At 35.0% G+C, this 144179-nt stretch overlaps 2 pseudogenes; one reads left to right on the top strand and one right to left on the bottom strand.

Annotated features, from left to right (window-relative positions):
* Positions 1 to 11284: 11284 nt before the first annotated feature.
* Positions 11285 to 11447, top strand: LOC131828246 (U2 spliceosomal RNA; annotated as a pseudogene).
* A 29423-nt stretch (positions 11448 to 40870) lies between these two features.
* Positions 40871 to 108538, bottom strand: LOC131827832 (actin-related protein 2/3 complex subunit 3-like; annotated as a pseudogene).
* Between the last annotated feature and the right edge of the window lie 35641 nt (positions 108539 to 144179).

The raw sequence follows: 144179 nt of genomic DNA, 5'->3' as shown, positions 1-144179 counted from the left end.
CATTTGCATATCAGTGATATTTCTCTCTTCTGTATCTATCCTGTGCAGAATTCTTATGAAGTTATACAATACTGCATTCCCTAACAATATTTTGTTATGATCCCAGATATTATTTTTGTATATATGTTAAGAATCCATTGGCCTTAGATGCCATATAGGCACTTTCTTCATTGAGTGTTTCTGTTTTGGTTTCTGCCTCTTATCCTGATTTTATTGTGTTTCTGAATATCAGAATTCTTAAAATTACTGAAAAAATTGGTGCAAGAAAATTCACATATGTAGGAAATTCCATCTGTAAATCTTAGGGGAATAGAAAAGATTTCTCCAAAACATATCTTTCTTAGCACAATTTCTTAGCTGTTTAAAAGACAGTATAGTTGTTTAGCATCTAGTAATTTTGAAACACTGGGTATTTTTTCCTTAACATTTATGCATATTAAAACATCTTGACTCATTGAATGTTTTGTGGTTATTCTCTCTCATGTCTCATTGTTCAGCAGCAGCAAATTTTGCTCCCAAAACAGCTTTGAATAACTATCAAGAATTTTCTATCTAGGGGTGCCTGGGTGGCTCAGTGGGTTAAGCCTCTGCCTTCCGCTCAGGTCATGATCTCAGGGTCCTGGGATCGAGCCCCGCATGGGGCTCTCTGCTCAGTGGGGAGCCTGCTTCTCCCTCTCTCTCTGCATGCATCTCTGCCTACTTGTGATCTCTGTCAAATAAATAAATAAAAATCTAAAAAAAAATTTTCTATCTAGAATGTTCATTTATTCAAAAGCAGTGATTGAGTTTTTCCTGTGATGAAGCTCTATACCTTATCTACAGATACAAAGGTGATTAAAAAAAATGCAGACCTTGCACTTGTGGAACTGGTTGATTAATGTGGAAGCCAGTGCTATTGAGCCAGAAGCCAGATGTGGGACTCAATCCTAGGACCTTGGAATCAGGACCTGAGCCCAAGGTAGACTCTTAGCCATTTGAGCCACCCAGGCGCCTTAGTGGAAGCGAATTATCAATCAGTTCACAAAATACAATTTTTTAAAAAAAGATTTTATTTATTTATTTGACACACAGATAGATCGAGAGCGAACATAGACAGAGGGAATGGCGGGCAGAGGGAAAGAGAGAAGCAGGCTCCCCACCGGGCAGAGAACCTTACATGGGGCTAATCCCAGGACTCTGGGATTATGACCTGAGCCAAAGGTAGATGTTTAACTGACTGAGCCATCCAGGTACCCCTTTTCAAAATAAAATTTTTTAATCATAAATATTGATAGGTAATATGAAGGAAACTCTTATTGTACTATGTGAATATGAAATGGAGAGAGGTATTCATTCATCTTTATAATTAGTGTATAAAAAATTAACATGTATAGTATTTGAGAATCTAATTTCAATGTTTTTTGAATTAATATAAGCAGTATCACACTAAGAATCAAACTAAATACTGATCCAGATCAGTGAAGTTTGTGATTAAATCTTGTTCTAATATAATTTACTGAAATCTGAATATATGGGTCATAATTTTCCTGGTCTTTAATTCATTTAGATTTTCATTTATTCATTTGAATTTTTATGTGAAGTGAAAAATCTTAGCCAATTTAATTAATTCTAAATGATACTTGAAAAATACTATTTTCTAAACTTTACTGGAATCATCTGGTCTATGTAATTGCTACTTTATTTTTGTAGAATTTTATTATTGTAGAAATTATTCCTCTTAGTCTAACGGGGAATTTTAAAAAAACATATAATTTCTCCTAACCTTGAAACAAAATATTTTGTATTATATGCAAGATACTTGGATCCTTGGAAGATGCATGTCTTGGTCTCCTCTTACATTTGGGTTGACAGATCTCCTTTGCTGGCTTCTTTTTCTGGAACTGCTACCTAAATCTGTTGTTTTCCAGGTCTTGACCTCAGCTCCTTCTCATGCAAATGTCTCATTCATTCCTGCTGGGTAATTATCACTAGTAATACAACTCAGTGTCCTTATCTTCTGAACATGGTGATTTGGTGATTAGACATCTCTAGCTGATTTCCTCCCAGACATATCATGATGAAGAATTTGGTTCTAAAGTTAGATAATCTAGGTTTGAATCCTTTCTTCACAACTTACCAATTGTGCATCATTTGAAGATATTACTTAAAATTAACTTGTTTTTTTGTTTCCTTATCTCTAAAATGATACAGTAATGACATAATCATCATAGAGGTTGTTTTGAGGTTTGAATACAGTACTATATTAAAATGCCTGAGAAGAAATGAACAGACAGTTCTCCAAAGAAGACATAAAGATGGCCAACAGGGGCGCTTGGGTGGCTCAGTTGGTTAAGCCTCTGCCTTCAGCTCAGGTCATGATCCTGGGTTCCTGGAATCAAGCCCCACATCGGGCTGTCTGCTCAGCAAGGAGCCTGCTTTCCTTCCTCTCTCTCTGCCTGCCTCTCTGCCTACTTGTGATCTCTCTCTGTCAAATAAATAAAAATCTTAAAAAAAAAAAAAAAAGATGGCCATCAGACATGTGAAAAGATGCACAACATCACTCATCATCAGGGAAGTGCAAATCAAAACTACATTGCAATATCATCTCCTCCCTGTCAGAGTAACTACAATTAAAAAGAAAAGAAACAAGTGTTGGCTAGCATGTGGAGAGAAACGATCCCTCTTGCATTGTTGGTCGGAGTGCAGCCACTGTGGAAAACACTTGGAGGTTCCTCAAAACGTTAAAAATAGAACTACCTTATAATTCGGTAATCCCACTACTAGCTATTCACCCCCAAAATACAAAACCACTATTTCAAAGGGATATATGAATTCTTTATAGTAGCCAAGTTATGGAAGCAGCCCAAGTGTCTATCAATAAATGAACGAATAAAAAGATGTAATATATATGTAGAAGGAAATATTCAGCCATGAAAAGAATGAAATCATACCATTTACAATGACATTGACAGAGCTAGAGAGTATTATGCTAAGTGATATAAGTTAGAGAAGGACAAATACTGTATGATTTCACTCATATGTAGCATTTAAGAAACAAAACAAATTGCCAAAGGGAAAAAAAAAGACTGACAAACCAAGAAACAGACTCTAGCTATAGAGAACAAACTGATGGTTACCAAAGGGGAGGTGGGTGGGGGGATGGGTGAAAGAGGTGATGGGAATTAAGGAGTGCACTTGTCATTATTAATACTGAGTGATGTATGGGATTGTTGAATCACTGTATTATATTCCTTAATCTAGTATAATACTAAATATTGATTATACTGGAATTAAAATAAAATGTAAAAAAAATGCACCTTTTCAAAAGAAAAGTGCCAGACACTAATGTAAATGTTCTATATATTATGAAAGGAGTTGTTTTTCCAAACTACAGAGATAATGAATTAATTATTACATAACCTTTTTATTTGATTTATTAGATTCCTATATGTTCTTCCTTTCTCTGTATAAATAACTTTATATCTGGTTATGGATGCTATTAATTGTTCCACTGAAGGTCAAGGCAATACTACATTATTTAAAATTTAATGCGCTTCTCAGATGTTTTAAGATAAGATGGTAAATTTAGTACTTAAATTTAAATCTATATGCTAATATTGGATAGCATTAAAAAATACCAAAACAGAGATATATATAGCTAGCCTCAAATATGAGGCAGATCTCCACAGAGCAGAATGTGAATAGTTGTGAGCAGAGCTGATTTTGTGGGCCTGCTGGCCTCTGGGTTAATAAATGAGAGGTGGAAGCCAGAAATTACCTCCAATTAGTAAAAGAGCATTAGAAATTATTTTCAAATGGTGTATTTAATTGTTTGAAAACAGAGATTAAGGTCTGGTATCCTATTCATAAGATATGGCTGAAAAAAAACTCTCTAAGTTCGTCATGGGTTTTGCTGATCTCCAAGAGCCCAAAGTAACTTACACACAGGAGTAAACCCATATTCTTTTTTTAAATTGAAGTATAATTAACACACAGTATTATATTAGTTGGAAGTGTACAATACATTGATGTAACAATTATTTACTTAGTGCTCACCAGGATAAGTGTAGTCACCATCTGATAGGGTCAGCTACAGGCATGATTAAAGAGCTAGACAAAGGAAGTTCACACACAGAGAGAAAGTGAGGAAGAGAGAGGAAAAGCACATGCAATGTTAATAACAACATATGCATATTAATGATGATAAATCTTCCATCTAATGTGAGCCTAGAATAAAATTTTAAACCACATTTAATACCTTGGTAAAGAAGACAAAATAATTTATCCTGAATGAAAACAATTTTCTACAATATTCTGATAAACATTTGAAATAAGTGTGTTGTGGATGTTCAACAAGTGAAATTAATACTTCTTTGGAAACGAAATAAGAATTATATTCTTGAAAAGTATATCCTAAACACCTCCAATAGTAAGCACTCAGTAAATATTTCATGAGTAAATGAATAAAAATATGGAACGTTGTCAGTTATGAAGACAAGTTTAAAGAGTGGAAAGAAAATATTAGCAAGTAAAACAGCAGTGTTTATAAAGTAGTATAAAGTATTAGCAAACTGAATTTATATATATATACATATATATATATAATGTTTTAATCAAATATAGTTTATTCTGATAGTTAGGTTGAACACCCCAAAATTTATTATTGCAGTGTATATTTAGTTGACAACATTTTAGTTGACATTGCTCTAATTTTTGTCTCTTAAGAATTGTTGATTCTGGAAATTTCATATAAATGGAATTTTAAAATTCTGATCTTTTCTGTTTGGGTCTTTTTCACTTATTGTAATGTTTTTGAGGTTCATCAACACTGTAGTGTATGTATATATATCATCACTTCATTCCCTTTTGGTACAAGATAGTATTCCATTCAATGAATATGTTTTAGTTATCCATTTATAAGTTCATAGACATTTCTGTTGTTTTCACTTGTTTTTGTTGCTATTTTGAAGGCTGAATAGAATGTTCATGTACAAGTTTTTGTAGGTTGTGTGTTTTCATTTCTTTTGGTTGTACATTTAGGCCTGGAATCCCTGGGTCATATGTTAACAATTTGTTAAACATTTTGAGCAACTTCCAAACTGTTTTACAAAGCAGCTGTACCAGTTTATATTCCCATCAGCAACATATCAGAATTACTGTTTCTCGACATTTTTGTTAATATTTGCCACCTGTCTTTTTATTTATAGGCATTAAGTGACTGTGAAGAAGTATTTCATTTGGGTTAGATTTGCCTTTTCTAAGTGATTAATCATGTTAAACATCTTTTCATGTGGTTAGTGATCACTTGTGTCCCTTCTTTGAAGAAATTGTTTATTCAGATCATCTGTCCCATTTTTAAATTGGATTTTTTTTTATTGTTGAGTCATAGGAGTTCTTTATATATTCTGGATACAGGTTCCTTATCATATACATGATTTTTAAATATTTGATCTCATTCTTTTTTTTTCTTTTTATATAAATTTTTAAAAATTTATTTATTTTCAGCATAACAGTATCATTTTTTCACCACACCCAGTGTTCCATACAGTCCGTGCCCTCTATAATACCCACCACCCGGTACCCCGACCTCCCACCCCCCGCCACTTCAAACCCCTCAGATTGTTTTTCAGAGTCCACAGTCTCTCATGATTCACCTCCCCTTCCATGCTTTTTGTTATGCTCCACAAATAAGTGAAACCATATGATAATTGACTCTCTCTGCTTGACTTATATCACTCAGCATAATCTCCTCCAGTCCCGTCCATGTTGCTGCAAAAGTTGGGTATTCATCCTTTCACATATACTCCTTAGTGTATATGGACCACATCTTCCTTATCCATTCATCCGTTGAAGGGCATCTTGGTTCTTTCCATAGTTTGGCGACCGTGGCCATTGCTGCTATAAACATTGGAGTACAGATGGCCCTTCTTTTCACGACATCTGTATCTTTGGGGTAAATACCCAGGGGTGCAATGGCAGGGTCATAGGGAAGTTCTATTTTTAATTTCTTGAGGAATCTCCACACTGTTCTCCAAAGAGGCTGCACCAACTTGCATTCCCACCAACAGTGTAAGAGGGTTCCCCTTTCCATAGTTTGGCAACCGTGGCCATTGCTGCTATAAACATTGGAGTACAGATGGCCCTTTTCACGACATCTGTATCTTTGGGGTAAATACCCAGGGGTGCAATGGCAGGGTCATAGGGAAGTTCTATTTTTAATTTCTTGAGGAATCTCCACACTGTTCTCCAAAGAGGCTGCACCAACTTGCATTCCCACCAACAGTGTAAGAGGGTTCCCCTTTCCATAGTTTGGCAACCGTGGCCATTGCTGCTATAAACATTGGAGTACAGATGGCCCTTTTCACGACATCTGTATCTTTGGGGTAAATACCCAGGGGTGCAATGGCAGGGTCATAGGGAAGTTCTATTTTTAATTTCTTGAGGAATCTCCACACTGTTCTCCAAAGAGGCTGCACCAACTTGCATTCCCACCAACAGTGTAAGAGGGTTCCCCTTTCTTCACAACCTCTCCAACACATGTTGTTTCCTGTCTTGCTAATTTTGGCCATTCTAACTGGTGTAAGGTGATATCTCAATGTAGTTTTAATTTGAATCTCCCTGATGGCTAGTGATGATGAACATTTTTTCATGTGTCTGATAGCCATTTGTATGTCTTGATTGGAGAAGTGTCTGTCCATATCTTCTGCCCATTTTTTGATATAATTGTTTGTTTTGTGTGTGTTGAGTTTGAGGAGTTCTTTATAGATCTTGGATATCAGCCCTTTGTCTATACTGTCATTTATGAATATCTTCTCCCATTCCGTGGGCAAGTTGCCTCTTGGTTTTCTTGACTGTTTTCTTTGCTGTGCAGAAGCTTTTGATCTTGATGAAGTCCCAAAAGTTCATTTTCACTTTTGTTTCCTTTGCCTTTGGAGACATATCTTGAAAGAAGTTGCTGTGGCTGATATCGAAGTGATTACTGCCTATGTTCTCCTCTAGGATTCTGATGGATTCCTGTCTCACATTGAGGTCTTTTATCCATTTTGAGATTATCTTTGTGTACGGTGTAAGAGAATGGTCGAGTTTCATTCTTCTACATATAGCTGTCCAGTTTTCCCAGCACCATTTATTGAAGAGACTGTCTTTTTTCCACTGTATATTTTTTCCTGTTTTGTCGAAGATTATTTGACCATAGAGTTGAGGGTTCATGTTCTTAGTGTTTTTATTTTTAATTTTTTTAATTTTTTAATTTTTTAATTTTTTTTTAAAGATTTTTTCTTTATTTATCTGACAGAGATCACAAGTAGGCAGAAAGGCAGGCAGAGAGAGAGGAAGAAGCAGGCTCTCTGCAGAGCAAAGAGCCCGATGTGGGGCTCAATCCCAGGACCCTGGGATCATGACCTGAGCCGAAGGCAGAGGCTTAACCCACTGAGCCACCCAGGTGCCCCTCTTAGTGTTTTTAAAGCAAAAAAGTTTTTATTTTGATGAGGCCTAGTTTATCCTTTTTTTTTTTTTTTCCTCTTATAACCTGAGCTTTTAGTGTCAACTGTAAGAATGCTTTACCTATGGACACCTATGTCAGTTAAGCATCTACCTTTGGCTCAGGTCATGATCCTAGGATCTAGGTTCTTGGGATTGAGTCCTGCATCATGTTGCCTGCTCAGCAGGGAGTCTGCTTCTCCTTCTGCCTGCTGATCCTCGTGCTTGTGTTCTCTCTTGCGTTCTTTCTGGCAAATAAAATAAGTAAAATCATTTTCTTTTTTTTAAAAAGAATGCTTTGCCTAATCCAAGATCACAAGGATTTAAACCTGCATTTTCTCCTAAGAATATTCTAATTTTGGTTTTTATATTTATGTCTATGATCCATTTTAGACCATATATATATACATATATATATATATTTAGACCATATATTTTATTTATTTATATTTTATATTTTATTTATTATTTATATTTATATTTTATTTATATATTTTAGACCATATATATATACATATATATGTGTGTATATATATATATATATATATAACTGTATAGATAGAACTGAGGTTTTAAGTGAAAAAATGACTCACAATGAATTGTTTTGGCATCCTTGTTGAAAATCAGCATACAAATTTATTTCTGGGCTCTTATGTCTCTTTCAGTATTCTAAAATGTACAACACTGTCTTGATTACTGGAGCTTTGTAGTAAGCTTTGAAATTGGGAGTAATGAGTCCTGCATATTATAGTGTATTTCACACTATATAATACATATTCTCATTACCATCATTCATTTTCTCTGTTTGTTTTTTCATTTTAAGCATTCTTTTACTTTCTCCTATATCATCTATTTACAGTTGTTATTGCTGTTATTGTATATAGATGTGTTTTGTTTTATTAATCTTTAATCAGTGAAAAAATTCTATTATTTTTGAATTAAATTAATAGGCTTGAAATATATATATATATATATATATATATATTTAAAGATATTATTTATTTATTTGACAGAGAGAGATCACAAGTAGGCAGAGAGGCAGGCAGTGAGAGAGAGGAGGAAGCAGGCTCCCCACTAAGCAGAGTCCGATGTGGGGCTCAATCCCAGGACCCTGGGATCATGACCTGAGCTGAAGGCAGAGGCTTAACCTACTCAGCCACCCAGGTGCCCCGCTTGAAATAATATTTTTAAGTCAAGGTGTCATTACCATACAATGTTAAGTTTCAGATGTACAGTACACTGATTGGACAATTATATACATTGCTTGGTACTCTCCACAGTAAGGGTAGTTGCCATCTATCACCATACAATCTTATTACAATCCTATTGACTATATTCTCTATGCTATACTTTGTATCTTTGTGAATTACTTACTTTATAACTGAAAGTTTATACCTTATTCCTTTATTTATTTCAACTATCCCTCCAGCCACCTTTCTTCTGGAAACCACCAGTTTGTTCTGTGTATTTAAGAGTTTCTTTGTTTGTTTGTTCATTTGTTTTGTTTTAGATTCCACATACAAGCCTATGGAATTTGTCTTTCTGTGTCTGACTTATTTCACTTACTATGATATCGTCTATCTAAGTCCATCCATGTTGTTGCAAATAATAAGTTTTCATTCTTTTTTAATGCTTATATCTACCATATATTTTTCACCCATTTATCTATCAGTGGACACTTAGTTTGCTTTCATATCTTGGCTATTGTAAATAAGACTGCGATAAACTTGGGTGCATCTTTTTGAATTGGTGTTTTCATTATCTTTAGGTAAATAACCAGTGGTGGAATTACTTGATCTTGTGGGATTTCTATTTTTAATTGTTTGAGGAACCTCCATATTGTTTTCTATAGTGACTGCACTGATTCACATTACAATAAGCAGTGCATGAGCATTCCTTTTTCTCCATGTTCTTGCCAATACCCGTTATTTCTTGTCTTTTTGATACTTGCTATTCTGACTGGTGTGAGATGCTGTATCATTTTTTTGATTTGCATTTCCCTAATGAGTGATTTAAGCATCTTTTTTATGCATCTGTTGGCTGTCTTGATGTCTTTGGAAAAATGTCTGTTCAGGTCCTCTTCCCCTTTTTAAATTGGATAGTTTATTTGGGGTTGAGTTGTATAAGTTCTTTATATTTTAGATATTATGTACTTAATATATACTTAATGAATATATCATTTATGAATGTCATCTCCCATTGATTAGGCTGCCTTTTTGTTTTGTTTTGTTTTGTTTTAAAGATTTTACTTATTTTTTCAACAGAGTTCACAAGTAGGCAGAGAGGCAGGCAGAGAGAGAGAGGAGGAAGCAGGCTCCCCGCCAACGAGAGAGCCCCATGTGGGGCTCGATCCCAGGACCCTGGGATCATGACCTGAGCCGAAGGCAGAGGCTTTAACCCTTGGAGCCACCCGGGGGCCCCTGCCTTTTTGTTTTGTTGATGGTTTTCTTTTCTGTACATATTTAAAACTTAGAAATATTTAAAGTTTGAGTTTTCTATAACAGTCAAGCAATATAGAGTATTACAAATACTTATGTTACTACCATTCAGAATAGACATGTTATTATTTTGTTATTTTTAGCCTCAAACTTTTGATAAAAGAAATAAAAATTTGTCTCAAGGTTATAGTCCTCTTTGGATCTTTCCCATAAGAAATAAAGAGGCAAACCATAACCTGTGTATTTGCTTTCTCTTTCTGTCTTACTCTTTCTATCTCCATGTCTTTCCCTCCCTTCTCTCTCTCTCTCCCCCCCATAATTATCTGTCTACCTATGTACTTATCTCTGATCTTTCTACAGAACTGCTGTTAAGCTGTTAATGAATTTGAAGTTTCTTTTTCAAGTACCCATTTAAAAATATTTTAATATTTATCACCTATTCATTAACTCATTAAATACACATTTACTCATTAAATATATATTGAATACCCAACATACACCAGGCATTATTGTAACTGCCAGGGAAAATAGTAAAAAATATAGGAGAAATTCCTTCTTCTTTGTTAGTAAGAAAGGTGGTAAACATGATTTTAGGAATAACTAATAGTATGTGAAGTAAAGCAATTAAGGGAATAAAAAGTGATGAGATGTGTGTTTGTGAGAGGTATTATTTTGATAAGTTGGTCAGGGAAGGTAGCTATGAGCAGGTCATGTATGAGCAAATATTTGAATAGCATGAGTAATGAGAAAAATCAAGAAAATTTAGAGGAAGAGCATCTTAAGCTGACATTTCTCTTGACTTTATAGGATAGCCACCAGTATTTTGAACTATTGATTTTATGCTTATTTCTGCTGAACTGACTTTAGTTAATAGACATGGTGATGGTGGCTTCTCCTCTTTCACTCTTCAAGTTCTTGCCACTACCCTTCGTTGTGGGGAGAGTTACAGAAAATTGAAAAGGACAGCATGTTTGAGTTTTATCACCTTTGCTCCACTTTCTCTGAGGATGAATACCAGGGAATCTTTCCTGATTTTGCCATTGACCTATGACGCTTGCACGTGCTTCAAGAAAGGAGATATTGTTGGAGTTTTTAAGGATTATGTAAATTATTTTTAGGTCATAATGCTTAAGAATAGTGTATCTTGTCTGACATTTTGGCTGGTATATGTAGTAATTGGTATTTTTCTTGATTTGGGCTGTATTCCTTCCATTTGTAGATATTCATGCTGTTTTAATTGCAGATATTAAATTATATAATTAAAGATCAAGTTTTTTAAATTTATTTTTTAATTTTATTGATTTTTTTTGAGGATGCTAAAAAAGAAATGGGTAAATATTTAAAAAAAATTTTTGTTTGACTTCCCTTTATTATAATTTTCCAATATAATCGCTTCTTGGCCTTTTGGCTAAGATCAAGTGTAATTTTCCAATATAGTTAACATACAATGTTACATTAGTTTCAGGTATACAGTATCATGATTTGGCACTTCCATACATTATCCAGTGTTTATCACAGCAAGTGCCCTCCTTAATCTTGAGACATCACCTATTTCATCCATCCCCCCCATTCCATTCCCCTCTGGTAACCATCAGTTTGTTCTCTATAGCTAAGTGTCTCTTTCTTGGTTTGTCTCTCTCTTTTTTCTTTCCTTGGGTTTTTTTTTTCCCTTAATTTACACATATGAATGAAATCATATGGTATTTGTCTTTTTCTGACTGACTTATTCAATTTAGAATTACATTCTCTAGTTCTATCCATGTCATTGCAGGGTGGAAAAGATTTTGACAGCTTTTATAGAAAGTCAAAATACAGTTTTTAGATTTTCTTACATATAAATTTTACCTCAGCACTAATTTATCTTAGCATGATCTATTAAATATAACTGACACTTTCAAATAATTTAAAAAATTAAAGTGGTGGAACTATTTTTACTTTTCATTTTTTAATCCACAGTATTTATCTTACAGATTAAAAGGTAGATGGTTTATTTAGATTTACCTATGTAGATTAATATCTTTGATACCTTTCATATAAGGCTATTACCATTTATATATGTATGTATATCATTGTATGTTGAAATTTTACACATAATTAAAATTGCTATTAGTAGCTTTTTTCCTTCGTTTGGGTTTTATTTTTAAACTAAACTTGTTATTCTTTAAAACTAATATAAATATAGAGGTTTTTAAATCACTTATTCTTTAACTACTAAGATTTTAATAATGTTTGTGGTCATCAGAATTTTAAACTGGCTCCCATGACTTTCACCTTTTGGTGTTACTTTATGATTATGTTACCATCCTATATGGCAAAAGGGAAATGTACTCTCTAAAAGCTGAGAGCCACTCCTAGTTGACAGCCACCAAGGAAACAGGTACTCCAGTCCTACAACCACGTATAACAGCATTCTGCCGACAACCTGAATGAGCCTGGAAGTGGATTTTTCCCCAGAGTTTCTAGATAAGATCTAGCCAGCTGACACTTTGATTTTGGCCTCTCATACCCTGAGGTCAAACTTCTGACCTTTACAACAGTGAAATAATAAATGGTTTTTAAAGTGCCATGTTTGTTATGTAACAATAGAAAATGAATATATTTAAACATTAATAATTATAAAAATATTGTTTTTTTAACTAATGAAAATGCTCTAAATGATTTAGTATCCTTTTAAATACCTATTTTGGTTTTACATCATAGGGAGTGAAAGTACTTTTTTTTTTTTTTTAAGAGCCTCTGTAAAGGGCCTTGGATATACAAGGAGACATGTGAGGCAGTTTCTGTAAACTTAAGTTCTTAAACCATATTTCTAGGCTTAGGTCCAATACAAATGTATCTGATACTATAGTGAGCCTTGACAAGTAAGTCACTCTCATGTAAGAAATAAATTTTTCCCACTGTGAAAAATTAAATCTTGTAGAGCAACATGAACTGTTTAGTACCATTTCCTCTCCTTTAATACAGTATTAATGTTTTGAAAGACTTTGACTCATTTTACATGTGGGATCAGTTTACCACTGGCTTAATATAAATCAGAGTTGTAAATAACTTGCAGTGTTATACCTAAAGAGTTCTGAAATTCTTTACACTTTTCAACTTTCAACTTTATTTTAAAAAAGTCTGAAAGTGCTATGCCAATAAAATTTATTTACTTAGATGATATCAAAGGAGATGTCTTTTCTTCATGTTAAATATGTATGTGCATATATTATATGTGTATATAATCTCTCTATATATCATATATATGTGTATATAATCTATTGTAGATGTCAAAGTACAGTTGATCCTTGAACAACATGGGGGCTAGGGGCACTGATGTCCCCACATAGTCAAAATCTGCATATAACTTTTGACTCTCCCTAAACTTAACTACTAATAGCCTGCTGTTGACTGGAAGCCTTATTGATAACATCAACATGCTATATGTATGCTATATGTATTATATACTGTATTCTTACAATAAAGTGAGCTAGAGAAAATAAAATATTGAGAGAATATAAGGGAAATACATTAATAGTACTGTACTGTAAAAAATCCTCATATAAGTGGACTCACACGGTTCAAACCCATGTTGTTCAAGGGTCAACTGTAATCTTAATTTCATAGACATCTTTGGCTATGGGTAACACTTATGTTAATAAGTTATATTATTCATAACTTTTTTCACTGAATGTCAAGTAAGTGCCACGACCTGTGCTGTGATTTTATGTATATACTGAATAATTATGGTCTATACCTGTCAGGAGTTACTTAGAAACAAATGAAAACCATATATGTGATAAATTTTATAAAAAATATGGCAGAGTAATAAAGAATTTTGATTTGCTGCATAAGGGAATAAATATTCATAGAGGGGATACTAAAAGGATTTTATTTTTGCTGTATTTGTTAAATGCTTCAGGCAGTGCTTTTCTGAATTCTATCTTCATTATAAACAGCTATTTAATTTTTAATACTGTCCAGTAAAAACTGAAACAAGTATATTACTCATTTATTTTTCTGCACTTTGTAATTTTTAAAATAGTGAAAATAAAAGCACTTGATTTATAGTATTGTAGAAATATTGGGTGCCTGGGTGGCTCATTCAGTTAAGCATCTGCCTTTGGGTGCCTGGGTGGCTCATTCGGTTAAGCATCTGCCTTTGGTTCAGGTCATGTTCCCAGGGTCTTGGGATCCAGTCCCGTGTGAGGCTCCTTGCTCAGTGGGAGTCTGTTTCTCCCTCTACCCTTACCCCTTGCTTGTGCTTTCTCTCTTTCTCACACTCTCAAATAAATAACTAAAATCTTAAAAAATTAAGGAATTAATTTTTCCAATATGTCAATTATACTTTTATTATCATGAGCCAGAAAGTTTCAAAGATTTTTAATACATATAATTTATCTCAGTAGGGGATTTTTAACAACAAAAGGAGAGCTATTCAAGATTTGTTAGTGTGATCTTTTAACCTTTGATATTTGATTACATAGCTTATGCCATAATAAAAAATTTTATAATCACTATAGGTTACATAAGAAGAAAAAATTGTGACATATGATGAAAGTTAAATGTACAGAGAAACTTTGATTTTTTCAGTAAATATGGTTAGTTAGAAAAGTTAGTTTGTCTTAAGATATTACCTGGGAATTAAATAATTGTGGATAAAGAGTGAAGGGTGGGGTTACAGTCAAAAGATCAAAGTGGGGGTTGCCTGGGTGACTCAGTGGGTTAAGCCACTGCCTTCGGCGCAGGTCGCGATCTCAGGGTCCTGGGATCGAGTCCCACATCGGGCTCTCTGCAGAGCAGAGAGCCTGCTTCCTCCTTTCTCTCTCTCTCTCTCTCTCTGCCTGCCTCTCTGCCTCCTTGTGATCTTTCTTTGTCAGATAAATAAATTCTTAAAAAAAAAAAAGATCAAAGTGAATCCTAAGCCAGACATAAACTAACTTTATCTTTTTTTGTTTATTTATATACTTTTACCTTGGATAAGATATTTGAGTTCCCTTGGAACTTTCTTGAACTCTCACTGTTTAAGCAGCAATGAAGACGTTTTTCTGTCATCCTGTTGGGAGATTCAATATGAGTAATACATGTGAGATTTCATTTTATGCTGTAAGGTACACCAGAGTAGCAGATGTAATACTATGGTTATTTGTAATAATGCAATCAAATAAAAATAGGTAATTGTTCTGGGATTGGGAGGGAGACAAACCACAAGTGACTCTTAATCTCACAAAACAAACTGAGGGTTTCTGGGGGGGGAGGGGGTTTGGGAGAAGGGGGTGGGATTATGGACATTGGGGAGGGTATGTGCTTTGGTGAGTGCTGTGAAGTGTGTAAACCTGGTGATTCACAGACCTGTACCCCTGGGGATAAAAATATATGTTTATAAAAAATAAAAAAAAATAGGTAATTGTCACTGCTTAAGAGCAAAGACTCATGATGTATCTCAACTCTCCAAGGATTATCAATCGTCATTCTTCACACATTTACGTGGAGGCTGAGGATGATGTGAAGTCAGTATTATAAAGGACATATGCATGGCAGAGCTTGCAGGATTGAAGATGCACAGAGCAATAAAGTGTGGGATAAAATAAGTGGAGAACAATATGGGCAGATGGCACATAATCAAGAGTCTTATTGATGCTGCATCTCTTTCTCCAATAAAAGATTCCGTAGAAAGGATTTTGTTATACTTTTGTGTTAGACATGTTTTAAGCCTTTTTATACAATAATGTAGCAAGAACTTTTTAATATACATTCTTGGTTGAATGATAATACATTCTTAGACAAAGTAATCAGATTACATTGTTAGCAGTTTTCAAGACAGGGAGGCAGGGTTGAATTCGCAAGGGCTAGCTCTGTGTAAATGGTCAATCTGTTTCCATGGTTACCAGGCTGGCTGAGTAAACTGTAAATTTGTAGGTGTTGGTTTGTGCCCTCTTATCTTAAAGAATCTGAAGAAGATTGTTTCTATAAATATGGTTTCCATCTCTGGCTAAATATGGGTCTGAGGATAAAATTAGGAAGGAGACAGCTTTTAAACTGTATAAATAGCAATTCATAAAGATATATTCCTTGCATCTTCTACCATGTTTTTAGTATTAAACATGATGATATTTGTGGTTTCTACTATTCTAATTATAAGGAAATACACTTTATCACACCTTTTCTGAAGGCATCCATTTTTATGATTTTCTTGGCCACAGGTGCTGATGTAGTTCTCAGTAATGCAGAAGGCTGTCTTTTTAAATATAATTTATCACCTTCTTTTCAGGACTATTACAGCAGCCGATTTTAGCAGACACAAAGAAGATTTTAAAATATGATACAGAAGAGATATTTTCAAATTTAAAATAAGGTTTAGGAACTTATAAGAAACATAAATGAACATATTTGGGTCTTATTTAAAAGAATGAAGTGTTTTCATTTCTTACACAATAAATTGCATCGCTGTTTTTTAAAATTTTAATTTTATTGTATTTATACTTTTTCCTATAAAATAATATTTGTAATTTTATTTCTTTTAATTAAAATAACAACCTTGTCTTATTTTTTCTTAATTATGAAATCATTGAACTGTGTTTTTTCTTTCCATTTGCTTTGATTCTATTCAGTATTACACTGCAATTTTTCTTTCTTCTCTCCCTCCCCCACTCCCCTGCAGAGTTGAGTTGATTGCAGAGCTCCTGTTGATTTCAAAGGGAATTCCATACCCCCCAAAACCTCTCTGGCTGTATGTATGTGCACATAGTCAAGTGATAAAGTGCCTGAGAATTACTTACAGCATGTGCAAGATGAAGATTAGAATAATAATTTCATCATTATCATGATTATTGCTATTTAATATTTATATAGCACCTTTCTCTGAGAAGCTCAGGAAACTTTATGAATTTTAAATAATCCAATGAGCTCTAATCTTAACTACACCCCTATGTGCTGGGTAAGGCACAAAATTAATAATGGATTTGAGTGACATATATTGCTAGGGAAATCTATTTCTACTGCTCTTTAGGCTTCTTCTGTTATTGGAAAATGGCATTATATATTTGCCTGGAAATTTGGATTGCTATCTCATTATTTTAATGCTGGGGGTCTATTTGCTATTTATTTTGGAATAACTCCAAGTGACAGCTTATTCAAAAGTAAAGAAATACACTGATACGTAAGTTCAAAGACAATTTTAATTTATACTTAGCATTAATCATAAACACAACTTAATCTTTGCTGAAAAAAATAAGATTTACTGCTTTTTACCTTGTACAGATAATGCCAGTTTAACACTCAGTGCCTCGACTTACATATATCTGATAAATTTTCCTGCTCCTTTAAGGTTAATAAAACTGGGTTCAGTATTCTGTCTTTGGGTCAGTTTTACATATGAGAGTGAATTTTAAATAATTACAATGAGTTATTTCACACTATTCTAAAATTATAACAAAATGCAAACATCCTAAATTTCATGAATCTAATGGAGTCATTAAAAAGATTAATTTTATCAGTAATACTTTACCAAAAGCTTTCATTTCTTAGGTTTTTGAAGTATAATTTTAGCTCTCCTGGATTTAGATGCGTATTGTAGATATTTTTTTCTTATATAATATACTACTGATTTTTGCTAAGACTCTTATCTTTGTATACCTCTTTTTCCATTAAGTGGTAATAATCTGAGACCTTGAAAAAATTTGTCCAGAATAGGCTAAATTATATCTTGGAATATTGAAGTAATACATATAATTAAATAAATAGTAATAATAGAGTTGTAATATGATCAAGAGTACAGTTTTGCAAGTGATTCAGGAATATATGGAGAAACATTACTGGTTACTTAATTTAATAATCATAAAACTCTAAATGTATGCTACTTAACTGTTTCACATATAAGGGAGTTGAAATTGAAGAAAGGTAAGTAATTTGAGCAAGCTCATACAGCTGGTATGTGGTTGAAGAAATCTCTTCTCAAACCCTGTGCCTTAAAGCCTAAGGCCTTCCTTGTCAAGTAGGCCAATAATGAGATAGATTTTGACACACAGGAACATATCTTGAAGGTTCCTCAGTAACCCCAGCATGTGAACACTAAGACAATGTGTTCATAGGAACTACTATTTTATGGCTTACAGTCATTGCTCTCTTTGGCCTTATTAAATATTTTCCTCCTGTATCCACTCTCACAGTGGGGTTTATTTCTAAACCATTTTACATTTTATATAAATAAATTAGGTATGCAGGGATTTCCAATATGAATAAATAAATACAATTCCAGATACTCTGACTACTACTACAGCCTCATCGTGTGGTGGTTTTGGCTTATCTTACTTTCCTATCTGCCATGCATATTTTTTCAAATCATATGCACAGCAAAACTGCAGATAACTGCATGACATAGACATTCAGAACCACTATAAGGTACAAACAGTAAGTCCACTGTTGCTAAGTGGTTCCTGGAGTTATCTGTTTATTATGTTTTTAGGCCTTGCTCTTTGCTTAATTCTTAGAGGAAACACCCTATAGTAAATATGGCTGCCACATTAATTTTGTATCACTGGGGAGCCTAGATAGCCATGGGGGGAAATTCTGGAGAAGTCATTTGGATATTGTATATTAGTAGTTCTAACATGAATTTTATTTACAGAAGTGAAATACATATATTAGAACATATATTTAATTTAATAATATTTTATTCATAATTGTTGTTTTTACATTCTTTAGTAAAATTGGTTTGTACTTTCCTTTTCCATATCTTTCTTAACTATGGTAATTTAATACTGAGAGTATAAAGAATAAGGATCAAATTAGAATTGCTAAGGGACTATAGGTCTGTCTGAATACTGTTCTTTACTCATCATCCTTACTGGTCTTTCTCAGAAGCACAGCACTGCCTCAACAAGTTCATGCCATTTCCAGAGAAATTCCCAACTGGTTACTAGTGAGTCGGGTAGGTAAATACCTGACCATTTCATCTTGATGCAGACTTGCTCCCAGACTGACTACTCATCAGGTTAAAAATGTGCTAGGCCTGCATCATATTTTGACTTCTCCTCCTGTTTATGCCTGCTTTATCCTCCTCCTTTTCAGATATTGGTCTCTAATAAATGCACTGTAGTTCAAACTCTGTCTCAGCATCTGCCTCAGAAAAACCCCTCCTATGAATGCTATCCTTGCATTACCTATCCTATTTACTTGTTCATGGCTCACAGTGTTAGTGTATTGAGCAATGTGGAGGAGAAAAGAACATATTTAGAAATTTTCTTTTGGTCTTTCTCTCCACTCTGGGCTGCCATTTCCCAGCAAAGGGACATTAAAAAAATTTAATAAATAAAAATTTTTTAAAAAGTTGACTATCAGTTTCTTAGATCCAACAGTTTCCTTGATTCTGTCACTTCACTAGGATTGGGTTTAGGAGAGAGCCAGTGATCGGCATTACTTCCCATCTTACAGATGGGAAACTCTCTGAGATATTAAAAAACTGATTAAGTGCTGCATATCTTTCAGCAGTTATTAGATGCCAGTAGGCTTCATATATTTTGCACTTAAATCATAAATATAGTAAGGGCTTTTCAGATCATGCTGTTGAGATAAATTAAAAAAAGACCTTTTTTAGATCATAAGATTTGAATTGAATGAAATTTCTACAATATTTGTCCCCACCAAAAAAGTAGCCTTAATACTTATTTCTCTAAAGAAGAAGGTTTAGTAGAGAATCTGTTTTGAAGCAGTTAAAATTTAATTGGATAATTTGAACTAAACTCATTTGAGGTTGACATTTTATGTTTCCTTGTCATTCTTATCAGTGCAATTTTACTGTAATAGCTGACTGTGACATCAAATATATAATTATAAGACTGCCAAATAAATACTTCATAATATTGAAGGTACTCTGTTTAAGAATATACTTTTTAGGGGCGCCTGGGTGGCTCAGTGGGTTAAGCCGCTGCCTTCAGCTCAGGTCATGATCTCAGGGTGCTGGGATCGAGTCCCGCATCGGGCTCTCTGCTCAGCGGGGTGCCTGCTTCCCTCTGTCTCTCTCTGCCTGCCTCTCCATCTACTTGTGATTTCTCTCTGTCAAATAAATAAAATCTAAAAAAAAAAAAAGAATATACTTTTTAGTAAAACTCTAAGTGTGTCATTAACCTCAGTCTACCACTCTGGATTTTCAGTGTCAAATATGCAATTACTTGATAAAGGTCTATGAGGAAACTAAACTTGGATAAAACTTTGTTAGCAATCCCTAAGGTGTAGCAGTAAGGAAACAATAAAAACTTTGCCCTGTAAACATTTATGTGAGTAAATATTATAGAGCCAGCTCCTGGGAGCAGGGCTGAGTGATAACACCAGGTGTTCCATTTAAATGAGATGGGCATGCCAGTTAACTATTATTAGGAGTCATTCAAATGCACTGAACTAAGTCTCCGTCTTGCTGATTATTCCAATTAAGCAGGCATGCCATTTAGTAGGGTAATGAATAAGTGGAACTCTCTTAATTGGGACACTCAATTTCTTGGTCCATTCCGCTCAGCAAATTGTAGGGTAGGAGTTTATTTTTTTCTTTCCTCACTATACCAGTTTTCCCAGTATGGATTCTTGGACCTTAATAATTAATTGTTTGAAAGTGATTTCTTTATTCACGTGGTGCCAGTTTCAGCTTGACCACTGAGAATATATATTTGAACAGTTCTAAACAGGGACCCATTCTTAAAGTTCCTCAGTACCGGGTGGTAAGCCAATATCTGAGAACTTATTTCACACATACATTCTTGTATAGAAATTGTTAGTTATGGTTTTGTCTAGGTGATAAGATTATAGATCATTTTTATTTTCCTTTTGTGAATTTTTATATTTAAAACAATGAACATTTACCAATTTCTAATAAGGAAAAAGTAAATGTGATTTTTAAAAAATGGATCTTTTTTATTTGGCACATTTAAGTAACAACAATAACAATGAGTGTTTAAGAATCAAGAACTGATAGTATAATTACTTAAAAGAAACAGCACAGAATCAGAAGCAGAAGAACTAGATTTCCTTCTTCCATATATGTTTAGCTATCATTAGTACGGACTTTTTTTCTTTCACATTTCCTTCAGCAGAAGTGCCTGTTACCCATCTGTTTCTCTTACAATAAACGTAGATAATAGACACAGAATATCTTACAGTTAAAAGCAACCTTAAATTCCAGCAATCTCACAGCTTTATTTTACAGATGACAGTATTTGAGTTCCAAGAGTTTGTGTTGTAGTGGCAGGGTTATCTCCTGATTTGTAGTCAGGTTCACTTGACTGTAGTCCATTTTATTGCTTAATTTAGGGAATCAGGAACTCTGAACACAGCAGTACTATTTTTGTAATACGACATTACTGCTTTGACAGTGTTAATGTGACCTCTCAATTCATTTCTTGGTTATGAAACCTTAGGTGTGTTATTATCTCCCAGAGGTCACATGCTGACCCAGGTAAAACACTTGAAAATACTTCTTTAACCAAGGCTTAAAATCAGATGACTTTTTTTCTCTCATTCTTACCTATGATAAAGAGTCTGTCCCCTTTATTTTGTCCTCTTTAGTGAAATTATCTTTTTTCCCCCTGGCAGCTCAATAAGAAAAATAATATGACATTGAAGTATGAAATATGAGTCTGAGGATTTAGAAGTAATAGAGGAACGAGTGAGAAGAATTGCTTGTCATTTATCCTGGGTTCTGTGCAGCTGCAAAGACCCAGTCCAACAGATGCAGCTGTTTAGGCCTGCTTTGCTTTGTAATTTTTCCAGCAGCATTTCCTTTAAAAAGTGTCATCGACTAATATGATCATCTATCTTATGTAAAAACAGAGTGCTGTTTAATTTGAACAAAGTTACTCTTCATAACTGTCTTTTTACAATAGTAAAATGAAGTAGAGGGAAGTTTTGTGTTCTTATAACTATAGTCTTGGCTGCAGTTTTACTGGGTGCAGTGTTCTCATTGTAGTTTGGTGGTCCCAGCCATTGTAGACAGATTTTACCAGTCTTCATTTGTATTAATCCATTAGAATTCACCTGGTGTTGAAAGACAGGATAGCTCAATGGATTTTTTTTGTTTTAGCTTGTTTGCTTGCTTGTTTGCCAGAAGTGAAATCCTCCTTTTATCTCTTAGGAAGGAGAAAAGGAAGCAAGTCACTAACATCTCTAAGCCATTGGTTCCCTCATTTTCTTTTTTCCCAGGCTCACTGGGCTGCGGTGTAGGGTGATGGCCAGGAACTTCTTTAATTCCAAGCCTGTAGAGATTCAAGAGATAGTGGTGCTCAAAAATTGACTTCAAATGTTTGTTTATTATTGGTGAAGTTAGTATGTACTTGAAATGTTTGTTTATTATTGGTGAAGTTAGTATGTACTTGTCCTTAATATTTTTCTTCTCAACTGAGATCTTGAGCCACTTGAGAAACAATGTGAAAAGTTTAATGCATAGAAGCCAGAAAATTCACCTTTATTTTTATGAAAGTTATGTACTTATGGGCAATTATGAGCCCAAGAAGTAGCAACTTAGCTATATAACAGGGCTGAACCAGAGCAGGCCTCTCTCCAGCCAATCTGGGAGGAGTCTTCTCTAAAATTGGCATGGAGAAGCAGATTGAGATATGTGTTTACTAAAATCCCCTCACCTTGAAGACCAGAAGCAAGCTCTGTTCTAACGTGCGGTTCTCCTTTCAAACTCATAATTAGGTGAAAAATGAGAGAGGGAGTAGAAATAGGCCAGGGTTATTAGAGCTAGTGAAGTTTTTCCCCATGGAGCGAAATATTAAGAATAGGGCATTTCCCGCATCCCAATGCATGTTGAAATGATCTCCGTTAGGATATCCCATCTTAAAAGCAGCACTTCATTATTTTATCTTTATTTATTTTTCAGGGCATTTATATCATGCCCTGTAATAAGCAGATAATACTTATATTCCCTTATTTGTTTTATTTTCTAAAATGAAAGCATAATTGAAGACTTGTTGTGGGGGTGGGGGGAACCTCTTCTTTCCTTTGACTGACTGCCAAGTAGATCAGTTTGCGCCAGTTGGCAACAGTATCTTATATGCCATTGTTCCATGCTATAAAGTATGAAGGGACATTCTGATCATGTCCGGAGTTGCAGCAGACATCTGAATCTGATTTATTTATCTTCTTGGGAACTGCAGATGGTCAAGTCTCCCTTTCATTGCCTTTGGGATCAATCCATTTCTTGAGCTGTTGGAACTACTAGCCTGCTCTTCTTGGTACACCTGTCCCTATTGGCTGAAGAGACTGCTGATTTTCCATCAACATTTGCTTTAAGGTCTTATGGCAGATGTTTGATTGAACTACCTGTCCAAGGTTAAATTCTTGGAGAAAGAAAGACCTGGATAGTAGGTTTGATTATAATGGATGTGCTCATTTATATGACAAGGTAAACTTTTCCTATAGCTTTCCCATACACTTTTTTCTTATTCTTGAATCATAATAAATAGCCATTTTTTGTAGGTCAAACATAGTCCAGTATTGGCAACTTCATTGTGGTTCAACCTACTATTATCTGAAATCATTCAAACCTCTTAAAATGCTATCACATGCTCTAGAGAATCTTAAGTATTTGTGTGTATATACACAAATATACATGTTCATGTAGTTACATATATATATGTATAACATTTAAGGTATACATTATTACGTGTGTATATGTAACAGTTAAAGTTTTTTAATGTACGTTGGTTCTCAGGATTTTTTTTTAAATTTTTTAATTATTATTATTTTTTTATTTGACAGACGGAGATCACAAGCAGACAGAGAGGCAGGCAGAGAGAGAGAGGGAAGCAGGCTCCCGGCTGAGCAGAGAGCCCGATGTGGGGCTCAATCCCAGGACCCTGGGATCATGACCTGAGCCGAAGGCAGAGGCTTTAACCCACTGAGCCACCCAGGTGCCCTGTAACAGTTAAAGTTTTTAAGAGCAAGTAGATTAGCTTATCCTGAATATATAAAGCAAGTGTGACTTATAAAAAGAAGCTTATAAATTAAATGTTAGTTGTACTGTGGAATCTGAAAGCAAAGCAATGAACTTTCCTACTTTATCTAGATGTGATGGAATGAGAGTTTAAAAGGCAAAATAATATCTTAATATTGTTATGAAAGTGGACCTGAATATGTAGTCCTCTTGAAAAAATCTGGTGGTTCCTAAATAATCCTTCCACTATACTTTGAGAACCTTGACTTAATAAAATATACTAATAGAGTAGAGCATAATAGGTGTGTGTGTGTGTGTGTGTGTGTGTGATGGTATCATATTCTGTATAGATTGGTACTTCTCTGAAGAAGTAAACTTTGAACCAAAAGATAATGGATAAAGAGGAGCCAGCTACGTGGCCACCTTGGCTATCGTTTATAGAACGATACCTTTACCAATTTCAGTCACTTGAAATGACTTCAGTTTTTATTTCATTAAGTGTTTGACAGAACAAGGATTTTATCACATTGCTAGTTTACTATTGTTATTCTGTTCCTGCCTTTGGAGTCTAGGGATGGGAATACTCCCTGCTTCTTTTTCTGCTAACTTTGAGGATTTAAATTGCAAGGTATATTCATAACCATTTTTAACTCAATAAAATGTAATAGTTATTTATATATATGTATAATTAAGCAACTAAAATATTTGCTATCTTTTACTTGTGAATATGGGAAAGGTATAATTTTTTTAGAATTAGCTATTTATGTTTATGTCAAATAAGTTGCTGGTAGAATCATGGATAGTTATTTCTCTTTAAGAAATTCTCAGGTAGGGGCACCTGGGTGGCTCAGTGGGTTAAAGCCTCTGCCTTTGGCTTGGGTCATGATCCCAGGGTTGTGGGATCGGGCCCCGCATCGGGCTCCCTGCTCAAGCGGGGAGCCTGCTTCCCCCTCTCTCTCTGCTTGCCTCTCTGCCTACTTGTGATCTCTGTCAGATGAATAAAATAAAATCTTAAAAAAAATTCTCAGGTAGAACTTGAATTTATCATTCACATAAGTAGCACACTTTGCAAGTATGTTTTATTCCAGAATATGCCTGAGAAAATATTCCTGGGAACATAATTTTTTTAAATTTTTAATTTAAAAATATTAAAATATTAAAACATTAAAAATATTAATATAATATTATATAATATACAATATTAATATAAAATAAAAAATATTAATATCAAATACTAATATTAAATATTAATATTAAAATTTAAATATTTAATATTTTTATCCCCAGGGGTACAGGTCTGTGAATCGCCAGGTTTACACACTTCACAACACTCACCATAGAACATACCCTCCCCAATGTCCATAACCCCACCCCCCTTCTTCCAACCCCCCTCCCCTCAGCAACCCTCAGTTTGTTTTGTGAGATTAAGAGTCACTTATGGTTTGTCTCCCTCCCAATCCCATCTTGTTTTATTATTCTTCTCCTACCCCCTTAACCCCCCATGTTGCATCTCCACTTCCTCATATCAGGGAGATCATATGATAGTTGTCTTTCTCTGATTGACTTATTTTGCTAAGCATGATAACGCTCTAGTTCCATCCACGTTGTAGCAAATGGCAAGATTTCATTTCTTTTGATGGCTGCATAGTATTCCATTGTGTATATATACCACATCGTCTTTATCCATTCATCTGTTGATGGACATTTAGGTTCTTTCCATAGTTTGGCTATTATAGACATTGCTCCTATAAACATTTGGGTGCACGTGCCCCTTCGGATCACTACGTTTGTATCTTTAGGGTAAATACCCAGTAGTGCAATTGGTGGGTCATAGGGTAGTTCTATTTTCAACATTGTGAGGAACCTCCATGCTGTTTTCCAGAGTGGTTGCACCAGCTTGCATTCCCACCAACAGTGTAGGAGGGTTTTCCTTTCCCTGGGAGCATAATTTATCTTAAATTCATGATCTACTTAAATTACTTTTGTTTGGTATCTAGACTCTTTTTATAAGAATTTTTATTGGTGATCTCATTTTTAAAAGTCTATAAAAAACGTATTTAGATGTACTCTTAGTATCAGAATTTGTAAAATTTTAATTCAAAATAACAGAGATATTCCTCAACCTCTCTTTTCCATCTACCTCAATATGTGGCAACCTGTCCTATTAGGGAAGGGTCCTTAGTATTCATATACCTTAATATTGTCATTCATTGAAGCCATCTTATTTAAGTGAGATTTTCTGTCCTCACTAGATATAAAATACAGATAGTCTATACTGCATCTCCCCATGGGGACTTCTCAGGGAATTATTAGATCTCAGGCTGTAAGAATTTGATTAACTGCTTTCCCTGAAAAGTCACCAGAGTTACCTTCTCTGCCAAACCATCTGTAAAAATTGGGAATGTTGTATGGAAGGACTGGGCAGGATGTGTGAAACCTATAAAAGTGTTAAAATGGTACCTTCTGTGGCCTTTTATTTCTAATATGATCCTTTCTGGTTTTGCTACTTATTTCTTTTTTTATTTTTCTTTTCTTCTCTTTTTTTAAAAAAGATTTTATTTATTAGAAAGAGAGAGAGAATGAGCAGGGGGAGGGGCAGAGGGAGAGGAAGAAGCAGACTTCCTGCCGAGCAGGGGGACAGCCACTGTTGCGGCTGGATCCTAGGACTCTGGGATCCTGACCTGAGCCAAAGGCAGACATGCCCAACTTAAGGCCCACTCAGGAGCCCCACTTATGATTCATTTCTTAGTGTTTTCTGAATCATTTCAAAATCTTGGTATATGAGGTGTGACCCAAATACACCTCCTTTAGGAAGGCTTCTTGAATCCTCTTTTTTGCTTCTCTAATACTGCTTTTTAACAACCAGTTAAAGTTCTCCTGAAGATGCATCTTTCAGACACTACCTTATTACCTTTTATTTTCATGCCCTGCTCTAACATATCGTGCTTGTGTTAGAGTTATTTGTTGTTCTCTAAGGTGCTGGGAATAATGGAAAAAGTACATGTCTTGGATTTAGACATTGCTGGATTCAGATCCATTTTGATGTTAGGAATCTTTTGTAATCTCTTTGATCTTTAGTTTCCTTATTTGTAAAATAGAGTAAGTGTATATTTTGTTTGGTACTTACATGAGATTTGTCTATAAAGTATATAAAACATATTGAATGTTCTGTAAATGTTTCATCTGCTTATTTTCCCTCCTTGCCTGGAGGTTGAGATTATTATTCATCATTAATCTCACAGAGTTCCATACCTAATCTATTATTTTGGGTTTCTAGAAAAAAATAATTGAAATTATGCTGCCTCTTTTTAAGGATTGGAAGCATTATTTCCATTTTTATCAGTGGCTTAATCTAGGAACCATTTGGCTCAAAATATTACAGAATTGAAGAATGAGTGTTATCTAGGGAAAGGAAAGGAGGGGGTGGGTAAAGTCTTGGAGGATAATTCTCCAGTCCTGAAAGGGAAAAAAAATTACACCATGTCTGAGAGAGTTAACCAAGTAGAGTAAGTATGGCTGTAGTTAGAGAAAAAGGAAGTAGGAAAAGAGGCATAACTTGAGCATAGATGGTCTTCGTAGACATAATAAGGATGTAAGACTTGATCCTCAGAGATATGAGAAGACACTGAAGTATTTTAAATATTGGGTAATATACTCAGATTTATATATTTTAATAATCTGTTAGTAATAGAGTGGAGAAAAGATGTTTGTAAGAGTGACAATAGAGATGTCAAATGAGGATGCCATGATACTAGTGCAAGAGATATTTTACGTGTGTGTGTGTGTATATGCATATATATATGTGTGTATATATATATATATATGCATATATATATACACACACACATAAATACATATATAGATGTATAAGAATACAACAATAAAGTATCTTAACTTTAATATCAGCTTCTTCTGAGTGGTGTTATGATAAGAGGTTATTTACTTTGACTTAATTTTATATTCTGGTTTTCCTATAATAGTTATTATATGTATAAAAATGAAGTATTATAACTTGATATAACAGATTATACTAGCTTCCATTTATGGAATGAATTTCATGGGGATGAAGGATATGGGCCTAGAGAATATAGTCAATGGTACTGTAATAGTGTGTGGTGACAGATGGTAGCTATACTTGTGGTGAGCATTGTATAATGTACAGAATTGTTGAATGAATGAAAGATTCTTTTGTACAATTTTATTTTATATTTTCATTAATACATACACTAAGGGATGTTGATTTTGATAATTACATAGAATCTTCTTAAGTAGTTGTACAATACTTTAACTATTTCCATGTGCCTTTTTGAGAATTTCTGCCCATTTCAACAATTTCCTGTTTAGTAGTTTGAGAGTTCTTTATCCCCTCTTGTTTTCCATGTTGTTTCTCAAGTAACATTTATTTTTCCTGGATAAATTTGAATAAAGCTGCATTTGTTTGTATTGTGAACTTTTATTTTGGTTTGATTTGTGTGTGTGTGTGTGTGTGATGGATTCTGCTTTCTGTCCAATGATACAGTAGTCGAATACTCTTCTCCCATGCACTTTACTACAGTTGAATGTCTGTATACTCTATCCAATTTTAAGGAGTAAATAAAAATCTGGAAGTGCAGCAAACACTACTATAAGTGTTATCTGTTTCACTAAGCACCTGAGTAAGCTTCTTGTTTGGAAAATACACAGACAGTTCCAAACAGGACTAGCCACCTGCACATTGGTTTTACTAATGTATATTCCTAGACCCTACCTAGGTGTTTTTAATTTAGTATCTCTGTATAGGACCTAGACATAGGTATTATTCACAGCCTTTGCAGGTGATACCTATATGAACCAGCAGATTTATTTACCACGTATGGGCATTGCCCTAGGCCCTTTAGATACTTTAATTCACTTAATTCTCACAATCCTACAAGTACTGCTATTACCACAGTTACTTCCTACTTTACATGAGGGCAAACTGAGATACTAATTTTCACACAGCCATAAGTGGTGGAGCTTGGCTCTGCACCTAGGCAGGTTGATTCTGGAATATAGTCTTTTAACCACTGTGATCTCTGCCTCCTAGAATGTGCCTGTCAATATGTATTAGGCCACTGAGAGTTGTATTCTAAGATCTGGAAAGATTTGATGATTTTTGTGGAAAACATTGATGATGAAAATTATTAGTGAGAGCAGAAGTATAGATTGACTTGGTAGAATAAAGCTCAGAGAAGTAGTATTCTGTCATAACCACAAACAGCTTTTCAGGGATTTAGAAGGTGAGCTTCCCTGTTTTCTTGTATGTACATACATCTGACTTAAGGACTATATGGTGAAGGATGTGGACAGCACCTTCCTATCATTTTTTAAAGCAGTTTCTGTTTCACAGTGTAAAGTCCAGTGCTGTGGACTGAACTGTGTTCCTTCAGAACTTACATGTTGAAGTCCTAAAACCAGTGTGATATGATTGTATATGGAAGTGGGGGGACTTTGGGAAATGATTAGGTTTAAATGAGATCATAGGATTAGTGCTCTTTTTTTTTTTTTTAAAGATTTTTATTTATTTATTTGACAGAGATCACAATTAGAGAAGCAGGCAGAGAGAGAGGAGGAAGCAGGCTCCCCACTGAGCAGAGTCTGATGCAGGGCTAGATCCTAGGACCCTGAGTTCATGACCTGAGCCGAAGGCAGAGGCTTTAACCCACTGAGCCACCCAGGCGCCCCAGATTAGTGCTCTTTTAAGAAGACATTCCAGAAAACTTACTCTGTTTCCACCATGTGGGGAAACAGTGGTCATTGATAGAAGTTATTTATAGTGACCAGGAAGACAGCCCTCATCAGATGCCACACCTTGATCTCAATACTTTCCAGCTTCCAAAACTGAAAATAAAAATTTCTGTTAAGCTACTTAATCCTGCTTAAAACTAACTGCTAATATTACTGCCATTTTCTTGTATCAGTCTTTATGGTTATTTTTCATAATAGATAAATCTGAACCTCCACTAGTATACACTCTTCACATCATATTATTTCTTTTTTGGAAAAAAAAAAAGAGTACTTTGAAATTACTGTTATTTTCCAAATTTGACTTTTTCATTTTAGGCAGTTTAGGTTATTCATATGATGACAGTCTACTTAACCAAATTGTAGTATGGACTTGAGATCATTTATTTTTGACTCTGGAGAGGAAATGGAAGGAACTGTATGTATCATGTTTGAATTACTTGTGTAATATCCCTAGAAATTAAGGTAATATAATATTTTTAGAAATATTTTTAGAAAAATATATAGGAAAACATTTTCATTGATAAATTCAGATTATTTTGTGGTATTTGCCTGAATACTTAGAATAATTTCAGCATTTATATGCTTCATTTTACTTTTGTAGGTCTAGATTGAAAGATAGGAAAGCTGTTGTTTCTGTTGGGTCTGTTATCAAAGGAACGAGACTGAGACAAAGTGAAAGTTATGCAAAGCCTTATTCTATGCCAAGCATTGGAAGTTAGACTGATTGGCCAGGGGAACGAGGGTAAGACAAGGTGAAAGTTATGTAAAGTTTTATTCTATGCCAAGCATTAGAAGTTAGACTGACCGGCCAGGGCCATCTCCGAAGAGAGTGACCCCCCCTTGGTCTTACAGGTTAGTTTTATAGGGCACAACCGCAGACATCTACATATTTGGCTTTGGCTGATTGGATGTCTCCTACCTGTGTGTTTTAGTAACGGTTATCTGGAACCAATACTAGTAACTGCTGAGGCATTTATTAAACAACAAAATGTCCTTGTTTTAGCAATGGTTACCTGGAACCGGTATCAGTTGCTGCTGAGGCATTTATTAACAAAATGTCTACCTAGGCAACATGGAGTCCCTATGGCTAAGTAGGCCCAGGCAGGTCCTAGGGGTTTGACAGGTTTTTTTTCTTTTCTTTTCAGCGTAGCAGTATTCATTGTTTTTGCACCACACCCAGTGCTCCATGCAATCTGTGCCCTCTCTAATACCCACCACCTGTTTCCCCCAACCTCCCACCCCCCCTGCCCCTTCAGAACTCTCAGATTGTTTTTCAGAGTCCATAGTCTCTAATGGTTCACGTCCCCTTCCAATTTCCCTCAACTCCCTTCTCTTCTCCATCTCCCTTTGTCCTCCATGCTATTTGTTATGCTCCAAAAATAAGTCAAATAATCTTCGACAAAACAGGAAAAAATATACAGTGGAAAAAAGACAGTCTCTTCAATAAATGGTGCTGGGAAAACTGGACAGCTATATGTAGAAGAATGAAACTCGACCATTCTCTTACACCTTACACAAAGATAAACTCAAAATGGATAAAAGACCTCAATGTGAGACAGGAATCCATCAGAATCCTAGAAGAGAGCATAGGCAGTAACCTCTTCGATATCAGCCACATCCACTTCTTTCAAGATATGTCTCTAAAGGCAAAGGAAACAAAAGCGAAGATGAACTTTTGGGACTTCATCAAGATCAAAAGCTTCTGCGTAGCAAAGGAAAGAGTCAACAAAACAAAGAGGCAACCCACAGAATGGGAGAAGATATTCGCAAATGACAGTACAGACAAAAGGTTGATATCCGGGATCTATAAAGAACTCCTCAAACTCAACACACACAAAACAGATAATCATATCAAAAAATGGGCAGAAGATATGAACAGACACTTCTCCAATGAAGACATACAAATAGCTATCAGACACATGAAAAAATGTTCATCATCACTAGCTGTCAGGGTTTAACAGGTTTTTAACGTGGAATCGGCCCTAACAGTTTTATCTTGGCTGTCTTCACGAGGTTTTGTGGAATCAGAGCTGTCCGCAATCATATGAAGCCAAAATTTGGAGCCTTGATCTCGTTACTTTCTTGATATACCAGTGTTCTATAGCTTGGAGATTTGCTACTATATTTTAGATTTTTTAAAAAATAAGAGCATATGACTTCCCTTATTTAATGGAGTAATTGAGAAAAACAGTAAACATATACCTCGCTCGTGGAGAAAAGCAAGATGGCTCGTTAGAAGATAGAATCAGGAGGAGGTATTCTAGTACCTGAGAGATTCCATCTATGGTAGGAGAGAAGGCACTTCAGTCTGCAGCAGAGGCTAAGAGCTTATGTCTAATTCTTGTGCTTGAAACATGGGGAGATAGTAGCCTGACCACTGCTGTACCCTAGAGACAAATAATATAATAATATACCCTCTATTTTTAGAGGGTATATATGCTACTTTATATTTTATTTGAATATTGTATGGGGCATAATGAATAGGTATGTATTTTCAAGGAAATGAGTTAGTATGATTTTATCCCTTTTTTATATATCTCTGTATATTCACACAATTTTTCATTTTCATCTGCTTTTTCTTTCCTTAGAAATCTGGAGAAATACTCCAGAATTTTGCTGACATTGTTGGTTAAATATAATGCAATATCACTTTTTTATTGCTTCTGATGCATGTTAGTGTTTCCAAAATATTACATGGTATGTATTTATTAAAAATTATTTACTGTTTATCAGAAATTCACATATAACTGAGTATCCTGTATTTCGATTTGTTAAATCTGGCAACCCAGAGCAATTAGTTAAATCTTACAAAATATTATAGAATAAAAATGTTTATAATTTTGAGTCAATATATACATAAGAAAAAATACAGCTGAGAAAATGGAACCGGTAAAAAGAAAAAAAATGAGTGATTACATATCATTGTAAGTCCATTTATTTTCATATCACACTGATCTATTTTAAGATGTAACATGGAGAAAGCTCTATAACTAAGTGGTTGAGTTTAGTCTCTGTGATTGGCACCACTGGTTATATAATTTGCAGGGCCTGCTAAGTGAAAATGCTAGGCTCTTTGTTCAAAAATGGTTAGGATTTTAAAGCCAGAGACAATAGAACTCTCACTCAAGCATTAACCCTTCTGAGTGGGGTCCCCTCTGCACAGGTTTCATGCCTGTGAAGCTGGCTCTGATGGTTAGATCTGGTATATAGGAGGTCGATATTACTGCAGATAATACGATTGCCATTTCACATATGAGGTTAAGTAATTAGCCAAACAGAAGTTGACTCAGATTTGAATCTAAGTTATCTGCGACCAGAGTGCTCCTAACAATGAACAGTACTAAATTCTGCAGTATTGAATCCTGGAAAATACAAAACCAAAGGAGAAAGTGGACCCTAACTTTGGGAGATAAATATTTGGATGGGATTTAAATGCCTGTGAGAATTAAACAGATCAAATAAATGAATAAAACAGATTAGGTATCATTCCAGCAGGATTGGTGGAAATTGTGGCAAACTGGGGCTCATGTACAATGTGCAAATCCATTTAAACCCAAAGTGATAAAGCAAGACCATAGAATGGTCTTGGCCATAGAATGGAGGGAGGCGGTTTGTGATCCTGAGACCTTGGTTAAGATACTGTGAATAATCATATTCATCATCTTTTCTTTATTCTTTCTTTCTTTCTTTCTTTCTTTCTTTCTTTCTTTCTTTCTTTCTTTCTTTCTTTCTTTATTTCTAACTCTACTTTTCCTAAATAACAGTTTTTGAAATGAATGTAATTGGGCGGGTGGGCGGGGGGGGCAGTTAGGGAGCCTTCTGAAGTGTGGCAATAGCAGTTACATTTTGAAAAAAAAAATGCTTTCCTTCTATTTGAGGAAAAGAAATTTATAGCATCTGCTCCAATGACAGAGTAAAAAGCGTCCTGGTTTGGTGTATTCCAATTGTACAAAGAGCCTTTCTACTTTGATGCTTTTGGCTTTTATCAATTGATTTTCATAAGGGTTAACCAACTAGGTGCTCAAAATTGCCACATACTTTCCTCGTACTTCAAACATAAAATCTTTCTGGCACCCAGAGCTAGGATCTGAAAATGCTAAGCATTAAGCAAAATGGATTAGTCTTCAGAAGGGGAGCTTCAGAGTGTTAGTGCCAGAGGGGTTAATGGAAAACAGTGTGTCATATTTGCCATTTCCCCTATATTATCTTGCCGAGAACACCTGCTTAATGAACTAGACATAAATTATCATAGTATAAGCACATTCTTTAATAAAAGACTGGTGGAAGCATTCCTTCTTGTTGAAATAATAAACTCAGAAAAATGATTTTGATGAAGTTTTCTCAAATGCTACATGCAAAAAATGTAAAAAAAAATTGATTGATGACTCCACTAGATTTTTCTATTTCCTGGGAGTAGTAAAAATCATTTTATAATTTTAAGTGGATTATTTCAACTGGAATTTGAGATTTGGTTTATCAGGGTTGTAGGTGCTTTTGATTTATTAAATTCTTAAGCCTGTAAATGATCCTTTTATGATTTTTCCCCCTCATGTTTTTTTCACTTGTAGTAGTAATTCCTTAGTTTTCCTTTTTCAGTTTTCCCCTTTGAGATACAAATATATATCAAGATAAGGTACATATTGGGTAATTATTACTTTAGTTATTTATATCCAAAGATAAGAATTCTTTAAATATTCAATATATTTAACTTAATGATGCTTGTCATTAAATACAAGTTTTGCTAATTAGGAATATATAGATAAATATTGGTATTAAGTCCACATGTCATGCTGATGCATGATGCTTTTTTATTTTTTTTTAAAAAAGATTTTATTTATTTATTAGACACAGAGAGAGAGATCACAAGTAGACAGAGAGGGGGAAGTAGGCCCCATGCTGAGCAGAGAGCCCGACGCGGGACCTGATCCCAGGACCTGATCCCAGGACCTGAGATCATGACCCAAGCCGAAGGCAGAGGTTTAACCCACTGAGCCACCCAGGCGCCCCGATGCTTTTTTCTTTTATGTTTTAATATTCTATTAGAATTCTGGAAGATTAGCTAGATGGAATCACTAAACCAAATGGTATCTCTTTTTAAAAATGTTTTGTATTATGATAATGAAATGAAGTCTGCTCTGAAATAAATATTTCCCTTCTTCAAATCCAAAATATTTCTTCAGAGCATTGTTTATTTTTATTCCATTCATAATTCTGTAGTCCCTCCTAGTTCTTACTGCTTCTTATTCCCCCCTCCATCTTTGGCTAAAAAAATCTTCCATGATGCACACTGGATCATAAGTGGCATTAAAATCATAGGGGAAGACATTCCCAAACACTTTAGCCAAATATTTTCTTTCACTGAGAATTTGCAACTAATAATCTTCACATGAAACATCAAAAATTTATCTAAAATACTTTCTAAAAAACTGCAAAGCGGGGCTCCTAGGTGGCTCAGTCAGTTAAGTGTCAATACTCTTGATTTTGGCTCAGGTCATGATCCCAGGGTCCTGAGATTGAGCCCCATGTCAGGCTGCATGCTCAGCAGGGAGTCTGCCTGAGATTCTCTCTCTTTCTCTCTCTCTCTCTCCCTCTGCCCCTCCCCCCACACTCTCTGTATCTCTCTCTCTCAAATAAATAATAAATCTTAAAAAAAGAAATCACAAAGCAATGAAAGGTGATAACAGTTCTTCCCTTTGTTTTGTATTGTGTTGTTTCCAGCAATTTCCCTGTGTTAGAATATTTGATCTTAAGAGCTTTAGTGGCAATGGTACCCTGATTCCAAAGGCTGGCATCAAAATATAGGATACTTCTACATTGACAATTTATCATATAATCACCTAATTTACATTTTTAAATAGCTGGAATTATAATTACAATGAATTAGCAACAATTTTTACTTAGAAAAACTCATTTTTTTGTTGCCCTCTAAAATTGAAGTTTATTGGCAGAAGAGATGTTACTAGGTATTTTTAGATTCAGGATGTAGAGGTTCAAGGGAAACTATATCAGAAAACTGGGTATTATTGTTCTCAGAGGCAAAGGGGTTGAGATTATATTATGTCATCAATGTTATAGAGCCAAACACTTGTGGAGCTACTCTTCAGTGGCTTCAAAATGTCTACAAGAGGTTTAGGGTCCAGATTGGAGCCACTTCTTGGAACTCACTGGGAATAGAAAATATTCTTTGAATTTGATTGAATAACTATATTTTTTGTGATATAAAGGTGTTTTGTATATAAATTTGTTTATTTTGGTAAATAAATCATAAGCTTACTGTGGATTGTTAAGAAATAATAGAGACTTGTTAATAGGTTAAAAATCTTTCCCAATAGCTACCTATTTTGTTACTATTGATAATCATAGAATTGTGTTTCTGAGTCACATCCCTCAAGCCAGGTGATCTCCTTTGTATCAGTGCAAACTATATTTTGTACCCAAATGTTAAAGCAAAATTGTGTCTATACCTTGGTTTTGCTTGCACTTGAAAAAATATTTCATGTAACACATATACAGTCCAATTTTGATAAAATGGATTAGCACATATACAATCCAATTTTAATAATAGTAGATTCTAGATAACTTAAGATGTCTATAAAGTAACATCTTAAAGCACAGTTTGTTTGTCTTGGGGATATAAGCTAGAAGTTACATAGTTTTATTATCTGTTGGTTTGAAAAGCTATAGTCATACAAAGGATATGGATGGGAGGAAGCATATGTCAAGGGAACTCTCAGTTAAACAATTCATTAAATGGGCTTTATATTTAGTACATTGGGTTATGGTGAATGATATTTTGAGAAAATATTTCAAAAAGATATTCTGTGGGGGCTAAAGAAAAAAAATTTAATAAAAAACTTGAAGTATAAATGACTAGTAATTAGTGAATGCTAATATAATCCAATAAGACTTCAGGGGCTAAAAAGTTTTGGCGGTTTAAAAGACAGGCTTCTGGGCGCCTGGGTGGCTCAGTGGGTTAAGCCACTGCCTTCGGCTCAGGTCATGATCTCAAGATCCTGGGATGGAGTCCCACATTGGGCTCTCTGCTCGGCAGGGGGCCTGCTTCCCTTCCTCTCTCTCTGCCTGCCTCTCTGCCTACTTATAATCTCTGTCAAATAAATAAATAAAATCTTTAAAAATAAATAAATAAATAAAAGACAGGCTTCTGTTTTTTAGTTTGATGGATCTGCTTATCTTTATAAATACCTCCTATTTTTCACGGCTTTTCTATCCTTCTAACCTATGTACAGAGATTTTTGGAGACCTTCCCATTATGGAACATATTGTCATATTTTTAATTAGAAGTTCCAGCTTACAGATTTGAAAAGATTTTACATTTTTTATATTTTTCTTGGGAATTAGTATATGTGTCAAGAAATGCATCCCACAGTGAGAATTATGATTTATTAATTAACACTGGTTATGATACTAGCACTTGCCAAAATACCACAGTAGGAGAGAATATATATGAGAAACATAATTCAAACCCTGTCATTTTATGAATGGAGGGGCTTATATCATGCCATGCATTATAAAATCTAATAAAAATGAAGATTATTATGACCGTAATGATTCTTTTTTCTCAATGTATTTTTTTGTTATTTTCAATTACATCTGTTTTAGTTTTTATTTTTTTAATTATGTACTAGACACTAAATTTTTAAGTTATAAATTTAATTTTGTTAATTTAAGATTACTAAAATTAATTCTTCAAGGCCCTTTAACTATGCACAAACTTTCTGTGGGAAGTTGAATTTTGATGTTAGAATTTACTCATTAGTAAATTTAAATGTCTTTAAGTAGCTGATGAAATATGATACATAATCTATTTGATTATGTATCATATTCACTATTTGATTTGTTTTACTTAAAAATCCTCCAGAGTTCTTGAAACACTGTATACACTGGAGAGAATGCAAAGGATTCTATTGTCAAGTCAAATATACACACAAAAAAGATCTTATTCAGGGTATACCTCATTATTAACTATTCATTAGTCAAGGGGAACAGGTGAAGCAAGATGATGTTAAGCTCCCCCAATATGATTCCTTAGCCCTTTGCTCTCACTGGAAGAAATGCTGACTCAGGTTAACAGATGAAGTATATATTGGTATTTCACTTAGGAAGAGCTTTTTAAGTCAGGAAAGATCTTAATTTTATGATCTGTCATAGCCTGAATGCCTTTTCCAAGTTCTTATGTTGAAGCTAGCCCTCAGTATAGCTATATTTGGAGACGGGACCTCATAAGGAAGTAAGTAAGTTTGAATGAGGTCAAAATGGTGGGGTCCTAATTCATTTGGTTTAGTGTCTTTACAAGAAGACACACCAGAGTCTGTTTTCCACTGGATATTTTTTCCTGATTTGTCAGAGTTTATTTGACCCTAGAGTTGAGAGTCCATATCTGGACTCTCTACTCTGTTCCATTGGTCTATGTGTCTGTTTTTGTGCCAGTACCATGCTGTCTTGGTGATCACAGCATTGTAGTTAAGTTTGAAATCAGGTAATGTGATGCCCCAGCTTTGTTTTTCTTTTTAACATTTCCTTAGTCATTTGGAGTCTTCTGTTTCCATACAAATATTGATTGTTTGTTCCAGCATTTTGAAAAATGCTGGTGGAATTTTGATCAAGGTGGCATTGAAAGTATAGATTGCTCTGGCATACAGACATTTTAACAATGTTTATTCTTCCAATCCGTGAGCATGGAATGCTTTTCCATCTTTTTGTGTCTTCTTCAGTTTCTTTCAGGAGTGTTCTGTAGTTCCTCAAGTACAGATCCTTTACCTCTTTGGTTAGGTTTATTCCAAGGTATCTTATGGTATAGAAGAGTGAAACTCAAGCACTCTTACATCATACACAAAGATAAACTCGAAATGGATGAAAGATCTCAATGTGAGGCAGGAATCTTATCAAAATCCTAGAGGAGACCATAGGCAGTAACTTCTTCAACATTGGCCACAACAACTTCTTTCAAGACGTGTCTCCACAGGCAAAGGAAAAAAAAAAAAAGCAAAAATGAACTTGTGGGACTTCATCAAGATAAAAAGTTCTGCACAACAAAGGAAACAGTCAACAAGACAGAGCAGCAACACATGGAATGGGAGAAGATATTCATAAATGACATTACAGAAAAAGGGCTGATATCCAAGATCTATAAAGAACTCCTCAAACTCAACACCCAAAAAGCAGATAGTCATGTCCAAAAATGGGCAGAATGTATGAACAGACACTTCTCCAAAGAAGACTTAGAAATGGCTAACAGACACATGAAAACATATTCATCATCATTAGCCATCAGGGAAATTCAAATCCAAATCACATTGAGTTACTGGCTTACACCAATTAGAATGGCAAAGATTAACAAGACAGTTAACAAGTGTTGGAGAGGATGTGGAGAAAGGGGAACCCTCTTACACTGTTGGTGGGAATACAAGCTGGTGCAGCCACTTTGGAAAACAGTGTGGAAATTCCTTAAGAAATTAAAAATAGAGCTACCCTCTGACCCTGCAATTGCACTACTGGGTATTTACCCCAACGCTACAGATGTAGTGAAATGAAGGGCCATCTGCACCCCAATGTTCATAGAAGCAATATCCACAATTGCAAAACTATGGAAAGAACCAAGATGCCCTTCAACAGACAAATGGATAAAGAAGATGTCATATATACAATGGAATATTATGCAGCCATCAGAAAGGATGAATACCCAACTTTTGTATCTACATGGATGGGACCAGAGGAGATTATGCTGAGTGAAATTGGTTAAACAGAGAAAGTCAATTATATGGTTTCACTTACTTGTGGAGCATAAGAAATAACATGGAGGACATTAAGAGAAGGAAAGAAAAAGTGAATTGGAGTAAATCGGAGGGGGAGATGAAGCATGAGAGACTGTGGACTCTGAGAAACAAGCTAAGGGTTTTGGAGGGAGGGGAGTGGGGGTATGGTTGAGCCTGGTTGTGGGTATTAAGGAGGGTACATATTGCATGGAGCACTGGGTGTGGTGCATAAACAATGAATCTTAGAACACTGAAAAAAAGAAAAGGAAAAAAAAAAAAGACACCAGAGAACTCTCACTGCATATACACACTGAGGAAAGATATTGTGAGAATCCAGCAAGAAAGAAGCCAACTACACCTTAGGAAGAGACCTCTTAGCAGGGGCTGAATTTGCTGGTACCAATGATCATGGACTTCTGGCCTCCAGATCTGTGAGAAAATAAATTAATATTATTTTAAGCAACTCAGCCTATAGTTTGTTATAGCAGTCCTAGAAGGCTAACACATGCTCATATAGTTATACTGCTTTTGGGACACTTCCTAGGAAGTCATGGCTAATAAATTTATGGATTGCAGTTTTTTACCATACCTGTCTTTGAAAACCAGGTATATTCTGATAAAAGGAAGGAAAGGAGTCTGCTGCCAGCAAAAATACTTTGAGTATATTTACAGGGAGATTGTGAGAAGGAACACATGCTTGCTTTCTTTTCTAGGAGTGTCCCCCACTAAAATCTCTTCCCAGATACAGGATAGAATGGATTGAAAATCTTTTGCTTATAATTCTTATTTCACTGTTTACACATTTCTTTTATTCTGTTTAAGATATGTTATGTGTTTGTTATCAGAACCTATAAAATAATACTTTTAAAAATAGTTGTATAGTTGGCTTATTATATGAAAACATTTAATTTTATAGAATTTTTAACATTGATAGACATCTCAAGTATTTGTTAACAAACTGCAACATGTTTTATATTTAACTATATTTGACAGTTAATTGTTTAAACATATTTATGCTCTTTCTCTCATCTTCATGGCCCTCTTTGATTTTGGGTTCAGCCATATGACTTGCTTTAGTCAATAGAATAGTCAGAAGTAGCTGTTTGCCAATTCCCAGCCCAGGCCCTGGGAAATCCTGCATGTTTTTGCTTGCTTTCTGGAGCTTCTGTTATCAGCCTGGAAGGAATATGGCCAGACTAACACTCTGGATTCAGGGAAAGAGGATGAGATAATGTGAAGCAAAGCCAGAGTTCTGTTGCTGGATCTAGGCTACATCAGACAAAGACCCTCAGATGTATGAGTAAGCCTCGTCTTAATCAGTAGAGCTGCTCAGATGAATTCAGTCTAGGCCAGTTAACAAATGGATGAGAGTAAATTATTCTTGTTTCATTAGAAATTTCTTTATTCTTACTTATTTTTATTAAGCACCAGCTTAATAATACATAAAATTCAAATCATCCTTCAATAACCCATTCTTCTCTCCCCCATACAAATTCTTAATAAAGAGCTCTTCAAGTGAAGACATGCTCTCTTCTCTCTTCTGTATAAAACTTTATCAAATAAGGGCAAAGAACTGTGTATATCTTGCTGTAAAATGCTGCCCACACCTGTGGAAAGTATCTGCCCAGGCTCTTTTCACTGTCCAGGTCCTGAAAGTCTCTTTTTCATGAGCTGTCTCTTTATAAAATAAGTCCACCACTTGCTATGTTTATCATTCTGAGGGTCAAAAACGTTGTCACAAATCTCTGTCCAGTTTCTTGTCTCAACTGCTGTAAGTAGGCCCTTATCACCTTACCTTCCTGTTTGTTTGCTGGGGTGGGATAGATTGCCTGAAGTTTAAAACCAGGCTCTCCAGGAATGGGAAAATTACTGATTCCTAGTGCATACATTTCTTTTTCACCTTGGTTTTTGGAATTGCACTTTTGGAGATTCTTTAGACACTCAACAAAAGTGTAGAGAATTATATATATCAAGGTTCTATTAGCTTCATTCTTAATCTTATAGTTTTTTAATAAGACATTGGCCTTGAAGTAATAGATGGCTTCATCCACAATGCCTATATCTTTTGTCTCTCTAGGGATGGGTCCTTTGAACTGACTTCTGATAGGCAACAGTGCCATGTTTCTAATGATTTTGGTGTCAAGGTCCATGAGAGAAGAGTGGTAAGCTGGGATCTTGGTGGTGCCCGGGTTTCAAGCAAGACAAGGAAATTAGGGTTCGAGCCTGGCGCTTCCAGTCTGGTGGCTGGGGCTAAATTTTTCATGTTTTAAGTGACTGAATTTTAGAATAGTTTGTTATAGAGTATTTTGTGGTAGTGGCTACAAAATGTATGCCTAGATGAGGGATATATTTTTAGAACTAAAAATGTTGGGACAATGAATATTTCCTTCATTCAGTACATTATAGATTTCATTCTTTATTGATATTCTTAATATATGTTTCATGATAAAACTAAGTCAGTATGTGTCTCCATTTATAGTTCCCACATTTGGAAATTTATCCAAACATGATACAATCCTGAAAACATTAATCTTACTAGTCTTTTCTTATTTTATTTGTTAATTGCATCTTTCTATATATATTATAGACATGGATATCTTATTTTTACAGAAGCATGGAAGTTCAAGATTATATAGTCTACTGTGTAGAATACTGAAGTCAAATATATGAGCTCTGTCTCTACTGAACACTCTTCTTTATAGAAAAGTTCTAGGTGTGTATACCTTCCTGAAAAGAATTTGGTACATTCTGTGTGCCCCCTTAATTGCTATATGGAGCTTTAGGATTCTTTACAGTAGAACACAAAATTTAAATTCTACAAATAGTTAAATTATTAATGATGGTTTTTGGTCAGTGTTAAGTACTCCAGAAGTGAACTACATTTGCTAAACTTCTTACTTTACCCAAGAAAATATCTGTCTTCTCAGATTATTGATGCACATGGCAGTGTACATAATCAGAAATATAGTTGTGTTTTTGATACTTGCCAGAGAGTAAACTGTGGACCTGAGAGCTGCTCAATAGCTATAACCACATTGAAAAGAACTTTATTTGCTTAAGCATAGCTGATCCACCTATATCTCTAGACATTGTAAATACCTGTCAAGAGTTTCAGAGAATTGTGTTTATGTGGATCACACTGGTTTCCTACCTAGTTCCTTGTTACTGAATTGTTTGGTGAGTTGTCATCATCCTATTCTAAGAGATATTAGAAGAAACTTCTCTGTGAAGGTCACCGTACTTATTTTGAGTTGTTGATATTGTTTAGTATATAATAGGGCCCTCTCTTTGAAATCTCATAGTAAATATTTTTTTTCATTCCTACTTGTGCAACCATATTTTTCTGTCTCAAATTTTCACATTTTAAATTCTTTGGGATTGTATGCTAACTGTATTTTTGAAAGCTACTCTGAGACTTATAATTACATAGCAAAGTATAAAATGTGGATGTAAGTAAAAACCTGGTTGAAGTGTGATTAAAGTGAGACAAACATCAGGATGTCCTTTCTATGTGACATTAAATTATGAGACAGAGATGGATTCTTCCACACACTTCATTCCTCTGCATAGCTATTAATTTAACTGCCTATTCTTTTTTGCACTAGGTTAATAAAAACAAATGTGTAGAACTGCTACCTGATTCTCTTTTCCTCTTTGGAATATAAAGGAGAAACTATGGTCCAGAGAACAGTTGTAGTAAATCTAAGTGAACTTAAATCTTTTAAAAGCAAATAATATTGTTTTGTGAGGTTTAAAGGCACAAGATAGAATTAAAGCAAAAAACAATAATGTATAAATGAGGAAGAATAGTAATTGGTGTTCTCATAGGATCAAAGAAGAGAATAAATATACTGGTTAATTTTCAACGTTGATCCGTTATATATGTGTGTTGTAATTTCTAGACTAATCTTAAGAGAATAGAATAGGGAGCATACAGTCCAATGTAGTAAAGGGAAAAAAAAATAGATTTTGAGAAAAAATACCTACTCAACCAATGACCAAAAGGCAATAATGGAGAGAAGGAAAAGCAAAGAAGAAATATAATTGAAGTGAGAAATTAGATGGCAGATAGAGACCCAAATATATCTGTAATTAAATTAAATGTGAATGGAATAAATGTTCCATGTGAAAGCTTAAAAAAAATCTGGCTTCATAAAATATGAATTTTAATTAAATGCTATTTAAAAGATCATATCTAAAGTATCAGAAATGAGAAAATTGAAAGTAAAAAGGTGAAAAATAGGGGCATCTGGGTGGCTCAGTTGGATAAGCATCTGCCTTTGGCTCAGGTCATGATCCGGGGGTCCTGGGATTGAGCCCCACATGGGGTTCCTGCTCAGCAGGGATTCTACTCCCAACCCTTCTGTCCCCTCCCCCATGCTTGCTCTCTCTCTCTCTCTCTCAAGAAAATAAATAAAATCTTAAAGAAAAAAGGTGAAAATAATACAGTGCTATTTGGTGTGACTATATTAATATGACCCAAAATAAATTTAAAGTAAAAATCATTACTAGACATAAAGAAGGTCATGTTATAAGGAGAAAAAAATAATCAAGAATGTATAAAAAATTTTGACTTATGGATCTTACAACAGCCTCAACAATTTTGATTGACAGAACCAACAATACCTTGTAAAATGTTTTGGAGTCATGGCATCTAAATGAAAATCCATTTTTTATTTATAATATTACATATTGAAACTTCCAGATATTTTCAGAAGTTTATGATAAACATCATTTATCTTATAGTTAGAAAATATGTTGAAAATGGCTATTTAATTTTCAAATGTCTATTATTTATAGATGTCAACCACAAAATTATCTGATAAAGTTTGATTAAAATTATAACCATATTTGTCACAGAGATTTAGTTTGTAGTTTTTCTTTGCTATTGCTGAAATGATTGATCATGTCTTGCTCTGGTGCTCTTAGTCTGAACTAATTCTTTTTATACTGTATTCCTTTTCAGTTTGGTATAAATATTTGTTTTTTCTTATTGTGTTGCATAGAGAAGCATTTGTTTAATAATTAGAGTCTGTGGATTAAGTATTGTGATAATAGATTGAAATTTAGATTTGGCTTTTTATTTTTAAAGCACTTTAGTTTTGGCAGTCTTTGTGATTTGAGGTGAGACCTCCCAGGACTTTGGCAACTGGATTTAGAAAAGGAAGGGACTAGAAGAAAAGATTGGGGGGCGCCTGGGTGGCTCAGTGGTTTGGGCTGCTGCCTTCGGCTCGGGTCATGATCTCAGGGTCCTGGGATCGAGCCCCGCATCGGGCTCCCTGCTCCGCAGGAAGCCTGCTTCCCTCTCTCTCTCTCTCTCTCTCTGCCTGCCTCTCTGCCTACTTGTGATCTCTGTCTGTCAAATAAATAAATAAAATCTTAAAAAAAAAAAAAAGAAAAGATTGGTTAAGTCCTTGTTAAGTAACAATAGTAATAATAATGTTAATGCTAACAATAATCATTATAACTTCTGCTACTCTAACTTCTATGGCTCCTCTTAATGCTACTGTATATTGTATTCATTCATGTTTTAAAGATTATTGGTGGGGCACCTGGGTGGCTCAGTGGGTTAAATAAAGCCTCTGCCTTCAGCTCAGGTCATGATCTCAGGGTCCTGAGATTGAGCCCCACATCAGGCTCTCTGCTAAGCAGGGAGCCTGCTTCCTCCTCTCTCACTGCCTGCCTCTGCATAATTGTGATCTCTGTCTGTCAAATAAATAAATAAAATATTTAAAAAAAAAAGTTAAGATTATTGGTTTGCAAACATTTTGAGCATATTCTAGATACTGTGTCCTTACTAGTTATATACATTGAAAATACAAAATTCCTTTGGGTAGACTGTCTCTTGTGGGGCAATTTGTTAAAGGAAACATTGATTTTAATATAATAAGTTTTGTTATTATTTTCTTTTAATTATTTAAAAAAGATTTATTTATTTATTTGTTAGAGGGAGTGTGTATATGAGAGTGGAGAGGGGTAAGGGAAAAAATATTCAAGCACTCTCCACACTGAGCATGAAGCCTGAAGAAGATGGAGCTCAGTCTCAGGACCCATGAGATCATGACCTAAGCTGAAACCAAGAGTAGGCCACTTAACCAACTGAGCCACCAAGGTCACCTATTTTGTTTTAGAATTTGTGTTTTTGTGCCTTCTTAAAAGAAACTATGTGAGGGGGAGGAGTCAAGATGGCGGAGAAGTAGCAAGCTGAGACTGCTTCAGCTAGCCGGAGATCAGCTAGATAGCTTATCTAAAGATTGCAAACACCTGAAAATCCATCGGCAGATCGAAGAGAAGAAGAACAGCAATTCTGTAAACAGAAAAACAACCACTTTCGTAAAGGTAGGACCGGCGGAGAAGTGAATCCAAAGCGACGGGAAGATAGACCCCGGGGGGAGGGGCCGGCTCCCGGCAAGCAGCGGAGCAACCGGGCACAAAATCAGGACTTTTAAAAGTCTGTTCCGCTGAGGGACATCGCTCCAGAGGCTAAACCGGGGCGAAGCCCACGCGGGGTCAGCGTGGCCTCAGGTCCCGCAGGGTCACAGAAGGATCGGGGGTGTCTGAGTGTCCCAGAGCTTGCGGGTATTGGAATGGGAAAGCCGGCTACAGAGACAGAGCTGACCGTAAGCTCGCAGGTCCGTGTTACCTTGAACCGGTTGCAGGCTCGGTGAGCTCGAAGCGCGGCCGGAGGTCAGGCAGACGGGAGTAACTGGGCGCTGTTCTCTGAGGGCGCACTGAGGAGTGGGGTCCTGGGCTCTCAGCTCCTCCGGGCCGGAGACCAGGAGGCCGCCATTTGTATTCCCGTCCTCCGGAACTCTACGGAAAGCGCTCAGGTAACAAAAGCTCCTGAAAGCAAACCCGAGCGGATTACTCACCCTGGCCCTGGGTAAGGGCGGTGTAATTCCGCCTGGGGCAAAGACACTTGAGAATCACTACACCAGGCCCCTCCCCCAGAATATCAACAAGAAATCCAGCCGAGACCAAGTTCACCTACCAAGGAGTGCGGTTTCAATACCAAGGAGAGCAGCAGAATTCCAGAGGAGGAGAAAGCCAAACACGGAACTCATGGTTTTTTTCCTGTGATTTTTTTTAGTCTTGCAGTTAATTTAATTTTTTCTTTTTCATTTTTTTTTTTTCTCGCCTTCGGGTAAAATTTTTTTTTAACTGTTACCTTTTACGATTTTTTACTAGTTTATCTAATATATATATTTTTTCTTTTTTACATTTTTCTTAGGTGTTTTCTTTTTTTAAAAATTCTTTTCTTTTCTTTTCTTTTTCTTTTTTTTCTTTTCTTTTTGTTTTTTTTTTTTCTTTCTTCCTTTTTGAACCTCTTTTTATCCCCTTTCTCCCCACTCACGATTTTGGATCTCTTCTAATTTGGTTAAAGCATATTTTCCTGGGGTTGTTGCCACCCTTTTAGTATTTTACTTGCCCCTTCATTTACTCTTATCTGGACAAAATGACAAGACATAAAAATTCAACACAAAAAAAAGAACAAGAGGCAGTACCGAAGGCTAGGGACCTAATCAATACAGACATCGGTAATATGTCAGATCTAGAGTTCAGAATGACAATTCTCAAGGTTCTAGCCGGGCTCGAAAAAGGCATGGAAGATATTAGAGAAACCCTCTCGAGAGATATAAAAGCCCTTTCTGGAGAAATAAAAGAACTAAAATCTAACCAAGGTGAAATCAAAAAAGCTATTAATGAGGTGCAATAAAAAATGGAGGCTCTAACTGCTAGGATAAATGAGGCAGAAGAAAGAATTAGTGATATAGAAGACCAAATGACAGAGAATAAAGAAGCTGAGCAAAAGAGGGACAAACAGCTACTGGACCACGAGGGGAGAATTCGAGAGATAAGTGACACCATAAGACGAAACAACATTAGAATAATTGGGATTCCAGAAGAAGAAGAAAGAGAGAGGGGAGCAGAAGGTATACTGGAGAGAATTATTGGGGAGAATTTCCCCAATATGGCAAAGGGAACGAGCATCAAAATTCAGGAGATTCAGAGAACACCCCTCAAAATCAATAAGAATAGGCCCACACCCCGTCACCTAATAGTAAAATTTACAAGTCTCAATGACAAAGAGAAAATCCTGAAAGCAGCCCCGGAAAAGAAGTCTGTAACATACAATGGTAAAAATATTAGATTGGCAGCTGACTTATCCACAGAGACCTGGCAGGCCAGAAAGAGCTGGCATGATATTTTCAGAGCACTAAACGAGAAAAACATGCAGCCAAGAATACTATATCCAGCTAGGCTATCATTGAAAATAGAAGGAGAGATTAAAAGCTTCCAGGACAAACAACAACTGAAAGAATTTGCAAATACCAAACCAGCTCTACAGGAAATATTGAAAGGGGTCCTCTAAGCAAAGAGAGAGCCTACAAGTGGTAGATCAGAAAGGAACAGAGAGAATATACAGTAACAGTCACCTTACAGGCAATACAATGGCACTAAATTCATATCTCTCAATAGTTACCCTGAATGTGAATGGGCTAAATGCCCCTGTCAAAAGACACAGGGTATCAGAATGGATAAAAAAACAAAACCCATCTATATGTTGCCTCCAAGAAACACATTTTAAGCCCGAAGACACCTCCAGATTTAAAGTGAGGGGGTGGAAAAGAATTTACCATGCTAATGGACATCAGAAGAAAGCAGGAGTGGCAATCCTTATATCAGATCAATTAGATTTTAAGCCAAAGACTATAATAAGAGATGAGGAAGGACACTATATCATACTCAAAGGGTCTGTCCAACAAGAAGATTTAACAATTTTAAATATCTATGCCCCCAATGTGGGAGCAGCCAACTATATCAACCAATTAATAACAAAATCAAAGAAACACATCAACAATAATACAATAATAGTAGGGGACTTTAACACTCCCCTCACTGAAATGGAGAGGTCATCCAAGCAAAAGATCAGCAAGGAAATAAAGGCCTTAAACGACACACTGGACCAGATGGACATCACAGATATATTCAGAACATTTCATCCCAAAGCAACAGAATGCACATTCTTCTCTAGTGCACATGGAACATTCTCCAGAATAGATCACATCCTCGGTCCTAAATCAGGACTCAACCGGTATCAAAAGATTGGGATCATTCCCTGCATATTTTCAGACCACAATGCTCTAAAGCTAGAACTCAACCACAAAAGGAAGTTTGGAAAGAACCCAAATACATGGAGACTAAACAGTATCCTTCTAAAGAATGAATGGGTCAACCGGGAAATTAAAGAAGAATTGAAAAAAATCATGGAAACAAATGATAATGAAAATACAACGGTTCAAAATCTGTGGGACATAACAAAGGCAGTCCTGAGAGGAAAATATATAGCGGTACAAGCCTTTCTCAAGAAACAAGAAAGGTCTCAGGTACACAACCTAACCCTACACCTAAAGGAGCTGGAGAAAGAACAAGAAAGAAACCCTAAGCCCAGCAGGAGAAGAGAAATCATAAAGATCAGAGCAGAAATCAATGAAATAGAAACCAAAAAAACAATAGAACAAATCAACGAAACTAGGAGCTGGTTCTTTGAAAGAATTAATAAAATTGATAAACCCCTGGCCCGACTTATCAAAAAGAAAAGAGAAAGGACCCAAATAAATAAAATCATGAATGAAAGAGGAGAGATCACAACTAACACCAAAGAAATACAAACAATTATAAGAACATACTATGAGCAACTCTACGGCAATAAATTTGACAATCTGGAAGAAATGGATGCATTCCTAGAAACATATAAACTACCACAACTGAACCAGGAAGAAATAGAAAGCCTGAACAGACCCATAACCAGTAAGGAGATTGAAACAGTCATTAAAAATCTCCAAACAAACAAAAGCCCAGGGCCAGACGGCTTCCCGGGGGAATTCTACCAAACATTTAAAGAAGAACTAATTCCTATTCTCCTGAAACTGTTCCAAAAAATAAAAATGGAAGGAAAACTTCCAAACTCATTTTATGAGGCCAGCATCACCTTGATCCCAAAACCAGACAAGGATCCCACCAAAAAAGAGAGCTATAGACCGATATCCTTGATGAACACAGATGCGAAAATACTCACCAAAATACTAGCCAATAGGATTCAACAGTACATTAAAAAGATTATTCACCACGACCAAGTGGGATTTATTCCAGGGCTGCAAGGTTGGTTCAACATCCGCAAATCAGTCAATGTGATACAACACATCAATAAAAGAAAGAACAAGAACCATATGATTCTCTCAATAGATGCTGAAAAAGCATTTGACAAAGTACAACATCCCTTCCTGATCAAAACTCTTCAAAGTGTAGGGATAGAGGGCACATACCTCAATATCATCAAAGCCATCTATGAAAAACCCACCGCAAATATCATTCTCAATGGAGAAAAACTGAAAGCTTTTCCGCTAAGGTCAGGAACACGGCAGGGATGTCCATTATCACCACTGCTATTCAACATCGTACTAGAGGTCCTAGCCTCAGCAATCAGACAACAAAAGGAAATTAAAGGCATCCAAATTGGCAAAGAAGAAGTCAAATTATCACTCTTCGCAGATGATATGATACTATATGTGGAAAACCCAAAAGACTCCACTCCAAAACTGCTAGAACTTATACAGGAATTCAGTAAAGTGTCAGGATATAAAATCAATGCACAGAAATCAGTTGCATTTCTCTACACCAACAGCAAGACAGAAGAAAGAGATATTAAGGAGTCAATCCCATTTACAATTGCATCCAAAACCATAAGATACCTAGGAATAAACCTAACCAAAGAGACACAGAATCTATACTCAGAAAACTATAAAGTACTCATGAAAGAAATTGAGGAAGACACAAAGAAATGGAAAAATGTTCCATGCTCCTGGATTGGAAGAATAAATATTGTGAAAATGTCTATGCTACCTAAAGCAATCTACACATTTAATGCAATTCCTATCAAAGTACCATCCATCTTTTTCAAAGAAATGGAACAAATAATGCTAAAATTTATATGGAACCAGAAAAGACCTCGAATAGCCAAAGGGATATTGAAAAAGAAAGCCAACGTTGGTGGCATCACAATTCCGGACTTCAAGCTCTATTACAAAGCTGTCATCATCAAGACAGCATGGTACTGGCACAAAAACAGACACATAGATCAATGGAACAGAATAGAGAGCCCAGAAATAGACCCTCAAATCTATGGTCAACTAATCTTCGACAAAGCAGGAAAGAATGTCCAATGGAAAAAAGACAGCCTTTTCAATAAATGGTGCTGGGAAAATTGGACAGCCACATGCAGAAAAATGAAATTGGATCATTTCCTTACACCACACACAAAAATAGACTCAAAATGGATGAAGGACCTCAATGTACGAAAGGAATCCATCAAAATCCTTGAGGAGAACACGGGCAGCAACCTCTTCGACCTCTGCCGCAGCAACATCTTCCTAGGAACAACGCAAAAGGCAAGGGAAGCAAGGGAAAAAATGAACTACTGGGATTTCATCAAGATCAAAAGCTTTTGCACAGCAAAGGAAACAGTTAACAAAATCAAAAGACAACTGACAGAATGGGAGAAGATATTTGCAAACGACATATCAGATAAAGGACTAGTGTCCAGAATCTATAAAGAACTTAGCAAACTCAACACCCAAAGAACAAATAATCCAATCAAGAAATGGGCAGAGGACATGAACAGACATTTCTGCAAAGAAGACATCCAGATGGCCAACAGACACATGAAAAAGTGCTCCATATCACTCGGCATCAGGGAAATACAAATCAAAACCACAATGAGATATCACCTCACACCAGTCAGAATGGCTAAAATCAACAAGTCAGGAAATGACAGATGCTGGCGAGGATGCGGAGAAAGGGGAACCCTCCTACACTGTTGGTGGGAATGCAAGCTGGTGCAGCCACTCTGGAAAACAGCATGGAGGTTCCTCAAAATGTTGAAAATAGAACTGCCCTATGACCCAGCAATTGCACTATTGGGTATTTACCCTAAAGATACAAATGTAGTGATCCAAAGGGGCACGTGCACCCGAATGTTTATAGCAGCAATGTCCACAATAGCCAAACTATGGAAAGAACCTAGATGTCCATCAACAGATGAATGGATCAAGAAGATGTGGTATATATACACAATGGAATACTATGCAGCCATCAAAAGAAATGAAATCTTGCCATTTGCAACAACATGGATGGAACTAGAGCGTATCATGCTTAACGAAATAAGTCAAGCAGAGAAAGACAACTATCATATGATCTCCCTGATATGAGGAAGTGGTGATGCAACATGGAGGCTTAAGTGGGTAGAAGAAGAATAAATGAAACAAGATGGGATTGGGAGGGAGACAAACCATAAGTGACTCTTAATCTCACAAAACAAACTGAGGGTTGCCGGGGGGAGGGGGTTTGGGAGAAGGGGTTGGGATTATGGACATTGGGGAGGGTATGTGATTTGGTGAGTGCTGTGAAGTGTGTAAACCTGGTGAATCACAGACCTGTACCCCTTGGGATAAAAATATATGTTTATAAAAAATAAAAAAATTATTAAAAAAAAAAAAAGAAACTATGTGAGATTTCTTTCTATTTACTTAATTCTTATTTTATAAAATTTCTATTTAGTATTTATGTTCTTTAATATAGTCTTGCACTTTTCTATGGGATGTAAATATATAGTCCAGAGTTCTTGTAATTTAAGCTTCTTAGTTTATAAATCTTTTAAATTATGTATTTTTTCCTTCCCCCCCTCTAATTTATTGGAACTCCCATTGTTTTAAAATATTGATCCTTGTTATCTGGCAGTCTTGTTGAAGTCTTATATTAATTCTAATTCTTGTCTATATATTATCTTGTGTTTATTATATAGATGATATCATCTATACATAATAGCACTCTTTACAATTTTTTTCAACTTTACATCTCTTATTGCTTTTTAAATTTTCTTTTTTTTTTTAATTTGGATAAGACCTCATTATATAATGTGTTAAAACAATGGCCCTAAGTAATATCTTTGTCTTTTTTAATGGAAATGTTTCTAACAAATCACTGTGAAGGATGAGGTTTTCTGAGGGTTTTGTAAGTCCTAAAACCTTTCTGTTTTACCATACTGCCTTAAAATATTGTATCTTTACATTTTTGAGAGAAAATAGACTTAATCATTTATGGTAGGAAAGTCAGTGATGCTCTTTGGAAATATGAGAAAATGTATGAATTCTCTCTACAGGAATAAAATGGACTTTTGACATCTACAGAAGTACTTTGTGTACAATTTTAGGGGCTCATGGGTCTGTTAAATATCCTTTAATGACTCAAAGTTAAGATTCTTTGGAATAAAATAAATTTATTCATTAAAATATTTAAGAAATTGTATGGACTACCCTTTATATGGCGATGACTAAAATGCCCTGGGTGTGTAGAAAAGAGAACACTGAAACCCATGAGCTCTAGATACTCATGATATAAAACATAAATTAATGTAGATGTTAAAATACGGTAAATGAGACTTTTGAGGAGAATATATGAATTCTTAGCTCAGTGACTTCTTTCTTTGAGTGTTTTAGTGAAAGTGCACAATCGAATTTCAGATACTATTTTGTTACAGTTTATAAGTTCCTGATATGAATAAATATTAGGCTGGGCAAATGAGAATGAGTTCATGTAATAATAAATGATTATATTCTATTCAGCCTCTCTACTCCCATTACTTTTTTCTTTTCTAAATTGCGCTATATATCATCATATTACACTGGTACATACTTAAGAGGCTTTATTTTGGTTCAGCCAACATATTGGCACTCAGTTTTTTATTAGCAGTTTTGCAAAAATGTCTGTAGGTCATTTTTCTCAAAAGGAATAAAGAATCCCTTTGGCTTTTTTGGAAGAAGCTTTGTCGGCCTTTGCCTTCTAAAACGTTGTTGACAAGTTGAAAATAAATAAATGCATAAAATGCTTTGGTTGAACTGATTGTAGTGATGGACAAGGCACCTTCTCGAGGGAAGTATGGCCGCAGGCTTGCTGCACTGAGGATGGATTTAAAGTCTGGAACTTTATCTTACCTGCAGTGCTTGTTGCCTCTTGGCATGAAGAGCAGATGATTATTTTCACTGGACCTCTCAGCTGCTTCTCAGGCCTCCTGCACATTTTACCAGTTTATATAAACTCAGAGGAGGCCTTCTGCCTGTGGCTGGATTAACCTCAGTTTTTCCTGGATCTTTAAAAGGAAGAAATCAAATTGGTCCAAGCCTTCTTGGGTGTATTTCTATTCTATTGGTCTTTTAAAATGAAATTGCTTACACCTGTTTCTAGAGAGGTTTCAGGAGGGAATTTTCATGATTAATACATGCAGTGGCTTCCTCACTAACAGCTAATGCTAAAAAATAATACATAGAAATATTCTTTTTTTTTTAAAGATTTTATTTATTTATTTGACAGGGAGAGAGCACAAGTAGGCAAAGAGGCAGGCAGAGAGAGAGAGAGAGGAGGAAGCAGGCTCCCTGCTAAGCAGAGAGCCCAATGCGGGACTCGATCCCAGGACCCTGAGATCATGACCTGAGCCGAAGGCAGCGGCTGAACCCACTGAGCCACCCAGGCACCCAGAAATATTCTTCTAAACTAAGTTTGCAATATGTTTTGGGGCAAAACATAAGTAAATTTGCATATGGATTGTGACTATCAGCTCATACTTAAATTTTTATTTGTGTAAGAAGCTAAAAGATTTGGGGAAAGAACAACTATTATACAATATAATAAAAACACTCAGTACATCTATTACTACAGAAACTTAGGATAGCTCATCAACCGACTAACCATCGTATATGATCTTGGATATAGCTATGTTATATGCCAATCAGTTTCTTACCTAGGATTTGTAAAATTAACTAGCTAAAAGATTTGGGGAAAGAACAACTATCATACAGTATAATAAAAACACTCAGTATATCTATTACTACAGAAACTTAGGACAACTCATCAACTGACTAATCCTCAGTATATGTATGATCTTGGATATAGCTATGTTATATGTCAATCAGTTTCTTACCTAGGATTTGTAAAATTAACTATTAGTTAATTAAATTAAAATGAAATCCATTCCATAGTTTAGTTATGAGTTATTCCTTCAATGTTTAATGTTTACATAAACTGTTGGATCATTAGTTCATGCCCAGTCTTGAACTGATCTAAGACTTGAAGCCTTGATTTTTTGTTTCATCAATATTTAATTGACTGAACTCTTTTCCTCTTACAGTGTGAGTGAGTGTAACATATTCTTTATTGCTAAAGTTATCCGTTGTGCTTGGCGTTTTAATTTACTTTCTTAAACTTTTTAACCAAGGACTATTTCAATTCAATTGAGCATACTTTATCACACTTTTTCAGATGATAACATTTTCTCTTTGAAGTATTTTTTTAAATTTTTATGAAACTTGAGAATATTTTCCAACTAGTTTTAGCTTACTAAACATGACATTGAGGTCATACAAGAATCATTCTCGGTATGAATGATTTCTGTATAAATGTATCATGCTTCTAGATGTCAAGTAGAAATGATCCAATATGAGTCATCTTCATTTATCTAATTGATCATTGGTATATGTGACTTATTTAGAATTAAGCATATTAATATAAATTATTATATCTTAGAGAATATTTATTACAAATTACCTGTCATAACCACCCTTCCCTCCATCCTCCAAATGTTGTTACTCTTCATTAAGTGGTGGGATGGAGTAAGAAGCATCATGTTGAGCCTGCTGTTTATATAGGAGGGTAGGAAGAGATGAATTTTTGTCATATACTTCTGCATATGCTATTTTTACTATATGTAAATTGACCTGATTTACAATGAATAGTACTGAAGTTATTGATTTCAAATTAACCATTATTCCTAATACAATTTAATTATGATGCTGTGACTTGTAAAAATGTCTTATGACTTCTCAAGTATTTTCTTTTTCTTATTTTATTCTCATCAAGTAGATGATGAGTAAATGATGTTCATATGTATTTATTAAGTAATATGGTGAAGATGAAAAAATAGTTTTTCTGAAACCCATCTAGCCATCTTTCAGTTACATTGTTGTTAAATATATTTTAGAGTTTCACTGAAATTAAGTGAAATCATTACATGTATTTGGAGCTTAATTTGTTTAAATCAGACATTTCTATACCATCTTTATGTTTTTTAATTTGATTTTATTTTTTCAGTGTCTGTACCATCTTTAACATAGACTTTAGCTGATTAGTACAGAGGATCCATAATTCTTTTTTTTTTAAAAGATTTTATTTATTTATTTGACAGAGAGAAATCACAAGTAGAAGGAGAGGCAGGCAGAGAGAGAGAGAGGGAAGCAGTCTCCCTGCCGAACAGATAGCCCGACACGGGACTCAATCCCAGGACCCTGAGACCATGACCCGAGCCGAAGGCAGCGGCCCAACCCACTGAGCCACCCAGGCACCCCAGGATCCATAATTCTTGACAGCAGTGCGGCTCTAACCAAGAGATGTCTTTTGTTTGTCTCATGTACCATTTTATATTTAAAAATGGGAAATTTATATACAAATCTGGATTCCCAGCTTCTCTTGAAAAGTGAGAATATTGGGTAACAAAGATTTTATGTCTCTTTGTGGAAATCATCAAATAGTGCTAAAGAGTTGCTGTCTCCTTGATAGAAGATACTGTTTTCAGTAATTCAGTCCTTTGTGTCTTCCTGACATTGATGCAGTGTCAGCTGTAGAACTAAGAACAAAATATGATTACACTGTATTACCAGAATTCGTACATGAGACTCACTTTCCTCCTTTGCGTTATAAGCCTGACTACCATAGGCAGTTGATTTGTGACACCTGCTTACATCACTTACTCCTACTTTTGGTTTGTTTATATTGAGTTCTTATTTAAACTTCTGAACATTTGCACATCTCTTCAATAATAGTGTTCCTAAGGGCATCTGGGTGGCTCATTGTGTTAAAGCCTCTGCCTTTGGCTCAGGTCATGATCCCAGGGTCCTGGGATCAAGGCCCACATCGGGCTCTCTGCTAAGCGGGGAGCCTGTTTCCTCCTCTCTCTCTGCCTGCCTCTCTGCCTGATTGTGATCTCTGTCTGTCAAATACATAAATCTTACAAAAAAATCTTAAAAATCTTTAAAAAAACAATAGTGTTCCTTTCTGGAGAATCAGATAGGATTGCCTTATGAATGTCATCTTCATCCTGCAAAATATTTTTTGGGGACTTTTAATCTCAGCTTCACAGTGAAAAGTCTTACATTTATATACCTAGATTTCTTTCTCTTTTTTGGTGTTTAGGCTTCTGTATCTCACTTTCTGTTGCACATCTCCATTTGGGTATAGTGTAGATAGCTCTTATTAAACTGATTTTTTTTCATACAGTTTTCCAGATATGATTTTCCTTCTATATTTCTGAATGCAGAGTATGGTAACATCATACTGTAGCCACTAAAAAATAGAAACACTGAAGTTTTCTGTCTCTCATTCTTTTTCTCAGTTTCTAAGAGCTAAAAAATATGCAGTATTATTTGACCTCTCGAATTGACCATTGACTTAAAAGATACTTATCATCTATGTATGTACTAGAAATGTACAATGAATACAATTAAAATGAGAAAATTATCCTGCTTTCCATATGTTCCTAATTAGACCTATGAATAGGAAAGTACAATTTCATGTGATATGAAAAATGTTAGACTTATGCAGAGGATGTTACAGGACTCAGAAGAGTGCCTTGTAGGGCATACTGAGGGAGACTGGTATGGGAAATAGTGATGTTGCTTTAAATCAATGATGTTTCAGTAGAATTAGTCAATGATGACCTTGGGCAGGGGGAATTCCATGTAAAGAGCATAACTTGATGAAATAGAAGGGATGGTAGATGTAGGAAAATTTATAAGCAGCATGGTTTGCTTGAGGATAAAGTGTACAAAGATGTGTAGTAGATAAACTGGAGAAACAGGTAGAGATTACATTATGAAAGGCCTTGCATAGGGGCACCAGGTGGCTGAGTTGTTAAGTGTCTGCTTTCAGCCCAGGTCATGATCCCAGGGACTTGGGAGCGAGCCCCACATTGGGCTCCCTCCTCTGATGGAACCCTGTTTCTCCCTCACCCACTTCCCCTGCATGTGTTCCCTCTCTTGCTGTGTAATAAAATAAAATAAAAAAATAAAAATAAAATAAAATAAAAAAGTAATAAAATCTTTAAAAAAGGCATTGAATAAAAATAAAATAATAAATAAATAAATTAATTAATTAAATAAAATTTAAAAAGTAATAAAATCTTAAAAAATAAAGGCCTTGAATAACATAGGAAGAACTTAGTTGATATTCTCAGAAGATCTGAAAAAAACATTTGGGCAAAGGTATAGAGTCAGAGATGCAGTTTAGTAAGAATATGGTTGAGTGTTTTTATTTGGTACAAAGCTTGAATGGACAAGTCCAATTAGGGAGATAAAGCATTAGTTATGAAATCAAAGTGATGTGTAACAAAATGGTTATAATAAAGAAATAGAAGATTTGATCTGATAAATATTTAGAAGGTAAAATATATATTATATAAACATACATTCAAGATATTTTTGGGAAGTTATGACTATGATTTTTTTAATCTCTTGACATGCAAAAATAATTCTCAGTGTATTTTTCCTCTTCATATATCCACTGTTTTATTAATAAAGAAAATACATGTATATATGCATGCATATATAAGAGTGAAAGGAAGTCAGGCATTTCACCAAGAAGCAGAATCCTGCATTTTACATTTAAGAAACATGTTTTCTTTTAGACTGTCATAGGGAAGAATCATTTTACTGTCTCAGTTTACAAATTGCACTTACTTGTGAGAGAGTGGTTCATAAGTCAGAAATGTTCCTAGCAATGACTGTTGCAATTCTTCAGCAATCAACTAACAAGCATATAGATTTGTCAAATGGAATGCTAAAGCACAATTTTAAATTGTGAGATAGTGTTCTTATAAAGCCAGTATGATAAATGGCTTTTACTCATTAGTTTTAGGAAGTTTTATTTTTGTTTTAAAGATTTTATTTATTTGAGAGAGAGAGAAAGCAGAGAGAGAGGGAGAGAACAAGAGCACAAGCTCATGGGAGACTGGGTTGGGGTGCTGTAGGAGAAGCAGACTTGCAGCTGAGCAGAGAGCCCGATGTGGGGCTTGATCCCAGGACCTTGGGATTATGACCTGAAGGTAGATGAGCTGAAGGTAGATGCTTAACTGACTGAGCCACCAAGGAACCCCTAGTTTTTAAGTTTTAGACCTTTAATTAGTTTAATTCTCCCTCTCTAACATATGGGAGGAAGCTCTCTGGATTTACTTTTATAACTTATATTTTACATGTTATACAATAAATCCACATTTACTGCAGAACACTTTTGAAAATATGCATAAGATAATGAGGCAAAAGTAAAGTCTTTTATACTCCCAATACCCAAAACAAATCCTCTTACAATTAGGAATATACAGTTCCATTGTTCATAGATACCCACATATACAAATATACACACACACACACACACACACACACACACACACATATGTATGTATATATGTATAGAAGGAGAGAGACAGAGAGAAAAAGGAAAGAACGACACATTTGTTATCTATAATTTTCTTATTTATAACCACACTACTTGAATATTTTATAGTTTATAAAATCCTGCATTTTTTGTTGAATAGCTGTTTTTAATATTTTACTATTGTCAATAGTATACCAATATATATTCCTGTAGCTAACATTTTTGCTATATTTGTCATTATTTCCCTGGGATTAATTTCTAGTGTAAAGTATAATCATTAAGCAAAACATCTTTTAACATTTAAAATATATTTTGATACATATTGCCAAATACATCAATTGATTTATATTTCCAAGTTGCTCTCTTGGAAAATTGCATTGTCACCAACAGTGAGGGAGACTGTTGTTTTCCACAGACACTTCAGATTTTGATACTAGCATAGGAATATTTTCAAAAACATTTAAATTACATTGATTTAAGTAACCTAAGAAGTTAAACACTTATGTTTATTCAGTGTTTAAAATTTCTCTAGTAATAACCTTTATACATTTTTAAAATCAGGGTTTTTGTCTGTTCCTTACAGATTTATATAAAGCCTTAAATTAAAAAGATACCATTACATTTTGTTCAGTTTTCGCTAATCAGTTATTGTCTTTTTTTTTTTTTTTAAGATTTTATTTTTTTGTCAGAGAGAGGGAGTACAAGTAGGGAGTGTCAGGCAGAGGGAGAAGCAGGCTCCCTTTCCCTCCCCCCACCTTGTGCGTGCTTACTTTCTCTCTCTCTCTCAAATAAATAAATAAATAAATAAAATCTTAAAAAAACCCACTTAAATACTGTTAGGAAAGATCTCAGAAAGATTATATACATTCCCATGTTTATTTTAACATTTATTCAGGAGAGCCAAAATTTAGACACGCCATTAATGTTCATCTATGGACATTAGTGGATAAAGAAAATGTGGTTTGTACATACAATGGAATGTTATTCAGCCTTAAAAAAAAAAAAAAAAGGAATTCTGCCATTTGCAGCAACGTGGGTAAACCTAGAGGATAGTCTACTAAGTGAAATAAGCCATTTCAGAAGGATAGAGAGTGCATGATACCATTTATATGAGGCATCTAAAATAGTTGAACTCAGAGCCAGAGACTAGGATGGTGGTTGCTAGGAGATGGGGGACGAGGATACAGGAAGTTAAAAATCAAAAAGCACCAAGTTTCAATTATTTAAGATATGACCTAGACATCTAATTTACAAGATTATATTTATACTTAATAATACTATATTGTATGCTTAAAAATTTGCCAAGGGGATAGATATTATATTGTGTTCTTATCACAAAAAATAAAATGGAGGGCAGCAGGAAGCTTTTGAAGGTGATGGATATGTTTATGGCATAGATTGTGGTGATGGTTTTATGGGTATATGCTTATAACTGATCAAGTCATATACATTAAATATGTACAGCTTTTTGTACATCAGTCATACTTCAGCAATGTGATTGTAAAAAAGTCTTTCAACCTTATTACTAGATAAGGGCACAGCTGTGTCAATAAGTGACCAAAGACAATGAAATATTCAATAACCGAGATTAACAGACAATAAGCTGGAAAAGTTAGACTTATTGGCCCTGTGTTTCCCTGTTGCAGACTGATTATTTATTTTCAAAAAAAAATTCAAATCAATACTGTGATTTTCTCCACTTTTTGTGTCACTCTGCCTCTCTTTCTTTTATTGCTCTCGAAAGATTTTCTCATTTGAGGGCCCCAAAGATCAGCTCTGATAAGCTATATTGCCTTGGTGTCTTTTCTTGTCACTTTTGACACTAATTGACCCTATCTAGCTCAGGGAAGTGGTAATACACTACTTTAGTCTTACTCTTATCCTTGCTTCTTTTGTGACAAAAGAAAAGATTATGACCCTCTTGATAAAAGTTGAACAAGTGTCTGTGGGCAAAATATGAAAACTAGCAGAAAATGTCTCTCTTCACACATTTTCAAGTTCTTCCTCAAGAGTCATGTGATTAAATGCATGAATTTTATTCTCCAGCACATAGAAACTTCATGGTCGTTAGTCCTAATTGTGTCCTCAGAGATATTTATATATGAATTTTCAGGAAATTTAATCTGGTTCATATGACTAAAGGAATCTGATAAAAATGGACTGTTGCTTCATAATACTAATAACATTAGAATATCAGAGGAATTTAAGAATATATAGAGAATAATTTTTATAGGACACTTAATTGGCCTAGTGTATTTTGTAATAAACTATGTTGTTTGGCAAGTTTTTGAATCACATTACTTTAGAATTCTTTTTATTGATCAGTTGCCAAAATTGAGAGAGCTTATCAAAGTAACGTAGATTTAGGGAGTCCAAGTTGGTCAAGGGGAGAGGCACAATAGACAACCATTATCATGGTAGTGTTAGTACTCTTTGGTCTGCCTTCCTGTCTTTTCCAGTCCTTCCTTTTCTCCATCTTTACTCCATTAGGTCTTTGCCTTTGAGTGACTCAACTGCCCTCCAAGACTCTGGGTCATTGGTGACTGACTGTTTCTGAAATTCAGTTATTAAACGGTTTCATGATTCCTGAGTGACCTGCTTATGGTAACAACAAAGTCATGGTTTCTTGGTGGGAATTCTTTCCTTCATTGACTGAGTTACTTCACTTTCACTGTAAAATATGTTCCAAAAATCTCCGGTTTTTCTCTTCCAAGCATGTGCACACATACATGCACACACACATGCAATGACTTCTATTTAACTTAGCCTCTTATTCTGTGCTTTCCCTTCGGTGATATCTATGAATTTATATTTCTTTTTTGTTTTAAAAGAATAAAGCAGAACTCTCCTTTTCAGAATTATTCACAGTATGTAATTTGAATTCTTTTGATATTTTTAAATTAAATTGGTTTGAAAAGTATAAGAAATGGAAGAAATTTTAACTAGCTCCATCTGTGCATAAAGATGAATGAATATATTAAATTTCAGGAAAAAAATTATCACCATACCTAAGACCTTGGAATAATAATCAAAAAGAGAACTATCTTCAGTTCATTTGAAAAAAAAAAAAGAGAAAGAATTCGCACCAACCCTAAGTTATTTCTGTCATTTAAAGATTGATAAGTTTTAAAACCTGAAAATGTTAATACCATTCAGTTCTTATCAAAGTAAGAATATAGAACAGTTCTTAATTTGATATTGTACTTCTAGAAGTTGGTTGTTCAGTGATTTAGGACTCTGCCATTTGCATATGGATTTCATTTGTTTCTAAGATATCTTTGTTTTGTCAAAAGAGTATAAAATTAATTATATTGATTTAATATCATATCTTATTAGTTACATATTTTGATTTTTCTCTTTTAAATACCATTTCATCTTGACTAAATATTTCTTCTGTTTTGGCATGTATAATGTGAAGCCTTTTTACCAATAAATAATTAATATTATGGAGCTTTAGCTTATAATGTAATAATTTTCTTCATCTAAAATGTGATGAACTGCTCGGCACTCTTCAGCTGTACACATGAGGACAAGGATATGTCAGTTGTTGACCCATTGCCAAAAATGTCCTTGATATGGATGGATCAACCTCTTTTTCTTTCTCTCAAAATCCCTCTCTCTCCCTCTCTCAAGATATCTTATCTTGATTTACTTTGTTGTTGTTTTACATGGTACTTAAAACCTTCTAACATTGTATGTTCTTTACTTATTCATATTTATTTTTATTTACTGCTTTTCCTGGTTTAATTTTTTGGGAGGCAAGGTACAATTATGGAAATTGTTTAAACCTTGCAACTCAATTTATATTAATTTTGTCATCATTAAAATGATATAAATAGCAACAATTTGAGTTGGTTAAACTACTGCCTTCGGCTCAGGTCATGATCCCAGGGTTCTGGGATCGAGTCCCACATTGGTCTCTCTGCTCAGGGGGGAGTCTTTTCTCTCTGCCTCTGTCTGCTCCTGTGCTTGCTTGTGCTCTCTCTCTCTGACAAATAAAAAAAATTATTAAAAAAGAAATAGCAAAAATTTTATGACATCAGAACAACTAAGAATGAAAGCGCAGATGGGAGAGAAAACCTTGTGTAAATTGATACAAAAATCTACTTAAAATCAGCAAAACAAATTAGAATATCGAAATTACTTAGATGAATCAAGCTAGAAAAAAATGAATGGGAGGCAGAGGAACAGAAATTAACTTGTCTTATAAAATATGTATTTAAGAAAAAAAGATTATGTTGAGCATAATGTATTAGGTATATTCATCATGACTGCCCACAATATTCATAAATATACTATATCCCAAATTTCTATAAACTATAATGGAGTTATATTTCTATATATTATTATTATTCCTATAAATAATGTTATTATTAAGTTTTTATTATTTATGTTTTTATTATTTATATTTTTATTATTAAGTTTTATTATTAATAAGTTATTATTCCTATAAATAATGGAGCTCAAAGAAGTTTCTTTTTCAAAAACGTACTCTATATAGCCTCTAACTCTAGAAGGAGTGATTTGAAGAGAGAAATATTAAACTATTTTACTGGTATGGACTGTGTTTGATATGTCCAAGAATAACTTCACTAGACAAGTAAAATAGGCAGAAAAGACTTTATTCATGAGTTTTGCAATAGGGGATAAAAATTGAACCGAATTGTTCTGTAAGAAAAAATGAGTTTTTAAGCATGCTTGGGTCCAGTAGAAAAGTACTATAGGGGGTACCTGGTTGGTTCAATCATTTGAGCGCCTGCCTTTGGCTCAGCTTGTGATGCCAGGGTTCTGGGATCGAGTCCCGAATCAGGCTCCCTGGTCAGTGGGAAGCCTGTTTCTCCCACTCCCCCTGCTTGTGTTCCCACTCTCGCTGTGTCTCTCTCTGTCAAATAAATAAATAAAATCTTAAAAAAAAAAAGTACTATAGGGCTTTAGGGAGAAGGCTGGCAGTGTGATTACATGGAGTCTGCTCCTTGTTGGAAGTTAGGCTCCTATCCTCCCAGAGACTGGTTGATAGGGGCTCCATCTTTCTTGAGCTTTACATTTTAGGGATTGGCTCCCAGGGCCTTGAGAAAGATATTCCGGGTTGTAAAACTGACAAGAGTCTAAGAAGATTTATATCTCAAAGGAGCTGAGAAATAATTTACAGTTTTAAGTTTTCTAAAATAAATATTCTAAGGAAAGAGAGGTCAGGGGCCTATCTTCAGAAGGAAACTTGTTGTTAATCCAGCTCAGAGGAATCAGGCCATCTCAGATAAAAGAAACTGCTCAGATCTTTACAATAATCTATCCTTTTTTTTTTTTCTTGTAGTGACAATTGTTTGCAACCCAGAGGAAACCGTTCTTTTGCTCTGGCTCATTATAGAGATGTACAGGTAAGCCTGATTCCAGTGTAAGAATTATATTCAAGGGAATTTTACTTTTTCCTGATATTCAGAGTCATAGCAAATGAGCATGCCTGGTCTGAGTGCTCAAAACATTAAAAATCTTGATATAATTCTGTAACACAAAATACTAACAATGAAGAAAACTATTTATGGTAGAATTTTATGATAGAATCTTACAGTAGAAGAAATACTTATATGAATATTATTTGTTAGATATCAACATTTTGTTTGTTATATCTAAATAATGGGGAATTATTAAAAATAGTCAACATAAAAAAAATACCTGAGGATCTTGTTTACCTTGTGTTCATAGCTGGATATTAGGAATAACTCTGGATATATCTTCTTCAAGTGAATAAAAACAAACCAATACAGAAATCTTTAATCTAGTATATCCTCAAGTAGGTAAATTTTTCTGTTTATATATGTTAGATCTACCTATTTATACAAGTAGACATTGCCTATATAAAGAAGAGTACACATATAGTACTGTATATGATATTTTCTGTTACATTATTTAAGAAGGAAGGATCTATTTGAATTCTTTTTTCTCCAAATAAGTTGGACATACATTAATATATAATTTAAAAATCAATATGGATATCTTCTATTAAAATGTTGGGATTGTGGTTACTATATTTAAATTACTATTAAAATTGTGATTTTAATTAAAGCTATCTAATTGTAGTAGAAACACATAGAAACATATATTTCATAGTTTTGCTTGTTGCTGGGAAGTTTGGAGTTAGACTTAATGTTTAATCATTAGTCTTAGGGATTGATCTATTGCTTATTTTGTGCCATTGGTTCTAGATAGCCAAGGAAAGACAAGCCTCCCCTGGGAAGGTGTTTTAGAATCTCTGTGTTCATGAAATTTTTCATCATATTATTGCATGAGTTTATAAAAATGTTGAGAAAACCGTGTGTTTTATTTATTTAAAATTTTTTTTTGTGTATTTTATTATCTGAAAGTTTAATAGCCTTGTTATGTGCATGGCTTTTATTGATTTATCCCGAATTCTTTTAGAAGAACAATTTATATTACATATTCTTTATTCCAATAAGTGTACATTTTCTCCTTGAAAAGTACTATGTAATTAAAAAATAATATAATTTTAGAAATAGGACATGATTATATTCAACAAACATATATTGAGCACTGTAACATGAAATATGCTAGAGACAGAAATATGAATGACCAGATTATTTTTCCTCTGGTCAAACTTGGTTGGAGATGAATATTTGAGGGGATCATTTCAGTAGAGTGTTGTACATGAGAAATAGTATTTGCAGAGATGTTAAACCTAATGGACTCTGGAGCCAGACTAATTGAATTTGGATTCTCAGCTTTGTAAGTGACTAGCTGTGTGGTCTTTGGCAAGTTAATTAACCTTTCTGGGTTTCTATTTCATTACACATAAAGGAATGATATTAACTACTTTATATGGTGGTTGTCTGGATTACATAATTAATATAAATTACATGTTTTGCCTAGAGTTTGAGTTATATTGTTAATCAAATATAATTTATCATTCTGATTAGTGGTGCCAGGATTGGTGAGAAAAGTTAGGGATGACTTTCTGGAAAGGTCTCTCGCAGAGATGATTCTGGTTCTTGAAGACTAAAAACTTCTCTAAGTGAGGAAGGGGATTGTAGAGAGAAACCCAGGAATGGAGAGGAATGAGAAGTTGACAAGGATGTGATGTTACAATCTTGGAAGTGTTATCAGTTTTATATGATAGAATTTTAAGGTATAATGTGGGGAATGGAATAAGGAACATTAAAGAAATAAGCAGGAAGTTGATCATGAAGGATTTGTATGTTCGTCTAGGGAGATTAAACTTTAACTTGTAAGTGATGGATAAAATTAAACGTGCTTTTTAAAAAAGGGAGTGAGGGGCACCTGACTGGCTCAGTGGGAAGAGCACATAACTATTTATTTCAGGGTCCTGAGGTTGAGTCCCATGTTGGGTGTAGAGATTACTTAAAAAAAAAAAAAAAAAAAAAAGATAAACTTTAAAAAATACAATTAGAGGGGCACCTTGGTGGCTCAGTTGGCTAAGCAGTCAAATATTGATTTTAGCTCAAGTCATGATCTCAGGGTCATGATAATGAGCCTTGTAGCAGGCTCTGTGTTGGGCATGGAGCCTTCTTAAGATTTTGTCTCTCCCTCTGTTCCACCCCCCGACCATGCATGCACTCTCTTTTTCTCTCTCAAAACAATGAAAAAAAAATTTAGAAATAAAAGGGAGTGAATTGCTAGATTGGATTTTGTGTAAGTCTCTCTGGGTACAATAAGTTGAGAGAAATAAGATGGAAGGCAGAAAGCAGGCGATTAAAAATGAGGCTATTAAAAATATCACTCAATAATATAGATTAAGTTACTTGATTGTCATAAAGATTAATTTACGGTCTTTTACTTTTGAAATAATATTACTTATTTGATCTTTTAAAATTTAAATGAAAGGAAGGTGAACAAACTCTCTGGGAATAGCATAAATAGGAGAAGAAAGTTGACATTCTTACTGCTAATATTTCCCAGAAAAAAAAGTTGACTGTTTATTATATAATCATTACAAAGATTTCTCTGTGTTTTTGTAAGAAGTTTGTAAACATCCTATGTTATAATTAGACAGATAGATGCAAAATTAATAACATCATTTCTTCCCTTTTCTACCTTGTAATATCAGTAGTCGTAACAGTGGTGGCAGCAGTAGTGTTCTTATAACTTATTTGGTTAGGGGAATTGGATTATATTTGAATTAAATAATAAAGTTAAAAGCATTTAGTTTCATATGTATTCATTTGAGTAAGCTCTTGCATCAAGCTTTGTTTTTCATTTTACTGTTTACATTTTTCTTTGTGTATTGAATAATATAATATTAGTATAACTGATATAATTTACCATAATGTAATAATTGTTTGAATTTTAAAATATAAATGTAAATGCCATTCTATAGGAAATATTGATGTTCTTTCTCTTGTGTGTAATCTGTGGTACTTAATAAAACCACTATGCATATGTGCATTAGGGATCTAGAATGAGGTATTTAAGAAGTCCATATACTTCTGTAGAGTTAAGTTCTCAATGCTATGTGTATGATTCACACACCACCCTGCTGGGATTGAAAGAGCAGTGTTCTCCTTTTTTACACTTGAAGAAACTGACTCCAGCAGGTTAGATAACTTGCCCAAAGAGCAGCCCTGAAATTTATACCCAGGCTTTTAAATTTCACATCCAATGTTTATGTTCTGTTGTAGCATTGCTCTATCTCATGAGAATAGTGGAAAAAGCACAATTTGAACTGCTTCCCAGTTCCATAGATACCTGAATTTTGAACCAATTACTGAGAATGATAAAATGGTGTTTTGGGTATTTGAGAATTTACTTGGAGCCAAAGGAATCGGTGAACATGTTTCCTGCATCAGAGTTAAGCATACAGAAATGGCTGTAAAAAAAGTAAAACCTAGGCATGACATATGCCTAATTTATTAAGTACATCATTTAATCTCTCCAGGTCTTCCTTCAAACAATTTATCTAGTGAGTTTTTATGGGGCGCCTGGGTGGCTCAGTGGGTTAAAGCCTCTGCCTTCGGCTCGGGTCATGATCCCAGGGTCCTGGGATCGAGCCCCGCATCAGGCTCTCTGCTCAGCAGGGAGCCTGCTTCCTCCTCTCTCTCTGCCTGTCTCTCTGCCTACTTGTGATCTCTGTCTGTCAAATAAATAAAAAATCTTAAAAAAAAAAAAAACAAAAAACAATTACGTCACAAATAAGTCAATATAATTAAATAATAATTATGTACAAAAGGCCAGGAATAGTTTTCAGTACATATTAGGCATTTTTTCTTTATTAGTCAACTTTGTAGATCTTTGATGGAGTTCTTGAAAGAATAGTTCCTTGAGAAATTCTTGGCTTTTGACAAGACTGTTTTTCTATGTAAAGTGTGACATAGGGCCAGTAGGGGGCAGCAGAACACCAGTCCCAAATCCAAAATTCTGGTAGCCTCTTGGTTTCACAGTGCAGGTGAGACAAAACCCTGGACTTTCCCAGAGATCCATACTGGTTGGGAAAGGATAGAAGTGCTACATCTGTACTAAATATACTTACACAGCTTACAGGCTTACGTTTGCCAAAGCAGACATCCAAACCAAATATTGGAAAGCCAACTCAAAAAGCAGTGTCAGCTAAGCTACATCCAGTCGCACAGTAAGGTCATAAAAACAGTTAATAAGAGGCAGGAATGAAATTGAAGTTGATATGATCATATTCTCAGTTCTTGGGAAAAAAGATACTTATGGTATTGGAAGAGCTTGTACTTGTTTCTAAATAGGACTCCACTTTGCTTTTTTGAGGACATGGCTATTGCATTGTTCAATATGTCAGAGTTCCACAAACCAGCCTACCTTATACAGGGGCTTTAGGTTTGGAGTGGTCATTGCACTTACTAAAGCATTATCAGTAAAATTAGGTGAGAAGCTGGGAAACTCTGAGGGGAAGCATAGACTCCCAGGTCATTTTATTTTAGATTTTAAAAGGACCAGATTTAATACAGACTAGAGGGTTAACATATACACTTAGTTGTTCAGAAGTTCTTTAGAAATTCCTTAAATTTTGATACAACCTATATAAACATAGCCATTTTAGTTATTGAAAAACTATTTAAGAAAACCTAATAAAATGAGTTCTGTGAAAGTTGTTACACCTAGAAACCAGCAAATTTAAGATTGCTTTGGGTAGTATGCACATCTTAATAATATTAATTCTTTCAGGCCATGAGTAATTGAACTCTTACCACTCCATTAGACCCTAGAGATTTTACTGCTGGTCAGGAGAGTCCAATGTTGTAACAATTTTAATTTACTCTGCTTCTTTTGTGAGTTTCCTAGGATGAATGCTTCTTTATTGACATAATGGGGGCCTTTGCGTTTTTTAAAGATTATTTACTTATTTGAGAGAGAGAGGAAGAAGGAACACGAGCAGGGGGAGGGGCAAAAGAGAGAAGCAGACTTTCTGCAGAGTAGGGAGCTAAACTTGAAGCTCCATCCCAGGCCTCTGGAGTCAAGACTTAAGCTGAAGGCAGATGCTTAACTGACTGAGCTTCCCACGTGTCCCAATGGAGGACTTGAGAGTAATATATGCAATAGGTCTGAATAGAGCAAGGCTAAGGTTGTCAATTTAAACTATGGCAAATATGTAAAAAACATACTTGAGGGATAATGGGTAGAACAGGGAGCTCTAGTATTTAGGTTTAGGGTTGAATCAGATGCTCTAACTCTATTGAATCAAAGTGTATTATATCTTTCAGTTCTCTGGATTTAACAGGACAAAATAGATAATAGAATAAAAATAAGGTAAGAATATAATGGCAGAAATCATGGTATTTGCACTTTAAATACACATCTTCTTCTGGAAATCTGAGGGTCTTAGTTTAATTTCTGTTATTTGATAATCTGCTTTATTAGATCAAGTGGTAGTTAATTATAGTTCTTTTTCTTAGTGTGACCACATTTATCCACTTCCAGTACTACACAAGCGAAAAGGTTAGACAGATCTTTTTCTAGGGGTCATCAGCTGTCAGACAGGGCTGAGAATTGGAGGCATAAGGTTATCCTCAGAAAAATTTTCTCTCTCCTTAAACTTTCTATACTATGAAAACATTTTCTTCATTTAGGGAAAATTTTTTGAATTATAGCTTTCATAAATATCCCCTCATGTGGGAGTCAGTGACTTGTTAGTGACTAGCATCTCAAGCACCTTGGCATTAGATCTTTCAGCACTAGGAAGGATGTTTAAATTTCAAGTTTTAAGCCATTACACTCCCAGAGTAATGATGACTTGTCCCTTGTTCCCTCCCCTTCAGTCTCAAGTAGCTCTGAGGTCCTTCTGCTGTTAGATTTGAATTTTGTGCCCTCAAAGTTCACATGTTGAAGTCATAACTCCCAGTACCTCAGAATGTGACCTTATTTGGGATAAGGTCGATATAATTAATGAAGATGAGGTCTTTAGGATGGGCCCCAGTCCAGTATGAATAGTTTTCTTATGAAAGTGGAGAATTTGGACACAGGCAGAGAAGCACACAAGGAAACTTCTGTTGGTGTTATGCTGCCACAGCTAAGGAACTACCACAAGCTAGGAGAGACACCTAGAATATTCTTCCCTAGTGTTTTCAGAGGGATGATAACCCTGCTGACACCTTGATCTCAGACTTCTGAGATCTTCATTTGATGACTTCTGGTCTTCAGAACTATGAGAAGACTTCTGTTCTTTAAGTCATTAGTTTGTGGTACTCAGCCCTAACAAACTAATATGAAACAAAAGTACATAGCTTTGCTGAGTGCTCTGTTGGTAAAGTGTCTTTATTTCTCAGGGTAACATTCTCACCAGGATGATCTCTTTTAAGAAATTGTTCCTTGTCGCTGAAATAGCACCAGAAATAAAACCTTTCAATAATGTATAATTCAATTTCCAATTTTTTCTTCTGACCACTGAGACAGTATTCAACTTTTCAAGATTCCATTTAAGGTTAAATTCAGAAGCTTAATAAATACCTTTGTTTGTGATAATTATAAAAATGTAGTTGAGGAAATATATTCTAACCAGTCAAAAAGAATTACGTGGAGAATGTATCATCACTCTGACAAGTCTAATTGTGGCAAATTGTTTTATAAGCATCCTTACAAACTCTGCTCAATCATTCCAGAAAGTGAGGCCCAATGATAGTAGTAAATCTACCAAAAATCCTGCCATTGTATATTGTTTTCTGCACTTCTGTATTGACTGTTTTATAAACCTCTCTTCTGCATTTCATTTGATGACATCAGAGTTTCATGTCACCAAAGTTATGAAACAGATGGAAAATACAGTTGAATACCATTAACATAATCTTTATTTATAAATATGAAAAATGAAAATAAATGAGAAATTAAAGTCAGAAATTCAGTAGAGATAGTTATTTGTAATATTTAGCAGTACATATATGTTTATAAAATACAATATTGAATTATAAAATTTTAACTCTTAACTCATAAAAGGTAACATCCTATCTGAAAAGCATGGACTTTGAGTCCTTACTTAACAAAGTGAATATGAAAAATGGCTTAGTTTATCTCTCAGTGTATCCTTCAGTGTACATAAATATATATATACCTCCTCTCTCCCAATATCCTACCACTTCAATGGCTGATAAGTAACCCAGCTTATTGAGATGGCAACCAACCCATCTGAGATTATAAAAATGCTTCCTAATTGGGTATATTTTCAGTATGGAAAGGTTAGAATTGAAAGTAGAAATGACAAAATAAATTAAACCTAAGGTATTCACACTTTGGTGTTAGGTTTAAGAGTAAGATCTATAATTGGCATTTTAAAGTTTGTAACATTTAAGAGAATTTAACATATTAGAATATCTGAGATTTTATTAGATTAAAATTTACTATTTAAAATGCACAATTGGTTTTAGATTTGTGATATCAGTATAAAAATGTAAAGGAGTTTGGCCAGCATCCTAAACTGTATTGAGGTAATCAAAATAATTTGAATAATCATGTAAGTATAATTTACTAAATACTAAAAAGTTATTTTTAAGCACTTGGAAAAGTTTTGCTCATTAAGTCATGTATTTGAAGAATATAAAAATAAAGTAGAACTACTAAATTTTAAGTACGCTGAAATGTGAATTATAATTGGGCTGTAAATAAAACTGAGGAGGGTTTAGTTTGAGTTAATCAAAGGAAAAGTGAAGATTATTATCTTTTTTAATAGATTAATAAATGGACTAACACTATTTGTACATTGAAATTATGAGCAAAGTAATTTAACATCTTGAATATTAATTTTAAACCTAAGAAACTGTAAATAGTACTAAGAATAAAACACTCATAAACATCATGACATTCATTTTGACACTATGCTGTGGCATGAAATTTTATTATGAAAAGACTGTATGAAACCTGGGTACTCGAGGCTGAGTTCATACCTTTCTGGTGATACCAAATAGTCAATAACTCTGAGAGATGTTATTGTCAGACTCTTGTCATTTTTCTCCTGTGAAAAAGTCTTGAATATCAAAGCACACCCAGTTCCAGCACCTCATTTTTAGCAGCTTTACAGATCTTGTTTTTTTCTTTTTTTGTTTTTTTTACTCTAAATTCTGGGAACACCTGCTGTTTGAAAAGTTATACTTTAAGGCCTTATTGCCCTGTGGCAAGATCTGTATTCTTTAGGCTCCCTAAAGTGTAGTTTTGAAGGAATATACAGTTTTTTTTGAAGTGACATTGTCAAATTCACAAGATTATCTTTTTTTGTGAGACAAGAAAAATTATTTTACTTTTTCATATATTGTCTATGAATAGACATTTGACATTTCTACTAAGGGAACAACAGGAAGTCTATGGTATCAACATAAATTAGAATTTACAAAGCAGTAAGTTCAGACACATTTCTGTTACTTGTGATTCATAAGCTGCCAAAGATGCCACTTAAAGAGTTTAGAAAATAACCTGCACTGAAATTCTGTTATATTTATGCTTCTTGAATTAACTAATTCTGTGACTAATGTTAAGTTACTTTATCTGCAGTTTTTGCTATAGCTGTAAAATGCATTATTTAGACCAAAAGTCAGCATGGTGTCTTTCTGTATAATCCTTTGTAATCGTTGAAACTTAGGTTTATAAAACTATTTTAACTTGCTATAGATGGTTTCAAAATTTAGCAAGACATGCATCATTTATGTAATGATAGCTTTTTTGTTCTCTGTTTTGTTTTTTGTTTTCCTTCTCCTGCTAACTAAATGTGGGATCTTCTTTGGCCCATCTTTCTGGTGAAGAGAAAAGTTAAGGGAAGAGCTTTGGTTTGGGTCATGGAATAGAAAATACTCTGGCCAAGGATTGGACATTTGACTCTGGTCATGAGACATGTTTTTCATCAAATTAATTAGTTAGCTAGGATTCATTTGGAAAGAAAATGAAAGTTATAATAATCACAATATATTTATAAAGGTTGCTGATGGAAAGTTCTTTATACTTTGTGTTTGCCCAAATGCTCCATAGTCATAGATTAAAGAATTACAACAATGGAACTTCTGCAGTCAGAGTCATTATAGCATAGTATGCCAAGAAAAGCATTTTTTATTTTTATTTTTACTTTGTATGTGTGTGTGAGAATTGCACATTTCTTTGTTTTTGTACCCAATATTCTAGTTCAGTGCCTGGTATGAGAGAGTCTTTAAACACTAGGTGAACCAATGAATGAATGAATGAACCACCATTTTCTATTTGTTAACTATTGTTACAGAACAGGTTGCTCCAAAATTTATTGGCTTAAGCCAACCATAGATATTTATTATCTTGGACAGTTTCTGTGGGTCATGAATTTGGAATTGATTTAGTTGGGTGAATTCTAGCTCAGTCTCTTACAAGGTTACAGTTAAGATTTTTGGATCTCTTCTTAGGAGTACTTATGTGTCCTCATGTCATAGAAGCTGTCTTCCTATAGAGCAGATGATCTCAAAGAGTACAAGGCATATGCTATAATATATTTTATCATTTAACTTTGGAAGTCACACACCATCATTTCCATAATATCTGGTAGGTTAAAAAAGCCAGTCCTGGGGCTCCTGGGTGGCTCAGTGGGTTAAAGCCTCTGCCTTTGGCTCAGGTCATGGTCCCTGAGTTCTGGGATCGAGCCCCGCATCGGGCTCTTTGCTCAGCATCCCCCTCTCTGTCTGTTTGTGATCTCTCTCTCTGTCAAAAAAAAAAAAAAAAAAAAAAAAAGGCAGTCTTACTTTTTATGGGAGAGCATAACACAAGGACATGAATACCAGGAGAAAGGGATTATGGGGGCCATCTTGGTGGCTGTTTAATACATATTAAAGACATTTTATATTAGATGAAAGTTTTCACATTAAGTCATTTAATCAGTTTAGATCTTTCATTTTAGATTGAGGCAACAATGGCACAAAGAAAATTAATTAGCCTATTCATTATGGTTCATAGAGATCAAGAAGTATTTTCTCAATGAACTCTGGAAATATGCAGCAAGCTGAAGAATAATATTAACAAATGTGTATTTATTTACATTTTCCTGACTGTTTTCGAGAACTCTTGCTATAGAGTCCTATGTATATCCCGATGTAGTATAAAATGTGAAGCTTTCTTTATCAGTCTGAGATTTGCCTAGTTAAAGCCTGAGCTTTCATGGGAAGGAAACACCTCAGTTGACATCAGTAAATCCCTTTAGTTTTAAGTGCAAGAAGTCAATCACAGAAAAATCACAAAGCATAAAGTAACACATAAAATAACACTGCCACTCTGATCTCTTAGGAAAAATAAGCAGTGAAAGGGAAAGATACTTTCTGAAAACATGCACAACCTTTCCTTGCAAAACAAAAGCCAAAAACAAATTACAGTGGATGTTTACGCTAGAATGGCTGTTACCTTAAGAAAATTCAAAGCAATTTTCCATAAAAATAAGATTGTCACGTCTGAAAGTAAGAATAGTCACTAAATTGAGGTCAAAAATGCAGTGGTGTTGGGTGTGGGGAAGACCAAACTCTGAAATTTAAGAAACCACACCATTAAAAATTACATTTCCTGGACTTTGGCTTTTGTTTCTCTTAAAATTTTTTTCCTCTGGATTTTCCTTTTTGACTTTTTTGGGATTTTTAATGAGAATATATATATCCCTTTCTCTTCTGAAACATTTAGCTAGGTAGTACCAGTGATGTATTCTCAATAAGTTATAGTAGTAAATTATTCAAAATGACGAAAGCTGCCAAAGATGCCACTTAAAGAGTTTGGAAAATAATCTGCTGTGATATTCTGTGTTATATTTGTGCTTCTTGAATTAACTAATTCTGTGACTAATAGTAAGTTACTTTATCTGCAGTTTTTGCTATAGCTGCAATTGTTTAGCAGTTCTGAGTTTTGTTTGAAGAAATCTTCCATCACAGATGCGAAGGGAGAAAAGAGCTCCTGGCTTTTTTTTTTTTTTTCCTTTTATGTGCCAGGCACTGTGTGAAATAGTCTACTTTATTGCTCCATTTAATCTCCATAGCAAATTGATGAAGGATAATCTGAGATGCAAAGGGGTTGTATTAGAGGTAGTATTGCTTGTAGGTAGTATTGCTTGTAGGTAAAGCCAGAATTTTGTCTGACTGTGAAATTATTTCTACTACTTTGTACTTCTCTCCCAGGGGAAATACAAGGTTCAAGAAATCTTCCTTTCTAACATCAACTAAAGACAGAAGTAAGGCTGTCAGGTTGTTTTACCAGAAAATGTAGAACTTAACAGAGTTAGAGAACTAGAAGATGGTGACCAAATAACAATACCATATTACTTTAAAAATGAATAAAAATATCAGTTTCTGAATAATTATCTGCTTCAAAAAATAATAAAGATTTTTTTGTAAATAAGTATAATTATATTTTCAAAGACATACAGGTATGGCAGATCCTAAGTTAATTGTTTTGCTATTCACTTTCTTTTTCCTAATGCTACACAATTTAGTTTGGCATAATTGCATTAACACTATTTGACCAGATTTACCTTCTGGTATTGGACTAGATTTGTGTTTAATTCTGTACCAGTTTCTGTTGACCAGATGACCAGGCATGACTCCTGTCTCTCATCAACCGTCCCCTTAAATGTAGCTTGAACAGTTTCTTGAGCCTTGTAGGAAATTAAGTAACACCCATCATACTACTATGTATCAAGCATTGAAATGACAGTTGCATTAATTTCTTGTGGTAACATGCATAAGGGGAAAAGGTGTTTAAAAAACATTGTTAAAAAATTCTCTATAATTCTCCTTGTCCAATACCCTACTTTGATGAAATAATTGTACATAAACACAAATACCCATTACATCCAGGCCATGCCATGGGATTTGACAACCTACTTTCAGTTTCTTGCTCCAATGTTTGATAGTCCTGTCATGAAGTTCTTTATTTAGTGGCTTTAAGTTTCAAGGTACTCAAGTCCTCCTAAGCTCTTTTCTATCTTTTGTTTGCTTTCTAGTGATCAATTCACATGTATTTTATCCTTCAGTCTAAGTGATTCATTGTTCAATTAACATTTCTTGCCTTCTATAAATTATTTCTCAATTAGTTTACTGTAGGGTAATTGGTTTAACCTGTGGCAGCTTCCTCCCATCTGCATTACTGCAGAGACTCACTGTCCGAGAAACTGCTGTACTTGACACCAAATGCATTTCACATGTGCTGCACTTTCTCTTCCAATGACATGCTATTGATGCCAGAGGAAAAGTTATACACTCATTTAAGGGCCGTATGGGGCTATTAGCACAGCATTTTAAGTTCTTCTCAAATTCATTACTATGTAAAACTTCATGAATTTCTATGACTCTGTCATACAGAATTCAGACATCTTTATTACCACCACTACCACGACCATCATCATCATTATAGATCATTGTTGTGTCTGTTGATGATTCTTCTTGTATTTGATAACTTCAGAATATCATCATGGTCTTTTCATGAAATGGTCAATCTAAAAGTGAAAGAAGGAAGCAAAACTTGGCAGAAGTCTTTGATGTCTCTTCAGAATATGCATATATGTATGTACAGCCATAATCTAGATGAAGGAATATGGAAATTTTAAAAAAAACCTTAGTATTCCTGTTGTTATGGTTAGAAGTTCATCCTCTTGTTAGAGGGTATGATGCAATGAGATGGAGGAATCAGTCTAATAGTCAGGAAACCTGATTTTTAGGTCAAATTTGTTACTGCTTACTACAGTGCTTCTCAGTTTTTAAGTGCATTATAAATTATGTGGGAGTCTTGTTAAATTACATTCTCTTTCAGTAATTCTGGGGTAGGGACCAAGATTCTGAATTTCCTACACTAAATTCTTAGGTGATATTGATACTGGTCTACATTTTGTGTAATAAGAACTTGCTTAACTAACTTTGAAGAAGTCTGTCATTTTTTCTGATTTTTTTTTCCATTCATGAAATAAAATAGTTGGACTGACAGGTATGCAAGGGACCTTGTAAATCTTACAGTATTTTGAATTGCATAAGCTTTCTATACCTCTATTATGAAATATTAAACTTTATCCTTTGGTGATTTTGTCATAAATTTACTTAAGAGAATTTGTTCCTTTACTTCTTTCCATGTCCCAGATGAAGTTTAAATCACAGTTAATGAAAGATTTGAAATTAATGAAAGCTTTTCTTTTTTTTTTTTTTTTAAAACATTTTATTTATTTATTTGACAGAGATCACAAGTAGGCAGAGAGGCAAGCAGAGAGAGAGAGGGAAGCAGGCTCCCTGCCAAGCAGAGAGCCCAATGTGGGGCTTGAACTCAGGACACTGAGGTCATGACCTGAGCCAAAGGCAGAGGCTTTAAGCCACTGAGCCACCCAGGGATCCCAGATTTTCTTCTTATAATTAAACTATAAAGCATAACTACTTCTAACAGAGACATACTAAGAAAATAATTGCATATCTATACAACACATGCTTTGTTTGTACATATCATCTTTATTTCTAAGAATGTGGTATATATCTGTGAATACATATATATACACTTACTGAAAACTGTAAGGATATATATACCCATGCACATAAAAGAGGAAATAAATGAGGGTGGGTAGCAAAGTAGCATAAGAAATCCTGAATTCACTTCTCTCCATGGATATACCAAATCTGCAGCTACATATGTATCATTTCCCTCTGAAAAAGATCTTTATTCGTTGTGTAAATGAAGTCCTCTCCACAACAAAGAAAGATAAAAAGACAAAAGAAGGAAAACTAACTAAATTAACTAAAACTATGATAATTAGTTTGAGATATATAGAATAAAAACATATAAAAGTGATACCAAAAACATAAAACATGAAGAGGGAGTAGATACATAGAGCTTTGGAATGTGTTCATCTTTTAAGTTGCTATCAATTATTAGACTATCATATACATATAGTGTGATATATGTGAACCTCATGGTAACCATGAAGCAAAACCTTAACAAGAAAAGAATTTAAACATAACACTGAAGAAAGTTATGAAACTATCAGAAAGAGAGAAAGGAAAGAAAGAGAGAAACAAAAATAGCCAGAAAATAGTTTACAAAATGATAGTTAAGTATGTACCTATAAATAATTACTTTAAATGTAAATGTTATATATGTACAACATAGGACCACCAATATATATAAAGCAAATATTAATAGACCTAAAAGGAGAAATTAACAGAAATACAATAATAGCAGGAGATTTTAACATCCCATTTTTATCAATGAATAGATCATTCAGACAGAAAATCAGTATAAAGAACATTGGCCTTAAATGACACATTAGATCAGATGAGCTTAATAGGTACATATAGAACATTACATCAAAAATAATCAGAACATATATTCTTCCCGAGTAACTGTGGAATATTCTCTAGAATAGATCATATGTTAGAACACAGAATAAAATCTCAGTAAATTCAAGGAGACTGAAATCATATCATGCATCTTTTCCAGCCACAATGGTATGAAATCAATTTTAAGAAAAAAGTAGAAAAACTACAAATACATGAGCATTAAACAACATGTTACTGAACAACTACTGGTCATAGAAGAAATCAGAAGTGAAATAAAATTCCTAAGGAAAAATGAAAACATAAATATGACAAATCAAAATCTATGAGATTTTAGCAAAAGTGGTTCTAGGAGAGAAATTATAGCAGTTCAGCCTATCTCAAGAAGCATGAGAAATCTCAATTTAACTTTACCTCTAAAGGAACTAGAAAAAGAACAAGCAAAGCCCAAAGTTAATAGAAGGAAGGATATAATAAAGATCAGAGTGGAATTAAATGAAATAGAGACTAAAAAGACAGTAGAATAGATCAATGAAACTGAGATCTGGTTCTTTGAAAAGATAAACAAAATTGACAAGCCTTTACCAGTAAAAAAGAGGATGGACTCAAATAAAATCAGAAATGAAAAAGGAGACGTTCCAATTGATATCAAGAAAATATAAAGGGTTATAAGAGACTACTATGAACTGTTATATGCCAACAAATTGGACAACCTGGAAGAAATGGGTGGATTTCTAGAAATGTACAATCTTCCAAGAGAGGATTATGAAATAGAAAATCTGAATAGTCTTATTATGAGCAAGGAGATTGAATCAATAATCAGAAACCTCCCAACAAACAAAAGTCTGGGACCAGATGGCTTCATTGGTGGATCTACCAAATTTTCAAAGATTGAATACTATTCTCAAACTCTTCCAAAGAATTGAAGAAGAGGGAAAGATTACAAACTCATATTTTTTTTTTTAAAGATTGTTATTTATTAGAGAGAGAGAGAACAAGTTGGTGGGAGGGGCAGAAGGAGAAGCTCACTCTCCTCTGAGCAGGGAGCCTGCTGTGGGACTTGATCCCATGATCCTGAGGTCATGACCTGAACTGAAGGCAGATGCTTAACTAATTGAGCCACCTGGGTGCTCCAATTCTAAACTCATTTTATGAGGCTAGCATTACCCTGGTACCAAAACCAGACAAGGAGACTACAAGAAAATAAAATTATAGGCAATATTCCTGAAATACAGACACAAAAATCTTCAACAAAATACGAGCAAACCACATCCAACAACATATTGAAAGGATCTTTCACCACGATCCAATGGGATTCATTCCAGGGATACAAGGATGGTTCAACATCAGCAACCTTCAGTGTGATATACCACATTAACAAATGAAAGACAAAAATCATATGATCTTTTCAATAGGTGAAAAAAAGCATTTGACAGAATTCAATGTCCATTTATGATAAAAACTCTAAAGTGGGTAGAGAGGGAACATACCTCTTCATAATCAAGGTCATACATGACAAACCTACAGCTAATATACTCACTGCTGAAAAGCTAAACTCTTTTCCTCTAAGATCAGGAACAAAAGAAGGATGCCCACTCTCCCTGCTTTTATTCAACATAGTATTTGAAGTCCCAGCCATAGCATTTAGACAAGAAAACAAATAAAAGACATACAAATTGTAAGGGATGTAAAAGTTTTACTGTTTGCAGATGACATGATTCTATGTATAGAAAACTCTAAAGACTCCATCCAAAAACTGTTAGGACTGCTAAATGAACTCAGTGTAGTTGCAGGATATAAAATTAATATACAAAAATCAGTGGTTTCTATACACTAATAGCGAACTGTCAGAAAGACGAATCAAGGAAACCTACTTATAATCACATCAAAAGAATAAAACACTTAAGAATAAATTTAATCAAGAATATCCTTTAGGGGCGCCTGGGTGGCTCAGTGGGTTGAAGCCTCTGCTTTCGGCTCAGGTCATGATCCCAGGGTCCTGGGATGGAGCCCCACATCAGGCTCTCTGCACGACGGGGAGCCTGCTTCCTCCTCTCTCTCTGCCTGCCTCTCTGCTTACTTGTGATCTCTGTCTGTCAAATAAATAAACAAAATCTTTAAAAAAAAAGAATATCCTTTAATAAAGGATAAGTAAATTTTATCAAGATCTCTACACCGAGAACTGTAAGAGATTGTTAAAGAAAATTGAAGACACAAATAAGTAGAAAAATATTCTGTGTTCATGGAGTGAGAGAAATTAATATTATTAAAATTCCATATTATCTAAAGCAATCTACAGATTCAGTGCAATCCCTATCAAAATCCCAATGACATTTTTCACAGAACTAGAACAAGTGTTTCTAAAATTTGTATGGAACCACAAAAGACCCTACATAACCAAGAGAGTCTTGAGAAAGAAGACAAAGCTGAAGTTATCATGCTCCCTTATTTCAAACTATACTGCAAAGCTATAGTAATCAAAACAGTATGGTTTTGACATAAAAACAGATGCATAGGTCAATGGAACAGAATAGAAAGCTCTGAAAAAACCCATGCATATATTGTTAATTATGACAAAGGAGGCAAGAATATACAATGGGTAAAGGATAGTCTCTTCAACAGATGATGCTGAGAAAACTGGAAAACCACAGGCAAAAGAATGAATCTGGACTATTATGTTATAGTTTACACAAAGTGAGTTAAAGACTTGAATAAGACCTTAAATATAAGACCTGAAACTATAAAACTCTTAGAAGAAAACATAAGCAGTAAGCTGGTCTTAGTGATTTTTTTTTTTTCCTCCCCTGTCAAGGGAAGCAAAAGCCAAAACAAGCAAATGGGACTGCATCAAACTAAAAAGCTTTGGCACAGTGAGGGAAACCCATCAACAAAAGGAAAAGGCAGGGGCACCTGGGTGGCTCAGTGGGTTAAAGTCTCTACCTTCCGCTCAGGTCATGATGTCAGGGTTCTGGGATCGAGCCCTGCATCGGGTTCTCTGCTCAGCAGGGAGCCTGCTTCCCTTCCTCTCTCTCTCTGCCTGCCTCTCTGCCTACTTGTGATCTCTGTCAAATAATAAAATCTTAAAAAAAAAAAAAGAAGGCGGCAATCTACTGAGTTGAAGATATTTATAAATCATGTATCTGATAAGGGGTTAATATCCAAAATACATAAAGTACTCATACAACTCAGTAACAGCAAAAACAACAACATCAAAAATTTCAATACTTACAAAAGTATTTTTGTCAGTTGCTTCCATGGGATTGAAAAATGGGCAGGCAGTCTCAATAGACATTTTTTCATAAAAAAGACAGACAGAAAAAAATAAAAGACATGCAGATGGCTAACAGACACATGAAAAGATGCTCAACATCACTAAGTATCAGGGAAGTACAAGTCAAACCATAATGAGATATCAAAACTTATACCTGTCAGAATGTTTATTATAAAAAAGAAATAAAGGTGTTGCAAAGGTTGTGGAGAAAAATCCTGTGCACTGTTGGTGGGAATGTAATATGGTGCAACCCTTATGGGAAACAATATGGAAATTTCTGAAAAAATGAAAAATAGAACCTCTTTATGATCCAGTAATTCCACTATTTTGTATCTATCCAAAGAAGACAAAAACACTAATTTGAAAGCATGTATGCCACCCTTATGTTCATTGCAACATTATTTATGATACAGGATATAGAAAGTAAGTGTACACTGGTGGATGAATGGATAAAGAAGATGGGTTATATATATTCAATGGAATACTATTCAGCCATAAAAAGAATGACATCTTGCCATTTGTGACAATGTGGATGGACTTTGAGGGTATTATATGCAGTGAGATAAGATAGAGAAGGACAAATTATGACATAATTTAACTTACATGTAGAATCTAAAAAACAAAACAAAATCAGACCAGTAGATACAGAGACAGATTGGTGATTTCCAGAGGAGAGGTTATTGGTGGGGGGATGAGGATCAATATGTACAAACTTCCAGTTATAAATAAGTCTTGGGAATGCACTACACAGCATGGGGAATTATAGTTGGGAACATTATGTCAACTATATAAGATAACAGTATCTAGACTTACTGTGGTGACCATTTCACAATGTACACAAATGTCAAATCTTTATGTTGTACACCTGAAATTAATATAATGTTGTATGCCAATTCTAGCCTGACAAAGTTTTAAAAGAATATAAGTAAATATAAATGCATATGAACTTTTGATTTTTATTATTTTTGACATATTTTTATGGAAAGCTTTATAAGTGTAAAAATGCAAATAAACATACATACCAATCACCAAACTTTAAAAATATTGATATTTTTACCAGTTTTTAAAATCTGTACTGTACCCTGCTGCCAACTCATTTTTTAAGAGGGTTCGATTATTTTAAAGTAAATGTCAAATATAATTAGTGAGTTTTTCTAAATATAACATTAATACAACCTTTATTACAGCATTAGAAATCAAAAAGATTGTTGCTCTTTCAAGACTGCACTTTGTGTGTGTAATTTCTGTAAACAAAATTGCACAAATCCAGTGGTGTGCTGGTAGATGTTTGCCAACTGGCTGTCTGAAAACAACAAAGCAAAAGATAGCACAAATCACTGGCTTGCTGCATTTACAATTTCTCTGGTGTAAATACTTGCACCATGACTAGTTTGAAGTCAGCAATCTGACAGTAAGAATATGGATTTGAAAAGAGGTGTTTCTAACAGTTTTCTTAAGCTAGAATAAGCTGACTCTAGCACACTGTATAAATCTACTTATTTAATTACATGGTTTAGGCACATAAACATATATTTCCCTCTGTAACTCAAATTAATATTTGAGTCCTGGGTCATTTTAAATGTGGAATGGGTAACATATTTCTGTAAATATTTAATTTATGCAAGCAAGTCATCAAAGTGTTTCTGTCAATTGCCTACATTGGAAGGTATGGAATATGCTAGGAGTGATGATTTCTTAATTTGATTAAACAACAGCATACATCCCTGTCATGGCACCTTGTACCAATGGACACTCAAAAATTTGTTCAATGAGCAAATGAAATGTTGCATTATGTAAATGAAGTTATAAATACATAAAAATATATATCCTCTTTTACATATCATCGAGGCTAGAGAATTTTTTTAAAAAAATAATATTCTTAAACTATATAGGTGATTTATATTCAAAATTTAAAATGCCTGGGGCCAGTCTGTTCTTAGGCATGAGTCATCTAAAATCAAGAGATGGAAATGCAGGGGGTGCAATGTTAAATAATGCGTGAGTGATGTAATTTTATTGTGGATCTCATTAGTACAATGCTGAGGAGATGGTAATGTTAAAAAAATAAAACTTTCTTTTTTTAGACACCATTTTTCAGCATCATCATGTTTAAAGAGTCAATTTTCAGACAACCTGATAGGAAATCATATGAAGTTATAATGCAGTACAGACAGTTGCTATTCTTTGGATCAAAAGGAAAATCATGAATCTCATTTTTAATTCAAGCTTTAGTCTCTTTATTTCCCCTCTTTTTAATCTTCTGCCACAAACAATTTCAAATCTCTTCCACCTAATAAAATGTAAATTATCTCTTGGGTTCACAGTTATTAGAGCAGTTTTATTAGCTCTTGCACTGTGTAGCATTCTGGTACAGAACTAGGTTATATAAATAATCATCTTTTTCCTTATCTCCTGGCTTCCATCTATAATTGATGGTTTACATCACCTTATCTTGCAGACAACCATTTCTTCATAAACAAATATGTGAGCTTGTGCAGATGTGCCTGAGTGTCCTAAAAAGCCAATATATCAATTTTGCTGCATTTTAAAGCCTACAATTTCATACCTAACACTTGGCATTGTAACCATGGTATCTGTAGTTAGATGTTAGATCCAGAAACATCAAATAGAAGGATTATTTCTTGAGGCTGTTATATACAGTCAGAACAGTAAAGGGGACAAATTGTGAGAACATGTAAGAAGACTGTGTGTAATATTTTTTCATATTTTAAAAAATATTTACCTTAGGGAATTTGTTATTTGAAATTCTTACCAGAAAATAGTTAGAATCAAGTTAGTGTGTTCTATATATGATCCTTAGTTTTTATAGTTTCTCTTCAAGTAAAAATATATTAACTGGGGGGCACCTGGGTAGCTCAGTCAGCCTTCATCTCAGGTCATGATCCCAGGGTCCTGGAATCGAGTCCCATGTGGGAGTCTCTCTGCTCAGTGGGGAGCCTGCCTCTCTCTCTCCCTCTGCTTCTTTCTCACTCTCTTGCTTGCTCTCTCTTTCAAATAAATAAATAAAATCTTTATATATATATATATATATATCAAAGCTGGATTTTTCTATGTGATGAATAATTGAGCTGTATCTTTCTAGTTTGTAAATTTTGAAACATGTAAACATAAATATAAAATTTTTGAAATAACTTTTTCTAGATGCTAAAGCATTTTTAAAAATCTTAGTAATTTGATTAGATTCTGTGGTAGACATTTTTTTTTTTTTTTTACATTTTTCATGCTCAGATCTATCTGCTTTTTCTTGTAACTCTCCATTCTACCTTTAGGTGTGTTTTCCACTCATTGTGTACAGTTTTGGTGGAAAATTAATCAAGGTGCTGTGCCCACAATCACCAGAAGCCAGAAGAGTTCTTGCAAACTCCTTCAATCAAATATTTCATATTAACTGCTCTACCCTCCTTCCCCACAATTAAACTTGTAAGGTAGACAGTACTATATTCTAATCTTGAGGAATAAGATTTTCTCTCTCAGGAATTATGAATATTACTTTATATAACAGTTTGAAAGAGACACTGACTTGTTGCTGTTCACTCACTTGTTTACTGTCTTTTCCTAGTTGAGGCTTGAATTTTAATTTTTTAGAATAACTGAAAGATCCGTTAATGGATTTGACTAAAATAGATGGCGTTCACTCAAGAGGAGATTTAACTACTTTTTTTAGGAAACAGAAAAGAGCTGCCTTGTGATTTAAAATAATTGCTACAACTTCTTTTTCTCTCTTCATTTTTTTAAATGGATGGATATTATAATAGAAAAGATGGTGTTTTTGCATCCTGGATCACAGGTGTCTTATACTGCCGTCTGGGGACAGTATGTGTCTAGAGACCATTATGAAGTAAGGTATCTTGGAGCAATTCCAGGATGCTGTGGAAGTGTGTAGGGTCAGAAGCTAGGACTGCAAGAACTGTATTGGACCAGACTTACTGTCATTAGGTGGTTAACTGAGATCTCATGGGCTCTGTTCTCTGAAACCCTATATGAACTATATGGTTCTGGGAAAAAAGAACACATATTCCTTAAGAGTGATCATATTATTCATTGGAGAGAAAAACATTTTGCTTTTCCTGGTTTGGCTTTGTGAAAAATGCTAAAAGTTCTGCATTCTAAACCTTTCTTCATTCAGACCAAGGACAAGGAATATTCTTGTTTCACCTTGGATAAGTCACTTAACCAGGACCTTAATTTCTTTATGTATAATAAAATCCAGGCTCATTACCCATATAACAATGTGGTTAGTTACCCCATGAGTTAAAGCACTCTGCATTTTCTAGTTAAAATGAAATATGTGATATAATTAAACAATAATACAATGATGATTAATCATTTTTCACAATTTAATTATGCAATGTGTATGATTAATCATTGTAATTTAAAAGGTATAATAAGCAAGCAGAATAATTATGTATAATGGAACATGAGGTGTAGGTTAAAAGGTATATATTAAAATTATTCATAAGTATCCTGGAAAAAATTATTAAATGATATCATTGAATATGCCTTTAATGGAATTAGTCTCAAGGCTTTATATGTAAAAGACAGGCATTTCTTTCCCTTTTGCACCAGGGAAGGGAACTTTCCTTTGTTTTCTGTATCTTCTTTTTCCAGCTGAATGTATATTTTTAAGTGCTCTGCATTTTTTATTCAAGTCTGCTAAAAAGGGAACAGAAAGAGATCTGAGATTTTTGGAGGGACAGACAGGGTCAGCTCTCCTGGTAGAATCTTTAATGCTAGTTTTCATTTGAACTAACTATTTAAATACATACAGCTTCCATCATACCAACACCTCATCTTTAATTGCCTGAAGTTTGGGTGAGTTCACCTATGCATTGTCAAGGAAAGGTTACTTTTTTTGTTTTTTTTTTTGGTGAATTTATTTCAGCAAAAGGAAGATATTCAATAAGAGGAGGTAAGCCAAAATTCCCTGTGGATCTTGCTGCTTGATACCAAAAGAGGCAATTATTAACTTTTTCCTCTGTAGTGGTAATATAGGAGAAAATATATCTGCTTATTCATTAATGTATTTATTCATTCAGAAAATATATGGGTTGTGACCATGCTTCATATAAACATCTGGTAGACATCAATATCCTGCCTTCCCTAATAGGAGGAGAAGTTCCCAGTGTCCCAAAGTGAAATTTGTACCAAAAATGATGGCCACATTTTCAATTGAGTTTACTGGAAACAAAACAAAACAAAATATTGATAATATGCTGAGCCTAGTTCAGTGAATTAAGTCTATCTTGAGATTTTTAGCCTAGTTCAGGAAATTAACACTTTTAATAAAATCTTTCAATGGGAAAAGGCATTCCAAGTTCTAGACAAATGACTGAATTTAATTTTGGAATACAACTTAGTTGTAAATTAGAGCCTATTTTAAGAGATAGGCCACCAGGATCATTATGTTATGGAAGGGATAATAAAAGATGCAAATGATGTTTTTCTGCTTTAATATCCTAGAATCCATGTTAAGTAAATTGAGAGCAGTGTTTGAGTAAATCACTAAAAGAACATACAAAAAACATTTTGAAAAACAAGTGTCATTTGTTATGCCTTTAGGGAATGATTCCTCAATCCCACACTTATAAATAACTCTTAGCAACATCAGCAGGAATTAAGCATGTCTCTGGAGAAGCACATAAGCAATCTGAGGTGACAGGACCCTAGCTGGGTCTTGCTGTTAGGAGTCATGCCAAAGTGTTAGGCAGTGCAGCAGAGGTAAGAATGCTGGGTAAGAACTGCACACACTGTGTCCGCTGAGAGCTGTTAGTATGGTTTCTTGGAGAAGCGGTCATAGGAGTGAGAAAGGAGGAAAGGATAAAGGAACCGAAAAAGATAAAAGTAGAGCAGAGGTGGTCAAAACAGGTTCCACTGTACACGAAGAGGCACTTGCATTTGGCTGCAGAGAATTTCTTGATCTCTCCATTTATTTCTGCTCACTTTGCCATTGGGATAGTCTTTTAATAAAAACAGAGGACCTTGTGAAGCCATTCTCTTTGTTTGGTGAGGACCCTTGGTGGTCCTAATCATTTTTGACCTATTATGTATCTAGGGAAAGATGGGCCCATTATTGTATGCTGAGGGAATACAAGACATAGATGGGAATTGCTAAATTATTACCATAAACCTTACCTGCTGTGGAAGTCTGGAGCAAATTGCCACCTAAGCAAGCTTCACTCTGCAAGTGAACTTAGCTCAATTTTGAAGGAAGTCTTTTATTTAGACTACAGGGTAAGAGAGTGTATCATGGAGATTAATACTGAGTAACAGTCTCAAGGCATAATATGTAGGCCAATTCTACATGAGCTAGTCATTTTGGTATAGCAAATGAATTCTTCTGGACAAGAAAATGGTATTTCTTGTGTTGGAGTAGAGTTGGCTACTTTTAGCTTCTCCAAATTCCGTTGTCCTCCTAGTCTTAGTGGCTTACCCTCTGCAATTATAAAAGTAGGTTAGCAAGTGAATGGATTTTCATTCATTTATTTATTAATTCATTTAGTTTGGACTATGGTGGTCTGTTTTATGTGTATCATTTTGACTAAGCTAATCCCCATTTATTTGAGCAAACACTAATCTTGGTGTTGCTCTGAAGGCATTTGTAAATGGATTTAAGTTTATAATGAGTTAACAGTAACTAAGACCATCCTAGATAATTTGGTCAGGCCTAATTCAATTAGCTGAAAAGGCTTAAGAGCAGAACTATGGCTTCCCAGAGGATGAAGAAATTCTGCCTCCAGATAGCAGCTTATGCCTGTGCCTGAGAATTCCAGCCTACCCTTCATAATGACCAATTTCAGAATTCCAACTTACCCAGCCAGCTCTACTATCATGTAAGACAATTCCTTGCAATAAATCTTTAATATATATCTCATACTGGTTCTATTCTGTTTTTTTTGGGGGGGGCACCCTGACTGACATAAGATGCCATAACAAGTAGATTTGAGGGGGAAGGTGTAATGAGAATGTTTTAGTAGGAAATGTTTTAGTTAGGAAGATGTTATATAGACAGGGGGTTAATAGACAATGACTAAATCTAGTGATAGTGCATAGGTGGAGCGTGTATTAGAGGTAACCTGACTGAAATGTTGAACTAATTCAGTGAGAAGTTGGAGACTCAGTTTTATAGGACTGGACATAGAGTATGGATTCATGCTGAAATAAGAGACCTGAGGAATCAGAGTAACAATTGAAGGTAAAGTCTATTGAAAAAAATCTGCTGATTGAGAATTTAACATGGAGATGCCAAATTCAAATGCACCCAGGGTAGGGCTCCTGGTAGCAGTTGTTTTGAAGCCAGGTGGAAATGTGATCAAGGCTAGAACAAATGAGAGGTAGAAAGAGCTACTGAGGATGGATGTTGTTCCAGAAAAGTTCAGATTGGCTTAAAAGAGCCCAGGGCTGGATGAGATTCGAAGTACTAAGACAGCTTAGGATGCCACAGCAATATGTCATAATCGAAATAACATATGGCTCAATTAAGGCAGTGTTGAGAATGAAGAAGAATGGGATAGAGGGAAATGACATTAAAAAAATTAAAAAATCATTTGCAGGAGAATTACAAGAATAGAAGGCAAAGGAAGCAATGTGCTCCCCAAATTATGAAGTGCTTAACATGTGAGACCAAATATGCACAGATACACACCTCTATATGACTCTTAACAGAGCAGTGATCTTCAATGACTCAAATATTCTAATATCATTTCCCTGCAACAAAACTGAAAACATATTAAGCTTTTGAGCAATGAATTTGGACTGATTTATTTCCTTTTTCATTTTCTTTTTTCTACATTTTCTCTCTTTTAATTGAGTTTTTAAATTTAATTCCTACATTTTTTTCCTTTATCAGTGATCTGTTTCCAGTTCTACACTGAGCAGTAAGTACTTTAGTATATGACTGTAGTTCAAGATATCATAGTCTGCTTTTATTGTAAATAAAAGTAGATCTTCCAAACATTGAGTGCCAAGCTTTCTTTTTCTCTAAGCTTTTGACAGTCTGAAGTTTAATTTCCTGTATGTGGCCACAAGGTTTTGCCCCTGAAACTATAATGAATTTAATGAGAAAATGAGAATATAGTCATGTTATCACTGGAAAATACATGTAGTTCTCATTTTAAATCAGTTCTTCCAGCTTTTCAAAGAGATATGTTGGAAGTAGACAAATGATGTTCAGTGTGGCACAGGTATATGAGTGAGTGCTGCCTCATAAATCAAGAATTCTTACAAAATTACCTTTAACCCCAGTGGTCCTAGGAAGCTACCTCCCTGAATGGATTAATGCACAGTACTTAATTGATCTATGATTTCCAGAAGCCCTCAAGCTTAGCTTAATGGTAAAAGTTTCAGGCCAGCCCAAGTGAGTTAAGTGTTACATTTTAGACCATTGGTAACCTCAGGCATCTTCAGTTGCTCAGAAGTAGCTGCATCTAAATGAATTCACTTGTTAGGGTCTCGGAACAGCTGTCACAGAGGCCAAGAATTGAAATGAACAAACTTGGTAGATTTAAAATAAGAATATGATTTACCAGCAAGGACTGCATAAAAACTGTACCCAGAAAAGAAGAAGAAAACATTTCTTGTGGCCTCCATATTAGTTGCAGTGCTTATTAAAATTAAAGATTAATATAAACCAAACAGAGAAAACATCAGTGATACTCATAAAGATGAAACAGCGCATCTAAAATCCTTTCTCAGAAAATCTCCTTGTTTTAATTTGATGAGCAGAAAATATAATCTTATTTGTTATCAGCATTAACAAAGCATTTGCAGTATGCCAAACTGTATAATTATGTTGACTTATAATCATTAACAGAAAAACATATCATAAAGAATTATTGATGAATAATATATGGGAATAATGAGGAAATTGATCTATTTCTTCATTTTGGAACATAATTAAAATTTATAACTAAAAGTATTATGCTTTGTACTAAGTATTTGGTATATATTAGATTTGACATTTTAAATTAATGAAAGTATGGTTATTTAATAGATAGTATTGGAAAGCTAATTTTCTCAAAAGTAAAATTAATAATTTCCTCATGATATATCAAAAAAATCCCAGATAAATGATAGTTTATTTTAATGGTGCTATAGTATATGTGCTGCCGAAGCGAGGACTTAATGGCGTTATAAAATAGGAAGAAATAATGTTCATTTGATCTTGGTTGTGGGAAATCCTTTCAAAATGGCCATGATAATGTTTTAGGATATAATCCTTTTTTTTTTTCCTTTCCTGCATTTCATCCTTCTCTTTTTTCGTTTTATGTCTAACTTTGTAAAGGGTCGTTTAGTATTAAATGTTAATGTAAACCATTCTATTTTTCATTTCCTTTGTGTGTTTTTTTAAAATTAATGATATGTCTTTTCCATTTTCATTTAGAATTAAGTTGAAAAGTTCTATGTATTTTATTCTATTTCTTTGGTGTTTTCTATTTTTATTACAACCCTAATCAGTCTGAGATGTATGTTGCCATGATAAAGTACAAAATAATTTTCTTCATTCATTTATTACCTAGAGATTTAAGCCGATAGCTCTTGTTGGCTAGTCATGTGCTATGTCTTGGGGATAAAGTGAAGTATATAAGACACAATTCATGCCTTCAAACATTTTATTCTTTTAAGCATGTCACCTAGTAGCAAAGAAGAAATCTGCAGAAAGTACGTGAGAGAGCATTGGCCATTAGGAGGTGGAAAAAGGTCAGCGGGGCGTGTGAAAAGAATATGAAGAAAATCACAGTATAGGAGTAAAAAAGTACCCAAAAGCCAGATCACACACAGAGCTTCATGAGAGACACTGAGAGACTGGATTCAATTTAACTAAGTGAAAAAAATTACTGAAGGATGCTGTAGCAGGGATGGAGCATCCTACAATTTTGCATCATCCCAAGTCTCTGAGTAAGTTTGTAACTAAAATATCACATCCCAGCTGCAATCAGGAACGCCTATATTGGATTGCTCTGTGTTGGGAAATAATACTTATTCTGTTAAACCACTGAAGCTAGGGTTGGTTATTAACAGCAGCTAGCAGTTTCCTGTTCATAAATAATGAAGATAGAAGATTTCCATTGTTGAAGTACTTGTCATTTATTCAGCATTCAAAATATAATTGGTGACTTTTTTTTTTTTAAGATTGTCATTTGAGAGAGAAAACACAAGCAGGGGGAGGGTAGAGGGAGAGGGACAAGCAGACTTCCCACTAAGCAGGGAACTCAGCACCATCTCCATCCACCCCAGGACCCTGAGATCATGATTTGAGAGCCAAAGGTAGATGTTTAACCAACTGAACCACCTAGGCACCTCAAAATATAACAGGTGATTTCAAAATAAAAATCCATATGTTAAACCCTATGGTTTAAAATATATGAAGAGATTTACAGAGACAGATGGGGGAAATATTAAAAAGAGAAAGGAGGGGCGCCTGGGTGGCTCAGTGGGTTAGGCCGCTGCCTTCGGCACAGGTCATGATCTCAGGGTCCTGGGATCAAGTCCCATATCGGGCTCTCTGCACAGCAGGGAGCCTGCTTCCTCCTCTCTCTCTCTGCATGCCTCTCTGCCTGCTTGTGATCTCTCTCTGTCAAATAAATAAATAAAATCTTAAAAAAAAAAAAGAGAAAGGAGGTTGAACTGTAATATACCTTAATAAAAAAATTACTAGTTAGGACACCAGATTGTGAGTTTTCTCTCCTGTTGAGTATTCTTCTCTGTTGTTCAGTATCCAGTTTCAGTCATGAATAGGATAACTTTAAAAGATTAAATGATGAAATGGGGGAAATCAGCTTTAGAAGTTAAGTATATATATGTATGGCACGCATGTGCACACACACACACGGTGAATGTTCAGTCTTACTGATTGTACCACCTAATATATATATAACTACAAAAATGTTTAAGTGCTACAAGACTAAACTCTTATCTGTTATCACAGTGAGTTTAAACACATGAAATGATAATGTTTTTCTCTCCATAGATTGCTTTATTTTGGGAAGGTGCTTGTACTGTAGATTGAAGTGTTGGTTGAATACAGAGTTTCTCTTTTTAGTATCTAATAATAAGTACTGTAAACAGAGAAGTCAATTGAGGTTGGCAGGTTGGGAGAGTAGGGTTGGAGTTTAGGCTATTATCCGCAGAAGCAAATTGTACAGGCAAAAGCAATCAGCATAGATCAATTTAGCCTGTGGAGTTAGGTTTCTGGTAAAATACTGCTCTACATCCCACCTGCATTTACACTTGCCCCACAGGTTATTATTTATTATTGAACATTATTACAAATTCTTAAGAGAAAGTAGTGTAATTCATTTGAAGTGATGCTACACTATTGTGCATGCAGTATTCTCAAATTCTTGCAATTATTATTCTGACTTATAGGGTAATGAGCTGTTATTCAAGTTACTTCTTCTGGTTACAACTTTAACAGATTTGTTTCTATTTATTAAGGTATTATGCTTATTTATATTCATTAGGAAAAAAGTTTTTTTTTAGTTAGGTGAGCTCTGAATCATTATCTCTGAATACTTTGTATGTCCTTTGTCAAATGAATTAAGCATCGTGGTTAGCTTGATAAAATATGTAAAATTCTACGAACTATTTTGGGCTATTGAGGAAATTTTGTTGACTTTTTTCCAGAATTTCATTTCAGTAGTTAGAACACACTGGGAATCAACATTACATAATTATTTCTAGGTTATCTAGTTATTACGAGAGTGATACCATGATACCCACTTTGTATTGCAAGATGAACTGTGTACATACATAATACATTATTATTGTCAGCAACACCTGATATGTTGTTTAAATTTTGTTCAAAAATTAAAGAAATTGAGGAATAAATAATAACTAGAAATTTATTGAATACTTTATCTGTGGTGTACCTTACATTAAATTAAGGGTAATGTGGTATACTTGTTAGATGCAGTATATAGTTGTCTTCCTAATCTTACAGTTGAGAAGACAAAAGTAATGCATGAAAAGTAACTAGAGAAAGAAGACAACACAGTTAATAAATCACATGGTAATTGAATACCGAAGTTCAGAAGAAGGTGAAGTGAGTAGAGGCTTTAGTATGCAGAAAATTTTATTCAACGGTTTGAATGAGGTGACTGAGTAAAAGTTTGGATAATTAAAATGCTCAATCTGGATTTGGAGAATATCAAGAACACATACATATAAGTTGGATGTAGTTTTGTGTGTTAAGGGTAACAAAGAGTGGAGGAAACATTGGTTCTCAGTGAGAAAACAATTCAGCTAAGGAGAGTGGGTAAGAATAGAGAAGGCTTTGAAAACTATGGAACAAATATATAGGGGCATCTGGGTGGCTCAGTCATTAGGCGTCTGCCTTCAGCTCAGGTCATGATCCCAGGGTCCTGGGATTGAGCCCCACATCAGGCTCCTCACTCTGCAAGGAACCTGCTTCTCCCTCTTCCACTCCCCCTGCTTGTGTTCTCTCTCTCACTCTCTGTCAAATAAATAAATAAAATCTTAAAAAAACCCAAATATATACAAATCTTCATCATCTCCCTTTGCATCTTGTATCTATCACCTATTGATCTGTCCCAGTTCAGAAGCTCATAAATCTCTAGATCAGTAATGAAAATTCTTTTGCCAACTGAGAGTATTTTGGGTAACATCAGCAACCAATGATGGTTAAGTTTTGATTTTGGTATATTTTCCCTCTAAGAACACAGCCTCTCTACCCAAAACCTGGTGTTCTTAATCTTTTAAATAATTTCTACAAGAGGGGTGCCTGGGTGGTGCAGTCAGTTAAGCTCTTGATTCCTGGTTTCCATTCAGGTAATGGGTAATTTCATGGTCATGGGATCAAGCCCTACCTCATGCTCTGCGATCAGCATGGAATCTGCTTGAGATTCTCTCTCCCTCTCCCTCTGTCCCTTCTGCTCGTGCTCTAGCTCTTCCTCTTTAAGATAAATAATTTTTTATATAGAAGAATCGATGGTTTTTCTTTGGGCATAAATTAACTGGTTAACTTATATATGGAAAATAGGCTATCATTAATTAACTATTATGTTTTAGACATGGGGCTGGGCACATCATGTGCTTTGTTGTATAATTTTTCACAGCAGTGCCTGTAGTTAGATGTTTTTATCATTCAACATTAGTGATCAGGGACATTAGAAATACGTTATTAAGCATTTCCAGACCTATGTAATTCCAAAGTCTATGCTTTCTTTTATAATCAAGCTGCCACATCAGATTGCCCTTGGTTAGATATATTAGATATGCTCCACTTTGTTTCACCTCTTTCTAAAATAATATGCACCCTCCACTCTCCTTTTTCTCAAAGCTGAGATAGGCATGTTGATACCAGGTGCCACTGTAACTTAGCTGACAGTTGATGGAACCAAAGGCAAGCACCTGATCTAGGTTGAGTCAGTTTCTCTCACTATAGACATTTGAACTAAGGTACACAGTGATAAATTGAGCAGATGTTGGTAATTGGATCTATAAATGGTGAGGTTAAAGCCAGAATCACTGCTATGAAGAATCATGGTATGAATCCTAGTTCATTTTTATCTCTTTTTAAGCAGTTTAGTTTTTCTTAGTGGAAACTTACAAGTTTTGTTGTCATTTTTATTTATTGTTGTTGACAGCAAATATCTCAATGTGCCACTTGATTTAGGTATGCAAAAATGATACATTATTCAATTTTATTTATTAAAACTCTAATAATTTTCAATTTGAATAGAATTATAAGGAACTTATCCATAAGTAAAAGAAATTGACCCAATCTGTCATAAATGAATGGATCCTTTCTTCTTCATGAAGAGCACTAATAGTAAAATAATTTAAACCAAAGTTTTTGCTTTCCTTATGTCACTAGAAAAGTGATTATTCCCAAGATTCTTATAGACAACTATCATATGGGAATATTGTATAAGATTCATCACATTTATAAACAGTGAATTTAATGCATTTGAGTAATAATTTAACAATAATGGTATGAAACCATTACTAGTTTGGGTGCTTTGCATGTAATAAATTATTTCTCTAGTATTAATATGAAATTTGACAGCAACTACTGAGAATGTTTCTATGCAATAAAAGTCTTATTACAAATAACAGCATATCTAGAAGGGGTCAATGGATTTTTCATTCCATGTGGCAATATCTTAAGGCTAGAAATTTTTAGAATATTGACACAATTTGTTTTTCCAGTACTTTATTTATATATTTCCTTTCAAAAATATTTCATGTAAAGGTAGACTAGGTGTAGAAAAAAATTAATGCTTGGATGATATAAGTATTATCCTATAGATGTTTGTGGATAACTACTGGTTCTATTTGGCCATACAGAAATGCGCACTTTTCTGTCCCCCTTTAAGCAGAGTTAGACCGTATTTAAAGTGACAAGAAAATGACAGCTGATAAGAGGAGGGGTGGTAAAGAATAACTGCCACAGTTCTTTGATTCTAGTGAACTAGATTCTTTAAACCACTATTTGTTCATTTAACAAATATTTATTTCATATTCCTTTAGTGTCCCAGGTATTTTTCTAGGTGTTCAGAACACATCAGTGAAATAGACAAATATCCCTGCTCTTGCTGAGGTTAGGCTTTTTCATATGTCCATTTTTCTACACCTAATTAAAATGTATCACAAATGCTTGGCAGCTTTCACCAGTACTGTGCAAAATTTGATGTGTATTTATGCCTCTTCTTTGTATCTACTTACTCATTCAATTTGCTTGTTCTCTCAAACGTTCAGAGCAGAGTGCTTGTAAATCCTTACATTTTTCAGTGCAAGATCACTTACAGACCCATGGCAGTGCCACTCAGAGAACATATGTAACTGTCATAAAAGTGCTGACCCCTCTAGGGTACCATTTTTTTGCAAGATAAGCTAGTTGTAAATTGGGGCAATTCATAGACATTAGTTTACTTATCTGTTTGGGGAACTGTGAGAAAATCATGGATGAAATTCAGAATTTCATTTGTACGTGGTACTTCATCAGGAAGATGAGAAATAGAGAGTTCAGGGATAGATAAATGGGGGGTTATTGCCAAATCCACATAAAATCTCAATTTAGAGATCTCCACAAGATTGTTGACTCTATAAAGAAAGACTTGGGAAGACACACACTTAGAGCGATAGGAAATTATACCATGAACTAAAATAATGTCATTGAGCCAGTGTTTAAATTTAAAGAAGTCAAAAGAAACGGAGAAAGTAAATAAGAATATATAGCTTCATATCATTATGCAGAAGGTTTCCTGGGTACGCTCTTAGAAGATTTAAAAGAAATGCATAGCACAGGAACAGTTGTCCAGAGATGATGCAGTTAGTGGTGGCACTGGGAAGTCAAACAAAGGGAATCAGGTATTGCTTCACCTGGCTAGAGACACTATAGGGAAATAAATCTCTCAACTTTCTGTTGCTGTAATAAACTACAGAGAGTTCCTGAAAGCCATTTTTAGTTCCAAGAGAAGAGCTTCTAGGTTTGCCACCAGACAACTACATAGCCATTGCCATCAATCAGCTATAAGAATCCATAGCCATAAAGATGCATTGTTATTAAGGAAAATTTTATGGAAGTTGTAATTAACATCCAAAAAGCACTTGCAGTATAATATCAAGTGAAAATGAAGGATGCAAATCCTTCTATATAATACAATATCAAGAAATATATATTTTATATATGTCCATACATAGAACATAAAAGGAATACATATTTTCTTCAACGAACATAATTTAAATCTATAATCATGAAAAAGTGTTTTCTGCAATTCAGTCCGATTACTATTAACTTTTATATAGTACACACTCTGTTTTTGATTTAAGTCTATCTCTATGCCCATCTGAAAGAATTTTACAGTTTGGAGACTTTGCACTTTGCACCAAAGTGGATTTACTAAAATATTAACATAGGAGTGAGTGAAGAGTGAATGATAATTTCAGAGTCCTATATTCTTTACTTTTGTACCCATCAAAGGGTATAATGGGGGAAAGGAAGCATAAGTACTTCAAAGGTATTTTAAGAGTAGCTTAAAATACTCATTATAGCAATAAGAGTTACTGTGATTTGGGTCCCATTCTCATGAAAGCCAAAAAAAATTTATGGAGTTCATTTCCATGTGCCTCCTTTTGGTGGAGGCTGGTTACAGAGACCTCCACTGGAGCCGCTTAGGATTGTGTGAAATGAGAGAATACTGTGAGGGCAATTAGTGATTGTGCATACGGGGTGTCAGATTGACTTTCCTTCTAAGAAGCTTTCCTTCAGAAAGAAGAAGTAAGGGAAGACTCTGTAGGATCAAAATCAAGTGATAAATAGGTAGAATGAGAGTTGCTAGAAACCTTTTCTTAAGGATTATGAGTTTGATTTTTTTTTTAGATTACTGACTCTTCTGTCCTTTAGAATAAGTGTTACCAGCCAAAATGGACAAGGCACTGCATTTTTTTTTTCTGTACAGAACTCACATTCAGTTTCTTATTAATACTGATAGATAATGTTTGCTCTTTTAATAAAGAGTTCATCCCTCACAGTTTATATCCTCAAATGAAGTTGATGTGTGTATGCTGACCGACAAAAAGCTTAGTCACAAATTGTGAGAGAAGGAAGGGTGAGGTCTAGACAATGTCAGTGATGGTAGCCAGGTGAGAGGGAAGTTGACTGTAATCTATCCTTTTAGAAAGCTAAGGAGCACTAACTGTCCAGAAGTGTCAGGTTAACTCTCCACAGGTATGAAACGGGATGTCTTTTCATAGATTATTAGGACAGATTTGAGTGCCCACACAAAATCTACATTAGGCAATATGATCTGTCAACTGGTCAGTTTTAATCTAATAGTCACCATAAAGAAATACTGAAGAAAATGAGAATGAGGAAAGTCAGCCATCAATACTAGCTTCCACATTTATTAAAACTGTAGTTCTTAGATTGAAATAGTTAACTAACAGCCCATAAGTCATGGAATAAATTGAAATATTATGTGACAGATTGTTAATGCAAATCATCTAAGATAATATGTTTGCTCAAATTAACATGGCAATCAATAAGATAACAGATACTGCAATCCAGTAAATACTGTATACACTCAGTAATTTATACATTTAAAAACATTTATTGAACTCCTACATCTTAACTTCTATGTAACCAGTTTGCCTTTCATCTTGACCATAGGCTTTTTGCTGAAGCATTTGGCATATAATCAAGAATCCTTATTGGCTTAAGTACTCATTAGCAAGACTGAGGCATTTCCTTAATTTAAAAAAAAAAAAGGAAGTTCATTCTATGAATCTACATGTGAAAAGTCTGCCCATCATATTTGTGTCTATTATATATGAACACAAAAATCTGAGTGCTTTCATCAACAAACTGACAAATGCTAGAGAAATGAAAATAGCAACTTTGACAGTAACAGGGAGACTGCGTTTTCATTATTCAAAGAGTATGCTAGTGTCATGATTTGAGAATTAAGAGGGAGGCACAATCACAATAAAAAACATTTAGCTGCTTTCTCATGCTTTGTCTAAGGGAATTGAGATGAATTTGTTTTGAATTTGCTTTGAATTGATTTCCCTCTAATTCAAGATAGAAACATCATTTGTCATCCTGTTAGAATTACTTACTACTAATTTTAATTTTAAGTTGCTGACTAGCTGATTTTAACTCTCTATTCTGAGATAAGCCCTCTAAATTCTATATTTAAATATCATTTCTATCATAAACTGTCATGGAGCATTGAAAGCTTGATCCAGCTCTCTAATCCTATCCAGCTCTGTTCTTATGTTAAAGAGCATTTAAATTCTTTGCATTCATGCCTTGTTTTTGACATTTATATCAGGTACAATAGATGAGCTTAAAATAAAACAAGTGATACTTACATGTGGGGTACACAACCTCTTTCTGGCGAGGTTCTTATTGTTGGGCTGGCAGGAAGGGCTACTAAAGATGGCGAAAGTTCCCGCCACAAGACCTGAGCTCGGACAGGAGAACAAAGGCCCAAGCAGGAATCTGAGACCCCCAACCCGGGCTCCTGTGGACCAATGGGATCCCGATGAGCAGGCGGGATATCCAAATAAGGGAAACTTCTAAAAGACCCCTGAGCTTCCTCCGAGACCCCTTAAAAGCCCCCTCCTCCCTGCCTTGGGTGCGACTTCCGCCACTCTGCTTTCCAGAGTGGCGGAACCTCGCCCGAGGGTGCCCACCTCCTCCCGGCGCAACTTTCCTGGCTCCCCTTCTCCTGAGCCCTGAAACTTCGCTGGAGAGCGTTTTTAATAAATCTTGCCTTGCACCCACTTTGCCTGGTGTTGTGTTTATCTCGCCGGAAAAAACTTTACACTTATCTTTTCCAAAACCACAAAATTTATTGCCTATATTTTTTCTTTAAGAGACAACTTGACCTTGTTTCATGCCACATATTCTTGACACTTCAGCTTTAATACATGGGATTCTTTTCTTCCTAATAACTGCTTTCTTTTAAAGAAATTAGGAGAAGAAACTTTCCCTATGGCCATCTAATTTTTATCATTTTCTGTTATTTTTTGTTATTGTCAGAAAATACGTTCTCCAGGCCATTTCAAAAATTATATTTCTGTAGGAATTTTACTTCATATAGCCATGCTATAATTGTGTGTGTTCTTTGTAAAGTTGAAAGGAGAAACAAAATTATAGACTAACAAGACTAAAAATAAAATCAAGCTTTATTCAAGAGTAAAACAGTTGACACATTGAAATTTTACTTTAAATAGGTCATTACTTAAATTCATACAACATGAAACTGAAGCTCATAGAAACTAAGTGACTGCTCCAGGTCATCCAGGAATTAGGTGATGGAGTTAGGAGTTGAACATATGTGTACTTACAGACCTTGATATCATATCACTATACTATATTATTTTCAAGTGTTGCTTTAAATACTGACATTCCTGTCAATATGAAGCACAAGTGCTAGATAAATAGAAATGTTTTAAAAACAAAAGATAGCATTCACATGAATTCAGAAGTTGTTTAATAGCAAGTAAATAACCTTATACCATTCTGCTCTACTCAACTATTTTATCAAAGTTCTGAAAAAAGTTTGTGTTATTATGTGTTGATTTTTTTAAAGTAAATATATGGTTGATGACTTTGTAGTTTTTCTGTGGGGGATGTGTGTAAAGAGTAAGTTTCCTGGTTATATAAAAAGATTTTAGTTTGTAAATATTTCTAAAATTCCCTGAGATAGTAAGCCATTTATTTTTCATGATTGATGTTATTTACATTTTGAATATTAAACATTTCCTGGTGTTTGAGAACACATGCCTAATACTGAGGTATATTGAGGGGGGGGAAACCAGTTACAAAACATAAAATATAAGAATTCATTACATAATATTCTAAATCTGATATAAAAAAAGGTATTCTGTATACTAAAGTAATAGGGCATAAGTAGAACTATATAAATTCTATTTACTGTTTTGTCATGTTTTTAAGCCAGAATAAGAGTAATGTGGACATAACCAACAATTTTCTTAAAAAAATACCAGCTTTCCAGTTAAGATCTCAAAGCTGTTTATTATGGATTGGATTGTGTCCCCCCAGAATTTATATGTTGAAGGTCCTAATTCTCAATACCTCAGAATGTAGTCTTCTTTGGAAATAGGGTCTTTCTAGAGGTATTCAGGTTAGAATTAAATCCTTAGGGTGGGTCTTGTTCTGATATGACTAGAGTCTTTATAGAAAGGGGAAATTTGAAGAAAGACACACAAACACAGGACATAGTGTGTGAACATGAAAATGTCCATCTACAAGCCTATGAGAATGGCCTGGAACAGATCCTTCCCTTGTGGCTCTCAGAAGGGCCCACACTGTCAAAACTTGTTTCAAACTTTTAACCTCCAGAACTGTAAGACATTAGATTTCTATTGTTTAAGCCACCTAATTTGTGGTATTTTCTTATGTCAGCCCAAATAATTTAAAACACCCATATTATTTATTGGGTGTCATTATTTATGTTACAAGATAGTTACTATTTCTCTAAAGTATTTTGTGAGATGACATTGTGGTTCCTATTGTAAAATGGAAAAAAGACAAAAGAGTATCTAAATCAGTGAACACTGTAGAGTTCTTACATTCATTTTTATTCACATTCCTCACTTCTTGTATTACAGAATAGTAGTTGATATGTTTTTGTCACAGATTATGGCTAGTTTAAAAGGAAATAATGTGTGGCATCTGGGTGGCTCAGTTGGTTAAGTTTCTGACTTTGGCTCAGGTTATGGTCTCAGGTTCATGGAATGAGCCCCACTCTGGCTCCCTGCCCAGCAGGGCGTCTGTTTGTCCCTTTTCCTTTCCCTCTCTCCCCATGCTCTCTTTCTCTCTCTCTCAAATAAATAATTTTTTTAAAAAAGAAAATAATTTGTTTGTATATGCATAAATTTGCACAATTTCTTCTTCTTTGTTTTTATGTGTTAAGATTAATTCTAATAATTACTTTGTTCATAATACTACTTAACTGTAAAACATTAAATGGTTTTTCTTTTAGCCAATAATAATACTAAAGTCAATATAATCTTGATCATTTGAATGTTCTCTGAAATGAGTTGTTTTCATTTTCTATTTTAATTCAGTTAAAATAACAAAAGTGGGATTAAGAGGATACCGATTTTATTTTAATTGTTTGCTTTTTCCCTCTATCACTTATAATTTAAATATATTAAAATTAGAGGAACAATAGGAACAGAATAACTCATCAGGGGAATGAATTTAAAAACTGTTTTTACTATCACTTATAGTTCTGAATATATATATTATTAAGGGGAATTACACTTTACTGCACTTTCAAACTGAAAACTAATTGTAACCACAGAGACTTTTGTGGTTATTTAGAAATAGTCTTTTAAATTGTACTTCCGTGAATATTATAAATAGTAACTTGAAGACTTTCTCATTGAAAGGCCTAGAGAAAGAAGTTGTTAGATATGCATTAAAATTTCATTATTATCAAATGCTTCAGAATATATACATACACTATTAAATGATACAAAAATATTCAGAAAATATGAACTTGAACATATAAATGCACTTGAACTATCATCTATTTCCATCCTGACAAAAGGTACTCAGCAAATGGCAAAAAGGCATTCAGTTTTTATTGGGTAAAACTTGCTCTGCAGCATTATCTTCTGAATTTAATATCTTTTTCTGAGTGATAGCTTTCCTTTGTCATCCAAGTACAAAAAGCCTGTGGTAGTTGTCATGGTGTCTGATTTACTGTCCCTAGTATCTTCATGTATAGTTTTAATTAAACCTGGAAAGGTTCACTTCTACAGCTGCCAGTGGCTCAGCATTTTCTGGCTGCAATCTTGGTTTCCAGCCTATAATAGTGTCTCTTGCTGTGTTAAACAGCTATTCAGTATGTATAGTTGTTGGGCCTGACCTTTTCATCTTCTAGTGTTCAGATTAACAGAACATAGAGTGGCTGAGAGGTCTCACTGATGAAATCTTTGTGCTTAATTCTTAATTCAGAATATAGTGGTAATAATAGTTCTTAGCTTAAGCATAATCTATTTTAAAAGTCCTGTAATTGCTAAATTATAATAATCATAATCATGTGAGATGACTAGTAGGAAAGAGATCTGGAAATATACTTTTCTGTTTTAAAAGGATTTTTATTTCATTCATTTCAGAGTATGCCTGCTGCTTGAAGCAATATACAGCTAGTATTTCAATTACACAATTTTTAGATGCTATCACTGCAGTCACTTACTTGGAAATAATTAAGAACGTCCCATTCCATCACATTCTTCAGTATAATAGTGTATATACCAATCTTTTAGATCTACTGACAATCAGTAGCAGGATAGGAGGAAATTATTTGAAATTGGTTAATTGGCTTAACAAAATAGACGGAAAGGAGATATATTTATTTCTATTCATGAAACATATATATGAATTATTATGTGCATTTAGTATACTTTATGCTTGGTTTGGGTATCATCTCCCCTTCTACAAAAATGGCACTTTCATGACTTCATCACATTAAATAATCTTGTTTGTGGTCTAACTTCCTAAGTGTGGCTTTTAGCCCTGGAACACTTGACCCTTTGTTTCCTTCAGCTGCCCCTAGGAAGAACCAGAGTCTGAATGTTTCATCATTTTAACCCTTTGTATCACTCTGGAGAATGTTCTCAAAAGTTTGAAATCATATGTTTATGTTAAAAGTTTTGAAAGGATTTTGAAGGTTAGTCTTTAAAATTAAGTCTCCAAGAAATTCCTAAGTATAATTTCATATAATTTCATCCTAAGTATGATTTCATAGAGCAGCAAATTTTGAGAAGATTGGAGTCCGAATACCATAATAATGTAGTTTGAGGAAGAGTGATGTCAGATATGTGTTAGTGAGTTTCCCTTAATATTATGAGCTGATTAAATTAGTATATGTAATTAAGTATTGATAAGCAATGAGTATAATTAAAAAATATAAAGCAATAAGTAAACTTCACATTTTACAGTGATACTTGCAACAGGTGCTCCTGAAAAATCATAGATTTTTGAAACTGAAATAGACTTCAGAGATTATTTTAATCCCTGCATTTTCTAGACGATTAAACTGAAGCTGAGTTGTTAGGAGAATTGCCAGTGATCACAAAGATAGATAGTAACAGAACCAAGAATGTCACTCATTGTTTTGTTTCTCAGGTTTTTTTTCTACTCAGAAAGATCTAGTTTAAAATATCATGTCTACCATACAGTGTTTTAGAGACCTTGCCTAAACCATACAGAACAGAAGTTTCCTCATCTGTAAGGGATGGAAAAGTGTGAGAAGGGTTGATAACTATTTTTAAGTGCATGGTCACATGGTATATATACTGAAGACTGGTAGCTATTATTATTATTGAAGATTATATAACTTTGGCAAATTTTCTTATCTGTATGTAATTAAAGAAAAAAGAATGAACTAAGGACTTCTTGGGCTTTCTCTGGATGAAGAGAGTACATTTTTATATGGGGTCACTTCTGACTGTAGAGTCTAGGGCTTTCAGGGGCCCTGACTAAGTATTTGATTATTTAAAGGAAAAATTTTAATTCAGCTTTCCTGCAGTCTTTGGTATTAGCTTGTTGTAGAAAACCTGCAAAAATATTTCTTTTCTTTATTAGAGGAGCTTTAATGAGTAGGGGAAGTAAAGATTTGAGACTAGAATTTAACTTCTGGTAAAAAGGCAAAGAGGTAAATAGCTCTCTTAGCAAGGGATGACAGGATTTGGAGGCACAAGACACTGTCTCAAGTGAAGGAGAACGATTCAAGGAGAAGAAATACAACCATCAAGAAAATTCTGATTGGGTAATGGCTCAATAATGATAAGAACACATCTACCTAATATTAGATTTATCCTACTGAGGGATATCCAATACTGCCCTAGAAAGTAGAATTTGATGTTGCTTTGATCTTTTCTTTAACCAAAAATTATTATCAAAACTTTAGCTGCCCGGGAGTACCTGGATGGCTCTGTTAGTTGGTTGTCTGTCTTCAGCTACAGGTCATGATCCTGGAGTCCAGGATCAAGGCCCAATATGGCCTATATAGGGGGAGAGGGAAAAAAAAAATCCCTGCTCAATGGGGAGTCTGCTTCTCTCTCTTCCTCTGACCCTCCGCCTTGTGCCTGCTATCTCTCTCACTTGCGCACGCTCTCTCAAATAAGTGAATAAAATCTTAAAAAAGAAATTTCAGGTGCACAGAGTTATCAAAAATAAAAATGACCCTGCCAGTGATATTTTAATGTACTTTGAACATTCTGGGCAAACTGAAAGAATGATCCTGGGAGTAGTCATTCCAATGATTGCAGTCTCTCTCTCCTTGGATTTTCTAAAACATAATCTGGAAAAAGACAGTAATAGCCAACCAGGTGATTGGCAAGGGACTGGCATAAGGACTAGAGAATGCTCTTCACTGAATGTCATTCTTGCTATAGTTGAATAGCTTAACTGAGAAAGATGTCGCCCAGAACACTGTATCCCATGTAGGATGGTCCTGCTCTATTCTGTAAAAACCTGTCCAGTGCAGAGCTTGTCTAAGTCTATGTATGGAATAGTTCTGTACTTAAAAAGAAGATCATGTGCCTGTTCCCCCTCTCTCTAAATAAATAAAATCTTAAAAAAAAAAAAAAAAAAGATCACAAGCTTAGGGAATCTGAGAAAAAAGAATGAGACACTTACAAAGAGTAACAGGCTCTATTGATGTTGTTTTTGTTCTAGTACATTTTGTTCCATGACATTTGAAAGTGAGCGTGTCTATGCATATATAATATATATGTATAGGTTGTACATATGTATATATATACACGTTCTTTTTCTATATATTTATATATACAAATATGAATATAAATGACCCTTAAATCTACAATCCAGGCTTGAAGCACAACTCACTAGTTGAATCTTCAAAGTTTCCCTAACATTTCACTGGCCATGGTAGGCCACATGGCTAAACCTCACATTAATGGAGCAGAATCGTATAATTATCTTTCAGTCAAGTCACAGTAAGTAAATTCAAAAAATAACACAGCCTATCTCAAATATTAATTAAATGTATATAATTTAGCAACAGGTATATAGTGTTAGGTTAAAAAATATTGAATCAAGCATTCTATATCCAGATATCCTCAGTGCATACATTTATAAATGTGATTAAATGTGGTTGAAAAACAGAACTAAAGGTATTTTTCAAAGGAAGATATATTTAATTTAAACAAATAGAAGTTATTATACTAGTTGTAAAATCCCAAATTATACTACCAAATTCTGGGAATTGTAGGAAGTTTGGACTGCTCTCAGTTTCTCACTAATTGATGAGCTTCCAAACTCCACACACTATTAAATGAAGCATTATATTAATATCAAGTATAATAAATTAGAACTGTGACATTTATTTTCATCCAGCTAAGTTCAACTAAGGTAAAAAATAACTGTCATACAGTTAGCTTTACCGTATAAGGTAGTGATTACTTGAAAATGGCAGGAAATGCTTCTGTCCCATCCCTTTTATCTCTCCATAATGAGAGGCTCACTCCCTATTCGGGTTAATGTAGAGCATGAACTCAGCCATAATACCTGGCTTGCTAGAATGTAACGTAGAGGCCACTGGCGGGGAGGGAAGGTTTCAAAGAGGGCTCGGGTCTTTGGAATGCTGAGGCCTGCATGACCACTCTGCCCTTGGAATGCCACAGGAGTTACCTTCCCTAAGCTTTCTTAGCCCTAACAGCTGCCCTGTGATCTAAGAGATGTATGCATTGTCCCTTAGGCTATATTTAGCAGATGGCGTAGAACACACAGATTAGCATATGGTATCTTTCCACTAAACAGATCTTCCCAGTTTCAGTAAGACCCATTGTCACACATGAGGTACTTGAGAAACAGTGATAAGGATTTGTGATTATCCTGAAGGACCAATAAAAGTGGGAGCAAAGAAGAAAAAGGGTCTTCTTCTCTGAGCTTTGACCCCTTTACCTTCTCCTCTCTTTCACAGCAAAGTCTGGAGTAACTTTTCATCCTTCCATACAGGGATTGCTGGCCATTCCCAGCAACTCCTTGTGTCAATTAAATGAGAGCTTTGGACAAGTGAACTCTCTGAGAAGTGTCAGTAAGCAGTTTCCTCTGTCCTCAAACTTCATCCCTCCTTCACATCCATTTTTTATCAGTTTAGGAATTTTATATCCCTGAGTATAAATGGTTTGGAAGAAGGGAGGGAGAGGATTCTGAAAAGGATCACTTATTCTGAGAAGTGTGTATTCCCCAATAAAGCAATATATATGCCAATGGCATGGAAGAAACTCCAGTCAGTCAGTTGTTCAGCATCTTCAGATGTAAAACACTATTAAGACTTCAGGATAGAGTGGGAGGAAGAGCATATATAGTTTCTGCATTCTTAGATACATAGAGAATAAAAGCATGTCCTTAATATTTAAGAATAAGTGAATGTTTATAATTGGACTAGAGGAAGCTCTGGCATGATGACACTTTTTAAGCAAAGACATGAAGGCTGAGTGAAGGTTACCTAAATGGCATGAAGTGGGAAGAGTTGTTACAGGAAAGGACCAAAATCAGGTGGCAGCATGAACTACAAAATAAAATGGGGGAAGTCCAGCATGGTAGGTGGAGTGAGCTGGAGGTTAAATCCAGGTGAGAAAGCGGAATTAAAATAATTCAATATATGGTGGCTTTTATGAGTGGAGAACAGTGGTAGAAAGCCACAAGGTAAGGTAATTTTATCCCTGTCCTATGACTCAGGGAATGCCTCCCTGGAAAAGTGACACAGTGAGAAGTCATTGAGGAAAATAAAGTAAAATATGATGTTCTCAATAGGGGTGACATCATATGTCACAGGTTTCATACCTGAGAAATGGATTCTGCTTGTAGTAGGTTATTAGGAAGTGCTCTTGGCATTAATACCTGTGGAAAGGGAAGAGACAAAAACTGGAATGAGCATAAGGAGAGAAGTCAAGCTATGATGCAGTCTCAACAAAGCCTTGTTCAATCCTACTGGGGGCTCTGAAGTATAAAGATTCTTCAGAGTTGTCTGAGTTGTGCCTGAAAAAGAAAATCCTGTACCTCCTTGTAAATGAGTAATTGGATATAGGCTTCTCTCCCCATCCTGCCTCAAAAGGAGGAGGCTTCGAGTGAGGCAGTTCTTTTCATTTGATGCAGTCCCTAAAGAGGACTGGTAGTTGAGATGCATCTGCTGGTGACCATTCCAGAAGCTGAACTAATAAAACCTTTATTTCTGGAATGGGATCTGAGCAATAACTCGTAGCATCTACCACACGATGTTTGAAAGATTGGGAGTTAGTTTGATAAACTGAAAGAAATCTAAGATGACTGGCAGAGAACCCAAAGAATGGTGGCAAAGCATAAGACTGGACATAATACCATAAGCTGGATGTGGACGACTTTATAAATTGTTCTGGGATTTTGGACTTTAATTTAGACAGAAGCCACAGATTTTTAAGAACAGGAAAGACATGGGCAGTTTTGGATTGAAGTGGCCCTTTAGAGGCTTTGTGGAAAATACATTGTAGAGGAAGCCAGTAGCAATTCAGAGTAATCAATATAACAAAAAATCTAGGTGAAAGACAATGGTAGCCTGGAGGTAACATGTTAGTAGGCAAATAGTACAGTTCCGTGTATTAGTTTAGAATTATTGAGTACTTTTATGTGGACTGACTTCTTGTTAAGTCTAGGATATGAATGAGATCATAGTTGGAGTGAGTGGATGATTAACAATGTAGAGGTCCTAGGAAAGAAACCTTGAGGTATTTCAACATTTATTGGTCAACAAGAGAAAGGAGGATTGGTAAATTAGAATTTCAAGGTGTTAGAGGGAGGAGAACTAAAATGGAGTTTCACTGAAAGCCAGAGCTGGGAGTCTTTTTCAAGATATAAAAAAGACAGGGGTGCCTGGGTAGCTCAATGGGTTAAGCCTCTGCCTTCGGCTCAGGTCATGATCTCAGGGTCCTTGGATTGAGTCCAGCATTGGGCTCTCTGCTCAGCAGGGAGCCTGCTTTCTCCTCTCTCTCTCTGTTTTCCTGCCTCTCTGCCTGCTTGTGATCTCTGTCAAATAAATAAATAAAATCTTAAAAAGAAAAAGAAATAAAAAAAAGATGGATCTTTTGTCAACTGCTACTTAAAAGTGAAATAAAATTAGGACTAAAGAGTACTACGTTGGGGTAATTATTAGGAGGTGTAGCTAAGAAAGGTAACTGTAACTGTTTAGTTTTGAGGTGTTGGTATCTTTTCCCTGCGGTTTTCTGTGTGAAAGTAAAGTTCTCTCTAGTTATAGTTCTGATTATGCTTTTTGTTTGTTTATTCATTTTTTTTAGATTCCATTTGTGAGTGGAATCTTAGGGTATTTGTCTTTCTCAGTCTGACAATTCACTTAATATAATACCTTCTAGGTCCATCCATGTTGTCTTAAGTGGCACAATCTCATCTTTTTTTTTTTTTTTTAATAGTTGTACCACATTTTCCTTATTCATTCTTCTACTTTGGACAGTTGAGGTTCTTCTGTGTCTTGGCTACTGTAAATGATGCTGCAGTAAACATAGTTTTGTTTTGTTTTTTGAAGTAGACTCCATGCCCAGTGTGGAGCCCACTTTGAGGCTTGAATGCATGACTCTGAGGTCAAGATCAGCTGAAATCAAGGGTCAGATGCTTAACCAACTGAACCACTCAGGCACCCCAGGTGTGCGTATATCTTTTTAAGTTAGTGCTTTCCTTGGCTAAATTACAATAGTGGAATTATTGAATTATATGATATTTCTATTTTTAACTTTTTGAGAAACCTCTGTACTGTTTCCCACTGTGGTTATTATTAGTTTACATTCCTACCAAGAGTACACTAGGGTTCCTTTTCCTCCACATCCTTGCCAACAACTTGTTGTTTCTTGTCTGCTTGATCTTAGCTATTCTAACAGGTGTGAGGTGATATTGTGCTTTGTGCTGTTGGTTTGCATTTCCCTGATGGTTAGTGATGTTGAGCTTCTTTTCATGTGTGTGTTGCCCATCTGTATGTCTTCATTTGAAAAATGTCTATTCAGGTTTTTTGTCCATTGTTCATATTGGATTGTTCTTTTTTTTTTTTTTTTGTATGCAGTTGCATACATTATATATTCTGGATATTAATCCCTTAAACCTCCTTTGCAAATGTCTTCTCCCATTCAGTAGGTTGTACTTTTTGTTGTTGCTCTTGTGGAAAGATTTTTATTTTTATATAGTCTCAATAGTTTATTTTTGCTTTTGTTTGCCTTGTCTTAGGAGATATATCTAGAAAAATGTTATTGTGGCCACTGTCCAAGGAATTATTGCCTGTGCTTTCCTCCAGGACTTTTATGATTTCAGGTCTCACATTTAGGTCTTTAATCAATTATAAGTCTATCTTCATGCATGGTATTAGAAAGTAGTCTAGTTTTATTCTTTTACATGCAGCTGTCCAATTTCCTCAGCATCATTTATTGAAAAGATCATCTTTCTCCATTTTATATTCTTGCATCCTTTGTCATAGAGTAACTGACCATATAGTTGTTGGTTTATTTCTCGACGCTCTGTGATGTTCTATTGATCTATATGTGCATTTTTGTGCCAGTACCATACTGTTTTGATTACTACAGCTTTGTAGTATTTTTTTTTAAAGTGGACTTCATGCCTAGTGCAGAACCCAAAGCTGGGGTTGAACTCATGACCCTGAGATCAAGACCTGAGCTGAGGGGCGCCTGGGTGGCTCAGTGGGTTTGGGCCTCTGCCTTTGGCTCGGGTTGTGGTCCCGGGGTCCTGCTATAGAGCCCCCCACATCAAGCCCCACATCGGGCTCTCTGCTCAGTGGGGAGCCTGCTTCCTCCTCTCTCTCTCTCTGCCTACCTGTGATCTCTACCTGTCAAACAAATAAATAAAAAAATCTTTAAAAAAAAAAAAAAGACCTGAGCTGATATCAAGAGTCAGATGCTTAACTGAATGAGCCAACCAGACGTCCCCAGCTTTGTAGTATATTTTGAAGTCTGGGATTGTGATACCTAGAGCTTTGTTCTTTCTCAGGATTGCTTTGGCTACTTGGGGTATTTTCTGGTTCCATATAAATTTTAGTATTATTTGTTCTAGGTCTGTGAAAAATGCTGTTGGTATTTTGATAGGGATTTCATTGATTCTGTAGATTGCTTTAGGTAATGACATTTTGACAATAATAATTCTTCCAATCCCTGGGCATGGAATATCTTTCCATTTGTTTGTGTCAACTTCAATTTCATTCACCATTGTTTTATAGTTTTCATAGTACAGGTTTTTCACCTCTTCAATTAAATTTATTCTTCTGTATTCTTTTTGGTACAATTATAAATGAAAATTTTTTTCAATTTCTCTATCTGTGACTTCCTCTACAGAAATGCTATCAGTTTCTGAGTATTAATTTCATATCCTGTCACTTTACTGAATTTATTACTTCTGGTAGTTTTTTTGTGGAGTCTTTAGGATTTTCTATGTATAGTAACATGTGATCTACAAATCATAACAGTTTAGCTTCTTATTTACCAATATGGATGCCTCTTATTTATTTATCTTGTCCCACTGCTGTGGGTAGCACTTTTGAATAAAAATGGCAAAAGAGTGGACATCTTTGTCTCATTCATGACTTAGAGAGAAAGGTCTCAGTTTTTTTTTACCATTGAGGATGATGTTACCTGTAGGGTTTTATATTTAGCCTTTATTATGTTGAGGTATGTACCCTCTAACCCAATTTTATTGAGAGTTTTTATAATGAATGGGTGCTTTATTTTGTCAAATGCCTTTTATGCATCTATTGAGATGGCTATATGATTTTTATCCTTTTTTTGTTGATGTGGTATATGACATTGATTTGTGAATATTGATCCATCCTTGCACCCTGGCAGTGAATGCAGTCTGATGGTGATGAATGATCTTTTTAATGCATTGTTGTATGTAGTTTGGTAATATTTTGTTGAGGATTTTTGCCTCTTTGTTCATCAGGGATATTGTCCTGCAGTTTACTTTTTTTGTGGTGTCTTTGTCTGGTTTCATTATCTGGGTAATGCTGGCCTCATAGAATATATTTAGAACCTTTCCTTCCTCTTCTGTTTTTTTGTAATAGTTTGAGAATAGGTATTAGCTCTTTAAATGTCTGGTAAAATTCATTTGTTATTATATTGTACTTTATGCTTCCCTTTTTATATTTGAATTTCATCTTTGTACTTGTATGTTATGACATAAGATGGGGATTCTTATAATACTAAATAAGGAGGAATTATGTACTATATTACTTGTATTACATCTTGTAATGCATCTTGTGTTACTCTTCTAAGTTTGGAATTGTTAGAGAGAGGGAGAGAAGGAAAGAAGGACAGGGTGGATAGAGAAGGAGAAGACTTAAATGTCTTCTTTGCTTTACTGCTAATAAAAACTGAAAAATAGGAGACCAAAGCTAATTAACTCAGAACAGACTGAACAGAACAACGACAGACCTTCCCTGAAGAGACAGAGACTGTTTATATAAGCAAACCACTTGGGAAGAGAGAACCAACCAAGATGTACCTTCTCTGAAAGGAAAAGGGAGAAGGAAAGATAGAAAGAGGAAAATGCTGGGGTAGGCATACGCAACTTACTCTCCCAGGAACATGATCAGCTAAGTTATAGAGTGTTGAGGAAAGAAGAATGTTTGTCTTTTATTTTTCACACCTAAGAAGTCAAATGAAAATTCTTATTCTTCTATGGACCATATGAGGAATGGGGATATGTACCTCCAAGCAATTATAAAGTTAAAGGTTAGTGATGTTTAGAAACCATGACTATGCAGATATTGTTTGATGCAGAGTCAAGCAATATGCTATGTAAATGCTCTTTTCTTTATGCCTTTTAGAATTTGTGTTTGTTTTTCTTTTTTAATTTAACTTATTTTATTTTCAGTTAGTTTAATTAAGTTAAATTAAAATTAAATTAAATTTAATTTAATTTCTTTTCATTGTTCCAGAATTCATTGTTTATGCACCACACCCATAGAAAGTGCTCCATGCATATGTGCCCTGCTTAATACCCACCACCAGGATCACCCAACCCCCCAACTCTGCTTCCCTCCAAAACCATATTTGTTTCCTAGAGTCCAAAGTCTCTCATGGTTTTTCTCCCACTCTGATTTCCCCCAACTCACTTCTCTTTATCTCTCAATGTCCTCCGTGTTATTCCTTATACTCCACAAGTAAGTGAAATCATATCATAATACACTCTCTCTGCTTGACTTATTGCACTCAGCATAATCTCTTCTAGTCCTGTCCATGTTGATACAAAAGTTGGGTATTTATCCTTTCTGATGGAGGCATAATACTCCATTGTGTATATGGACCGTATCTTTTTTATCCATTCATCTGTTGAAGGGCATCTTGGTTGTTTCCACAGTTTGGTGACTGTGGCCATTCCTGCTCTAAACATTGGAGTGCAGATGGCCCTTCTTTTCACTACATCTTTATTTCTGGGGTAAATACGCAGTAGTGCTATTGCAGGTCATAGGGAAGCTCTATTTTTAATTTCTTAAGGAATCTCCATACTGTTTTCCAATGTGGCTGCACCAACTTGCATTCCCACCAACAGTGTAAGAGGATTCCCCTTTTGCCACATCCTCTCCAACATATGTTATTTACTGACTTGTTAATTTTGGCCATTCTAACTGGTGTAAGGTGGTATCTCAGTGTGGATTTGATTTGAATCTCCCTGATGGCTAATGATGATGAACATTTTTTCATGTGTCTGTTAGCCATTTGTTTGTCTTCTTTGGAGAAGTGTCTGTTCATCTCTTCTGCCCATTTTTTGACATGTTTTTATTTCTTCTTTTGAATTTTCCTTTGACTCTCCTGACGTCAGACTGCCTGATTTGAAACCAAAGCTTCATCACATCCTGTATGAATTTACTTTTGTGATCTGTAAACAGTGATGTTAACAGTGTATCCTTTATAGAATTATTGAGATGATATATGGGTTAACATACATAAAATGCCTACAACAATGTCTGATATATAGTAAACACTCTAAAAGTATTTGCTTTGGTTTTGCGTTTATTATGGTATATTATGTTCATTCAGTTTCTCAAGTCATATAATATTAATCTAAGTCATATAGATGTAGATAAAACTTTTCCCTAAAGATTTCTTCCGAAGTCTTCTGTTATCTTACCCAGCACTGAAAAAAATTGTGATATATGCCTACAGACAAATGGCTATCTGGAATTTTCCTTTTGAGTTTTATATGTCAGATCTTCAGTGGTCCTTTTTTTTTTTTTTTAATTGTCCTTCATTTTACTGAAGTACATCTTTAATAATAAAGTGTGTGTGTGCGGTAAATTCTTAGGGTCTTTGCAGTTTGAAAAGTCTTTATTCTTTTCTCACTTTTAATTGCTACTCTGGTCGCTAAAAGTTTTCTGTTATTTTCTCTCTGATTTTTTAGGGCATTTTTTTTTTTCTTCTTCTAACAGCTACCTTTGGTGATGAGAGGTCTGTTTGCAGTCTTAGAAAGGTTAATTTGTGAGCAATTTGTTTTTCTTTTCCTCTTTAGAATCTTTTAGGAGTCTTCTTTTATCATTGGTTATATGGAATTGCAGAGTGTGGATCACTTATTTGTATTCACCCTGCTTAATAATTTATGGAATATTTTGATGATGAATGCCTCCCGTCAGCTTTGGTAAATTATCCTCTATTATTCTCTCACTCTCATTTTTTTCTTGAATTCCTATTAGACAGATGATACTTCTCAAAAGCATTTCCTTTGATATATATGTCTTATACACATACAATATAACATGTGATATATAAATTATATATATATATAATGTGATAAGTGACAAGATAAAAGATAAGTATGTTTATATTAAGGAGATTTCTTAAGCTTTACTTTCTAACACTTATGCAGTTAGTTTCTTTTTATTCAGGTAATTGGTTTTTTATTTCTCAAGAAATTTTTCTTGTTTCTAAATGTACTTCTTACAGCACTGAGCTTACTAATTAATTTTCCTCAAATTTTTCTTTATTTGTTGAAATATGTGGTCCTCCTACAGTCAGTGTTTTGGATTTTTTTTTTTTTTTTGCTTGTTTTAATCATTTTCTCCCAAGAAGCAGCCTTTCCTTAAATATCCAGTAATTCCTGCTCATCCATTCATATTTAATGTGAGGTGGTATGAAGGATAATTATAGTTCATGTATTTGTGGATAGAATTTTCAACAGACTGTCTCACTCTGCAATAAACAGGCTATTTTAGTAAGACCATTAAATGCAAGAATTCAGAATACTCTGCAGCACTAAAATTGCCTTAATGCTTTCCTTACAGTTTACAACAGTTTTTTATTGTTGTTTTGTTTTGGTTTTGGTTTTGGTTTGTTGTTGTTGTTGTTGTTTTAGATAACCATCAATTTTTTTAGCAGGATTTAGTTGACTTTGCCTTTCATTTTTCTCCAGGGCCTGAGAGACTAGTGGGATCACTGAATTTTTTTCTGTTTAAGCCTTCAAATAATACCTTTTTTTATTTCCATTCCTTACACTTAATTTCTGCTAGTCTTTCAGTCTTCGAATTTGTAGGTTTCTTGGGCATCTGTTAGGTGGGCTGCCTACCTAGTAGCTAGAATTCTAGGTGAGGTCTATTTAACTCTGCTTCAGTAGAATTAGTTGAAATCTCTCTTTTATTGGTGACTTTAATTCTGTTTTTATTTTCTTTGTTGTAGGATTATCTTGTTCTTTGCACATTTACTTATAATAATTTTAGTGTCTCAGGATAGTTATATTGTATGTATACATGCTTAGTCTGCCTTCTTGACCTGAACCCAAGTTTAATTTTAAATCTATATGGGATATGGGCTAAAGGAAGAATGGGTAAAGTAAGAATAGAGTGTGAGGACTAATTAGAAGCTTAGTCTAGATGAGATGAGTATGTTCAATTAGACTGACTTCCGTGGAGATGAAGAAATATGTGTGGATTCAGCAAGTGTTTTGGAAGTAAAATAAACATCAAATTATTTAGTAATTTTGGTAAATAAAGTCACTTTTATGCAGTTCAGGTTTTTCTTCACAGTGTGAGTTTTTTGGTAGCTTTTGTTTTATAGAATGAAAAGATGATTCTAATATTTTAAATTTTACTTCATAAAGCAGTAGCAATATTTCTTCTATTATTTAGATAATACATTTATTATTCTTTTCAAACTCTGTTTTATTTCTTAAGGAATGGGAATCATAAATGCACACAGTATTCCAGATGTTGACAGACATTATTTGAAAGTTATGAGATTTGTTGCCCATCTATTGCCCATGATACTGTATAACAGGAGGCAGTATCTGAAACTTAGATTCAAACTTAGACACCTATGGTTCACATTCTCTAAATCCTGACCTGTTAACTACCATGGTTACAAATATTTCTTGAGAAAGATAAATGCTTATAAGATAGACCAAAAGAAGATTATATAACTAGCTTGGATTTTGCTTTAGAATCTTCCTGGGGGCCATATTAATTCTGGTGATCTGCATTGTACCATATCCGAGTATACCACATCAAGTATTAATTGTATGTATGAGGCCTATGCTAAATCAGTCCTGAAAGTCTTCTCAAGTAAAGGGCTCTTCCTGAGTAAGAGGCTTCCACAGACTGTATTGTTACATGAGATTTATAATAATAGGGAATCAATCCAAAAAAGGATAAATTTTGAAAGGTTAAACAAAAAAAATAGGCCTGATTATTATTATCATATATGCATGTGTTTATTTCTGGAGTATCTGTTTTGTTTCTTTGATCTGTGTATCTGCTTTTTTGTCAATACCATGTACTGTTTTGATTACTATAGCTTTATAATATAGTGTGAAATCAGGAAGTATGGTGCTAGATCCTTTTTCTTAAGATTTGGCTATTTAGGGTCTCTTGTGGTTCCATACAAATTTTAGGACTGTTTGTTCTAATTTTGTGAAAAATGCCATTGGGATTTTGATGAGGATTACACTGAATCTGTAGACTGTTTTGGGTCATATGGATATTTTAATAAGTCGGTAGCAAAAACCTAACCCAATTAAAAAATGGGCAGAGGACCTGTGTAGACATTTTTCTAAAGAAGACATGCAAAAGGCCAAAAGTTACATGGAAAGGTGCTCAGTTTTACCTAGTCTACAGGGAAATGCAAACCAAAGCAACAATGAAATATCACCTTATACTTGTTAGAATAGCTGTCATCAAAGAGATAAAACACAAGTGTTGGAGAGGATATGAAGAAAAAAGAAAACTCTTGCAGTCTCGTGGGGAATAAAAATTGATTCAGCTGAGGAGGAGTCAAGATGGCAGAGAAGTAGCATGCTGAGGCTACATCAGGTAGCAGGAGATCAGCTAGATAGCTTATCTAAACATTGCAAACACCTACAAATCCAACGGGAGATCGAAGAGAAGAAGAACAGCAATTCTAGAACAGAAAATCAACCACTTTCTGAAAGGTAGGACTGGCGGAGAAGTAAATCCAAAGCGATAGGAAGATAGACCGTGGCGGAAGGGGCCAGCTCCCCTCAAGCGGCAGAGCAACGGAGCACAAAATCGGGACTTTTAAAAGTCTGTTCCGCTGAAGGACATTGCTCCAGAGGCTAAACTGGGGTGAAACCCACACGGGGTCAGCATGGCCCCAGGTCCCTCAGGGTCACAGAAGGATCGGGGGTGTCTGAGTGTCACAGAGCTCGCAGTATTAGACCGGTGAAGCCAGCTACAGAGACAGAGCCCAGGAGTGAGCTCTCAGCTCGAAGTTACCTTGAACCGGTCGTAGGATGTGTGATCTCGGAGCGTGGCCAGAGGCCTGGAGATGGGAGTAATTGGGCACTGTTCTCTGAGGGCATACTGAGGAGTGGGGCCCCAGGCTCTCGGCTCCTCCGGGCCGGAGACCAGGAGGCTGCCATTTTCATTCCCGTCCTCTGGAACTCTACAGAAAGCACTCAGGGAACAAAAGCTCCCGAAAGCAAACCTGAGCGGATTACTCAGCCCAGCACCTCGTAAGGGCGGTGCAATTCCGCCTGGGGCAAAGACACTTGCGAATCACTATAACAGGCCCCATCCCCCAGGAGATCAACAAGAAATCCAGCCAGGACCAAGTTCACCTACCAAGGAGTGCAGGTTCAATACCAAGGAGAGCAACGGAATTCCAGAGGAGGAGAAAGCAAAGCATGGAACTCATGGCTTTTTCCCCATGATTCTTTAGTCTTGCAGTTAATTTTTTTTCATTTTTTTTCTTCTTCTGCTAAATTTTTTTAACTTTTATGCTTTTCTTTTTTAATGTTTTTAACTAGTTTATCTAATATATATATATATATATACTTTTTAATATTTTTTCTTTATTTGTTTTCTTTTTTTAATTGTTTCTTTTTCTTTTTCTGAACCTCATTTTATCCCCTTTCTTCCCCCCCACGATTTGGAGTCTCTTCTGATTTGGCTAAAGCGTATTTTCCTTTAGCATTTTACTTGTTCCTTCATATACTCTTATCTGGACAAAATGACAAGGCAGAAAAATTCACCACAAAAAAAAGAACAAGAGGCAGTACCGAAGGCTAGGGACCTAATCAATACAGACATTGGTAATATGTCAGATCTAGAGTTCAGAATGACAATTCTCAAGGTCCTAGCCGGGCTCAAGAAAGGCATGGAAGATACTAGAGAAATCCTCTCGGGAGATGTAAAAGCCCTTTCTGGAGAAATAGAAGAACTAAAATCTAACCAAGTTGAAATCAAAAAAGCTATTAATGAGGTGCAATAAAAAAATGGAGGATCTCACTGCTAGGATAAATGAGGCAGAAGAAAGAATTAGTGATATAGAGGACCAAATGACAGAGAATAAAGAAGCTGAGCAAAAGAGGGACAAACAGCTACTGGACCATGAGGGCAAAATTCAAAAGATAAGTGACACCATAATGAAACAACATTAGAATAATTGGGACTCCAGAGGAAGAAGAAAGAAAGAGAGGGGAGCAGAAGGTATATGGGAGAGAATTATTGGAGATAATTTCCCTATTATGGCAAAGGGAACAAGCATCAAAATCCAGGAGGTGCAGAGAACCTTCCTCAAAATCAGCAACAATAGGTCCACACCCCATCATCTAATAGTAAAATTTACAAGTCTTAGCGACAAAGTGAAAATCCTGAAAGCAGCCTGGGAAAAGAAGTCTGTAACATACAATGGTAAAAATATTAGATTGGCGGCAGACTTATCCACAGAGACCTGGCAGGCCAGAAAGAGCTGGCATGATATATTCAGAGCACTGAATGAGAAAAACGTGCAGCCAAGATTACAATATCCAGCTAGGCTATCATTGAAAATAGGAGGAGAGATAAAAGCTTCCAGGACAAACAAAAACTGAAAGAATTTGCAAACACCAAACCAGCTCTACAGGAAATATTGAAAAGGGTCTTCTAAGCAAAGAGAGAGCCTAAAAGTAGTAGATCAGAAAGGAACAGAGACCATATACAGTAACAGTCAACTTACAGGCAATACAATGGCACTAAATTCATATCTCTCAAAAGTTACCCTGAATGTGAATGGGCTAAATACCCCAATCAAAAGACACAGGGTATCAAAATGGATAAAAAAACAAAACCCATCTATATGTTGCCTCCAAGAAACTAATTTTAAGCCTGAAGACACCTCCAGATTTAAAGTGAGGGAGTGCAAAAGAATTTGCCATGCTAATGGACATCAGAAGAAAGCAGGGGTGGCAATCCTTATATCAGATCAATTAGATTTTAAGCCAAAGACCATAATAAAAGATGAGGAAGGACACTATATCATACTCAAAGTGTATGTCCAACAAGAAGACCTAACAATTTTAAATATCTATGCCACTAATGTGTGAGCAGCCAACTATATAAACCAATTAATAACAAAATCAAAGAAACACATCAACAATCCTACAATAATAGTAGGGGACTTTAACACTCCCCCTCACTGAAGTGGACAGATCATCCAATAAAAGATCAACAAGGAAATAAAGGCCTTAAATGACACACTGGACCAGATGGACATCACAGATATATTCAGAACATTTCATTCCAAAGCAACAGAATACACCTTCTTCTCTAGTGCACATGGAACATTCTCCAGAATAGATCACATTCTCAGTCCTAAATCAGGTCTCAACTGGTATCAAAAGATTGGGATCATTCCCTGCATATTTTCAGACCACAATGTTCTGAAGCTAGAACTCAATCACAAGAAGAAATTTGGAAAGAACCCAAATACATGGAGACTAAACAGCATCCTTCTAAAGAATGAATGGGTCAACCAGGATATTAAAGAAGAATTGAAAAAATTCATGGAAACAAATGATAATGAAAACACAATGGTTCAAAATCTGTGGCACCCAGCAAAGCCAGTCCTGAGAGGAAAATATATAGCGATACCAGCCTTTCTCAAGAAACAAGAAAGGTCTCAAATACACAACCTAACCCTACACGTAAAGGAGCTGGAGAAAGAACAACAAAGGAACCTAAACCCAGCAGAAGAAGAGAAATCATAAAGATCAGAGCAGAAATTAATGAAATAGAAACCAAAAAAAAAAAAAAAGAAAAAAAAAGAAAAATAGAACAAATCAATGAAACTAGGCGTTGGTTCTTTGAAAGAATTAATAAGATTGAAAAACCCTGGCCGGGGACTTATCCAAGGGTTATGGCCAAGGGTTAAACCCCCTTTTATCAAAAGAGAAAAGATAAAGGACCCAAATAAATAAAATTATGAATGAAAGAGGAGAGATCACAACTAACACCAAAGAAATACAGACAATAATAAGAACATACTATGAACCACTCTATGCCAACAAATTTGACAATATGGAAGAAATGGATGCATTCCTAGAGACATATAAACTACCACAAGTGAACCAGGAAGAAATAGAAAACCTGAACAGACCCATAACCAGTAAGGAGATTGAAACAGTCATCAAATATCTCGAAACAAACAAAAGCCCAGGCCAGATGGCTTCCTGGGAAATTCTACCAAACATTTAAAGAAAAACTAATTCCTATTCTCCTGAAGCTGTTCCAAAAAATAGAAATGGAAGGAAAACTTCCAAACTCGTTTTATGAGGCCAGCATCACCTTGATCCTAAAACCAAACAAGGATCCCATAAAAAAAGAGAGCTATAGACCAATATCCTTGATGAACACAGATGGGAAAGTTCTCACCAAAATACTAGCCAAAAGGATTAAACTGTACATTAAAAAGATTATACACCACAACCAAGTGGGATTTATTCCAGGGCAGCAATGTTGGTTCAACATCTGCAAATCAATCAATGTGATACAACACATCAATAAAAGAAATAACAGGAACCATATGATACTCTCAATAGATGCTGAAAAAGCATTTGACAAAGTACAGCATCCCTTCCTGTTCAAAACTCTTCAAAGTGTAGGGATAGAAGGCACATACCTCAATATTATCAAAGCCATCTATGAAAAACCCACTGCAAATATCATTCTCAATGGAGAAAAACAAAGCTTTTCCACTAAGTTCAGGAACATGGCAGGGATATCCATGATCACCACTGCTATTCAACATAGTACTAGAAGTCCTAGCCTCAGCAATCAGAGAACAAAAGGAAATTAAAGGCATCCAAATCGGCAAAGAAGGAGTCAAACTATCACTCTTCGCAGATGATATGATACTATATGTGGAAAACCCAAAAGACTCCACTCCAAAACTGCTAGATCTCATACAGGAATTTAGTGAAGTGTCCGGATATAAAATCAATGCACAGAAATCAGTTGCATTTCTCTACACCAACAACAAGACAGAAGAAAGATAAATTAAGGGGTCAATCCCATTTATAATTACACCCAAAACTATAAGATACTTAGGAATAAACCTAACTAAAGAGGCACAGAATCTATACTCAGAAAACTATAAAGTACTCATGAAAGAAATTGAGGAAGACACAAAGAAATGGAAAAATGTTCCATGCTCCTGGATTGGAAGAATAAATATTGTGAAAAAGTCTATGCTACCTAAAGCAATCTACACATTTAATGCAATTTCTATCAAAATACCATCCATTTTATTTCAAAGAAATGGAACAAATAATCCTAAAATTTATATTTTAATTTAAATTTATAAGACCTCGAATAGCCAAAGGAATATTGAAAAAGTTAGCCAAAGTTGGTGGCATCACAAATCTGGACTTCAAGCTCTATTACAAAGCTGTCATCTTCAAGATAGCATGGTACTGGCACAAAAACAGACACATAGATCAATGGAACAGAATAGAGAGCCCAGAAATAGAACCTCAACTCTTTGGTCAACTAATCTTTGACAAAGCAGGAAAGAATGTCCCATGGAAAAAAGACAGCCTCTTTAATAAATGGTGTTGGGAAAATTGGACAGCCACATGCAGAAAAATGAAATTGGACCATTCCCTTACACCACACACGAAAATAGACCCAAAATGTATGAAGGACCTCAATGTGAGAAAGGAATCCATCAAAATCCTTGGGGAGAACACAGGCAGCAACCTTTTCGACTTCAGCCACAGCAACGTCTTCCTAGGAACATCGCCAAAGGCAAAGGAAGCAAGGGCAAAAATGAACTATTGGGATTTTATCAAGATCAAAAGCTTTTGCACAGCAAAGGAAACAGTTAACAAAACCAAAAGACAACTGACAGAATGGGAGAAGATTTTGCAAACGACATATCAGATAAAGGGCTAGTGTCCAAAATCTATAAAGAACTTAGCAAACTCAACACCCAAAGAACAAAGAATCCAATCAAGAAATGGGCAGAAGATATGAGCAGACATTTCTGCGAAGAAGACATCCAGATGGCCAATAGACACATGAAAAAGTGCTCCAGATCATTCAGCATCAGGGAAATACAAATCAAAACCACAATGAGATATCACCTCACACCAGTCAGAATGGCTAAAATTAACAAGTTAGGAAATGACAGATGCTGGCTAGGATGCGGAGAAAGGGGAACCCTCCTACACTGTTGGTGGGAATGCAAGCTGGTGTAGCCACTCTGGAAAACAGCATGGAGGTTCCTCAAAATGTTGAAAATAGAACTACCCTATGACCCAGCAATTGCATTACTGGGTATTTACCCTAAAGACACAAACGTTGTGATCCGAAGAGGCACGTGCACCCGAATGTTTATAGCAGCAATGTCCACAATAGCTAAACTATGGAAAGAACCTAAATGTCCATCAACAGATGAATGGATAAAGAATATGTGGTATATATATACACAACGGAATACTATGCAGCCATCAAAAGAAATGAAATCTTGCCATTTACAATGACATGGATGGAACTAGAGGGTATCATGCTTAGCGAAATAAGTCAATGGGAGAAAGACAACTATTGTATGATATCCCTGATATGAGGAAGTGGAGATGCAACTTGGAGGGTTAAGGTGGTAGGAGAAGAATAAATGAAACAAGATTGGATTGGGAGGGAGACAAACCATAAGTGACTCTTAATTTCACAAAACAAACTCAGGGTTGCTGGGGGGACGGGTTTAGGAGAAGGGGTGGGATTATGGACATTGTGGAGGGTATGTGCTATGGTGAGTGTTGTGAAGTGTGTAAACCTGGCGATTCACCAACCTGTACCCCTGGGAATAAAAATACATTATATGTTTATAAAAAATTAAAAAAAAATTGATTGAGCCACTATGGAAAACAGTATGGTGGTTCGTTAAAAAAAATAAATAAAAATAAAATTACCATACAATTCAGCAACACCACTTCTGGGTATTTAAAAAGAAAATGAAAACAGAATCTCAAAGAGGTATCTGCACCCTATTGTCATTATAGCTTTATACACCATAGCCAAGATACAGACACTACCAAGTATCCATCTATGGGTGAGTGAATGAAGGAGATGTGACATCTGTATTTAGAATGGAATATTATTCAATCATAAAAGAGAAGGACATCCTGCCATTTGTGACAATGTAGAAGACTTTGAGGTCATTATGCTAAGTAAAGTAACTAAGATGAGGAAGACAAATACTATATGATCTCCTTTTTTGTGGAATCTAAAAAAAAAAAAAAAAAGAAACTCCTTGAAACAATGACAAGACTGGTGGTTATGAGTGGTTGGGAGAATTAGGGAGGACAGTTGTTAGTCAAAGAGTAAAAATTTCCAGTTATAAGGTAAATAATTTCTTGGGACTTAACATATAGCATAGTGATAATAGTTAATTATACTACATTATATACCTGAAAGTTGCTAAAAGAGTAGATCTTAAATGTTTTCACCACAGAGAGATATGGAAATTATATGACATGATAGAGATATTAGCTCATAATATGGTGGTAATCATTTTGCAATATATGTTTATTAATTCCACACACTGTGCACCTTAAACTTACATATTATTGTATGTCAGTTAGAGTTGACCCTCAATCAACATGGGTTTGAACTGCACAGAGTGACCTATACACAGATTGTTTTCAAGAAATATAGTATAGTACTGTAAGTGTATTTTCTTTCCTTATGATTTTCTTAACATTTTCTTTTCTCTAGCTTACTTTATAGTAAGAATACAGTATGTATAATAATATACAAAATATGAGTTAACTGTTTATTCTTCTGGTCAATAATGTAAGTTATGAGTAAAGTTTTTGGGGAGTCAAATTTATATGTGGGTTTTTGACTATACAGAGTTAGGGGCTGGGTCCCCCGACCTCTATGTTATTCAAGGGTCATCTGTATATCTCCACAAAGCTGCAGAAAAGAAAATATGGAGCAAGCTTAACATAGAGTTGACATCTCTATTTTAGAGATTTAGTTGAAATCTCTAGATTTGGAAGCTCCATTTTTAGATTACATAGCTTAATTACGAAATGCAATAGAGGATAAGAATAAACAAGAGGAAAACCAGGAAAGATATTTATTAAAAAACCAAGAGAGTAGTACTTACCCCAAGTAATTCTGTGAAAAGGCCAAGAAAGAGATATTGAGGAAAAATCATTACAATAATTTATTTAGAAATTATTTGTGAGGAAAAAATCACTTATCACTTAAGGACTTTTTAGAGCAATTTTTTTTTTGTACTCTGTGTGGCTTTAATAAAACATAATTGTAACCATATTCAACATATAATTTCAGTATTGTAATTGAAACTTTAAAACAATACACTTAGTATGCATGGTATGCATTTTATGTAAATAAACATTAGGTAAATATATATATTGTTATAATATTGCATTGAATGGATAAATCATATTTAAGTTTCCCTGAAAATAGACAATTAATTTGCTTCTAATTTTGGCTATAATTAATATTTCAAATATTGTTTGGTATATGCTGATTTTCCTTAGTTTTTCAGGACTTATTTCAGGATTATTAAGCCCATATTTAAATTTATTATGATAAAAATTTAACTATTTTAGAGGGACATGATTTACATCACTAAATTGCTTTATATCTATAATGCCTTGAGCAGTGTACATTGGGGGATCTTTAGCAATACTTTCACAACTTTGAGATATCTTCAGTGTTTTTAAATCTTTGCTGTTTAATGAGTATTGGGTCAGAGCAGTTATGCTGCCACCCTCCCCAGAGAGGTGAGAGGCTGCTGCAGAACGTTAAGGACTTTTATAGATGTTAGACTCCAGATAAAATGTGGAATGTAAAGACTCCATTTTAATTCTCATAAAATATGTCCCTATTTTTCTCCGTTCTGTTTCTGTTGTATATTTAGATCTATATTTTAGTTTATGCAGTAAGTAATTGCTGTAGAATTTTCATATCTTGGGAAATTTAGTGGATAACAAACTCTGGCAAGTTACAATGTTCTAGGAGATGGAAGTAAGAATCCTTTCTTTTTTTTTTTTTTAAAGATTTATTTATTTATTTAATGGGGAGAGAGAGAGATCACAAGTAGGCAGAGAGGCAGGCAGAGAGGGAGAGGGGCAAGCAATCTCCCTACCGAGCAGAGAGCCCAATGCGGGACTCCATCTCAGGACCCTAAGATTATGACCTGAGCTGAAGTTAGAGAGGTTTTACCCACTGAGCCACCCAGGCTTCCCTGGAGGTGAGAATCTTAAAGTTAATAAAGTTGCTTAGGTTACCAACAGATTGAAATATTAACACATAGGGAAAGATTTGTAAATTACTATACAATATGCTTACAGAAAAATGAGTTGGAATATATATGTTAGCCGCTAGCATGCAAACAAGAAACAGTAGAACTTACACACAGATAGAAATAAAGAAAAAAGGAGATGGCGAGGGAGGGAAATTGATTTTTAAAGTGATAGGTATTAACAACCCATATAAACTCCTCAGTGCTAATCTGAAATGCATATACTTGTTTCTGAGCCAGACACAAAATAACAGATTAAACTTGTTATTGATGCTTTGCTATTAGAACAGACTTTTGAAAGGAGATTGCTATTTTGGGAGCAAAACAGGTCCAACAATCATCTGAAAACAATTCTGACAGTGATAAAATATTGTCCAGCTCTGATTTTTTTCAGTTAGGTAATGATTTTCCCTCATTCAAATTCCTAAAAATATGTGGAGGACTGAGCAAAGCAAGTGTATTTATGAATCATTTGTCCCAAACACCTGTGGAAACTGTTGACAAGAAAAAGAGCCCAACAAAAAAAAAGAGGAAGAAAAAGATTGAGGGAGCTTTCTCAAGAAAAGGAAATCCTAGAAGATTAATGAACTGTTGAATCCAGAGGTTTAACTGAGGAATCTTTCAGTTTAGACTTTCTTTAAGCTACTGTCAAACAAAAATGAATATAGGCAGCAAATTGCTTTGACATCAGATTGGCATAAATTATCTTTCGTGTAGTGCTTATGTTATCAGTTTTTATTAATCCTCATGTCATATCTGCATTGTTTTCTTAGAGTAAAATATCTTCAAAATTCCCCTGTTGAATTTTATTCTTATTCTTTTTATTTTTCTGTATTCTTTCTTAATATCATGAAGATGATTTGTTCTTTTGTGTTTTGGTGTGTGTGTGTGTGTGTGTGTATAGGATTTTTTTGTAAAATTAAATTATCTTACCAGCACATTATGATGACTGAAAAATGAAAAGTAAAACACAAATCTTTGCTTATGAGGTATTTTCCTATACAGATAATTGACATTTATAAACCATGAATTCTTCATCCTCAAATAAAGTTATTGTGAAGAACACTTACTAGGGTGGAATTGCTACATATATCCCACACTATTTTAAGTTATTATCCATTCTTTTATCCATTTATTTATTACACAGACATATACCGAGAATGTACTATGTGTGCTAGGAAATCAGAGTTAAATAAAACATAGTTTCTGTTCTCAAAAAATTTAAGGACTGTGTTTTTGTCAACATAGTCAAGTTGTGCAAGACCAGTCTGGAGGCATCTGAGAATCCCTGTAAGGCTGGAGCAGTCAAATTGTAATGTAGACACGTACTGATCAGAATGTCTATTATATTACGTTTATTGGCCCCTTCTTTTCCCCGTGGCACTTCTTATATAAATATCCAGGGTACCATTCTCACTACATTGTACCATGAAAGACCTGGTGTTTCAGAAGGACTAGATGCCATTCATAAATTACTTAGAATGACTGGTACCAACATATTCCTTTTTTCTAAGATGACTGCTTTTCAAGCCAGATCTCAAATTACAGAAATCTAATCATTAATCACCATTGAAGAAATGTTGATTATCCCAATTAAGTAGGAGAGCTTTAGAGCAGGCTAACATTTCACTAACTGTAACCTTTGTAAAAGGAGCTGGCATGTGACTTATTCCCTGCCTTTTACCTATTTCTTAAAATATTTTCTGTTTTGAGTTCTTCCTTATACCTACTTTTCCAACTAGTTTCAAATCTAGTAGAAGTTGAAATACACACACACACACACACACACACACACACTTGTTTTTATAAATTGAAGAAATGAGACCAATGCCCATGACCTCCATACTTCAATAATTTCAATTAAGTTTTTAAAAATTATAACAGCTAGAGTGCCTGGGTGGTGCAGTCTATTAAGTATCCAGCTCTTGGTTTTGGCTCAGGTCATGATCTCAGAGTTGTGAGATTGAGCCCCTTGTTGACTCTGCACAGAGTCTGTTGGGATTCTTCCTCCCCCTCTCCTTCTCTCTCAAATAAATAAATATTTTTAAAAATTATAATGGCTGTCTGAATTATATCCCATCATGGCTTTCTGAAATTTGAACATATAGAGGTAATCTAAGATGAATTCTGTTTGTATGAAATCATCAGACTTTTTATTTCATCCTCTTGCTGATGAGGTTGATTGACTGCATAGTAAATTCAAATGAGGAAAATGCTACTAATTATCAAAATGATCAAAAGACCTAGTTCAAATGAAAGGCTTCCAATGGCCAAAGAAAAAGGAAGGATTATTTTGTTAGTTTTCTATTGCTGTCATTAAGAGATTACCACAAACCTAGTGACAGCACAAATTTATTATCTTTAAATACTGTAGGTCAAAAGTATGGCACAGGTCTGTGCAGATTACATCAGTGTCCACCTCACTTCATGACTTTCTGATGGCTCTACAGAAGAATCCATTGCTTTACTCTTTGGTGTTGTTAGCAGATTTCAATTCCTTGTAATTATAGGGCTGAGGTACCCATTTTCCTGATAGTGGTTAGAGGCTGATCTCAGCTTAGAGAGACCACTTCATTCCCTGGGTTTTGGCTTCCTTCTTCATCTTCATCTTCAGAACCGTATCTCATGTCACATCCCTCTGACCCATTCTTCTTCCTTTGTTTTCTACTTTTAAGGACTCCTGTGATTAGATTGTATCCATTGGATAATTGAGGAAAACCTCCCCATCTCAGGGTCTGCCCTTACCTAAATTATATCCACAAAGTATCTTTTTTTAAATGTAAGGGAACATATTCCTAAATTCCAGAGATTCTTTGGGGGATGATAATTTTTTTCTACATCACAATATGATTGGAAAAAAGCATTATCCATGAGTTCATACTGATACACACAAGTGGTTTTTTTTTTTAATTTTTTAAGATTTTATTTATTTATTTGACAGACAGAGATCACAAGTAGGCAGAGAGGTAGGCAGAGAGAGAGGGGGAAGCAGGTTCCCTGCTGAGCAGGGACTGATGTGGGGCTCGATCCCCGGACCCTAGGATCATGACCTGAGCCAAAGCAGAGGCTTTAACCCACTGAGCCACCCAGGTGCCCCACACAAAAGTAATTTAATAGATACCTCAGTGGGGCAAAGTGTTGTCTCTTCATTAAAGGAGAATTCTCATTGATAAATATAGAAGTAATGGGGGAAACAGAAACACCATAGTAATAATCATTTCAAGTAAGATCCATTATGGATGCTAAAATTAGTGAACCAGATTTTGAGAGAAAGATAATGTTTGCATAGTCTCAAAATAATCTTCAACATATGTTTTATGGGAAAATAGTAACTTTACTATGTAGAAACCTAGCAGACACTACCTTAACCAGTGAATCAAGATTAACTTCCCATTAATAAGTTATATAATGTCATATATACCAAGAAGTGGTGCAAGAGAAGGACCCAATAATTCTCTTATGTTCCTGCAAAAAATTCATACCTCATCCTAATCATGAGAAAATATCAGGCACACCGAAGCTCAGGCACTTGACCAGTACTCTCAAAGAGTCTAGTTCATGAAGGACAAGGAAAGACTGAGGAACTGTCAAAGACAGGCAAGAGTTAGGGAGATGTGAAAAGAATGCAATGTGAGGTTCATGATCAGAATCTGGAACAAAAAGAAATCATTAGTAGAAAAATCAGTGAAATAAAATGTGCAGTTTAGTTAGAAATATTGGGCCAGCATTCATTTTCTGGTTTTCGTAATTATACTGTGATTATATAAGATGTTAACATTACAGGAAAATAGGTGAGGTTATATGGGAGCTTGTCCATACTATTTTTGCTACTTATTTTAAAGTCTAATTTTTTTTTATTTTAAAGATTTTATTTATTTGACAGAGAGAGATCACAAGCAGGCAGAGAGGCAGGCAGAGAGAGAGAGAGAAGGAAGCAGGCTCCCTGCCGAGCAGAGAGCCCGATGTGGGACTTGATCCCAGGACCCTGAGATCATGACCTGAGCCGAAGGCAGCGGCTTAACCCACTGAGCCACCCAGGCGCCCCAAAAGTCTAATTTTTTTTAAGTTAATGACAAAAACAACAACAAGCACTGGTATAGAATTATGGATATTATAAATTTCCATCTTTTTGTTTGTCTGAAAATTTTTTGGTCATGATTATTTATGTATTTTTTTAATTTAAATAAAAAGTTTGGAATAATTTAAACAAAAGTCCTGGCTCAATCATAGATGCACAATATTCCTGCCACAAGGATGTAAGTAGAAAAGAACCCTAAAAAGTTAAACCGTTAGCAAACGATTCCTACAATGTGTAGAGCCTCAGAAAAGACATTTCTGTCTTTCAGTTTATAGAAGAATATTTATCCATTAAGATGGATATTCAAGGGCATCCTTCAAAGCAGTTTCATGTATTATGAATAACATGGGTTTGGAATCTGAAAACCAGTGTTATCCACTACTTGTCCCATCAGTTGAATCTCATTCACTGTTGACTTATCAATTACAATAAAACTAACCTTCTTTGGTAGTGTTTTTTGTAAGGATTAAATGACACAAATGTAGTAACGTGGCTGATAACTGTGAAATGCTCTTCACTTATCCATTACTATTATTGTTTAGTATCTCCCACTGATGAGTGAGCCACTGGCAACTAGAATTCCTTGTGATAACACAGCTGAGAAAGTTGACTGAACTCAATGCAGAATCCCATTTTACCCTCACTTAACTGAAGTGTGGCTTCAGGGAAGGCTTTGGTGAAGAGGAAGATGAGTGAGCACTTTTCTCTTTTGAGCCTACACTTCAGAGGATATATGTATGGAAATTAAGTCATTTTCACTTCATCTTGATTTTTGTTGCTCTCCTCATACCTTTCTGACCTTCTTTTGCCCCTGAGCCTTTTCAGTGCTGAGTGATGATCACGTAGGTAGAAATCATATGGAAAGCATATCATGTGTGCAGTATGCACAGGGATGCAAGAATTTAATTTTCTTTCAGTGCAAAGCAGTCCTGCCTGTTTAAAACTGATTTCCCTTTACAGCAAAATCTACAAAAGTGCATTGGGAGAAAAAGTTTTCCACTTTAAATAAATTCTGCTGCTTGTGCTTTACGTGAGGAGATTTATGAAGTTCATTTAAAAAATTGGCTAAGTAAAGGGAGTTTTCAATCTGAAATGAAGACAAACTAAGGGGAAAAAAGCATAAAAATATATGGAGATCTGACTCATCCTAGCCCATTAGCTCAGCACTGGTGCACGCATACATAATGTTAATGCAGGAGTACAGTTTTAAAACCTGATTAGAGTGTAGACTAGGAGTTTAAAAAATAATCAAAGGAATCAGCTTTAGAGTACACATCAAAGAATACTCTTTGTGCAGATGGGAATGAAGAGAAACAGAGAAGAATATCTTGTATTTAATCCTTGATTCTCAGGGCAAGTGTTTTAAGAAAACAGATAAAAGATTAAAGCTCAGCTCACATACAAAATAAGAGAATTAAATAAATTTATGGCTTGAAAAAAACCTAAGCTCTTCATTCCTAATTATATCTAGCAATAATCTTTTAACAGCCTAGTAAAAGCATTAACAATAGAAAGTTAATATACACAGCAAATCTTCTTATTTATATTCTTTTCATTTGGTTTTGAATTTGTAGTTAGAGAGCTCACACCCAGCCTTCTTCCAGCAAAGTAAAGATAGAATGTTTTTATTAAAAAATTCTTCTTCATTTCTTTCTCTTAGTTGCACAGTAGCAATAAGAAGGCAGATTCCTAATATAGAGAAAAGGAATGGTGTGCTATGAATGGATGCATCAGCCTAATATGATTAGCATATCTTTGCAGGTAAATTTTTTTCCTCATGAAGGAAAAACATTCTGTACTGTTGTCGCATTCCTCAATTTATATAGAAGAAAGTGACTCATTAGGACCGGGTTATTGTCTGTGGATGAGACAGTCCACTCATCTTGTAGTTGTATGCATTTTCCATTTTAGATTCTACACATTGTTCTAAGTTACTATGCATTGCCTGAGAAATTAAATGTCTTTCTTTGTATTTAGAAACAAATGCAGAACAACTCATTTTCTTTTGCTGAGAGGCAGAGCTAGAGCATAGGTGTGAAAATAATTATTCTAATATAGATGAAAAATGTTTCCCCAAAAGTATTGAAAATTCTATTTTAGTCTAAGCATAGTGCTTCTTAAAGAGAATCTTGCACAATCATTAACACCAATTTATGTGGGAGGTAATTTGAAAAGACTTTTAGAAAGCCTGGGAAACCAGACTATAACACATCTGTTCATTAGCTCTCAGTCTAACTACCATGCAGTCATTCACACTCACCTTCTTGAATCAGTGTTCCTATTAAATGGAGGATGTCCTTCTGTGGGCTCTAAGGAACAAAGCCTTGCCAAGACTTAGATCATATGTAAGGATCCCTCTCTTGAGGTCATCTATCTGATTCATCACCCAGGAGAACTGTAAATGTAATCAGTATTAATGACTATAAAGACCGAATCAAATAATTAAAATTTTGAGTAGGATTTGAAGTTGTAAATGTCATTAAAAACAAGAAAATAATTAATCCAGTTGTGGTATATCTTATGACACTAATTTGCAAAGTCATCGATAAAACAGATCAGTGTTTATGTAACTTCTCTTTGGAGACTTAAGAATAACTGAATATACTAGCTTCTACTTTGCTATAGCAAACTAGCAATCTGCAAGCCTTGTTATCTGTTAAAAGAAAAAAAAAAGACAAGAGTGTATGCAAGTGTTGTGTGCTCAGTAAAGCTCAGGGTTGTTAAACTGTTAAATCCTAGGCTTAATTCATATTATGCCTGAATTCAGGTTCTAAAATACTTGGCAGATAATATTAACTGCTATTGTGTGTGTTGGAGGGACAGGAATGGATGGATATCACACCTATGCAAGAATGCTTTGGAATTTATTAACTTGAAAGTAAAATTATTAAAATTGATTTTAAATTGACAAAGCATAAGAATGAAGTCAATTAAGATAAAGGTAAAGCAAAATTTAAAAACTACCTAGGCTTATCTCCATTTACCTTCAGAACAATCCTATGTAAGTTCCCAATTTCAGAAGCTGTTTTCCCCAAATCATACAGCAAGTGAGTGATAGAATTAAACTGATGATTATTATACTCTATATTTTTGAAAGTCACAAGGAATTTTAGTGTGAATATATGTAGGTCCACAGATTGCTGTGGACTTCACAGGTACAGCCTGAATAAAACCAAAGATGTCATTGCAATTCTGGAATCCCGTTTTCCCCTTATGGTTTGCAAAATAAATGTCAATAGATGTTCTTCATATACAAACCGGAACTCAGTAGTTCTATCTTCAGTTATTCTGAATGTATGTAAGAGAGGAAATTAAACAAAGAAATTAAAGCAATTTAGACCTTCAGAGTCAGTTTAGTGAAGCTTTGTGGGAGAATAATTGTTTTTATTCAAATAGATTGAATCCATTGTTTATTAGTTGAGATGGAGAAAAAGAAAACCACCCATCTCTCGATTGTGTTCATTTATCTATCAAAAAGAAAATTGTAATTTGTGGCAAGACAGATTGCCAACAGACAAATATGGAGGATTATCAGATCTCCAAATATACTTGCCACTCTTCTTACAAAGGCATTTGGTGAAATGAATAGATGAGATCCATGTCAGGTGTAAAAAATGTAAAATCCCCTCACCTGCCATGAGATATCCTGGGTTACTTAGGAAAATTCTGTTGACTAAACTAGATGCTGCAAGAAGACAACCAACATGAGGCCTCTTATACCAGACCTGGTTTATTAATATTTATTGTAATGAATTGGCATATGTAATTGTGGGAGTTAACTAGGCAACTCTGAAATTTGCCGGTAGATTGTAGTCCACAGGTACAAACCTCAGTTCTGTTCTTAAAGCCTTTCGATGGATTGGATCAGACCCACCCTAATTATCCAGGCTAATCTCCTTTTACTTAAAGTCAACTGATTATAGATACTAATCACATCTACAAAATAACTTCTACAGCAACATCAACATTAGTGTTTGATTGATTAGCCTAACCAGGTTGACACATAGAACAGACTGTCACATCATATTAATTGAATAGAGGATGAAAGTTGCATGATTTCTTCAGGAGATGCATACATATACAGAGATACACCCATTCAATAAACTTGGACTAGATGTCCTGTTCTGGTAAAGTATATCTACAAAAACAAAAACAGAACCTAGAGATAATGGTGAAAGACTAAAAGCTTTCCCAGTAGGGTCAGGAGTAAGAAAAGGATGTCCATTCTCACCACTTTTTTTCAATACTGTAAGGAGGTCCTACAGTAATTGTCCACAGATTTCTAGGACTCAGGGTAGAGTGTGGAGAGGAATGAGGTATGACTTCTACTGGGTAAGGTTTTCTTTTGGGCTTATAAAAATGTACTGAAGTTAGATTATGGTATTGGTTGCACAACTCTTTAAATATAGAATAAAGCACTGAATTGTAGACTTACACTTCAGTTCTTATTCTTAGTTGGTTGAGCAGACAACAAGTTGTTCAAAATAATAACAATAATTTATCCAATTATGTATCTATGTTTATGTATGCTTGTATGTGAATGAAATGAATGAGACCAATGATGAATATGAGGTGTGATTTAGTTTTTTTATTTTTAAGACTTTATTTATTTATTGGACAGAGGGAGAGACAGCAAGAGGGGAACCACAAAGAGGAGGGGTGGGAGAGGAAGGATCAGGCTTCCTGCTGAGCAGGGAGCCCAATGCAGGGCTCCATCCCAGGGTCCTGGGACCATGACCTGAGCCTTAGGCAGCTGCTTAATGCCTGAACCCACCCAGGTGTCCCTAGGGTTATTTTTTTGTTATAAAGAATTGTGTGTGAAGAAGATTGGATAGTTCTAATTTTAATTTTTTGAGGAGCATCTATACTGTTGATCCAGCAATCCCACTTCTGGGTGTATGTCCAGAGGAAATGAAAACAGAATATTAAAGAGATATATGCACTCTAGTATTTATTTCAGTATTATTAAAAATAGACAGGGTATAGAAATAAGGGAAGTGTCTGTCAACAGTTGAATGGATAAACAAGAGGTGGTGCATATATACAATGTAATATTATTTGGCCATGAAAAAGAAGAAAAACCCTGCTGCTTGCAACTACAGGGATGAACCTTGAGGAGATTATGCTAAGTGAAATAAGTCAGAGAAATACTGTATGATCTTATTTATATGTGGAATCTAAAGAAAACCCCAACCTTGTAAATACAGGGAGTTAGAAAGGTGGTTACCAGTGGCTGAAGGTGGGGAAATGTGGAGATTTTGGTCAAAGTGTATAAACTTCCAATTAGAAGATAAATTCTGGGGATATAATGTAGAGCAATGTGATTATAGTTAACATTAAAGTACTATATATTTGAAAGTTATTAAGAGAATAAATCTTAAATGTTCTCACCACAAAAAAGCAATGGTAATTATATGACATGAGGAAGGTATTAGCTAATCCTACAGAGCATGGAATTGAGTCTCTATTCTGCTTTGTTTATGATAATGATACTTTTATTGATAAAATTTTTTGTATGTGGTAATATATCAATTCTATAGCCAAAGTATGGAAACTTTTACTATTTTAATCTAAAATGTCCATACCACTATTAAATCAGTCAGTCATAATGCTCCAAAATAAAGATCACATTATAACTAATGCTAGGTTACATTCTTAATTTTTTCCAAAAAGATTTCCATTTCACAATGACCAATATAAACTGTTAACTTAAATATAAATAAGTCAATAAACAAAGTGATAGTATGTATATTTCATTTGTCATTTTTATGTTATTAAAGGAGAGTTATTTTTGTCTTGAAGCATTATACATCTTTATTCTCTAGTCCCTTTTTAGAGCTCAGTATTTGAAATATATTTGTTAGCAGCAGAGAAAGATGTCAACTTTCTCTAAATCACGGAATACTACTTTTTTAAAGATTTTTTTTTTTTTTTTTTTTTTTGGAGGCAGGTTACGTGGTAGGAGAGAGAGAGAAAGAGAAAGAGAATCTCAGGCAGACTCTGAGTGCAGAGCCCACTGTGGAGGTCATTCTCATGACCCTGAGATCATGACCTGAGCCATGACTCAGGGTTCCAGGGAACCATGACTGGGTGGCTCAGCCGGTTAAGCAGCTGACTCTTGATTTCCGCTCGGTCATGTTCTCAGGTTCCTGGGATTGAGTCTCATGTAGGGCTCTGTGCTCAGTGAGGAGTTGACTTATGTGTTTCTTTCCCTCTCCTTCTGCCCTTACTTGTGCATGTACTCTCTCTCTGAAATAAATAAATCTTTAAAAAATAGTTCATATGTGGGGCTCCTGGGTGGCTCAGTGGGTTAAGGCCTCTGCCTTCGGCTCAGGTCGTGATCCCAGAGTCCTGGGATCGAGCCCCATGTCAGGCTCTCTGCTCTGCAGGGAGCCTGCTTCCTCCTCTCTCTCTGCCTGCCTCTCTGCCTACTTGTGATTTCTCTCTCTTTGTCAAATAAATAAAAATCTTTAAAAAAATAGTTCATATGTAAGATTATTGTAAATGATATTTGTAATACAGTATGTTGAGAAATATGGCTGGATGACGATTCAATCAGAGTGAAAGATAAGCCTTTTAAGAACAGTATTTATTTTGGTGCCACTGAGAGAAAGTCTAAACTTTGGTGAAGATAAATTCCCATAGGCTTTGGCGTAGTGAAGGAAGTGCAATAATGTTTAGACTTGGAGGAATCAACCAAGAAGGAGCTGTCTGCTGTGTCCAGCAAGTGAAGATGGTGGAGCTCAGCCCAGGGAGGACAATCCCTGCATCATCTGGACTCCATGCAGATAGAAGTTGAGATGGAGGAACACAGACTGGCAGGTGGGAGGCTTGAATAAAGGGAGGGAAAAGTACTGCATTAGGACTCAGGCTTCTGGGGAACAGACCAACAGGGTTTGGCTCTTAGTCTCCAAGCAGGTTAGAAGAAGCTCCTTGTGGTGTGGTTAATCTTATAATCTGTTCTGGAACACTTTTAGCATCTCTACCATTTGCTCTTCTTGTTTTCACTGTTTGGATCTCTCTTCCTTCAGTTCTTGAACCAGAGGATTTAGTGCCTACATCAGTGTCATGTTGGCCTTCTTCACCTTTCTGGAAGAGGTATAAGGCTGGGTATATTAAATGACTCTTTCTCTTGTCTGGCATTCTCTAAAAAATGATTCATTTCCTGTATACTCCTCTTTAGCCTCACAAAGCTTGCCAGTGATTTGACATTTTCCTCAATCCCCACAGCCAGTGTTTCTGCCAACTGCTTTTCATGTTGTATGTAAAGGCAACTTCTAACTGATGGAAAAAGTCTGAATATAAATAATAGGCCCACTGATAAGCTTATGACAGGAAGACACACAACAGCCTCCCACTGGAGGCTATAGATTTGAGTCACTGGGAAGCAGCTCTACTACCACCTCACCCAGCTTCCCAAAAATCAGCCCAAAGCCAAACTCTAGAAAGAATGGCAGCACCTCCAAGGCACTGCTCTATACCACAGGACTCTGTCTGGTCTACTTTGGTTCATAGCTGCGCCAGACTCCAGAGAACTCAACTAGCTACTGGCAGTCTGGAATGGTAGGTAAATGATAGGTTTTTTGGGAGGGAACGGGGAAGTTTATATTAAAAAAATGTACTTGTATTTATTGCTGTCTAATTTTCCTTATTTCTCTCTTTCTTATTTTCTTATCAATGTAAAATTAAAACATAGTGAAATATTCCAAAATTGAGTTTATGTCTTGACAAAATGTTAAAACTTTATAACCAGCTGAAATATCTAAAAACTTTATAAATACACAGATCAGATTTGCTAATAGAGAACTCTCTTGTGTAACATTTCAGTTAATACACACTTACCCTCAATGCATGCAGTTCTGAGTTCTGGTGCAACTGCTGTTGTGGGTTAAACCTACATTATTCTCAGTGTGGTGTGACCCTCCTCGAAGACCAGTTCAGGTCCCTGCCACAATAGGTCCCTATAGTTTGGAGTTTTAAAATTCAGCCAGCTGGTTTAAATAGAGCCCAAAGTGCCCTGGGCTTCTCCAGGTAGATAAGCAACCGGGACACAGACAGTGTGTAAGCAGTGATCTTAAAAATACCTAGGATACATGAATTTATTTGCTCTTCTTGGAGTCCTTTCCTGACAGCAGAGAACATGAACTCCCTCTACAGGGACAAAGGAGCTGACTACAGCACTAACACTAGTTGCCTATGTTGCTTACACCAAGTATTACCAGCAGAACACTCTTGGGAAAGTGTGCCTGAGAATCAATGCAGTGGGCTGCTCCTCAAGAAAACCAGCAAAAAGCCCCACATGCACCACATCTACTGGCCATAAAGTTCTGCAAAGCTTTAGCTCTAGTGGAAATAGCATCAGGTCTATTTTAAGAAACAGAGCAGAGCACATCATGTTAAAATTCACTGGCCAAGGTCCAAACATTCCTCATGGCAGGCAAGAAGTAACTCTGAAGAGGACTGATCTGAGGGGTTGAGTAGCCATATCACAGCAGCAAAGTGCACACAGCATACACTAGAGACAATTCTTGAAGCACCAGGCCCTGGACATTATATGATTTCTTCATAAAGCCATTATTTTCAGAAGCAAGAAACATAACAGGCTTTCCTAACATACAAGAAGACAGAGACTTAGACAAAATGGCAAGATGGAGTAATTGGCCCCAAAAGAAAGAACAAGAAAAGGTCACTGCCAGGAATTTAATTGAAACAGATATACATAATATTCCTGATCCAGAATTTAAAGCAACAATCATAACAATACAAGTTGGGCTTGAGAAAAGCATAGAATACACCAGGGAGTCCCTTACCACAGAAACAAAGGACATAGAAACTAGTTAGACCTTAATGAAAAATGGAATAACCAAGATTTGAATGTGACTGGATTTAATGACCACAGAATGGAAGAAGCAGAGGAATGAATAAGTGATACAGAAGATAGAATTATAAAAAATAAGGAAGCTAATCAAAAGAGGGAAAGAAAAGTCTTGAATGATGAAGGTAGACTAAGGGCACTCAGTGACTCCATCAAATGTATTAAATTCCATATCATAGGAATCCCAGAAGAAGAAGAGAAAGAAAAGGGGGCAGAAGGTTTATCTGAGCAAATTATAGCTGAAAACTTCCCAAATATGGGGAAGGAAACAGACTTCCAAATCCACAGAGTACACCTATCAAAATCAACAAAAGCAGGCCAACACCAGCACATATTGTAGTTTAATTTGCAAAATACAAAGATTAAAAAATCCTAAAAGCAGCAAGACAAAAGAAGTTCCTATTTTACTAGGGAAGATAGAAAAGGTTGGCAGATCTCTCTATAGAAACTTGGCAGGCCAGAAGAAAGGGGTATATATAATATAGTCATCATGCCAAATGGGAAAAATCTGCAGTCAGGAATACTCTATCCAGCAAGGCTATTGTTCAGAATAGAAGGAGAAATAAAATTTCCAAGATAAACAAAAACTAAAGGAGTTTATGACTACTAAACCAAAACTGCAGAAATATTAAAGGAGACTCTCTGAGTGGGAAAGAAAGACCAAAAGTGACAAAGACTAGAAAGGAACAGAAAAGATCTTAAGAAACAACAACAGGACATGTAACAAAATGGTAGTAAATTCACGTGTATCAGTAATTACTCTGAATGTAAGTGGACTAAATGCTTCAATCAGAAGACATAGGATGTCAGAATGGATAAAAAAAAAAAAAAAACCAAGACCCATCTATATACTACCTACAAGAAACTTAGTATAGATCTAAAGACACCTGCAGAGTGATAGGGAGTGGATACAGAAACATTTATCATGCAGATGGATGTCACTGGAAAGTCAGAGTAATAATACTTATATCAGACAAACTAGATTTAAACACAAGACTGTAACAGAGATGAAGAAGGGCACTATATCACAAGAAAGGAGACTATCCAACAAGAAGATCTAACAATTGTATATTTATGACCCACCTTAGAAGCACCCAAGTATATAAAATAATTAAATACAAACATAAAGGAACTCATTGGAAATAATACAATAATAGGAGGGGACTTTAATGATCCACTTACATCAGTGGAGAGATTATTATCTAAGCAGAAAATTAACAAGGAAACAATGGCTTTGAATGACACACTGGACCAGATGGACTTAATATATTCAGAACATTTCATCCAAAAGCAGAAGAATACATATCCTTTTCAGGTGCACATGGGGCATTCTCAGGAATAGATAACATACTACATCACAAGTCAGGCTTCAACAAGTACAAAAAGATTGAGAGCATACTGTGCATATTTTCCAACCACACTATGAAACTTGAAGATAACCACAAGAAAGGAACTTGGAAAGACCACAGATAAATGGAGGTTGTTAAAGAAAATCCTACTAAAGAATGAATGGGCCAACCAGGATATCAAAGAAAAAAAATAAAAAATACATGGAAACAAAATTACCTAAAACCTCTGGGATGCAACAAAAGCAGTCATAAGAGGGAAGTATATACCAATAGAGGCCTGCCTCATGAAGCAAAACAAATCTCAAATATACAGCCTAACCTTAGGTTAAAGGAACTAGAAAAAGAACAAGTGAAGCCAAAAGTCAGCAGAAGAAGGGAATTAATTAAGATTAGAGCAGAAATAAATGATATAGAAACAAACAAAAATACCCAGTGAAAGTGATCAATGAAACCAGGAGCTGGTTCCTTGGAAAAATTTATAAAATTGATAACCCCCTATCCAGACTTATCAAAAAGAAAGGAGAAAGGACCCAAATAAAGTCACAAATGAGAGAGGAGACATCACAACAAATACCACAGAAATACAACCAATTATAAGAGCATATTATGAAAAACTATATCCCAACAAATTGGACAATCTGGAAGAAATGGTTAAATTACTCAAAACATTTAACTATCAAAACTGAAAAAGTAAAAATAGAAAACTTGAAGAGACCAATAACCAGCAAGGAAATTGAATAGGTAATAAAAAATCTTCCAACAAATAGAAGTCCAGGTCTGGATTGCTTCCCAGGTGAATTCTACCAAATATTTGAGGAAGATTTAATATCTATTCTTTTCAAACTGTTTTAAAAAAAATAGAAATGGAAGGAAAACTTTCAACATCATTTTATGAAGCCAGCATTACCAATATTGCAAAATTGGACAAAGACTTCACTAGAAATAAGAACTACAGGCCAATATCCCTGATGAACATGAATGCAGAAATTCTCAACAAAATACTAGCAAATTGAATCCAACAGCACATTAAAAGGATCATCCACCACAATCAAGTGGGATTATTTTTTATTCCCACCAATAAGTGTAATTTTCACCAGTAAGTGTAGTTCAATATTTGCAAATCAATCAATGTGATATAGCACATTAATAAAAGAAAGGATATGACCCCCTATGATCCTCTCAATAGATGCAGAAAAGAGATTGATAAAGTACACCATGCATTCTTGGTAAAAACCCTAAATGAAGTAGAGATAGAGGGAAGATACCTCAGCACCATAAAAGCCATATACAAAAGACCCACAGCTAATATCCTCAATAGGGAAAAACTGAGAAATATTCCTCTATGATCAAGAACAAGGAAAGGATGTACACTCTTACCACTATTAGTTAACACAGTACTGGAAGTACTAACCTCAGCAGTCAGACAACAAAAAAATGTAAAAGGCACCTAAATCAACAAGGAAGAAGTCAAACTTTCACTATTTGTAGGTACCATGATATTGTATACAGAAAACCCAAAAGACTCCATCAAAATCTGCTGGAACTGATAAATGAATTCAGTAAAGTCATAGAATACAAAATCAACATATAGATTACATTTCTACACACCAAAAATGAAACATTAGAAAGAGAAATTAAGGAATCAATCCCACTTAACATTGCATGAAAACCATCAGATATCTTGGAATACATCTAACCAAAGAGGTGAAAGACTTGAACTCTGAAAAGTATAAAACACTGGTGAAAGAAATTAAAGATGACACAAAGAAATGGAGAGATATTCCATGCTCATGGATTAGAAGAAAGAATACTGTTAAAATGTCTCTACTGCCCAAAGCAATGTACACATTTAAAGTAATCTATCTCACAATACCATCAGCATTTTCTCTAGAACTAGAACAAACAATCCTTGAAGAGCTGGAGACATCACACTGTGGACTTCCAGCTTATATGACAAAGCTGTATTGATCAAAACAGTATGGTACTGGCACAAAACCAGGCACCCACATTAATGGTACAGAAAAGAAAACTCAGAAATGAACCCACAACTATATGCAAGTAATCTTCAACAAAGCAGGAAAGAATATCCAATGGGGAAAAGATAGTCTCTTCAACAAGTGGTTTAGGGAAAAATGGACAGCAACATGCAAAAGAATGAAACTGGACCACATTCTTATACCATACACAAAAATAAATTCAAAATGGATGAAACACCTAAATGTAAGACAACATAAGACAGGAAATCATCGAAATCTTAGAGGATAACACTAGCTGTAATCTCTTTGGTATCAACCATAGCAGCTTCTTACTAGAGAGATCTGAGGCAAGGAAAACAAAAGCAAAAATAAACTTTTGGGACTTCATCAAGATAAAAAGCTTCTGGATATCAGAGGAAACAATGAACAAAATTAAAAGGCAATCTTCAGAATGGTACAGAATATTTGTAAATGAAGTATCTGTTAAAGGACTAGTATCCAAAATTTATGAAAAACTTATCAGACTCAACACCCAAAAAACAAATAATCCAGTTATGAAATGGACAGAAGACATGAGCAGACATTTTTCCAAAGAAGACAAACAGTTGGCTAATAAACATATGAAGAAATGTTCAACATTATCCATCATCAGGGAAATACAAATCAAAACTGCAATGAGGTATCACCTCATACCTGTCAGAATGACTAAAATGAACAACACAGGAAACACCAGATGTTGTTGAGGATGAAAGAAAGGGAACACTCTTTGACTGTTGGTTGGAATTTGATCTGGTTCAGCCACTCTAGAAAACAGTATGGGGGTTCCTTAAAAAGTTAATAATAGAACTACCCTATTATCCAGAAATTGCACTATAAGGTATTTACCCAAAGGATACCAAAATACTGATTCAAAATGATATATGCATCCCGATGTTTATAGCAGCATTTTCAGCAATTACCAAATTATGGAAGGAGCCCAGATGTGAAAGCACTGATGGATGGATAAAGAAGAGGTGGTGTATATATACAATGAAATATACTCAGCCATAAAAAAGATTATCTTTCCATTTGCAATCATGTGGATGGAGCTAGAGAGTATTAAGTGTAATAAGTCAGCTGGAGAAAGACAGATACCATAAGATTTCACTCATATGTGGAATTTAAGAAATGTAACAGATGAACATGGGGAGAAAATAAGAGTAAGGCAAACCTTAAAAGAGACTTTTAACTATAGAGAACAAACAGGTTGCTGGAGGGGAGGCCTATGGAAGGATGGGTTATATGGGTAATGGATTCTTAAGGAGGGCACTTTTGATGAACACTAGGTCTTTTATGTAAGCAGTGAATGATAATTCAAACTATGCTTGAAACTAACACTACACTGTATATTAACTAGCAGGAATTTACATAAAAATTTGGAAGACAAAAAAGATCTGCAGGATTTAGGGGTGCCTGGCTGAGTCAGTG

This window comes from Mustela lutreola, chromosome 3 (assembly GCF_030435805.1).
Source record: "Mustela lutreola isolate mMusLut2 chromosome 3, mMusLut2.pri, whole genome shotgun sequence".
Taxonomy (NCBI): Eukaryota; Metazoa; Chordata; class Mammalia; order Carnivora; family Mustelidae; genus Mustela; species Mustela lutreola.
The sequence above is the reverse complement of the archived record's forward strand: the minus strand, read 5'-3'. Positions and strand labels throughout refer to the sequence as shown.